Source organism: Stenella coeruleoalba (assembly GCF_951394435.1).
Source record: "Stenella coeruleoalba genome assembly, chromosome: 10".
Classification (NCBI taxonomy): domain Eukaryota; kingdom Metazoa; phylum Chordata; class Mammalia; order Artiodactyla; family Delphinidae; genus Stenella; species Stenella coeruleoalba.
The window spans coordinates 102,951,698-103,088,803 of record NC_137156.1 but is presented as its reverse complement, the minus strand read 5'-3'; the positions used below and the strand labels follow the sequence as shown (position 1 = coordinate 103,088,803).

Below are 137,106 nucleotides of genomic sequence, written 5' to 3'. Positions count from 1 at the left end.
CGGCCACCTCAGACCTGGCACTAGGCAACAGCCGGGTAATCCACCCAGACCCTCCGGCCTCACTGATCTCCTACAAAAGGAGGGTGGTTTAAGGGCAAAGACTCAACGCCTGCCAGCTGCTGTCATTCCCTCAGCAAACCTGCACCGCTCCTGCCCCTGGGCATGGGGCTCGGGCGGGGGCCAGTGAGAGGGTCCTGCCTCATGCTAAGTACAGTGGCAAAGGGCTGCAGGTGCAAACGGGACGCAGAGGTGTCCTTGGGGGTAGGGACGCTGGACCCCTAAGCACAAGTCTGCAGAAGTAGCAGTCATTCAATAAATACATGCTGATTTTATTTATAGGGATAAGATGGTTCCTTAGCGGATCAATTCAAGAGGTGGTGCAAGCACTTTATTCATTTGAGATGTCCGTTCCCTGGCAGGCAAGGCAGCAAGTTCTAGGACAAGCTAAAACCACCCCCCTCTTTCAAAAGTTACCCTCAGCAGGGAGTTTTGGGGCAGGGGTTAAATTAAAAAAAAAAAAACAACCCCCCTCATTGATTCCTAGTTGTTTTTGAATACAATTGGCTTGGAAAGGACTTTCCACTGGGTTCATAAGGAAGGCCTGACTTCTGCACAGTGTTGGGGGGAAAGGGTAGGACTTGGTCCTATGCAGGCTGGCCTCTTAGCCCACAGATGCCAAGACGATGTCCACTGGCAGCTCCTCCGAACTTCTGGCTGTCACCTGCATTGTTACTGTGTCCAAAAGCAGCAGCCGGGAGCGCACCAGGATGTCATGGCCCCCCCGGAAGACGCCTGGAAGAGAAGAGAAAAGGACAGGTGTGTAAGGCAGAAGGGGGCTGAGAGCTGGGCTGAGAGGGCCACCTGCAACAACTGGCGAAGGCAGCTCTGGGGCTTGAGATGGGAGGGGCCCGCAACCAGGAGCACTGGCTGAAATCCCTGCGTGAGGCCCTGGGCACGTCACTTTACCTCTTGAGCTGCAGCATCATCAATGATCTCAGTAGAGATCACTCTACTAGCCGTATTTCACGCTTCGGCCAAGCTAAAATGAATTAGTGGACACATATGGCTTGTGTCTGACATCACAGGGGCGCTCACACACGCTAATGGAATCTAAGAGCACAGACGAAGGGACAGCCCCACCATGACAAAACCACAGCGCAGGTGTCTGCAAAACCCGGGGGACTGGGTTGCTTCACTGTGGTCAGAAATGATGGGCTTGGGGGCTGTCAGCTGTGAGCAGGGCACTGAAGCAGAACTACTTCCTAACCCTGTTTATAAACACTCAGAAAAAAAAATTTCCTTTCGTTCATTGTTTTAGGTGTGGTAAGTGTACTGCTAATGACAAAGGGTCATTAGCTTTTAGAGAAGCATACAGATCAGAAACATTTACATATGAAATGTCTATATATGGAGTTTGCTCTAAAATAATCTGAGGGTGGAGAATGAGTATAGGTAGAGACACTATCTGTTGTTGCAGATGGAGGATGAGTACTTGGGGGGGTCCCATTTTTGTGTAACTTTGAAAATTTCCGTAAGTGCTTAAAGTCCCACTCCTATTAGAAAAGACCAACCAACCCACTAGAAAATTAGACAAAGGATCTGAAAACAATTCACAGAAAAGGAAATACAAATGGCACTTTGCATTTGAGAAGATACTTAACTTCCTTCAATATACAAGAAATGTAAAGTAAAACTATGCGGAGGGTTTCCCTTGTGGCGCAGTGGTTAAGAATCCGCCTGACAACGCTAGGGAACACGGGTTCGAGCCCTGGTCCGGGAAGATCCCACATGCCGCGGAGCAACTAAGCCCGTGCGCCACAACTACTGAGCCTGTGCTCTAGAGCCTGCCAGCCACAACTACTGAGCCCGTGAGCCGCAACTACTGAAGCCTGCATGCCTAGAGCCCCTGCTCCGCAATAAGAAGCCACCGCAATGAGAAGCCCACGCACTGCAACGAAGAGTAGCCCCTGCTCGCCGCAACTAGAGAAAGACTGCGTGCAGCAGCGAAGACCCAACACAGCCAAAAATAAATAAATAAATTTATTTAAAAAAAAAAAAAGACTAGGACAATCTAAATGTTCATCAATACATGAACTGGTTCTACAAAATATGGTCCATCCATAGAATGGAACAGTAATCAACTACAAAAAAGACTGAGCACACAGTTTGGGAGGATGAAAAAGTCCTGGAGTTGGATGGTGTGATAGTTGTACGACAATGTGAATGTACTTAATGCCACTGAACTGTGCACCTAAATACGGTTAAAATGGTAAATTTCATGTTATGTTAAGAAAAAATAAAAAAAAGGAGGAAGCTCTGAGTATCGATAAGGAAGTTCTCCAAGAGGCACCGTCAAGCGAAAAACCAAGTGCAGAACAACATATACACCACCTGTATGTAAACATTTGAGCTTAAAAAGGGAAATGCGTACACGTTTGCTTTTACACCCCTATGGTCACAGGAAGGATATACAGCGCGCTTTATAATATAACACTGGTTGCCTGGTGGAAGGGAAACTGAATGACTGGCAGCAAGTGTTGGGAGGGAGACATTTCGCTGCAGGTCTCTTTATGCCCTGTGAACATTCAACGCTGTGAATTCTGAATCCCCAGGTTCCCAGGGGGCGCCCTCAGCCCAGGATGCGGTAGCATCAAGGCCCTTCCCACCAGAAATGCCGCTTACCTGCCAGGAGCAGCGTGTGCGTGTTCTTGTTGTCTGGCACTCTGTCTGACCTCTCACAAGGGTGCATTCCTAAGAACTTCACAATATTGCCCACAGCCTCTGTGGGGAGAAATCCCGGTGTTATTAACCCCCGATCTCCCCCTGGTGCCACCACCACTCCCCCATCCCCTGACCCCACTCTGCAGTTTTTAATGGAGTGGCATCTGAAGTACGTGCTCTAGACATGGCCCTGGATCTTTGGGGACTTGGGGGCAGGGGACGGGGGGAGCTCTTCAACAGTAGCCAAGGATCTTGTAAGGCAAGCAAGCTGGAAATGGCATCCCCAGGATTTACCTTCAAGTGTCTTGATGGTGGACAAGGTGAATGTTTCCTCCTTCTCAAACTCATCCCCTACCTCATCCCAGGCTGCTTCAAAGTTCAGCTTCATGACCTTCTGGATGTGATCAGCTATCGTGACTTCCAGATCTTCCAGCTGGGGAGATGCAGGGGCGCGTTAGGCACACAGCTCTAGGGGAGAGACACCTCCGAGCCTCTGCTCCACTCTGGCCACCCGCCCCTTCCCACCACGCAGCCACAGGTGCTCACAGCCAAGTGGTGGCCCCTCAGCGGAAAACCCTCACCTGTTTACAGCCATCCCTCAGTATCTGTGGGGACTGGTTCCAGGACCCCCTCGGATACCAAAATCGCAGATTCTCAAGGCCTTTATATAAAATGCTGCAGTATTTGCATTTAACCCACACACATCCTCCCTTATACTTTGAATCACCTCTAGGTTACTTATAATACCTGATACAATGTAAATGTTATGTAAATAGTCGTAAGTACAATGCAAACACTATGGAAATAGTTGCCTCGTGTGGAAAACTCAAGTTTTGCTTTTTGAAATTTTCTGGAACACCCCCCACCCCAATTCTGAATACTTTCTATCTGTTGGTTGAACACATGGAGGCAGAACCAACAGATGTGGAGGGCCCACTGTTCTCATCCTCGGGTGGCAGCTATGAGAACACATCACTCTGAAGCCTGGAGTAAGTGCCAGACTGGACGGGAGCGAGGCCTGCATCCTGTGACTCAGCCGTGTCCTCCCTGGGGCCGACACGTTGTACTGCCCTCCACCTTGAACTAACTACATAAAGGTTCCCCATTCATTCACCCAACAGCTCTTCACTGAGCCCCCACCCCTGTGCACGTGTAAGGTGTTCACAAGCAGGACTCAGCTCCTACGGTAGAAGCTATGCCTCAGACCCAGCCCTCCTGTCCTGGGGCAGTTCCCGCCCTTAGGTCATTGCTGGCTCAGGGAAGGCCCATCCTCAACAATGGACCTGGGAGGACACAAGTGACCATCAGCTGTTATTCGGTGACTGCCCCTCTGGACATGAGGGCTCTGATAATCTCCATGCCAGGTTTAGTATCAGGGTCTGCACTCAGATGGCACTGAGCCACTGTGACCGGGGCAAACCCCAGAACAACCCTGCACTCAGCTCCATGCAAGCTCTGAGCTGGAACTGAAAGGGACGTTTCAGTGCATGAAAGGACTGCCCAGCAGATGCAAACTGATCCAATTTCTCTAGAAAGCAATTTGACAGTATGAATCAAAGTCCTTTTTTTTTTTTTGGCTGTGTTGGGTCTTCACTGCTGTGCACGAGGTTTCTCTAGTTGTGGCGAGCGAGGGCTACTCTTCATTGTGGTGCATGGGCTTCTCATTGCAGTGGCTTCTCTTGTTGCGGAGCATGGGCTCTAGGGCACACGGGCTCTAGAGCAAAGGCTCAGTAGTTGTGGCGCACGGGCTTAGTTCCTCCACGGCATGTGGGATCATCCTGGAGCAGGGCTTGAACCCGTGTCCCCTGCACTGGCAGGCGGATTCTTAACCACTGTGCCACCAGGGAAGTCCCTCAAAAAAGTCTTAAAATCAGACTTAGCCTTTGACCTAATTATTCTACTTCTAGGAATCTGTCCTACGAAGATAACTTGAAATGCAGATAAAAATTTGTACCCAAAGGGATGCTTAATGTAGCATTTAAAAAGTGAAAATTTGGGAATTCCCTGGCAGTCCAGAGGTTAGGACTCCACGCTTCCACTGCTAAGGGCCCAGGTTCAATGCCTGGTTGGGGTACTAAGATCCCACAAGCCGTGCCGTGCGGCCAAAAAAAATTTTTTTTTGAAGTGAAAATTTGGAATCACAAATGCCAAGCGTTTAAGGAATACGAGGTCAAGTGAGTTAGGATATATTAAGATAAGGGAGTATCTTAAGTCATTAAAAATTGTGTTTATGAAGTATTTGTAATGACAGGATAATACACTCTGGTTCTAAGTGAGCACAGCAAGATCTGTAATGTACAGAATAACCGCAATGATACAGCTGCCCCCGCCCCCCCCAGTCATTCCCAAGGACTATGGGTAATGTTTTCCTGTTTCTGTATACTTTGTTTTTGTAGTTCCCAAGTTTTCTTTTTATATATTTTTTAAGTTTAAAAAAAAATTCTTTCAAAACCAAAACCAGCAAGAAAATGCTTCAAGACTGGCTGTCAGCTCCTGAAGCCTCCTTGCCCCAGCTTCTTACCACATACTCATCCTCATAGCCTTCGTCGTCGGTCTCCCCGGTGGTGGGATCGCAGTCCTTGACAGTGAACTTCATCATGCAGCTGAACGTGCAGCCCACTGCGGGGAGGGAAGGCCAGGCAGTCGGGCGAGGTCCTCTGTGGGCGCGCGGCCACAGCCTGCCCGTTAGGCCTCAGCTGCATCTGCACTAGCGGCACATGCCACCCGGCCCCACAAATCTGGACAGAGGGCACCGGCTTGTAGAAGGCAGGAGAGCCAGGTTGCAGCCCCCAGGAGTTGCCCTCACAGGGAAGGAAGACAGAGGAATGCAGAGATGCTGCAGGGTGGCTCCTGGAGAAAGCACCTGGTTTCTTTGGTTGGAGTGGACCTGGGACGGTCCATGTTTGTACCTGTCTCTGGGCCTTCCTCTGTGCTCTCTCCTGGTACAATGAGAGAGTCCTGGTTTGAGGACCAGGCGTCCTACCAGCCACGTGAACTCAGACAAGCCATTTGACCCGAGTCTTACTTCCCTGCTCCCCAGGGGTCTATGAGGAGGAAGTGAGCGGATGCGTGAGAAGCCCCAGGACTTAGCCGTCCTTCTCTTCTTCTCGGGACTGACCTCGAGGAGCTGAAGCTCTGACAGGAAACAAACAGCTGGCGCACAAGCCACCCGCCCCCAGGGGCTCCCACAAGGCCGGGGGGCATCTGCAGAGGGGCTCACCCGCCGTGGGGTCTTCCTTGGGCAGGGCCACCAGCGTGTAGCAGGTGCCGGGCTGATTGTAGGGCAGGCTCCGGGCGGGCACGTAACACAGCACCTCGTAGGCCTCCGTGGGCTCCATCTGCACTGTGACGTTCTCCAGAGTCTGGTCGTTGAGCGTGTTCGTGCAGTCAAACTGGACCAGGGAGCGGGGGGTGGGCGCTGAGACACTGCCCTGGACCCAAGCCTGCTGCACAGGAGCAGCCAGGAGGTCCTGCCTCTCACCCCAGGGCCACGCCGACGCCCATCCCAGGCCCCCGTCCCAGGCCCCGTGTCTGCACGTGGACACTCAGGAGCCACAGAGGCCCTGCACCAAGGACTCGAGGGACACAGCAGCTGGTCGTGGATCTGGCATCGGGCTGGGCTCCAAGCACCGGTGTGGGGTGCCAGGGCCCTGCGGGAGGGCCTCCCCCCGGCTCACCTGGAAGACCATGTGCTCAGGGAAGGTGTGTTTGGTGCAGCGGATCACGTACTCTGTCTCCGACTCAGTGAGGGCCACGGGCTCAGGTGAGGACTTGAAGAGGGGGCCCAGCCCCTGGAACTCGGGCACTGCCGCCAGCTGCTCTGAAACCCCCAGGCCACACGCTCACTCAGCTGCTCAATCCTCAGGCCTGGTCCTCAAGCTCTCCCACCCACTGCAGTGGTCACTCCCGACTTCCCGAACAAACCCGAGCGTTTCCTCACCTCCCTCACTGCTCAGCTTGTGCCACCCACATGAAACACCCCGCCCCGCTGTCCCACACAAGACGCCAGAGCAACCAATGGACATCAGGCCCAACGTCCCAGGCCTAAGCCATTTGGAGACTCCCTCAACCTTAGAAGCTCAGCAAGGATTCTTAAAAGAGGGAGACTGGGAAAAGGCTACGAGGAGCTGAATGCCGTGATGGCCACGGAACCAGGTGAAAGAACAAACTGGTCTTCGACATGGGGCAGTTAAGACGGTGGCCCAAAAGGACAGGCTGCAGATTCAGAGTGTTGCAGAAAACACAACTTGGTGTGGACGGTGGGCGTTTGGTAAGGCCTCTCCCTGCGGCCCACAGCCAGGTTCCAGCCCTGGCGAGTCCAGGTGAACAAGGCGTCTGGCAGCTGCCCCTATTCTACGGCAGGGGCAGAATTCCCCACAGAATGGTCATGAATGACCTGTGTCAGAATTACCTGGGGGTGAGGGCTTGTTAACAACGCAGATTCCTGGACCCATCCCAGATCGGCTCTATCAAAATTCCTGGGTTTGGGATCCAGCAATCTGCATTTCTAACAAGTTTCCTCAGATGACTCTGATGTATACTGATATCTGAAGACCACTACTCAAGAGTTTTAATTTGTCTTCCCAGTTAAATTGAACTCCATGTGGAAAAGAACTGTGCCTGAGGCCAGGGATTTGACATTCTGCCTGAGCAGGTACTCGATTCACACTTCAGGGACAGGGAGAGAAGGAAGGCATTATTATTATTTGTCCTTCTCCCCCCACAAAGAGGCAGCCTGTGTGCCTGCTTCAGCCGTCTGAACGTGCAGGCGATAAGAAGCCCAGAGAGAGCCAGCTTACGTATTAGGAGGCACATTCAGGCCCCCTGTGGGCATCAGCCGCCAGAGTGCTTTTCTATGGGAACTGATTTCATTGGGCATCAAGTTTGCGGACACGCTGCCCCTTACTGCCTGGGGGACTCTGCTAGTAGCTATAAACTACCGCCCCTGAGTTTCAGACTCGTCATCAATAAAATAGATACAATCATCTTGTCCACAGGGTTGTTGTGAAGATAGAAGAGGCAATAGAGGTCAAGATCTAGCAAAGAACCTGGAACTTAACACGTGATCGATACACATTAGGCTTCGGAAGGTTGTTTACAAATGGGCTTGAGTCCCTGGAAGAGGCTTCAAAGGAGTCTTCCCTGGAGGGCGTGGCAGAACAACGGCCCCCAAGATGTGCACGAGCTAATTCCCAGAACCTGTGAGTATGTTCCCTCACTTCGCAGAGATTACGTTGCATCTTGAGCTGGGGAGCATCTCCTGAATTATCTGGGTGAGCCCAAAGTGACCACAAGGTCCTGGTGAGAGGGAGGCAGAAGGGTCAGAGGCAGAGAGATGTGACTGTGGCTGTACTTCTGGCTTTGAAGACAGAGGACGGGGGCTCTAGGCAGCGAACGTAGGCGGCTGCCAAAGACGAACCCCTCAGAGCCTCCAGAGGGAGCTTGGCACCGCCAACACGGCGGAACCCATTTTGGATTTCTGTCCTCAGAACAAGGTAATACATTTGTGTTACGTTAAGCCACTAACTTCACGGTAACTTGTGACAGCAGCAAGAGAGAACTAACACACAGGAAACGTTTCGGATTACAGTGATCCCACTCAGCTCAGGATCCTAGTTTTGCTGAATCTGAGACAGTATGTTGATGGAAGACAGGGTTCGGGAAGGGAATGGAAAAGGTGGGATTTTGTTTAACTCAACGATAATTGGGAGCCTACTGCGAGGAAGGAAGGCACTAAGTGCAATGACAGAGAATATAGACGACAGAACGTGGAGAACTGCACAGGACCACGGAGGAGAAGAGAGGAGCTCGGGGAGGGCATCACCAAGGGCGAGGGACACGTGCTAGGCCTCAAAGGTAGGAATCTAGTGGATAACGTGGTCTGGCAACTGGACACGCAGCCTCTCCCCTTAAAAAATGCAGAGGGACAGATGAAAACCTAAACAAAACCCTGCAAGACAACGTGGACGGAACACGTCTGGAACCCGAGACAAAGGACCGTGTCCCTTGAGTCAGCTATATGGCATCAGACATCCGGAACTGGCCTGGGCCTCAGGGAACTGAGCCTTAGAACCAGGGCCGAGGCAGCTCTGAGCCAGTTGGAGCTGGATCTTAATTCCACCGCCACCCCCGCACCTCCCCTTCTTGCTGTGCAAACTTGGGCAAATCACTGTCTCTCTCTGAACGTCCGAATCTTCCAATATCAAATGGACCCAATAACCTCCACCTGAGGGTCAAACATGCTGTCTAAACACTCTCAGAGCCCAGCACTCAGGAGAGACTCAATCAATGACAGTTCCTACTCTTAATTCCCTGGAGAAGAACCGCTACCCTAGCCGCGGCCCCGGGAAGCCCCGCCAAGCACCACTACTCACCTTGGAAGATCTCCTGCCGGGTGGCTGCCACCTTCTCAGGCTGCTTGGCTGCTGTGATGGGGGTGCTTTCTGCAGGAACAAACATGCATGGTGACCCACAACTCCAGGAACGGGCCAGGGTAGTGTTGACCACGGTGCTGTTACTCAGGGATTATAACTTCCACCCCGCAGAGTGTGAAGTACAGAGCACGTGAGGAAGAGAGCAGGTGTCTGTGCCTACGTGTCTTCATTTCCTGTGGCCAGAGGCAGACGGGATAACTCCCTCCGCCCAGCACAGCCCCATCCATCCTGGGCAGGTTTAGTGACTTTGCAGCCAACGCAGACCCTCCAGCGGAGGCCTGGACCGGAGGGTCTATGAAAGGAGTGCAGGTGTTACTTACCTGTTCTCTGCTCTGCCATGGGTGTGGTGGCCAGGGGCACAGACTTGAGGTCAAAAGGCTTTTCCGATGGTTCTAGAGTGTACTGCTGCAGAGCCCTCTCCAGACCAGGGATGGACACGGTCAGACCTAGAGGCCAGTGGGAGACTGAGGTCCTGGGGTCGAGGTTGTAGGACCTTGGGAAACCACTTAGGCCTCTGAGGTCCCACTTTCTCATGACATCGTCCTTTGCAGGACTGATGTGGGGAGTAAACGGACATAGGAGAGGGACTTATAAAGGGTAAAGCACTCTGCAAATGGAGGCTCTTATGACTAACTAGTGTTTCAATTCACTGGGCTGTTTCCACCCACAGGGCTGTGAACGCAGGGCCCTGGGTCTCCTGAGATCACAGTGATGCTGTGCAGTTGCCATGAAAGCCCAGCCGAGAGCGTCTTGCCTCCGAATGCCCCTGCCTGGCGAGACTGCAGCTCCGTTACGGGGCTGCGTCAGGCTCAGCCAGGAAAAGACTCACCGTTTAGGATATAGCCTGCATTGAGGGCCTTCTGCTTCTGCTCCAGGACACTGAGATAGAAGGTGGCCCGGTCCCTTACTTCATTGTCATCGTCCATCACACACCTGTGGCCAGAACACAAGGTCCTCCTGACCAGGGTGGCAGGAGGGATGCTGCAGGACTTCAGCAGAGGTCAGTGAGAGGAAGCAGGTCTCTTAAAGCTCAGTCCTTGGATGTGGACCCAGGCATTAAATGCCAGAAGGGCCCGCGGGACTCTAATTAACTAGGAGGTGGCCGTATTCATACTCCCTGGACCCTCTCCCCAGAGCCCACCCAGTGAGGGAGGCAATCTCCTATATCCACAGCATACATCACAAAAGAATTTAACATGACCCAACAATTCCACTCCTGGGTATACACACAAGAGAACCGAAAACACGTCATACAAAAAGTCGCACCCAACTGTTCACAGCAGCCCTAGTCACAACAGCCACGAAGTGGAAACAACCCAGATGCCTATCAACGGATGTACCGACAAACAAAATGTGGTCTATTCATGCAATGGAATATTATCTGCCCATAAGAAGGAATGAAGTTCTGGCACATGCTACAACACGGATGAACCCTGAAAACATCATGAAGAAGCCAGACACATGAAAGGCGACACACTGTATGCCTGAGTTTATATGAGGTGTCCGGAACGGGCAAATCCAGAGCCAGAAGGAAAGCGAGTGGCTGACTAGTGCTGGGGGGCTGGGGGGAATTGTGATGACTATTCATCGGTACACTGTTTCTTTTGGGGGTGCTAAAAATGTTGTCGGGGCTTCCCCAGTGGTCCAGTGGTTAGGACTCTGCACTTCCACTGCAGGGGGCACAGGTTCCATCCCTGGTCAGGAACTAAGATCCCACAAGCCATGCGACATGGCCCAAAAAAAAAGTTTTCAACTTAGACTGTGGCAATCGTTATGCAACTCTGAATATACTAAAACCATCGTATTATACATTTTAAATGGGTACATCGTATGGGTCTCGAATTATATCTCAATAAAGCTGTTTTTTAAAAATAGAAAACACCTCAAATTAACGCCTAGGTGGAGGAATTTTTGCATGACATTATTTTTCATGCTTTTCTTTTTTTTTTTAATTAATTAATTTAGGCTGTTCAGGGTCTTAGTTGCGGCATGCAGGATGTAGTTCCTCGACCTGGGATAGAACCTGGGCCCCTGGCATTGGGAGGGCAGAGTCTTACCCACTGGACCCCCAGGGAAGTCCCATACTTTTCTGTGTTTCCATTTTCTCCTATAATCAATAGTTGTGTATCTTTTCTCCCCTTTTTCAATTAAAAAGATACAAAGGACAGCGGCCTGGGCCCAAGGGAACACTTGTCCACCAGGCCCGTGGCCTGGACTCACCTCTTCAGCAACACCAAGATACTGGGCAGCATCTCTTCGTTCTGCGCTCCGAACTTGGCCAGAGCACTGACAGCGCCTGTGTTTACGAAGCAAATACGATTTACTGCCAGGGCTCGGAACGGGCCATCCAGAGCCAAGCAGCCCCGACCCAGCAGGCCCAACCCGACACCATGAAACAAGGAGCCTCGGTCACGTGGGCACCACCCGGCCTCAACTCCTCGCCTCTCACGGGGAAGGCAGCCCTGTTCTTGGGTCCCAGGAGTCCTTTTCAGTATTAACTAAGAAGAGGCCACGAGAGCTGCCCTCAACTTCTGTATCCAAATGGCCTCAGCTCACGGTGAAGCAGTACACGACCATAAACAAGAGAACAAACTACTACTGAATGAGTAACAACTGCTGAAAGAGGAACATCTGTCCAGAGAGGGCTTGAGTAAAAAAGAGCAATAAATTAAAAGTAAAGTTAAGAATATGACGGTTGCACGTTGAATTGCACACTCATTTAAAAGAGTGAGTTTTATCGTATGTGAATTATATCTCAACAAAGCTATTACTAAAAATAAAAAACTAAACACCAAGAAGAAAGAAAGAAAGAAAGGAGGAAAGAAAGGAAAAAGGGAGCGAGAAAGAGAGAAAGAAAGTTAAACGACGACATATAGTGACACTTAAAAACAAAAAAATCACTAAGCCGAATTAGAGGTTAAGAACCATTCACCTAGATGACGCCCAAACATCTAAGGTCCTTGCTACAAGATTATAAAACACCGAGCTTGTGAGGCAGGGGCCCGTGTCCCCCCGGGGGCTCAGGGCCCTTTGCTGGGGGGTCTACTGCAGGGCAAGCCCGGGGCCCAGGGGCAGCCCTGCTGACCCACCTGCCCGGACCTCCTCATGCTCCAGGACCACTCGGTTGTAGATGAAGCGGATGTACTTGGAGGGGTTGTTGGTCTTGGGCCCCTCCTGGCCCAGGAGGTGCAGGATGCGCGTGGCCAGCACGGTGAACTCGCAGTCCTCGATGAACTCGCACAGGTGCGACAGCCCCGTCTCCTTGCTCTCCGAGTTCTCCTCGATGATGCTGATGATGCAGTCCACAATGGCCCGCTTGTACTCAAAGCCGCCCTGCAGCACAAGGGGCGAGCTGAGTGCCGAGGCTGCTCTCTCCAGAGCCTAACGGGACCCGGCACAGCGGTCCAGGCACTGAACCCGGTGACGAGGGCCCGGCTCTCCCGGCCTCGACCTCCCTTTTGCGTAAAACAAAAGGCTCGGGCTGAATGCTCGCTGGGGCCCTGCCGGTTCTAAGAGTAGATGGCTTAAGAGAAATATTTGGGACTTCATTTTCTTTCCAGGTTTGAGATAAAGGCAGAATGGGTGATGTGGATGCTGGAGGAGTGGGGTGTTAGTGTTTAATGGGAACAGAGTTCAGTTTCACAGTATGAAAACGTTCTGGAGGTTAACTGCACGCCAGTGTGAATGTACTTCACAATACTGAACTCTACACTTAAAGGCAGATAATAGAATTCTATGGCGTGGGTATTTTATGACAGTTTAAAAAAGGCAGAATAGGGCAGTAGAGAGACAAAAGATCCCGGGTCAAATCTATGCTCTGCCACTTACAGACTTTAATGACAGAAGTGGCAAGTGAGATACCCGCTAGGCGCCCGGCCGTAACCCGGCAACGCGCAGCACACGGGATGGGATGCTGGCGCATGCATAGTGCCCATCCCACCTAAGGAGCGAAATCACCACGCGGCCTAGCGTTGCCCGGTCTTAGAAGTTTTTAAAGAGAAACTGGAAATCTATCGAGGTGGTTTTCCTGATTTTTAAATAACGGCTACTAATTCAAAATGTGTAAAACTCTGCACAACTGAAGTAGAACTTGTCTGTGGGTCAAATCTGGCCCCTGTTCTCAGATTAGTTTGTGTTACGGCCGTGATAAGTCACTCTCTTTGTCTGAGCCTCAGGTACCTTCATAACAACGACCATTAGTGTACTGACCTCATGGGTTACTGTGAAGAATAAATACGCTCTGTGAATTACACACGCGCCTTACATTTCAATAAGGCTGTTCGGTCAGCAGGTGTCCCCGCTATGATACCGGTTCTGCAGCCTGCCCGCCGACTGGGCACTGACAGGTTCAGAGTAACCGCAGGGCTTTGCCTGCAGCGGCACATGGCTGACACACCCTGGGCTGAGGGACAGACCCTTTCCTAGCAGACAGGGTCTCGGTGTCTGAGCGCTGTGTTCTAATGAGTGAAGCTCTCACGCTGTCTTCCATGGAGCCACACGTTGTCCTGGGAGGCAGGGAGGTCCGGGAGAAAACCACGGGCTCTGGAGCCAGACACTTACTGACCAGGTGGCCACAGGCAGGTGGTCTCAGATCCCTGATTTTTAAAGGGAGAAAATAACGTCTACGACAAGGCCTGTTATGAGGATCACAAAATGGTTTATGCTGTGTGGTGTCTCCACTGTGCTGGGCCGTCAGCTGAAGGCACCCTAAGCCCTGCTCCCTTCTCATATTCCTGGGAACCCCAAAGGCACCCAAGGCAACGGTTCCTCTACTGCCTCGGTCCAAGGGCCCATCTGGGGCTGGGGCAAAGGGCCAGCAAATATCTGGGGACCAAATCTACTGCATGAACACTCTGCTTCTGCTCCTCTGAACGGACCAGTTTTGTTGAGACAACCAAGAAAGGTGGCCCACGTGAATCACGAATTCACGTCAGGAACAAAAAGACAACCGATGTCACGTTATTAGCCTCAGTTTCCCAAGAAACCACCCTGGAGCTCCTGGAACGGCTGGAATATTTCTACGCGAGATGACACCAGACAGAGCTCAGTTTCCCATCTTCTACACAAGCGTCACCCTGGGGCATCTGCTGGGTCTTTAGAGCCCGGGTAGCGTGCCATTAGGGTTATCAGTGTGATCACAGTGACTGGTGCATGTTTACACTGCCAGCCCATGAGGAGTTTCAAGGGCCGCGGGCACCGGGAAAGCAGCCGGCCAGCAGGTGGACTGGGTACACCCGAGAACTAGTTGGGTGTGGAGCCAGCGGCCAGGCCACCACCCGCACAGGAGACCTGGCGCCCGAGCGCCCTGCTCTTACCTCCTCACGCAGCATGGAGAACAGGAAGCTCATGAGCACGGCGTGCTTGCGAGGGTACTTCTGACACAGTGCGCTGATGGCCTGGACCACCACCACCTGGGCCAAACAGACATGCGTTAGCGGCAGCCCTGCCACCTGGTGGTTACTTCATGCACCCAGTGCCAGCAGAGTCCTTCCTCAGGCAGGGCCAGGCCCTGGGAGCAACAGGCCAAGACGCGAGGGGAGCCCTACCTCCACCCTCGGGGGGCCCACAGCCCCGAGCCCCCCAGACAGGGAGGCATGCACAGAAGTCCCGAGGCCCAGATCCAGACTCTGGGTCCCTCTACTCAGACTTCAAGCAAAGTCCGCCAGCCCCTCCATCCCGCCTGTCCTGCTTCTCCCCTCCCCCACCATTCCCACCCCTGAGCCTTCCAGCTCAGGCTGCCCCTTGGGGTGCTCTGGCCCCAGCCCTCTACTCTTCTCAGTCTCTTTGGCAATCTCATCTCCTCCCGTGGTTTTAACCACCTCTTCTATGCCCCCAACGCCCAAATCTTTGTCTCTGGTCTGAGTTCAAGAGCAGTGCTTCCAAATGTCTACCACACAACTGCACCTGGTGCCCATGGGCACCTCAAACTTGGCCGCAATCACCACCATTACCCCCGCTTCCCTCCTCTCAGCCCTGACCATCTCCCTCCTTCCCCAAACGCATCCACAGCACCGTGAACCCCAACTAGAACACGGACTCACCTCTGAGGACGTTCATGCCCTCAGCTGTCACATGGCGCCCTGACACCTGGCTCTGTTCCCCAGGGGCTCTGAGACCAGCCCCCCTCCCGCTTCCCAGGCCTGCGGGTGCCTTCGCCTCTCTGCCCAGCTCCCACAACCAAGCCTCAGTCCAGTTCACCCTCCAGCAGCTTGGGAAGGATCTCTCTACATGCAAGTCTCGCTGTGTCATTCCACAGTCTACAAAGTATTCCTACAACCCACAGGCAGAGTTGATTCCGCCTACTTTGTATCATTCCTGCTACAGAACTCACCATGCTCTATCACAGTCATTCACATTGCCATCTGTCTGCCTCCTGCCCTGATTAAAGCTCTCCAACAACACACTAACGTTTATGTTAACTGTTGTGAAATAACATTGTTACAGAAGTTGAGAACAGCGTGTAGGGAGGGGAGGAGGGGATGGGTGCAGCTATGCAGGGAGTCTCCTGGTGGTGGTGCAGTTGAGCATCCAGTATCTTACGCAGTTTCACACACACACACACACACACACACACACACACACACACACACACACACACACACACACACGTAACTGGTGAGCAAACTGCGGCCTGTGCCTGTGCTGTGACACTGTCCTGTGGCCCTGCGGGTGCTGGAGGACGAGGCAGCTGGGGGAGGGGAGCACGGGAATTCTCAGTGTATTTCTTTACAACCTTCTGTGAATTGTTTGAAAATAAAAGTTTAGAGAACACTACAGAAAACGCTTTAGCAGCTTCCTTAAAGCCACAGCTCTTTATCACGAGCCCCCGGGCCTCACACGGTCTCGCCACCACCTGCTCCGACTTCATGGCCTCCACTGGCCGCGAAGCCCCCAACCTGGCACTTCAGCCCCTAACCTGGCACTTCAGCCCCTTCCTCTTGTTCCCAACACACTTGCTTCTGCCTTTTCTCCCATGTCTTCTCAGGTACCTCCCCGGTGCAGCTCCTCCTGGGAACCTCTACCCTGTGGGGTTTCCTCCCTGCACTAGTGTGTGAAATTACCGTGTCCCACCTTGTTGACTGTCCCCCTCCCCTCCTCAGCAAGCAAGCTCCACGAGAGCAGGACAGGTCTGTCCACTGCTCTGTTCCCCTTTCTCCAAACTCTGCCCAGCACATGGCAAACGCACAAGAAACACTGAAGAACTTAACAAGCTGGCCTGGAGGCTCCTGGCCTCGCTGGACAAAAGCCGGAAGCAGCATCGCGCGCACTTCTGCCCGCCCTCCGCCCCACCAGCCCCACAGAACCTCCGCCCCGGCTCGGAGTGGGGACGCGGCAGGCGTGGGCTATGGACCTTGAACTCGTCCGAGATCTCTGACATGAAGGAGGAGATCTGCTTCATGAGGCGGTCGATGCTGCCCTCGCTGCCCGTCTTGAGGAGAGTGGTGATGGCCAGCGTGGCGATGCTGCGGTTCGAGTCTGTAACCAGGTTCTCCAGGTCCAGGTTACAAGCTGTCACCGCAGATGGATGCTTCATGGCCACCTGTTTTGATTCGGGAGGAAAGACATGAGGACAGGGACGGGGTACAGCAGGTCCCCCACCGTTCCGCTGGTCCTTCGGGTGAGCTCAGGTCACTGCCAGAGGACAGAGGCGGGCCAGGGCTGCACCTCCCGCAGGGCGGGAGCCGGGAGACTCCCCCAGCCCCACTCCGCCCACTCCGAACTCACCTTGTTGAGGGTGCGGACGGCGGCATAACGGAGCGCAGCCTTGGGGGAGCTGCAGAAGAGCTGAAGCACTGCGGGGAGACAAATACGGGTGCTGGGCTGCCGGGAAGCCCAGGGGCCCCCACGAGGGGCAGGGACCGGGCACAGCGGCGGGGCACACATGCAAGGGCTCTGAGGCTGCGTCCAGCTGTCTTCCTGCTGGTGCCACCACCCCAACCAAGGAGACAGCCATCCTCTGCGTGGGCACCTGAGCCTCGCACGGACCCGTGGACACACTTGCAACCGCCCAGCGGTTCACACGTGGGAGCCTAGAGTGCCGGGCAGAGGGCTGAGCACTGCCTGCCGTGTCCCCGCGAGTCCCCACACGCCTGCAAATCAGCTCCCGTATCTCCCCATTTCACAGACACAGAGGCCAAGGCACAAAGGGGCAGAGCAACTGAAGGAACGAGGCCAGCAGCCAGGAAGTAGCAGATCCAGGACTGACATCCGGGGCTGCCTGCCCCGGGGCCCAGGCCGTTGCCCCACCCGGGGTCCCGGCCGCCCCAGCCCGTGCCTTGGCTCAGGAAGCTCAGGCTCCGGGTGCACTCGCTGGAGCGGAGAACATGACTGCTGTTTTCTGCGGTGTCTACGCTCCTCTCCTCATAACTTGGCTTCCATTCTCTTATACTTTTTCAGCACTTATTTACGGTTTTCTTAAACAACCCTTATTTTAAAAGCTCTCTCTGTTTGACTTTCGTTATTCTGGAACATGAGTAATAGAACAAGAAAGAACAAACATTCGAACCAGGGAATGAATTCATTTAGTTCTTTTGCTTCTGTCGCCAAGGAGGAGGAGAGACTTCTCTCTGCAAATGTGAACCCCATCTCTCTGCCTGACAGGTTTGCAACCTTATTCTGGAGAGCATAAGAAAAGCAGGAGGGCCAACCATTCCTCAACCTCTGCAGCTGGAACTCTCTGGCAGAACATCATGGCTTCCATTACTAGGCCTGTCCTTCTGGGACGCTTGCCCCTTCCCTCCTGCTCCAAGTCCCACTTCTCAATGCACCCGCCTTCCAGGACCGAACACTTAGCCCACCGTCACGTGCCTGCTACCCCGACATGTAGTGAGATCTCAATGCTCAGCACAGGGGCCTGCACGATCAAGGCACTGATCACTCAGCAGCTGGCCCGACAGCAGCGGGAGCCCAGCGGATTCTGCTGCACGACCGCCCAGAGCGCAGGTGCCGCGTGCATCAGGCTGCCAGTGTAACGGCACGATTGCTATCCTTCCCGCAGAGAGGACAGCTGGCTCGCCCAGGCTCGCCCAGCTGCCCTGCCACAGAGCCAGTACTGCAACCCACGCTCCTGTCCAGACTCTGACCAAGCCCTCTTTCTCCTCCCTGAGACGGCCCGGGCCCTGGCTTCATAAAAGCGAGCTTCCTCCGCCGGGCCCTCCTGCCACGGCAGCCACCCGCAGGCGGCAGAGCGCCTCTGAACCTCGCCTCCGCCACCCGCCAGAGCCCAGGTGAGAGGCCCTGGCCCGGCAGGGAGCAGGCGCTGCCTGGGGACTGATGCCCTCTCTTAACCGTAGCCTGCGGCCCGCCTGAGGGCATTTCCTTTCTTTCCCGTGCCCCCTGGCCCAGGGCCTAGCTCCTGGCAGGCACAGGCGTGCGGGGCTTGGGTGGGGAGCGCCTGGTCACCTGACACGGCCGGGGCCAGCTCCTTGGCACTGCAGCCCGGCAGGTTGACGATGGCCGAGGCGGCTTCGTACACCACCATCTCGTGCTTGTTGCGCAAGCAGCTCTCGATGAAGTCGAACAGCGGGCTGTCGCGGCTGCGGGACAACAGGCGGCAAGAGGACGCTGGGGGGCCCGTCCAGGAGACGGGCAAGGCCTCGCTTGGCATGAGGGGGGACACAGTGCCACTACCTGCCGTCCTCCTCCTCCAGCTGCCGGCTGGCCACGCGGATCATCATGCAGTAGGCGAAGGGGGACTTGAGGCCGTGCCGCGTGAACTTGCTGATCATCTTGCTGACGGCCAGGCGGTCGTTCTTCCGCACGTGGTACAGGAGCCCCAGCGCGTGGTACTAGAGAGCGGGAAAGGGCAGCAGAGCACGGGCTTGTGAGGCCGGGCTCCCTGGCCGTGGGGCTCTGAAGGTCACGGTCCCTCTGGGCTCTGGCCTCCTCATCTCTGGGATGGGCATCGTGGTCGCTTCCTCCAGAGCCTGGGTACGACCGTGCCCAACAAGCCACCTGGGTGTCTGCGGTCCTTATCTGTCCCCAATTTCAGCAAGGGCCTCGACAGGCAGCGTGAGTGCAGGTGTGGAGAGGACAACAGGTGCCACAGATGGAAGACCAGGAGGAGACCAGGTGTCTCTGACCAGATAGAGAAAGCGGGAGCCAGGCCTCGAGGGGGACACGTGTCGTAAGGTGCTGTGCAGATGTGAGCCCTCACAGCGTCAGACCTTACGTGTGACACCGTGTGACAGGTACTTCTGCCCCCACTGCCCTGCCCAAAGACTTGTGGCTGCTGCCGGCAAGGCTAGGTCTGCAGAGGGAAGGCACACGGAGTTACCTCCTGTCCCCTCTGCTCTTTCCTAATTCCTTACCGGGGTGACACTCAAGGGCCTTCTATGTGGGAAGCTTCTCTGACCCTGGGAAGGGTTTGAGGGGCCACAGCTGGTCCTGGAGATGAGACCCAGCACAAAGGGCACAGAGGGAGGGAACAGATGCCCACACAGGGAGGCTGCAGGTAGGCAGATGGGCAGAGGCTACAGAGGCTCTCATTTGATCCTCACAGCTTTGTGAGGCGAAGACTTTCTTTCCTGTTTTACAGACAAGGAAACTGAGACTCACGGAAATAAAGGGGTTCCTGGCTGAAGTCACTGAGGAAGAGATCAGCACACGAAAGCCCCACCAGGATGCTTCCGTGCATCACTACCAAAGCCAGCTGGGCCAGGTCAGCTGCGTCGCATACCCCAAAACAACACCCTGGCTATCAAAACACTCGATTATTTCGGTACCAGCTAGTAACGTCTCCAACCCAACTCCCCCTGCAAGTGGTGCCCTGGATTCTTTCCCCAAACCCCCCAAGTCTCCCCACAACGACAAAACGATTAAAGCCTGCTCCAGCCAGGGGCCGCCAGGATCTCCGTGGTAAGAGTCCATGCTGTCTGGCCAGGACAGCGCCACCAGCCTAAGTATCTTCAATATCACTGCTTTGCTCACCTGGACCATGATGTTATCACTGGATGCCGCCTCCTGGGCCTCATTCACCCAGCGCTTGACCACGTCGAAGCTGCACTTGAGCAGGTGCTGTGGGGCACAGGGCGCATTGAGGGGTGGGCAGGCAGGATGCTCTGCCATCACACCTCCCGGTCTGGCCACAGTTCAGCTGGCTCTGGGTCTTCCCTCAGACACAGCCCAGGGCCCCTCTGTCGTCCGGGTCCTCTGAGAAGTGCACAGACTCGGGAGAGCTCCCACCCTCACTCTCCCTGCCCTGGCAGACTTCCTGCCAGGCTCAAATTCCAAAAATCTGTCACCCCAAAGGATGGGTCAAGGCTGTCCAACTGGCCCCTCAATTAACCCAGAGTTCCCCGGGAGCTCTTCACTGAGAAGGGGGTGGGACTCTCAGATCTGGGGATACGAAGCTTTTCTTTTCTTTTGGAAAGTGACTTTGATGTTTCTTCAGTCTCCCAATCCAGCGCCCGCCCCCAGCCCCTGCTGAGGCTACACACCAGGGAAGACACCAGAGCAGAGCTGGAGACGCTGGGCACCTTGTCCACGATGGCCTGCTTCATGTAGCGCTCGATAGCCTGTAGCATGGTGCTCTGCGGGGACAAGGGGTGGGTGGGAGGGGGCCCGGTCAGTCCCTGCCGCCCTCAGGAGTGCAGGAGACAGGGTGTGGAGGAGGGATGGCCAGGAGGGAGGAAGCAGGCTCATGTCCTGCGTCCCCGCACCCCTCCCAGGAGCCGGGGGACGAGCTAGAGCACGTGAAGGGTGAGACCCCGCGGCGACCGAGCTGGCCAAGGGGGACTCACGTCAGTGATCTGGCAGAGGGCGCGCACGGCCGGGCCCCGGTAGCTGTCTTCCTTCCCAGTCATGTCCTTCGTCAAGCTGCAGGGACAAGGCGATGGCCTCACGCAGGGGCCGGGCCTGCCCCCCCGGCCCTGCCCTGCCCACCCCAGGTCACCACGCCAGTCTCCTAATGGGCGTCCTCCCTGTGCTCTTAACCCTTCCCCACCAAACACCACACAGCAGCCAGAGGGTTTTTCATAAAACTGAACAGACCGGGTCACTCCCCTGCTCTGACTGAAACCTTCCAGAGGCTTCCTGCTGCCATCCCCATCAGCCCCTCACAGAGACGTCCCCAAACAGGCCGTGCTCTCCACCCCAGGCCCTGGCACCTGCGTCCCCTCAGCCGAGCGCACTGCCCCCCTCATCTCCACCTCTGTCCTGCTACTTCTCGCTCAGCCCTCAGGACTCCACTCAGACAGTTCCAGGAGGCCTTTCCTGACCCAATTTCAAGTTGGCTGTCCTCCTGATCTGCTCTCAGAGCCGTCACACTTCCCTAATGCCTGTCTGCTGGGTTACTTCTCGGTAAATTCTGGGGCTGCAGGGGCCATGCCTGTCGTGTTTGCTGCTCTATTACACGGGGGCTGACAGACGATAAATATTGTCTAAATGAACCTACACACGAATGTATAACGTCCCCCCCGAAACTGTGGCAAGAAGCAATAAAAGAACTGAGCCCAGGGATTATATTTCAGTCCACTCTGTCCCCTGAATCCCTCAGCCTAACACTTAGTGAGCAAAGCAGTCCTTAGTGAGTGAGTCTGCCTGTGCTCCCCGTGTATATATACCCCTAGGTGTATCCTCCCTGGGCTTTCTCTTGGTACTCGATAGAGTCTTTGTGAAACTTCCGGCTGCCTCAGTTGACTGAGAGGAATCAAGGGAAGGAAGGCTCTGTGCCTAAGTTCAGGCCAGAGAATTAAAAGGGAAACCGCCCACCCTGGAGGTCGCCACTGGTGGGCAGGGTAACTGAAGGACGAGGGAGACAGGAGAGCAAAGGAGAAAAGGGCACGGGCGGGCTTCCCTGGTGGCGCAGTGGCTGAGAATCTGCCTGCCTATGCAGGGGACACGGGTTCGAGCCCTGGTCTGGGAAGATCCCACATGCCACAGAGCAACTAGGCCCGTGAGCCACAGCTACTGAGCCTGCGCGTCTGGAGCCTGTGTTCCGCAACAAGAGAGGTCGCGATAGTGAGAGGCCCGTGTACCTTGATGAAGAGTGGCCCCCGCTTGCTGCAACTAGAGAAAGCCCTCGCACAGAAACAAAGACCCAAACACAGCCAAAAATGAACGAAATGAAAGAAAAGAAGGAAGGAAGGAAGAACTGAGTTAAAAATTTAAAAAAAAAAAAAAAGAAAAAGGGCGCAGGCAATGCGTAAGCCGAAGTCTGAGCGCCTGGTACTCGTGAGAAGATGGGCTCTGTGTCGGTGGATCATTCAGAGACCAAGACTTGCCTGCTGGTCACAATGATGACATCCTCTGCGATGCAGGACATCTCCTTGATGGTCAAGTAGCACATCCGACGGAGGGTGGGCTGCGCAAGAGATGCGAAAAGCCCTCTGACCCCTGGCACAGCATGAGGCAGCCTTGCTGACAGGAGGCCCTCCCACCACCCTGTCAGAGCTGCCCCCTCTGGAGGAGGGCTGGGGTGGGGACACTTACATCATTGGACTGAAAGAGTTTGGTCATGGCAAAGAAGGCCTCGGTTGCTTCTGTGGTCCCCAGGTGCTCCCCCTGTTTTAATCAAGAAAGAAGTCTCAGCTTGGGACAGACGAGCCAGAATGCTCTTCCTGCCGGATCAGCCCAGGCCAGACCCTCGGACCCTGCAGAGGCTCCGTCAAGGGCAACACATCGGAGTGGGACGCTGAGGGGACCCAGAGCTGGGCCGCTGGCTACAACTACACAGGGTCTGTGCCCCTGCCCCCAACACACCCCAGTACCATCTTCCCCACCCCCAAGCCTCACCCTGTTACCTGGTTTATGAGGTAGAGGATCTTGGTGAGGATGTGGGCACATTTCCGAGGATTGATGGGAGTTTCGTTAAACACGCGGGCCTAGGAAGAAGCGACCAAGGATATTACGTTCTGGCTGAGTTTATTTCCCTTCCCTGACTGCCCTCAAGCACGTCGAGGTCTGAGAAGGCCCAGCGTAAATAAATACACTTGCTCAACCTTATTTTCATAAGGAAAGAGTCTTGTTTTGCTTTTTTCTTACTTTACCTATTAACAACTCCTGAAATTTTCCCTAAATATTAGCTGAGGATGTGCTGACTTAGTAACTAATGGATAGTCAGACAACGCTTATTTTTATTTATTTATTTTTTGTGGTACATGGGCCTCTCACTGTTGTGGCCTCTCCCATTACGGAGCACAGGCTCTAGATGCACAGGCTCAGCGGCCATGGCTCACGGGCCCAGCCACTCCACGGCATGTGGGATCTTCCCAGACCAGGGCACGAACCCGCATCCCCTGCATCGGCAGGCGGACTCTCAACCACTGCGCCACCAGGGAAGCCTGGCAACGCTTGTTAATTAACTAGAAGAAGAAACGAAGACAAAGAAAAAGACAGGCCTAATGAACACTCCCCGGGAACAAAGTGCCCCCGTCTTTCCAGGAGCAGGTCTCTCCCCTGCTGTCCTTTAAACCAGTACTCTGAACGCGCCCGCACGCCGACTAGGAACACTCGTGACGGAAGAGACAGAAGCAAATGACACTTGCCTCCTGGAGCACTGCGCTCTTCTCGAGGTGCTGGAACGGGTTGGAGCCTCCACCTACAGTCAGAGCACAGGCAGGACTGAGCACAGGCTGCGACCCTGAATTTCAGAACTCTCTCAGACGTAGCCAAGGGAAACATGTCCCAGTGCCCAACCTAGTCAAGTTCCAACTCCTCTGAGTGGCAACCAAAGCTCTACAAACTGCCAGTAGATCCAGCCATCCTCCTGCAAGGGGAGCTCCCTCCATCCCAAGCCACTGACTCACAGTCACCCAGCAGCCCTGGTACAGTCCTTGTGTGCTTCTCAGAGTGTCACGTCTTGCATTCATTTATGCAACTGGTACTTAACTGAGTTCCTACTACGTGCGGGACCACCACTTCCAGCGACTAGAGTCTGTGCTTGGCAGATATCACACGTGTAATTAGTTACACACCTCAGTATCTGACTGACGTCTGTTTCCTCCACTACGTCGCGACCATTCTAATATTCTGGGCTCGAGCACTGAGCGTCTCACTTGTTCTACTGCAATGTCAGGGCACAGTACAGCCTGGCATGCAGTAAGCGCTCAATATATGCTTACTGGGTAAATGCATGAGAGTCAGGGTTCTCAGCCACGGGACACTGTGCTCCCCAGTCCGGTCAGCACCGACGCAGCCCCAGCGAATCCCCACAAGAGCATCGCGCGCGGCGCCCTCCCCTAACAGATGGGGAAACTGAGGCCCAGAGAGGCGTGCGACCCGCCCAAGGTCACCCAGCGAATCGCGGTCCGAGCTTACGAGTGCGGGGCAGTGGAGCCTGCTCGGGCTCTCCAGGGCTTGCCACTGACCGGCGGCAGCCCCTCGCACAAGCCCCCGTCCCTCCCGGGGCCTCGGGTCGGGACAGAGGCCGCCGGGGAGGCCGCCGAGAGCCTGGGCATAGGTCCGGCCTCCCCCAGGCCTCGCCCCCCTCACCCGATTCCTCGTCCTTCTTGTCAAATTTCTTCAGCATGGTGGTGCCGGCGGGGGCGCGAACCAGCACCTGGCACGGGACTGACCGACTGACTACGGTGGTCCTCCGGAGGTTCCGCACGGGCCACTTCCGGCCGGCCACGTCGCCCGGCGCTGTGCGCAGGCGCACTCCGCGCTCCGCGCATGCGCACATCCGGGACGCTTCGCCCCGTCAGGCGTAACCCCGTCCCTGCCGGGAGGGGCCGGGGCTTAATTCGGGGCCTTACGCCCTCCTCTCGGTGCATTCGTTCCCGCCTCATGCCTGTGGCGGGAGTTTAAATGTGCTTTCGGAGGCGAGGCCCTAGCACGCTGGCCCGAGCAGCCGCCCACCTCCGAGGTGCTACCTCTTCTGGTCACCTCCTCCCGGAGGCCCGCCAGCCTCGCCTCACTTCAGCCCCTCCCCTGCCGGATTTCTCTGCCTACCTCGAATCGCCGTCTGACACACTAACTACATTCTTACTTTACCGCTTTGACTGTCTTTTATTCCCTGCGGTGGATGATGTTCACATACAGTAGGTGCTCAGACAATTGTTGCGTGAATGGGCTTCTACAGTTCAACTCTGCCCACCCCCCTCACATCCGCTCCCGGTGCGAACTGCTTGGTACTTGGCTAACTTCCAGGGATCTGACTAGCGTGAAAGGTCGGCGCGGCAACGTTAACTTGCTCTTGAAATCTGTGGGTATTTATCGAGCACCTACTGGATGCGCCGCCTGGCGCTGGGGGAGGGAAAGGACGCGAAGGAGAGACGGACGTCGCCCAGGGTTACCTCCACGGACCTGGGAAGACACCCCGAGGCCAAGGTGAGGACTTGCGCGACACCGAGACGGAGTCCCCTGGCCCGAGGGGAGGAGTCCAGGTGAGCCGGGGCGCGGGCGGTGCCCAAGGTGCGGGGGGCGTGGACCGCAACGCGCCGGGACCCCGGACGCACAGGCGCCCGCCTCTGCAGTCCTGCTTTGCAGAAGCTGGGGCCCGGGGGCCGCGGGGGAGGGGGGCGGGGGTCTTGCGCCAACGTGAAATTGTCAAGAGCCGGAAAGATGTGCAAAATCTTTAACCAGTAACCCCACCCCTTCCTTATCCGGAGGAAATCATCCAAAGGAAGAAAATCAAGTTGCTCACTGCAGCAGTTTGGAGCAAGATAATTGGAAACACCCTAAATGCCCAGCAGTAAAGGGATGATTAAGGGGATTGTGGTGCATCCATCGGATGAAACATTCCACACCCTTCTAAAGGGATATTTCTGAGGACTTGGGAGGCAGTGTCCAAACTTCTTAAACAAAATGAGACGTTAAAGGGGAAAAGCAGGGTGTAAAAGTGTTCATAATTAAGGTGAAATAAGTATGCCTCATGGTTAAAAGCCAGAAAAGAACCCCAGAGTTTTTCGTTGTTGTGTTAAGACCGTGAAGTACAGATAAAGTGTGTTGAGATAAATATCCTTTTATATTATGATATTAATTCTATAGAACTATATACCAAGGGCAATTTTTATAATACCTCATTTTTATAATGAGAATTGTGGGTTGTGAGTCCAGTTTTCTGTATAAGCTAATACGTAACTGTAGGGTTTTTATTATTTTTAAACTGTAATATACATTCTTTTTTAAAAAAATATTTGCAAGGTTCATCCATATTACAGCATGTATCAGTACTTCATTCCTTTTTAAAAAAAAATTTTAGTTATTATTTATTTATTTTGGAACCGGGGCCCCCTGCCCTGGGAGTGTGGAGTCTTACCCACTGGACCACCAGGGAAGTCCCTTTAATATACATTCTTCATGATAATTGCTGAGTCCTCTGTAGAAACACAGGATACTGAAAGTACAGGAGAAATTAGGGAATCTGAATAAGATTAGTAGGTTGTACCAATATCAATAACCTGCTTGTGGTATTTTTTTTGTTAACATTACTCGTTTTGAAAAATTGAGATATAATCCACATATCTTAAAATTCACCCTTTTATAAGTGTACACTTCAGTGGTTCTTAGTATATTCAAACAGTTGAGCGTGCATCACCACTACTTCCAGAACATTCTCATTACCCCAAAGAAATCTGTCTCCATTACTAGTCATTCACCATCCCTCACTCTCCGCCCCAGCCATTGATCTACTTTCTGTCTCTGTGGATTTGCCTGTTCTGGGTATTTCATGTAAATAGAGTCATACAATGTGGCCTTTTGTGTGTCTGCTTCTTTCACTTAGCATAGTGTTTTCAAGGTTCATGTCACAGCATCAATCAGTATTTCATTCTCTTTTATTGCTGAATTATATTGCATTTATGAATATATATATATATACACACACATATTTTGTTTATTTAACATTCATCAGTTAATGGACACTTGGGCTGTTTCCACTTTTTGACTCTTGTGAATAATGCTGCTGTGAATACTTGTGTACAAGCTTTTGTGTGACACATGTTTTCATTTCTCTGGAGCATATAAGAGTAGAAATGCTGGTCATATGATAACTCTGTTTAACTTTTTGCAAAACTGCCTGGTTTCCAAAGCATCTGCCCCACTTTATTTTCCCACTAGCAGTGTATTAAAGTTTCCAATTTCTCCACATCCTCAGTAACATTTATTGACTTTTTGATTATAGCCATTCTAGTGGGCTTCTCATTGCAGTGGCTTCTCTTGCTGCGGAGCACGGGCTGTAGGCGTGTGGGCTTCAGTAGTCGCGATGTGTGGGCTCAGTAGTTGTGGCTCTCGGGCTGTAGAGCGCAGGCTCACTAGTTGTGGTGCACGGGCTTAGTTGCTCTGCATGTGGGATCTTCCTGGACCAGGGCTTGAACCCGTGTCCCCTGCATTGTCAGGCGGATTCTTAACCATTGCGCCACCAGGGAAGACCCACAAGTATCTTTTTGAATTAGAGTTTTCGTCTTTTCCTGATATACCCCTCAGGAGGGGTATTGCTGGATCATATGGTAGTTCTATTTTTAGTTTTTTTTTTTTTAAAGGAACCTGCATACTGTTCTCTATAGTGGCTGCACCAATTTACATTCCCACCCACACTGTAGGAGAGTTCCTTTTTCTCCACATCCTCTGCAGCATTTATTATTTGTAAACTTTTTGATGATAGCCATTCTGACTGGTGTGAGGTGATACCTCACTGTGGTTTTGATTTGCATTTCTCTAACGATTAGCAATGTTGAACATCTTTTCATGTGCCTGTTGGCCATCTGGGTATCTTCTTTGTAGAACTGTCTACTTAGGTCTTCTGCCCATATTTTGATTGAGTTGTTTGGTTTTTTTATATTGAGCTGTATCGAACAGCACAGTTTTATGTTATCTTCCAAAGATTTTAAATTTGCCTTTCACATTTAAGTTCTGACTTCATCATAATTTTTTGTGTGTGTGTGGTGTGAGGTAAGGAGTCAATTTCATTTTTTTTCCATTTGGATAATCAATTGCCTAACACATTTTATTGAATAATCCTTTCTTTCCACACTGATTAGCAATGCCATTTTTGCCCCCTATCAAACTTCCATTTATATGCTGTTTGTATGTTATCTATCAAGGGCCATCTCTGTGGGTCTGTTTCTGGGCTTCCTATTCTGTATCATTGTCACTCTGTCTATCCCTGTGTCAATTCCGTACTGCGTTAATCATCATAGTCAGGATAAGCATTGATGTTAGTATCTAGGAAGGCGAGTCCTTCCATCTTATTCTCAGAGCATGTCTTGCCTCTGCTTGTTCCATAGACAAACCATGGGATTTTAATTAGAATTGAATTAAATCAGGCTTTTCTGGTGGCGCAGTGGTTAAGAATCCACCTGCCAATGCAGGGGACACGGGTTCGAGCCCTGGTCTGGGAAGATCCCACGTGCTGTGGAACAACTAAGCCCATGCGCCACAGCTACTGAGCCCGCGAGCCACAACTACTGAGCCCGCATGCCACAACTACTGAAGCCTGTGCGCCTTGAGCCCGTGCTCCACAGCAAGAGAAGCCGCTGCAATGAGAAGCCCACACACTGCAACGAGGAGTAGCCCCCCCCTCACCGCAACTAGAGAAAGCCCGCGCACAGCAACGAAGACCCAACACAGCCAAAAATAAATAAAATGAAAAATAAATAAATTAAAAAAATAAAGGTAACCTTGGTACTTGCATTTCCCCCAGTGTCTCTGACAGGTGCCAGGTACTGTGTTTATGGGCTGCACAAGCTCTCTCATTTAATTCTCACAGTCTCCATTTTCCAAGTTCACTGAAGCTGACAGAATTTGATGATTTGACAAAAGTTGCCCGGGGGAGGCAGCGGAAGAGCCAAAGTTTGAACCCAAGTCTGTCTGACTACAAGTTTTTTTTTTTTAAAGATGTATTTATTATTTTTAAATTTTATTTATTTTTGGCTGCATCGGGTCTTAGTTGTGGTGCGTGGGGTTCTCTCTAGTTGTGACGTGCGGGTTTTCTCCTCTCTAGTTGTGGCGTGCAGGCTTCAGGGCGCGTGGGCTCTGTAGTTGTGGTGCAGGGGTTCCAGAACGCGTGGGCTCTGTAGTTTGTGGCACGCAGGCTCTCTCGTTGAGGCACCCGAGCTCAGTAGTTGTGGCGCATGGGCTTAGTTGCCCTGCGGCACGTGGGATCTTAGTTCCCTGACCAGGGATCAACCCTGTGTTTCCTGCATTGCAAGGTGGATTCTTTACCACTGGACCACTAGGGAAGTCCCCACGCCTCTAGCTTTAATGCACCAAAGCGTCTTCCTCTCAGGCATTTAGCTGTTTCCAGTTTCTCCACGGGTAAACGACATTGTGATAAACATCTCTGGTATATATTTTGCCCCTGTTTCCAGAAAGTTCATGTCAGTTTTACTTCCCCAGCTAGTTCTAGTGTCAGCATTTACCAATCAGTGCCCCCGTTGAACAACCAGCAAAAGAAACTGACATTTCCACAGCCGCTTCTTTGCGCCACATGGGACGCTAACTCATTCTCTTACGTTATCTCATTTGATCGTCACAACAACACCAGGAAACTGAAGCTCAGAGAGGTACATTCATTTGCTCAAGATCACACAGCAAGCTAGGGACACAAAGCAGCCAGAGGGTTAACAACTTCTTAAAAGCTTCCAGGACTTCCCTGGTGGTCCGATGGTTAAGACTCCGTGCTTCCACTGCGGGGGGCATGGGTTCAATCCCTGGTCAGGGAACTAAGATCCTGCATGCTGTGAGGTGCGGTCCTCCCCCCCAAAAAAGTAGAAAAGCTTCCAGAGGATTCCCCTCACACTGGGAATAAAATCCAGACTCCTCCCCGTGGCCTGTGAGGCCCTAACACCCTGCATCCTGCCTCACTCTCCTGCCATGGTCCCCTCCAGCCTCTCTGGGATTCTTCCTGTTCCTCCAGCTCTCTGTGACCCTGCCCTGTGGGCAAGGCCTCTGCCCAGCCAGTCCCCTACAGCTTTTATGTGCCTGTTGCTCTCCTGCTGTGGTCAGCTGAAAGGCCACCTGCTCAGAGAGGCGTTCCTGACTTCTGTGGCTAAAGTACCACCCCTTCTCTTTTCCACGGTCTTGTTTTACTTTCTTCATGGCAGTTTATCACTGTCCGAATTGATCATTTGTTGGCCTGTCGTATTAGTCAAGATTCTCCAAAAAGACAGAAATAATGGAATGTGTATGTTTGTGTGTGTGTATATATAGAGGCAGAGAGACAGAGAGGTTGAGATTTGCTGTAAGGAATTGGCTCATGCAGTTATGGGAGTGGGCAGGTCCCGAGACCTGCAGAGTGAGTCAGCAGACTCACCCCAGGAGAGCCAATGATTAAGTTGTGGTCCGAGTCCAAAGGGCTGAAGAGTAGGAGAGCTGAGTAGTGGTTTCTGTCTGAGGACTGGCAGGCTTCAGACTCAGGAAGAGCTGATGTTTCAATTTGAGTCCAAAGGCAGGAAAAAAGCTGATATCTTAGTTTGAAAGGCCGTTAGGCAGGTTTAGTTCCCTCTCATTCGGTTTTTTTGTTTGTTTGTTTTACTCAGGCCCTCAGCTGTTTGGGTGAGGCCCACCCACGTCGGGGAGGGCAGTTGGCTTTACTCAGTCTAGTGGTTTAAACGTAATCTCATCCAAAAACACCCTCACAGAAACACCCAGGGTAATGTTTGACCAGATATCTGGGTGCCCCGTGGCCCAGTCAAGTTGACACATAAAGTTAACCATCACACTTGTTTACTGTCATCTCTCCACCTTCAGCTACTAAGGCAGCTCCTTGTCTGGCATATTCCTGACATGTGGCACATAATAAGTGGTCAGTAAATAGCAGTGGGATGAATGAATGACAGAGCCCAGACTCCAGCCCTGCTCTGAGCGATCCCACGTTTATTCGTTTTCTGCAATGAGACATTCCTTCATGTTGATCACTGCTGGTTGACTGAGGAGAAAAACATAACATCTGCAGTCAAATCAGTGTCCGCACGCAAATGCATGGTGTTCTTTTTGTGTGATGAAAGAGCCCCGGCCTGGGAGTGTCAGGCAGCTCAGCTTCTTGTGGCTTCTCGGTTCCCAAGCAACAAAATTAACACCTATCCTGCTCTTCTCTGGCTGTGTGGCTGTAAGCCTGACAGGCCTGCAACAAAGCTTCAAGGTTCCCCAGAGACAGTTTTCCTGTCGCTGCAAAGTAGGAGGAGAAGCAGTCCTCTGCAGGCTCTCACCCTCCAGGAGGGGTGGCGGGGCCGGGATCGTTTATTAGTGACTCACCAGGAGCTGGTGACAGTAAATAGAAAGGGTTGAGCACATCTCCACCCGCCAGCAGACTGGAGGACAGTGACAGAATAGTGACAGCTCGATAAACCAACAGGGAGTGCCTGTGATGAGCCCTCCGAGCCCTACACCCACCCCACGGGGCCCACCAACCTTGGGTTGTACGTGGTTCTGCGGATTCTGTAGTCAGAAAGGCCCCAGAGCAAGTCTGCCTTTGCATGAACAGCTAAAAGACACACGCACGGTATCGTGGCGTGTACACAAGTCACACTGTGTGACTAAGGCGGGGACACATTTCATGTGCAGGGACCTGGTACTGGCATTCCCCTGGAGGGTGACCCTGGTGCAGCTTGTAAAGGGCCCGTGACTTGGCAACACCCAGCAAGTTCAGCCCTGGGGCGACATGCATGTAGTTAACAGTACGGAACAGGACATTTCAAATGGCTAAGATGGTAAATTTTATGCTACGTGCTTTTCACCACAATAAAAAATTAAAAACCATCCATTTCTTATCTCACAGTTTGTGCGGCTAGGAATCTGGGCCCAGCTCAGCCGGGTCCTCTGCTTCAGGCTCTCTCACGAGGCTGCACAGGGGCTGGGGTCTCATCTGAAGGCTGGGGAAAGGTCTTCCAAAATTGCGTGACTGTTGGCAGGATTCATTTCCTTGTGTGCCACTGGCCCGAGGGCCTCTGTCATTCAATGGCTTGGGCCAGACGCTGCCCTCGGCCCCTTGCCATGCGGTCCTCTCCACATGTCGGCTCACTTCCTTAGAGTGTGCAAACCAGGAGGGCAATAGAGCGAGTCTACTAGTGAGATGGAAGTCAGAATTTTTTGTAATCTAACTACAGATGTGACATCACATCACTTTTTTCATGTCCTACTTGGTAGAATCAAGTAATCAGGTCCAGCCCGCGTTCCGAGAGGGCTTTGCACAGGGTTTGCACAGCGGCTCACCCGGCAGACCTCCGCACCTCTGTCAACGGTACCACCCAGTTGCCTCACCCAGAGACCGAGATCCATCCTCAACACCTTCCTTCCCCCGTCTCCACATCCAGTCCATCCGCATGCTTCTCTGTCTCTCCAGCAAATACATCCAGAGTTCCTGCTTATGGACCAGGCTGTGTTCCCAGCTTCTGGATCAGCAATAACCTGGACAGGCAGGCTCCCTGCCCTCCTCGTGCCCGCAGGCTTGTTGAGGCAGTAGTTTTAAACTTGTTTCCTTAGTTGTAAAGTTAATTTAAAATGGAATTGGGTAAATGAGGACCAAGTGAACTAACGTGAAGTAATATGCTTCAAGCAGTGTCTGGCACACAGTATATGCTCAACAAGTCCTAGCTGTGATTGTCGGAGAAAGTGAGAAAAGTTGTAAGTGAGAACAAAAGAGGAGGCTGTAGGAGAGGACAGCGTGGCCTCCTCTCCCTGGGTGGGCAGGGAAAGCTTCTCTGTGGAGCCACATTTTGCACGAAGCCAGAGGGATGAGAAGGAAGTAGCCAGGCAGGCATCCCGGGACGGAGCAGGTGGTGCAGAGGCAAAGGGGGCGCCAGTCTGGACTTTGGTGGTGGAGGTGGAGAGAGAGAAAAGAAGGCCCTTGCAGATCGATTTCAGAAGTAGACATGATATGATTTGCTGGCATGTGGGTGAAGCAAGGGGAAGGAAGGGACCAGAGGATGCTGTATTTCTCACTCTAATTATCCTGTATCACCTACCGCAGTGCTGAAGCCGGGACGCCACCGGTTTGGGGAAGTGGGGGGATTCCCAGTGGAGAGGCCCAACAGCCATTTCCCTTGGTGGCTTGAATCCACCCAGCCTCTCTCTCCCCACTGCCACCCCCGGTCCACGCGCCAGCCTGTCTCTCTGGGCTTCTGCAGTCGCCTCCGCCCTGGTTCCCTCCTGGTCCTCCCTCACTCTGCAGCTCCAGTGGCCTCACCTACACGAACCTTCTCCAGTCACTCCCTGGCTAGCAAATTGTCGCTTAGTCGAAGAGTTCAACAGATGCCTATTGGCGTATGGATTTATGAGTCGTTGGAGTCAGGAGGGGCCTCAGCCGTCCCTATTTCAGCTCCTCAGTCAAGTGGCCTTCCTGCTTCCACATTCCTCACCCCCTGCTCCGTCCTTGCCAGAGGCAGTACATGGTGTGTGGTGACGGGGTCCAGGCCTTTGGAGTCTAGTGGAACCTGCATCCAGTTCAGTTAAGTTACTTAAGTTCTGGGGACCTTAGACATTTTGTCTCTGGGAAGAGCAAAGTTTCCTGTTTAATTAGCGTGTTGGGGGTCTCCAGGACCACCCTCAGCTTCAGTGATTTGCTAGGAGGACTCATACAACTCAGAAAAAATGTTAAACTTGTGGTTACAGTTCATTATAGCAGAAGAATAGAGATTAAAATCAGCAAAGGAGGGACTTTGGAAGTGGCGCCATAGTGGTTAAGAATCCGCCTGTCAATGCAGGGGACACGGGTTCGAGCCCTGGTCCAGGAAGATCCCATGTGCGGCAGAGCAACTAAGCCTGTGCACCGCAACTACTGAGCCCCCCCGGTCCACAGGCCAGCCTGTCTCTCTGGGCTTCTGCAGTCGCCCTGTTTCACTCCTGGTCCTCCCTCACTCTGCAGCTAGAGTGGCCTCACCCACACGAACCCACTCTGGTCACTCCCTGGCTAGCGAGTGGTCACTTAGTCGAAGAGTTCAGTAGATGCCTGTTGACGTATGGAGCACGCCTAGAGCCCATGCTCCGCAGCAAGAGAAGCCACTGCAGCAAGAAGCCTGTGCACCGCAATGAAAAGTAACCCCCACTCGCCGCAAGTAGAGAAAGCCCGTGCGCAGCGACGAAGACCCAATGCAGCCAGGAATAAATAAATAAATTAATTAATTTGTAAAATCAGCAAAGGAAAAAATGTACAGAGCAGGGTCCAGGAGGGACCAAGTGAGAGCGTCTGGCTGTCCTCACCCAGAGGAGACCTGCAGACAGCACTTAGTTTTCCCAGCGACCATGTGTGACAATGTGCACAAAATGTGGCCAACCAGGGAAGCTCATCTGAGCCTCAGAGTTCGGGGATTTTTTGGAGGGCTAGTCTCGTAGGCAGGGAGCAACCCCATGACTGACCACAGGTATTCGGTCTCTACTACCAACCCCCCAACCACGTCGAACTAAAACAGTGTGGCCCAAGGTCCCAGGAAAATAAAAATAAGCATTCACCATAAATCGCATTGTTAGCATTAGCTGTCTGGCGTGGCCCCAGACTCCAGGTACACAAAGGCACTCTTACCAGGCGGGATATTCCAAGAGTCTATAGGTTAGCTCCCAGGAGCCAGTCAAGGGCAGTGCTTTCCATGGAATGTGCGGGGTTTGGGCTACCCAAGCCTGCTGAGTTATCCCTTTACTGCATACTTGATCTGAATACTTACCATGTGTACCAGGCAGGGTCCAGCCAGGAAAACTGAAACCACTGTAGGTATTTCGAACTGACAGAATTTAATACAAGGAGTTGGTCTCCCAGGTGATTGAAGAGCTGGGAAGCCATGCAGGAGGCAGGGAACCCAGAAACCAGCAGCAGCAACGGGGAGACCTCTGCTGCCCCAGGACAAGGGGTGGTGTTGCCTGAGCCCAGAGGCTGACTCAGGTGTGGGGCTGCCTGCTGGGCACTGGGGCACAGAGGGAGAGCTGTCGGCAGGTGCCAGCACGACAGAGGAGGGTCAGCTCCCACCCCACCCCCTGCCAGGGAGAAGGGGAGAAGAACCCTGGTTTCTCCCTCCTCCTGCCTGCCCAGCCCCACTGGTGTCTCCCATTGGCTGGACCCAGCTGTGAGCAAGGCGGGGGTTCCCCAGGAAATGACTCAGACACCATTTACTTAGGACCTGTTTTAAGGTGCCTGACAATGTGCCAGCCATGGTCACCCACCCCACCCCACCCCACCCCATGTGGCCCTGCCCGAGAACTGCCCTGCAAGCAGATATCGCCTCTGCATTACAGGGATGAGGACGTTTAGGGACTCAGATAAAGAAAAACAAGTCTGTGAGGGAGATGGAGCCAGAGGGGTGGAGGAACGGAGATAGGGCTGCAGAGAAGGCACAGAGGACTTCTGCAAAAACCTTCCAGGCCAGGAAGCCTCCCCTGTGGCACCCCCCCCGAGCTGGCAGAGGTGCACGAGCGAGGTGCCCCTCCAGCACATTCCATACTCAGTTAACACAGCCAGGAATTTCCTCCTGCCTGAGCCTCATGTCCTTCCTCAGTCCAACTGTCCCCACCCAGGGAACACCTTCACAAGCTCTGTGACCAAGGACAAGCCGGGAAACGGCCCTACTGACACCTCTGGGATGACCTTAAAGATCACGGAGAAAATGACTGGCACCCTCTCCATCACACACACAAGTAGCACAGAGACTAGCTTGGAGAGAAGTTCAATAAACTTCTGAATGAACTATTGACTCTAATTTGTGTGGGATGCCGGGCAAAGTGCGAAAGACAAAGGGAACTATGTTGCAGCTCTTTGCCTTGGGCTCTGGGTCATAGACTCACACATGACCATTAATAATGGAAGGTAAGCTGGTGTTTCAGCTACTTACTGCTGAAGTAAGCAAATCAAACTTATTTTTAAAGTGATTTCATATTTCTCCTGGCTCTGCCCTCTGGGCTGGGCTCAGCTGGGTGGTTCTTCCGCCCTACCTGGTATCTCCTGTGGTGGAAGGTGAGTGAAGAGAGCGTCTTCTCTCACATTTCTAGGGCTTCAGCTGGAATGGCTGGAAAAGGGGGCTGGCTGGGCTCACTTGTCCCTCTGTGTGGTCTCTTCTCTTCATCATGGTAACTGGACCTCTTTACAGAGTAACTCAAGACCTTAAGAGACAGTGTCCCAAGAGGACAGACCCCAGCATTCAAGTACTTACCAAGGCTCTGTGCCCAGCACACTTGCTACCGTACCATTGGCCAAAGCAAGTCACGTGGCCAATCCCGGAATTTACACTTGAGGGACCACAAAGGGGCTGATGTTCATTGGAGACCACTGATGTACTGAACCACCACAACCAGGAAGAGTACTGCATACAGGAGTAAATAAACTGCCATGGATCACCCAGGAGGAAGCTATCCATTCGGCTATGAAGATGCCATGAAGGACTTCACTCGTTCATTCATTTAACAAGTATTTCTTGAATGTGCAGATGCTGGGGATTCAGTTTGGACACATTAGGCGAGCTCTTGCTTCTGTGGGGTATCAAGTAACCTATACACAGATAAGACAATTTCAGATGATGACAAGTGCTGTAAAGAAAATAAAATAGCACGATAAGACAGAGAGTGAGCAGGGGTTGAGGGGTGGATGCTTTAGCTATGGGGGTCAGGAGAGGCCTTCCTTGCAGCAGGTAGCTTAGCTGAGACTTAGATGATGAGAGGGAGCCAGGCTGTGGAGATCTGGGTCAGAATGTTCTAGGAGGAGGGAACCAAGGGCAAAGGAAGGAGCAGGAATACACCTTGACTAAGACTCAGCTTGACGTGTTTCTTCTTGACAGAAGAAAGGCCAGGGTGGCTGGAGTATAAAAGAAGGGAGGGAAGGTCAGAAGGCGCAGGCCAGGCCTTGCTGAGCCTCTGGGTGCAGCCCAGAAGTATTGCTTGAGTGTCAGGAGCTGCGACCTGTAGCTCCTTGCCCATAGGCCTGCCCCTTTCCTGTGCTCCTCTGCATTTCCAGAAGCATTCTAAGAAGCTCGCTAGATCTGGGAACTGCCAGAAGGTCAGGGGAGCTCAGAAGGAAGCTAAAAAAATATCCTAGCATTTGAGGGCTAGCATCCCTGTGCTGGAAGTGGAGAGGCCGTGCAAAAGCTCCTGCCACCACCGTCTTACACACAGACATGCTGCCTTGACACAGATTCCGGGTCCCTGTTGCCCATTTCTAATTATAACCAACATTTGTTTTCACATATATCATCCCACGTAATCCTCACGTCCAGCTAGAGAGAGACGGTCCAAGGAAGTAAACATTTGAGCAACTTTTGTGCTAAATCTCGTGCTAAGCCATTCTGCGCATGATCTCAGTTTACCTTCCCCACAAGCCTGTGCAGGCTTTACGACTATCTCCATCTCGCTGTGGAGGATATAGGCTCAGAGTCACACAAGAAAGAGCAGCGCTGCAATTCCAACCTGAGTCCTTTGATGCCGAGTCACAGGCTCCACCCCCTGCAGCTCTTGCTGTCTCCTAGCAGGGCCTGCCCTGGGCAGGTGTCCAGGTTGCGCATTCTCCAAGAGCTCCATCTCCATACAAGGACCTTCGTGAAAAGAAGGATTAAAAAAAAAATGTATTTTGTTTTATCGTATTATCCTGAATTTGCCTTCCTTTATCAAACCAGTGCACCTGTGGTATACCATGAGCAGATATATAGTGAGAGACTATTACACAATATGTGTAAAAATTTCCCTGTGTATTTACTGTACTTTTTCAAATAAACAGTTGGAGCTGTTGCTTTAAAGCAAGCTGCATGGCACAGCCAAAAACAAAAAGCAAAAAAATAAAATAAACTTATCCTTTTTCCTGACTTTAAAATATATCTATACATTCCAAAAAGGAAATATATGTATCTCCAGCCATATATATGTATATATAATTCTGTAGTCATCTTTAGGATAGCACTATTACAAATGCAAATGTATTGAAAGTGTTAATTATCTAAATATTTAAAATATATCACGATTTTGAATACCAATTTGATGTTTCTTCATATTCTAAAACCAAATTAGAAGTGGCTGGAGCCTCTCTCAACCCAAGAGGCCCCCTGATCCAGCTGATTTGAACCATATCAAGTCTTGGATTGAGTTTGCTTTTAAAACTGCAGGGAAAGTGACCTGCTTGGGTCACGTTCAATCTGCAGTCCGTGTTTAGACATGGCACAAACATCCTCCGCGAGCTTGGCGGAGATTGCCAGGGAAGTCCCGGGCCTCCTTCCTGGAATATCAGCTTCAGACCTGCTCCGGTGTCCCCTCCATGTGTCGGACCCAGCACCCCCCCTGCCCAGGGCGGGGCTGGAACCGGGCGTGAATCACCCTCACTGAAGCTGGAGCCGGATCACATCTCCACATGGTCTCTGATTTGCTTTCCAAAGGTCAGCAGCTTGAGGTAATGTGTTTCAGGGACGACCCGATCAGCTAGAATTTAAAACAGAGACTTTTTATAATTGGAAAAAGAACATAGAGCCTCTGGCAACTGGGAAAACACAAATTAAAAGTTTTTCCCTCTACTCTTTTTTTAATTAATTAATTTTTATTGAAGTATAGTTGATATACAGCTATACAGGTATACAGCAAAGTGATTCAGTTATACGTACATATATATCTATTTTTTCAGCTTCTCCGTTATAGGTTATTACAAAATATTGAGTAGAGTTCACTGTGCTGTACAGAAGGTCTTTGTTGGTTATCTAATGTATATATAGTAGTGTGTATATGTTAATCCCAAACTCCTAATTTATCCCTCTCCCAGCTTTCCCCTTTGGTAGCAAAAATTTGTTTTCTATGTCTGTGGGTCTATTTCTGTTTTGTATATAAGTTCCTTTGTATTATTATTTTTTAGGTTCCACAAATAGGTGATATCATATGCTATTTGTCTTTCTCTGTCTGCTTACTTCACTTAGTGTATGATCATCTCTAGGTCCATCCACATTGCTGCGAATGGCTTCCCCCCTACTCTTGATTTGTATTTTTTGCAGTTTAACAGTAAAGGAAATAGAAATTAGAAACCTCAACCATCCAAGCCTTCTTCTTTCTAGTCCTTGTCCGTATAGGGGTTTGGGTTGACAAAGCTGATAACATTTGTTTCTTCTTTTCTCCTAATGTCACTGACTCCAGAAAAGAGTACCTAGCTTCTCAGAGGGGAGGAGTTACTTTTTATCCTAAGATGCTGTAATATTACATAAAGTTTGGGGAAATGGAAAACAATTATTCATAAGCCTGCCATCTTTACTGAACCACTTCAGGTTTTGCATTTTCTATCTATACTTTGTTCACTGCGTCCATATTTTGCATATTTTACATAATAGAACTATTTTGGTTATTGCCCGGAAGCATTCACAGGTTTAAAAAAAAAGAATACCTACTCCTACACTGTACAAAACTCTAAAAACCTGTTTTGAGTTCTCCTTACCAGTCCTTATCCACATGCATATTTCATTTTTCCAGTTGTAATTAAAGCATGAATTCAATTTAATATTTTTATCCTATTTTATATTATAAAACATTTAATGATTCCTTATACTCATTATCAATTTTTTCTGCAATTTTCTTTAAGACTTGAAAGAATTACAAAGGTAATTCATGCTTATTTTTTACAATTGAAATCATTCAAAATTTTGTGAAAGAAAAATTATGTCTACCCCACACCCTACTCTAATTCCATCCCCTGAAGTAATAAATAAATATTAACAGCCTGAAGTGCTCAATCCATATTTTTTCCTCTATCTTTCAGATATAAACGATATATCAAAAAATATACACTTTTATTTTACAAAAATGGAATACTATGCACATTTCTTGACACCTCACTTTTTTTTTTTTAACCATAGCGTGCATATTCCTCAAGGCCGACAGATACTAATTTAACTTATTCTTTGAAGTGGGTTTATAATATTTTACATTAAGGATCTATTGTAATATATTATATTTTCCTGATGATAAACATTCCTATCAGTTCCAGTTTTTTTGCCTCTAAAAACAGTACTGCAATAAAACAGCCATCTACGTATATTCTTCTATACTGGTACATTGGGACTTCCCTGGCGGTCCAGTGGTTAAGATGTCACCTCCCAGTGCAGGGGGTGCCGGTTCAATCCCTAGTTGGGGAGCTAAGATCCCACATGCCTTGCAGCCAAAAAATCAAAACATAAAACAGCAGGAATATTTTAACAAATTCAATAAAGACTTAAAAAAAAAAGATATACTGGTACTTTTATATCTGCGAGCCTGATTCTCCAAAATGGGATTTGCAAGGTCAGAAAACATATTTATTTGTATTTTTAAATTTTTTAATCAACTTTTTGCAGATACCATGTTCATGCAATAAAATGCTCCCCTTTTTTTTTTTTTTTTTTGCGGTACGCGAGCCTCTCACTGCCGTGGCCTCTCCCGTTGCGGAGCACAGGCTCCGGACGCACAGACTCTGGATGCGCAGGCTCAACGGCCATGGCGCACGAGCCCAGCCACTCGGCAGCATGCGGGATCCTCTCGAACTGGGGCACGAACCTGTGTTCCCTGCATCGGCAGGCGGACTCTCAACCACTGCGCCACCAGGGAAACCCAAAATGCTCCCCTTTTCAGTGTATGAGTCAGTGAGTTTTGATAAGCGTATTCACCAGTATCACCACCAACATAGCCCAGATACACAACTTTGTACCCCGCAAGGTCCTTGCACCTTCGCAGGAGAGCCTTTCCCCCACTGCCCATGCAGTTTCCCATTTCCTGGGACTTCATGTACCTGGGATCACTCAGTGTGTAGCTGCCCGGGTTTGGCTCTTTCACTTGGCCCTACGACCTGGACATTCATCCACCTCGTGGCTCATCTAGGAAGTTTCTTCCTTTATGCTGCCGAGTGTAATTTTGAGAGAACCGTTACTTTCCAAAGAGGTCATAGCTGGCCACATTCCTACCAGCAATGAACAGGAATGTCTTTTTCCCTGAATCTTTGCAAGCACTGGGTGTTCTCATTCTTTTCAGTTTTTGCCAATTCCACAGATGAAAATGAGTATCTCATTATTGCCTGAGTTTGCATTTCGCCGACTGCCGAGCTTGTGCTTCTTGGATTTCCTCTTTTATGAATTGTCTGTACAGATCATTTACCTATTTTTCTATTGGATTTTGATTTCTAGCAATTCTTTGTTTACTAAAGATGTTAACCTTTGTTGTAGATATTATCATTTTTTCCCTGATCTATCCTTTGTCTTCTAACTTTTTAAGTGTTTTTTGGTCATAAAACTTAAAATTTCAAGTAGTCAAATATGAGAATCTTTGCTTTTATAGCTTCTGGGTTCCCTGATAAGCATAATGTCTATGTACTTTCGTGTTCTGTTTCTTCACTTAAGACGTAAGCATTTCTCATGCATTACAGTCCTCAAAATTATAATTGTTAATGGCTGCACAATATCGCATCCAGAGATAGCCCATAAGTTAATGGAAATTATTCTTCTCTTGGATACTCGACTTTTCACTTTTTAGTGAAACATCTTTGTGCACATGCCTTTTTCTAGTTGTTAATTTAATTACTTTCAACAAATTCCCAAGAGTAACGCCCTAGGTTTTGAATGTATTATGTGGTTTTTTTTTTTTGTTTGTTTTTTTTTTTTTTTTGGGTTGCACCATGCGGCTTGCAGGATCCTAGTTCCACAATCAGGGATTGAACCCAGGCCCTCGGCAGGGGAAGTGCAGAGTCCTAACCACTGGACTGCCCGGCATTACCCATTATGTCTTTTATAAAATATATCAGTAATCTAGAGAAATACTGGCACAGCGTCATTAATGATTTCATATTTGAGTGTAAAACGAGGCTAATAATAGATCTAGAGGGTCAAGGGATGACACAGCAGCCCCATGTGTGCCTAGAACCCTCTGCTGTCTGGTTTGTGGTAGAAAAAAACCAGAAACGATGTTACCTGCTCTAGGCATCCCCATACCTCATTTAGGGGTCCCGTCTCTCCCCTCTCCCCGCTCCCACCTCCTCTTTACAGCTGCGTAAACAAGCTCGGAGCTGAGTGGGTAGAGCCAGGACTGGATCCCAGCTCTGAACTGACTCCAAAGCCTGGTCCTTGGGCTGTGTCCGTGAATAAAGTAATGTTTGTAGAGCACAGATCTCGTTACAGTTTACAAAGGCCCTTTCACAGCCATTAACTACGGGATTCCCTCCCTGCTTTTCTCAGCCCAGTGAATACCTTCTCATTCTTCAAGACACAGGGGAAATATCTCCTCCTCCGAGCAGTCTTCCCTCATTCTCTCGGGATGGTCTTACCATTTACACACTGTATTTTAGTTTGTCCTTTACAGCAGTCCCTCTGACTACGCCCGGCTCCTCTGGCCCAGTGGGTCTCTCTGGAGGAGGGCAGGAAGTACCTTTGCAGGTGGAGCCTCAGGAGGGGTCCAGCGTGGTGAGATCAGCTTGGTGGCAGGATGGAGGTGGGCGATGGAGCTGGGAAGGCTGGCTGGGGCTGGGTCACTGAGAACCTTGCTTGCCACACAACAGGCTGGACTCTGTCCCCGGGTCAGTATGGAGCCTGTGGAGGGGCTTAAATATGACTCCACTTGAGTGAGTGGTGGTTGTGTGCAGGCTGGTGACAGTGAGGGCCTAGCAGAGGCAGCTGGGCTGAAAGAAAAGGAAGGGTCTGGATTGCAGAGAAAACCTGGATTTTTTTTTTTTAATATCTTTATTGGAGTATAATTGCTTTACAATGGTGTCTTAGTTTCTGCTTTATAACAAAGTGAATCAGTTATGCATATGTTCCCATATCTCTTCCCTCTTGCGTCTCCCTCCCTCCCACCCTCCCTATCCCACCCCTCCAGGCGGTCACAAAGCACTGAGCTGATCTCCCTGTGCTATGTGGCTGCTTCCCACTAGCTATTTTACATTTGGTAGTGTATATATGTCCATGCCACTCTCTCACTTTGTCCCAGCTTACCCTTACCCCCTCCCTGTATCTTCAAGTCTGTTCTCTAGTAGGTCTGCGTCTTTATTCCCGTCTTGCCCCTAGGTTCGTCATGACCTTTTTTTTTCCTTAGATTCCATATATATGTGTTAGCATACGGTATTTGTTTTTCTCTTTCTGACTTACTTCACTCTGTATGACAGGCTTTAGGTCCATCCACCTCACTACAAATAACTCAATTTCGTTTCTTTTTATGGCTGAGTAATATTCCATTGTATATATGTGCCACATTTTTTTTATCCATTCATCTGTTCATGGACACTTAGGTTGCTTCCATGTCCTGGCTATTGTAAATTGAGCTGCAGTGAACATTTTGGTACATGACTCTTTTTGAATTATGGTTTTCTCAGGGTATATGCCCAGTAGTGAGATTGCTGGGTCGCATGGTAGTTCTATTTTTAGTTTTTTAAGGAACCTCCATACTGTTCTCCATAGTGGCTGTATCAATTTACATTCTCACCAACAGTGCTAGAGAAAAACTGGATTTTGAAACAATAAGTCTTGGCCACTGTAGTGTCTGGGGCTATTCGGGAACGCCTAGATGGATTTCTCCCTTGAGAACTTTCCAGGCCAGCCAGGGTGGGCTGTATACATGCTTTGGGGGTGGACATGGCATCGAGCTAAGGGCTTGAGACTGGGTGCAGGCTCTGGGGCCGGTCTGCCTGGGGTGATACCCAACCTCTCTGTGTATGAGTGCCTTTCAGCATTAAAGTGAGAAGAGCATCTCGCTGTGCTGTTGGGAGGGGTAAGAGCTGAGGAAGACAAAGTGCTTGACACACACGGAGCACCCAATAAATATAAGATATCATGGGTATCAGAATATTACAAGTTAGCCCAGGGAGGGGAGTGCTCCCGTTGGCCTCAAGCAGCCATAAGAGTGAGTCAGAGAAGAGCCAGAGGGAGGGCAGGGCGCCTGCACCCCAGAGACACAGACGCAGAGAATCTAGGGGCTTCCTTGTCAGGGGTGCAGAGGAAAATGGGATTCCATGTGCACACCATAAACGTACAACTTATGAATCTTGTGTCTTCTCCTTGTGGCCAGCTCCCAAATATTTGTTAAATGAATGAATGCTTCCAAAATGTTTAAAACATATTTGCAATTTTTTTATTTAAAAAAATTTTTAATACAATTTTAAAGGTTACTTTGTATTTATAGTTATTACAAGATGTTGCACAATACGTCCTTGAGCCTATCTTACACCCAATAGTTTGTACCTCCCACTCCCCCCATCCCTATGTTGCCCCTCCCCCCAGATTATGTTTTTGTGAAAAAATGCTTCATTAAAGAAACTTTAGCCAATAGACGTTGTCAAAGCTATTTAGTGAATTGAGTTATAGTCGCACCACTTGCTCTAATAGAGTGATGTGGTAACTTGGGCAGCCTTTTTAAATGACTTGTATTTATTGTAAAATTATTCAACCTAACAAAAATTGTCCAATATATTGATACAAGTATCTAATCTACCCAAGCATCCTATTGAACAACAGCACACATGGCAGATTTCTGTGAGGTAGGGTCAGAGGCCATACCTGGTACCGTAACTTCTAGGTGGTATCATGTTAGGGTGGCCCCTCCTTGCAGCTGTCTAGGCCTTTGCTCACTGTGGGTTGGATCCAGGACAAGGGCTCCCCCACTGGAGGGAGGGCCAGAGCCTGCAGCCAGAGACTCCCCCCACTTCTAGAGTTGGAGTGTGGAGGACAGCGTGCCGCCCTGCTGTGCTGGGTATAGATGCCACCATGCTCAGGGATCCTGAACTCCAGAGTGGGGCGTGGCCCTCTGATCTGATAGGCTCCATGCAAATGAGCAACCCCTGGCACGTTGGTCCTAGGGATGACAGGTGCACCTCTGGCCCTGCTGTAGGTCTTAGGAACATGCAAACAGCAACCCCCGTGTATTGTGTTATGTTGACTCACCCTGGATAGGGCAGTCCCCAGGGGCTGGTAATCGGTAAGACCCTGCACCATATTTCATAGACAGACCCACTCAACACACGTCAATCAAAAGGAGGAGAAGCATAATTTCTCATAATCCCACCACTGCATTTTGTAGAGGTTATGTGTGTGTTGTGTATGTATGTATATGTTGTTATGTCTTACATATGTGCGCAGACACATATTTTGAAAAAATTAAAACAAAAAATTACAGCAATAAAAATGGGATAATACTGCACATATTGTTACATACCTGATTTTTTACTTAAGCAGAAATTAGTGGATATGTTTCTGGGCTTGTCACTTTTTAACTAGGTTTTCTTGAGCAAGTTACTTCACTCCCTATGTGTTAGTATTCTCATCTATAAATACAAGTATTTTATCACAGTGAGTTATAGTGTAAGGATTAAATGAGATAATATATATGCTTGATTGGAGTCCAGTAAATGTTAGTTACTATTATTAAGTGATTAAATATTCTTCTCCAGAAGTTTAAATGACTGTATAGCATTCCACTGTATTGATACACTGACATCTGTTAAGTAAATATATATCAATATAATACAATTATATTTACATGTAATTTATATTATATTTACTTATATATGTGATATATCTCTGGCATATGAATTGATATATTGATATAATGGCATATGTATATACTGCCATATGTTTATATGTATGCTATTATATCAATACATATATGTATTATACATATAAAACCAATTCCTTAAGACATCTAGGTTGTTTCTTTTTCGGTATTATAAACAATTATCTTAGTCTTATCTGGGCTGCTATAACAAATTATCTGGCTGGCTTAAACAGCAGACATTTATTTCTCACAGTTCTGGAGGCTGGGAAGTCTAAGATCAAGGTGTTGGCAGAGCTGGTATCTAGTGAGGGTCCACTTCCTGGTTTGCAGACAGCTGTCCCCTCATTGTATCCTCACATGGCAGAAAAGGAGCATGCTCGCTCTCTGACCTCTTCTTAGAAGGGCACTAATCCCCCTCATGAGGTATCCACCCTTATGAGCTAATTACCTTCCAAAGGTCCCACCTCCCAATACTATCACACTGAGGATTAGAGTTTCAATACAGATTTTGGGGGGACATAAACATTCAGTCTGTAACAACAATCCTTCAGTGAATATGCATATAACTAATAGTTGTACACATCACTGAATATTTCATTAGGATAAATACCCAGAAGTGAAATTGATGAGTTAAATAAAATCTTATCTTAAATATTTTTCCAGTTGTTCCATATTTTATTTTTAAAACCAAAGTTAACTCATGCTGGAATGCTGTGGAATCAGGAAAAGCATGGTCAATTAATTTCACCCATTTCTGAACGCTTCACAGAGGGGAGTGGTACAGCGTCTATGGTTGGGAGACTCATCTGTGTTGTGGTAGGAAGTTGTGCTGAGTTCTGAATCACCGCTGTATAGTATTCCACTGCCACACCTGTTTTACTGCCTCCTCTTAGTTGCTTCTACCTTCAATGATGCATTACTAATATCCAGATTCTACTCAACATCTTAGGGTTACATTTGTAGGCTAAGAGTAGAAAGAATAACTGCTATTTCCTCTGGAAAATTTCTTTTATGAAAATCCTAATATTGTAATGGACTGAAATTATTGCATAACTGAAATTATTGTGTAACAGCCTCAAAACTCTTAACTTGGACACATTAAATTTTTTTCATTTCTCTCTCAAGAAACCTTAAAGGCTGCCCCAGGTGCTCTGATGAGAAGAAAATCATCAATTGAAAATTTCAGGAAAACTTTCTCCTTTGAAGAAGGTTGCTTCTGGTACTTCCCTGGTGGTCCAGCAGCTAAGACTCCACGCTTCCAATGCAGTGGGCTCGGGTTCAATCCCTGCTCAGGGAACTAGAGCCCGCATGCCGCAACTAAGATCCGGCGCAGCCAAATTAAAAAAAGAAAAAGGGTTGCTTTTATCTTGCTGTACTCTGTGCCCAAGTTTATTCCCCAAAGCCTGGAACTGAAAGCACTCTTGGAGATCCCAGTCCAACCCTCTCATTTTACAGAAGAGAAAGCAAGTCCAGAGAGGGGCAGTGGGTGGTCCACCATCACCCTATTAGCTGGTGGCAGAGGGGACCTGGAACCTCTGTCTTCGGATGCCAAGTCCTGTGGCCTTTCTCCTGGAGCACACACTGTGTCCTAAGCCATGACCTTGGCCAGCCCCTACCTTTGCTCTCTCTCTCCTTCCTCTCTGGGTCCTTAAGATTACTGAGCAGACAGCCCCTGTGCGAGCCCAGATGACTCAGAGTTGAGGCCTAGGAGGGGGCAGGGTGGGGCAGTAGGTGGTTCAGGATTGGCCAGTTACTCACTGGACTGGGTGAGACACTCAAACCGGGAATTGGAGAAGGCCCAGTTGAGCTGGGCCAGAAGGACTGGGTGTCGGCCAGGACCAGCTGAGGAGCCTGAAAAGGCAGAGAAGGGCCCTGCCCACCAGCCAGGATGCATGCACTTTGAGTTCTAAAAAGCTGTGGAGCCACTGAAGGTTTTTTGTTCATTTGATTTTGGTTATTTGTTTGTTTTGGTGGGGGAAAATATATATAACTCCCCATTGTCAAGTGTGCCATTCAGCGGCATTAATTACAGTGTTGTGCAGCCATCAACACTATCTATTTCCAAAACGTTTCCATCACCCCAAACAGGAACTCTGTCCCCATGAAGTAATAGCTCCCACTCCCCCTTGCTTCCAACCCTTGGTAACCTCTCGTCCACTTTGTGACTCTATGAATTTTCTCACGATAGGTATTTCATATAAGTGGAATCATATAGTATTTGTCCTTCTGTGTCCAGCTTATTTCACTTACAAGTGTTTTAAAGATTTGCCCATGTTATAGAATGTGTCAGAACTCAATTCCCCCATCCCCCCCACCTTTTTTTTTTTTTTTTTTGTGGTACGCGGGCCTCTCACTGTTGTGGCCTCTCCCATTGCGGGGCACAGGCTCCGGACACGCAGGCTCAGCGGCCATGGCTCACGGGCCCAGCCGCTCCGTGGCACGTGGGATCTTCCTGGACCGGGGCACAAACCTGTGTCCCCTGCATTGGCAGGCGGACTGTCAACCACTGTGCCACCAGGGAAGCCTGGAGGCCATCTTTTAAATTTGGTCAAAACCAGTAAATACCATGCAATTTTACATATATACACATACATAAATATATATTTATACTCTTCATAATAATATAAATATGCAACATATATACTTACACATACAGACTATAACCTCATTTTTTATGGTGATACAATGTAAGAAAGCAGTTGGATTTTTTTCTAGATGCACCAGCATTTATTGCTTTGACTTTTCAGTTTGATAAATTTACAATAGGAAGAGGTGATAAAATTATGGTACTTAGAAAATATTATATGAAAAAGTATATATAGTAAAATATTAAAGTACAAGAATAAATCATTAACTGCTTTATATGCTGCCGTTTTCTATAGACTAGAAATTTCCTTGCACCAGTTAATGCTCGCCTTTTATAAAGATTTGTATAATACAAACCACAGTTTATGTTAGTTGGCTTGTCCTAGATTAGGAGGGCCTGAAATATTTTGCTTATGGACTCTGCCAACTCATTTGTATCTGTTTCTCAGAAGCACAGTTCCAGGACACAGGCTGATTATCTCCAAGCCTGCCTGATAAAGTGAAATATCTAAAAGCAAGCAATGTTTATAGTTGCTCTGATTCAGCACAATTTAGATTCTCTTTTGGCAAAGAAAACTAAATAACGCTCTGCTGCTTCTCAGCCACGGTCAATAGAGAGGTTTGAGCTCCTTGTGCAAATGACCATCCTTGCAAAGGCAGCAGCCTCTGGAGACGGTGGTTACCCTGTCTTTAGGTCAGCTGCACACAGCACGTTCATTTGCTAAATCAGGACTGATTTGTACTGTTGTAGTTTTAATTTGAAACAAAATGGAGAAATAAAAATTCAGATGGAGACTTAAAAAGAAAGGAAATTCTGCCAGTCACAAAAAGACAAATGCTGTATGATTCACTTGCATGAGGTCCCTAGAGCAGTCAAATCCGTAGAGACAGAAAGGAGGATGGGGGTGTGTGTGTGTCACGGGCTGGGGGAGGGGGAGGGGGGAGTTAGTGTTCAGTGGGGACAGAGTGTCAGTTTGGGAAAATGAGCAAGTTGTGGAGCTGGATGGTGGCGATGGATGCACAACAGCGTGAGTGTACTTAATGCCACTGAACTGTACACTTAAAAATGGTTGAGAAGGTAAATTGTATGTTAAGTCTATTTCACCACAATAAAAAAATTCAGAAGGAGAGTCTACCGCCCATCCACGTGGCTTGGTACATTTAGGCCATGGTTTGTTAAACAGAAATCTGCTTAGTTTTCCTTTACTGAACACTGAGCCTTTTATTTTCAATTGTATAAATCAGTTTAAAACAGAGAGAGGTGGAGATTTGGACTTTTTTTTTTAGATGATTAATCCTTCCAGATTAAAGTTATAGTCAGACTCAGCTCAGATGCTGCAGATTCAGTGATGTCAGTACTCAGGGCCATGACTCTGCCCTGTAACACGGGGTGGCCACGTGATGCCAGCCTACTCCCAGACCATGTGGGATTAAAATAGGGATGAGTAACAAAGAGAGATCTGGAAAGCCCCCCCCGCCAGATACTTGGAGATTAAACAACACACTTCTAAATAACATGTGGGTTAAAGAAGAAATCTCAAAGAAACTTTTAAATATTGTGAATATACAAAGAACTCTTAAAACTCAACGATAAGAAAAGGAACAACTCAATTTAAAAATGAGGGCTTCCCTGGTGGTGCAGTGGTTGAGAGTCCACCTGCCGTTGCAGGGGACATGGGTTTGTGCCCCGGTCCGGGAAGATCCCACATGCCGCGGAGTGGCTGGGCCCGTGAGCCATGGCCGCTGAGCCTGCGCGTCCGGAGCCTGTGCTCCGCAACGGGAGAGGCCACAACAGTGAGAGGCCCGCGTACCGAAAAAAAAAGAGCGAAACAGCTGAACAAGCACCTCACCAAAGAAGATGTAGAGATGGCAAGTATACATGTGAAGAGATGCTTACCGTCATACGTCATCAGGGAACTGCAGATTAAAAACGGTGATGAGATATCACTACACGCCTGTCAGAGGGCCAAAAACCAAAGACTGACAACACTGGCGAGGACCTGGAGCATGAATTCTCACTCATTGCTGGTGGGAAGGCAAAATGGTACAGTCACTTTGTAAGACAGTTTGGCAGACTCGTACAAAACTAAACATACTCTTACTGTATGATCCAGCAATCATACTCCTTGGTATTTACCCAAAGGAGGTGAAAATTTATGTCAACAGAAAAACCTGCACGCAGGCATTTATAGCAGATTTATTTATAATTGCCAAAACTTGGAAGCAACCAAGACATCCTTCAGTAAATGAATGGATACATAAACTGTGGTACATTCAGACAACGGAATATTATTTGGCAGTAAAAAGGAAGGAGCTATCAAACCATGAAAATCTGTGGAGAAAACGGAAATGCATATGACTAAGTGAAAGAAGCCCATCTGAAAAGGCTACAAACTGTATGATTCCAACTCTCGGACACGCTGGACAAGGCAGAACCAGGGAGATAGTGAGATGAGTGGTGGCTGCCAGTATTTCTGGAGCAGGGATGTGGGAGCTCTGTACTCGCCACTCAATTTTGCTCTGAACCTAAAGCTGCCCTAAAAAAAAAATGTCTGGAATTAGGTAATGGTTGCATGGCTTTGTGAAAGTACTGAAACCCAGTGAACTGTACACTATAAAAGGGTGACTTTTTAAAATATTTTATTTTATTTATTTATATTTGGCTGCACTGGCTCTTCGTTGCTGTGCACAGGCTTTCTCTAGTTGTGGTGAGCGGGGGCTACTCTTCATTGAGGTGCACGGGCTTCTCACTGCGGTGGGGCTTCTCTTGTTGTGGAGCATGGGCTATAGGCGTGCGGGCTCAGTAGTTGTGGTGCACGGGCTTAGTTGCTCCACGGCATGTGGGATCTTCCCGGGCCAGGGATTGAACCTGTGTCCCCTGCATTGGCAGGCAGATTCTTAACCACTGCACCACCAGGGAAGACCTAAAAGGGTGACTTTTATAGCATATCTGGATATTAAAAATAGCTCTATTCTTCCCACTTATTCTCATAGAAGTCTTGGATTGGATGGTAAGAGTGAACGAGATGGCAAGTCTTGAGGTATTTTTGCCAAAATGATTAACTGACCACAAATGTTGGAGAATCAGTGCTTTGTTATAGAGAGTAAAAATGACCTGGAATAATGACTCTTTGTAAGGTCCTGTGGGTTGTTTTCTGATATTCCAGTAATAACTAATAAATGGATAGCACTTTACGGTGTAAAAAGCGCTTCTGACATACATTATTCTAAACTCACAACCCTCTCTGGTGAGGTAAGTGTCAGCCTTCCCTTTGTGTGGTGGTTCCATTTAAAAACTATTTGTATTAATATCGATTCTGGAGATTCCACATTGTCTGCAGTATCATCGCAAAGGCAGCATAAAACCCATGCCAGTGACGTTGTCACCGGAATGGTGTTGGGAGGTACTTAGGAAACAGGAAAAGCCTGTGGAAGATGACTTGTCTTAGCAACTTTCTAGTGAGATCTGAGAAATGCTGGCTCTGAGGATCACGGGCGGTTTGGGCAGTCTCAGGAGTGGTGTGGACGAGGACAGTCTTCGTGCACTCCGTAACGATCCCCTGTAGGCCTCTGCTAGGAGCTGCTACTGTAAACCTTAGTCACGTCTTGCCTCCCCTTGACCTCGGAGGGTCTACAGTTTAGAATCATGTAATGAAACTAAGCCGTGTGTTTTCCAAAACTTCCTATGATTTGACTTTTCGGAATTCTCTTCTTTTCCCTATTGCAGATCTTAAACTACAGTTTTATTGTTTATGTCCCTATATAATAACCCAAAGTTCTGTCATTTATAGAATGTATAAAGGTCTTAAAAGATGGTAGGAGAAGAAAGTAGGTAAGGGTCTGTGGTTATGATGTGAACAGCCTTGAGGAGATTGTATTTGCTAGCCTCTCCGTGAAGTCTACCACAAAGGCTTTAATGGGGTCTCCAAGAAGGACCCATGGATGAAACCCTGGAAAAGCTAAGACTGTTGGCTAATGTCCCCTAACCTCTCTGGGGAAAGTGATTTATTGGCTCTATTCAGCTGGGGCCACTACCTAAGAGTACTGGAAAGATAATAGGAAGGAAGGGGAAAGGGAGTGATGAGGAAATAAAAACCAGAAATCAAAGACAAACCTCCAGTGGAGTCTTAGATCCCCCTGAGGCCCAGTCAACACATTTGGGGTTGTTTATCTTGAGAGGGGGTTTTACCGTCTGTGTTTTTCTTCCAATCTTCCAATCATGAAGGGCGTGTAGGGTGCTGCATGCAGGAGTGTGCGTGTGAGCACGCACACAGACACACACAGAGTGAGTCTGTTGCTCCGCACTTGAGATGCCGCCTATGGCTAAAAAGACCTTCCACCTACCACCTACACTGGATTTTTAGACATACACGACATGCAGGGGCTGGGCCTCTCCAAAGTCCCTTCTGCTAACACTTCACCCCCTCCCCACCCCCACCCAACAGCCCTGCAGACAGCTGCCCCTAAGAGCAAGGCAGCAGGAAAAGCTGGTGGACCTGCGCGTCTGCAGACATTCGAGTGCCCCAGCGCCAGCCCTGCTCCAGCTTCTTCTGTCTGAAGACTCTGCACACAGAAGATGGAAGCGGCAGAAACTTGGTTCTGTCCTCTTATTTTCCCCTCAATTTAAAACATTGTCAGTCCTCCAGGATAGCTGACCATTGTGTTGATTCTTCAACAGCTTTCTTGCCATATTCAAGAAAATCTTGGGTTTTACGTTTAATGGCAGTAGTGTATTTCTTGAGGCTCTTTTCTTCCACCCTGATTATCACACAGATTACTCTGACAGCGGACCCTGAAGGCCCGTCAGAGCCCAAAAGCAGACCCCAGGCCAGGCGACAGGCTCTGAAGGTGCTGCCCTGGGTACTTTCCTCTCCTCCTCCGCCGATAGACGGGTCCTTTGGATTTCACTAGGTTTCCACACTGGCCCCACTGGCACAGCCGTGACTCCCTTTTGTCACATCCACCTATCCTTTTGACTCTTCACATTTGTGTACTTCCTCTGCTCTTATTTACTTCATGTTTATTTTTAGATTAACTCACATTTTATTCTTATTTTAAGTGGAAACTTTTGGAAGCAGCCTAAGTGTCTTTTGACAGATGAATGGACACAGAAATTTTGGTACATATAAACCACTGAATATTATTCAGCCGTAAAAAAGGAGGAAATCTTGCCATTTGCAACAACATGGATGGACCTCGAGGGCATTATGCTAAGTGAAATAAGCCAGAGAAAGACTAATACCATATGATCTCACTTATATGTGGAAATAAAAAAAAAATCAAGCTCATAGAAACAGAGGACAGATTGGTGGTTGCTGGCTTGTGAGGGGTTGGGTAGGTGAAAATCAGTGAAGGGGGTCAAAAGGTACAAACTTCCAGTTATAAAATAAATAAGTCCTGGGAATAGAATGTACAGCATGAGGAATATAGTTAATGATACTGTATTGCGTATTTGAAAGTTGTTGAGAGAACAGGTCTTTTTTTTTGGTATGAAGTGTTTTTTTTTTTTTTAACTGAAGTAAAATTGATTTACAGTGTTTGTTAGTTTCAGGTATACAGCAAAGTGATTCAGTCATATGTACATATATATCTATTTTTTCAGATTCCTTTCCATTATAGGTTATTACAAAATATTGAGTAGAGTTCCCTGTGCTATACTGTAGGTCCTTGTTGGTTATCTAATGTATATATAGTAGTGTGTATGTGTTAATCCCAAACTCCTAATTTATCCCTCTGAGAGAATAGGTCTTAAAAGTTCTCATCACAAGGAAAAAATGAGTAACTGTGGTGAAGGATGCTAACTAGACTTTTGTGGTGATCATTTTGCAATATATACAAATATGGAATCATTGTGGTGTATACCTGAAACTAATATAATGTTATATGTCAATTATAATCTCTATAAAAACAATGTACAAAATCTGCGACTTTCTCTCAGATGGTTCAGCCATAAAATAAAACATCTATGTGTGTATGTCCAAAAAAAAAAAGAGGAGACTCTACTGTACAAGTGAGAAAAGAGCATAACTTGTATATTGTGTTATCACAATAAAATGATAACATCCAAGACGGCTGCTCAACACAGGGTAGGTAAAGTGTCACAGAGGAGTTAAAGGCTGGTAAGCACCAAACTGAGGCTTCGTCCTTGAGATGACACTTTATTACCATACGGCGCAATTTTAGTTGATGCCCTGTCATTTACCACCTAAAGCATCCAGGCATCTCTCGCTGTGAAAAACATTAGGGTGCTAATGCCTCCTACTTAAATATCTAGATCCCACCTAGAGAGGTCATGCTTGAATCTATGAGATTTCTAAACCTCATAGGTTCAGGACTACCCTGGTGGTGCAGTGGTTAAGAACCCGCCTGCCAATGTAGGGGACACGGATTCGATCCCTGGTCCGGAAAGATCCCACATGCTGCGGAGCAGCTAAGCCCATGCGTCGCAACTACTGAGCCTGCTCTCTGGAGCCCGCCAGCCATGACTGCTGAGCCTGCACGCCACAACTACTGAAGCCCACGTGCCTAGAGCCCATGCTCCGCAACAAGAGAAGCCACCGCAATGAGAAGTCCGCTCACTGCAACAAAGAGTAGCCCCTGCTCACCCAACTAGAGAAAGCCCCCGCGCATCAACGAAGACCCAATGCAGCCAAAAAATAAATAAATAAATTTATTTTTTAAAAAAACCTCATAGGTTCAAATAATAAGATTACAAATGACTAAATAATGTAACAAAGGTGGAACTGCCCAGCAGAGTGTGGCACGTAATAATCTCACAATAAATTCTCACTGAATTTTTATGTGCAAACTATGAAATACTATGTAAATGAGGTGATTATTATCGTAGCATGCGTGGGTTGATAAAATGACAGTCCCTGATGGAATGGGGCTGGTCAACCTGGAAGAGAGAAGAAAGTGGCCGTGGTCAACTCAGGAAATCCCTAGGAAACTAGATGTGGATTTGAAGTGTCCAAAAGGAAGAAAGGAGGAAGCACAGAAAAGATCGAATTCACCACTCACTTCAGTTTGGTCCAGAGCTGTCTTTGAATTCTGTGCCACTCAAAGCAGACTTCATTTTGGATAAATCTTCAGCACCAGTAACTTTTAGAGTCAGTTGTAGTCCCCAGAGAACTTTTATTGCATTAAATGAGGAAACCAACCCCTAAATAAAGGGAAAAATTACTACCAATCATTCTTCAAATGCAAGAGAAATACTATGATTGCTTATTCATGTGTCCAAAATATTTTCTTTACTTGTAATAAATCAGTGTAGAAAAAAAATTTCTTTTTTTTTTAATTAATTAATTATTTTTGTCTTTGTTGGGTCTTCATTGCTGTGTGCAGGCTTTCTCTAGTTGCGGCGAGCAGGGGCTACTCTTTGTTGCGGTGCACAGGCTTCTCATTGTCGTGGCTTCTCTTGTTGCGGAGCACGGGCTCCAGGTGTGCAGGCTTCAGTAGTTGCAGCACGTGGGCTCAGTAGTTGTGGCTCACGTGCTCTAGAGTTCAGGCTCAGTAGTTGTGGCGAGCAGGCTTAGTTGCTCCGCGGCATGTGGGATCTTCTGGGACCAGGGCTCGAACCCGTGTCCCCTGCATTGGCAGGCAGATTCTTAACCACTGCGTCACCGGGGAAGCCCTAGAAAAAGAATTTCATGACATGTGTCAGGCTAACAGAAATTGATCTTAATCACAGTTTACCTTGGTAAAACAGTGTGGAATTTGCAAAGCATTTTCATATATTATAACTATTTGGCCTTCACCACAGGCCTTTGAATATCCAAAGCTTCTTTTCTTTAATATCTATTTGGTATAACACTTCATAGGTATAGATTTCATGCTCCTCGAAATCCTATTACCTGCCTTTATGTTTTTGCTATGGGTTGAGGGGAGATTATAAGAAACTTTGTGTATCAGTTTCTCCATTGGCAATTTGGGGAACCGCAATGTGCATAAAAGATAATCAAGATAATTTTGGTGAGTGAATGTTTTATAAGGTAATCTATCGAAATGCAAACTGAATTTGGAATTGTAACTCAGTTCTACAGACCATTGCACTGTGGGTGCTGCCCCCCAGCCGGGACTTAGGTGCTGATGGGAAAGATAACTCTCTGAGCTCAGAAGGACAGTGCAGGCTCTGCCAGCTCGTACAATCTGCAGCTTTCTGGCCAGGATTGCAGGAGCGCGGCTTCTGCATCTGCCAAGGCAGAAGGAACAAGAGGCTGAGCAGATGAGAGTCAGGAAAGAAGAGGCCTCCCTGTTACCTGAGGTTGCACTGGCTTGGGCTTGTCCAGAAGCTATTTCCCCCGTCAAAGTCACTTGGAGAGCACTGACCATACCAGAATAATCAGCATTCTCGGTGGCTGGCTGGAGGGTGAGTCAGGATCCTAAATTCTGGCTGCAGCGCTGGGGAAAATGGCAGCATCGTGAAGAAAGTACGTCATGAAGTCAGCAGCTTCCGAGGGTCGAAATGCTGAGAAGCATGGGTTTGTGATGCAATAATGCGTCTGAATGCCTCCTCTGAATGAGGCAAAGGGTTTGTTAAAAGCAAACGTAAGGATGCCTGGCGTTTGCCCTGCAGCAGGCAGAGGCTTTGATGCTGTCTGGCTGGCATCCTGCATGCCACCATTAAAACATATAGTTGGCATATAACAGAGGCAAAGGTGGTTCTACAGAGCGTTGGGGAGAGGGCAGCCGTCTCCGCAAACGCAGTGTGGGCAGCCTGAATGAAACCCCTCTGTCCCTTCATCCAAATGCAAGTTTCAGAAATTCTTTATCAATTCCGACTCTTTACATCACTTTGAGAAACAGTTATCGCTAAACCATCAATGAGCCCAACATCGTATAACTGACAAAGGATTGGTGTCCAGAACATATAAAGAACTCTTTCAAGTCAGTAGGAAAATGGTAAACAACAAAATAGAAAAAATGAGCAACTCAGCCTTTCTCACAAGAGGAAACTTGAATGGCCTACAAATGTATGAAGTATGTTCAACCTCACTGTGATGTGGGAAAAAGACAAGATACCGGGTGGAAACATGTGCACACAAAAACCTTTACACAAATGTTCACAGCAGCTTTATTTGTAATGCTTGAAGATTGTGTAACCAGGTAGGGCAGGTGGTCTCTGGAGAAAGAGAACCAGGCATGGCTTTCTTGACATAAGAGAAGCCATTTTGGGTCTAAGCCATGTTGGTATCGAAGCCTGGCCACAGTGCTTGCCCTTGAACAGGTCTCAGTAATTAAGGATCTTAAGGGAAGTGAGGGAATGCAAGAATAAAGGAAAAGCAGTCAAGAAACAATAGTTCAGCAATAAAATAGAGTCCTAGTTCCTCCTCAAGAGTTATACATAACATACATGTCTTTGAGTTCTGCAGGAACTCAACGTTGCAGCCGTTCAGTCTCTTGAGCGCAGAGATGGATGCACAGACCTGTGCATGAGACACACTTGTATAGAACTAAACAACACACACACAGAGTACTAGTAAAATTGAGGACGGCTGAACAGAATCAGTGGGCAGTATCAACTTCAATATCCTGATTGTGACATTGTATTATGCAAGATGTTACTATTGGGGGAAGTCGGGTAAAGAGTACATCTGATCTCTCTGTATTATTTCTTTCAACTACACGTGAATCTACAGTTATCTCAATAGAAGCAAACAAACAAGAGAGACCCCATGTTTCACCCATCAGATAGGCAAAAATTAAATCATCTCACAGTATAAAACGTTGGCAAAGATTTGAGAAACATGGCACCCTTAGCCACTGCAGCTGGGAGTATACTTTGGTATGGCCACTTTGAGAGTCACATGGCAGGCAACCAGTGAAACGTAAAATACAGCCTGTTCACTGCCAGCACCTCTCCTCTGGGTTTGTATACCGTAGAGAAAGTCTCCCACATGTGCCTGAGGAGACCTGTACACAGGAGTGCTTATTACAACATTATATAATAGCAAAAGAGTGGAAATAACATAAATACCCTCCATTAGGGAAATGGATATGGAAATGGATAAATAAAATATAGTATATCTATAATACACAGCAGTAAAAAATAATGAACTAGAAAAGAATACAGATATATGTGTGTATATACATTTATATGGATAGACAGATCTCAGAAACATAATACCAAATTAAAAAAGCAAGATAGGGGCCCCGGTCTGGAAGGATCCCACATGCCGTGGAGCGGCTGGGCCCGTGAGCCATGGCCGCTGAGCCTGCGCGTCCGGAGCCTGTGCTCCGCAACGGGAGAAGCCGCAACAGTGAGAGGCCCGCGTACCGCAAAAAAAAAAAAAAAAAAAAGCAAGATAAAGATTGATATTTATTCATTCAGCAACTATTTGAGTGCCTTTCATGTATAGGGAGCCATTCTAGGAGGTGGAAGTATAGCAGAAAACAGACAAAGCAAGACAAAGTCCCTGCCTTGCAGCTTTTAGGTTCTTGTAAGGGAACACAAACAAGTAAGCAGATAGATATGATACTATGTATGTATTGTTTGATATATATAAACCATATATAAAAATTATATAAACCTATATTTATATAATTAAATTATTCATATTATAGATTATATATAAATTTTATATAATTTATACATATGGTAATATATAAGTTATAGAATATATAATACAATATAATATTATAAATTTTACATATTTATAAAAATTTTATATTTAAATAGTCTGCCCAAGTTTATACATTTAATGTATACATACATTTATTTATGTAATATAAAAAATGGACCAGAAGGATATATACCATTTGCATGATATTGGGAGGAAGAGAAAGAAGTGGGACTTGGGGTGGGGATGGTTAAAGGGAACATTAGCTGTAACTGTAATATTTAATTACCTAAAAGCCATTCTTCAGCCAGGTATAAATTCAGACATTCTCTTTTGTAGTTATAATACATAATTGGAGGACATTTTCATAGTCCTTATGAAAATGTAGAGTCTAAAAGTTTATGTTTCTTAAATTGAAGTCTGAGTATATTTCTCAAGATTGAGAAATTGATTATTGATTCATCCTTGCCAAACTCAGAAGTTACTAATTTATAAACTAGAATGGCCATTTGTGTAAATTTCCACAGAAAAGGGCTGGAGACACAATGAAGAAATGTATAGTATTAGATTTGGGCCCTCCTTTTCTTACCTCCTCTGCAGTTAACTGGACTAATCAGGGCACAAGCACAGCTAACAGCCCTTATGACATGTGGGTGGCACCTGTTTTCATATTAAAAACATCAGTTTTTTTTCACATTAAAAAAATGTATTGAAGTATAGTTGATTTATAATGTGTTAATTTCTACTGTACAGAAAAGTGTTTCTGTTGTGTATATGTGTGTGCGTGTGTGTGTGTATATATATATATATATACACACACACACACATTCTTTTCCATTATAGTTTATCACAGGATATTGAATATAGTTTCCTGTGCTGTATAGGAGGACCTTGTTCTTTATCCATTCTATCTATACCAGTTTGCTGCTAATCCCAAACTCCCAATGCATCCCTCCCCCTTGGCAACCACAAGTCTATTCTCTATGTGAGTCTATTTCTGTTTCGTACATAAGTTCATTTGTGTCATATTTTAGATTCCACATATAAATGATATCATATGGTATTTCTTTCTCTTTCTGACTTACTTCATGTATATGATAATCTCTAGGTCCAGTCATGTTGCTGCAAATGGCATTATTTCTTTCTTTTTTATGGCTGAAGAAACATCAGTTCTTTTTAGCACTTGCAGGAACTCTGTGCAACTCTATAGGTCTTCTTTAAATTTAAATTTAAAATGAAACTAAAATGAGACTAAATACTATGAGATTAGACTAAATGTCCTTCTAGGTTTTAGATCCTAATTCACCCAATTATATAATAGTTCTTTTAAAATTTAATCTTTAAAAATCAATTACATTATGTTTATAGATTATGAGAGCTACATGATCCAATTTTACACTGTATAATGCTCTCTCAAAACACAACGTAAGGCATCTTGTAAAATACTCTTTGGGAACAATTTAAACACACCATTATCTTGCTATTCACTACTATTTCAAAGTTTAAATAAAGTAGATGCTTGACATGAAATTACTTTAAAACATATATATATATATTTATTTATTTGGCTGCACTGGGTCTTAGTTGCAACACGAGGGATCTTCATTGCGGCATGCAGGCTGTTAGTTGTGGCATGCGGGATCTTTTAGTTGCGGCATGTAGGATCTAATTCCCTGACCAGGGATCGAACCCGGGCCCCCTGCATTAGGAGCACGGAGTCTTAACCACTGGACCACCGGGGAAGTCCTGAAAGTACTTTTTTAAAATGAATGCATCTACTTTTCTATTAATAAAAAAAAGATGGGTGGTTTTATTTTGAAACTTTTAAACTATTTGCAGATAAAGTTTTTCTTTTACCAGTTAGTTTGCAGAAGTAGAGATAGTTTCAACATAAGGTCACAGAGGAGGAAGCCAACCAATGGAAAGCTCACTAAATGATTAGTCAGTGTTTCATACTTTCCTTGTCATCAGCTATCCTTCCCCACTCTGTCACTTTAAGGAGTCAATGGGAAATTGCAGGATTCAGTCTCAATAACTACTGGGAGGCTGGAAGCTTTGTGTGAAGCACTTCAGCCGCCCTTGTTTGAAGACTGCCCAGTCATTTATTTACTGTCTGACCTTGGGCAGATTACTTAAATTCTCTGGACCTATTTCCCCATAGGGATAATAAAAGTACTTATCTCATAGGGGTTTTGTGAAAACTTACAAAGAGGTTATAAACAATGCCTGGTGTATAGTAAGCACTCAGTAAATAATGATAATAACAATAATGATGGATAATACTTTATAGTAATTACTTTATGCCAGGCACTGTAACAAGAACTCTCTCTATATTACCTATTAGCTTTTTTTTTTTAAGGGAATTCCTTTATTTTTATTATTTATTTATTTAGTTTTGGCTGTGTTGGGTCTTCGTTTCTGTGCAAGGGCTTTCTCTAGTCGCGGCAAGCAGGGCCCACTCTTCATCACAGTGCACAGGCCTCTCACTACCGCACCGCTCTTATTGCGGAGCACAGGCTCCAGATGCACAGGCTCAGTAGTTGTGGCTCACGGGCCTAGTTGCTCCGCGGCATGTGGGATCTTCCCAGACCAGGGCTTGAACCCGTGTCCCCTGCATTGGCAGGCAGATTCTCAACCACTGCGCCACCAGGGAAGCCCACCTATTAGCTATTATTAGTACTGTATAACTGCTTCCTATTTCAGGATTTAGCTTAGTAAGCTATGTTTCTGCTTTAGAAGCCGACATGAGAGGTGGAAACAATTTATCCTCCTTAACCTTAGTTGCATACTTTCCAAGCAAAGTCAGAGACTATTTCCCTGTTGGCATGGAAGGGTTTAGAAGGATATACACGGTATCATCTCCATTTAACAGCACGATCTAAGGCCTGTGCTGGACAGTCAGGCCTTTTAGGCAGAAATTAGGAGTCGGCAGATATTGCTGCTCAACTGGCACTCATTTGAAAGAATCCTGAATCATGCTGAATCACAGCATTTTAGCTGGTCCTTTGAGGACACTGAATACTTCTTTTGGCCTGTGTCATCCTGCAAGATCTTCAAGGGCATGGTCTGTGTCTTGACTCACTTTTGTAACCCCTGCAATGCTGCGCACAATACCCTGGGTTAGACTGAACATTGGAGGGCAGGAGGGGATAAAATACATCTCCAGGGGAGGGAAACATAATAGGAGCCTCTTCCTTCAAATACACTTGGCAGCTTATCTTTTGAGTGGGGTGGCCTTTTCCCTTTATTTTCAAATATCGCTAGTGAAACAGGTGTACCGAGGCACATATCCACGCAACACGAGTCACTGTAGTTCAGCTCCATCCCACACCTTCTCTGGGTCAGTCAGAATGCCTCATTACCAGACTGGCTCTATTAATAATAGTCATTACGGAAAGCTGGACGCCAGGTCGAGAGTAGTCATTGCGGAAAGCTGGACGCCAGGTAGAGAAAAGCCATTAGCTGTTCCTCCCAGAGCCAAACAGCAAAGACCGCATTATGTTTCCATTCCTCTACTTAAGTCTTTTAAACCTATAGAAGAACATTATGTCTAATATCTTTATTTCACACCCACCTTATTTTATTATTATTTTTTTATTTTTATTTTTTTGCGGTATGCAGGCCTCTCACTGCTGTGGCCTCTCCCGTTGCGGAGCACAGGCTCTGGACGCACAGGCTCAGCGGCCATGGCTCACGGGCCCAGCTGCTCCGCGGCATGTGGGATCTTCCTGGACTGGGGCACGAACCCGTGTCCCCTGCATCGGCAGGTGGACTCTCAACCACTGCGCCACCAGGGAAGCCCCACCCACCTTTTTTTTTTTAAAGTGTTTTTTTAAATATTAGGAACATTCAGTCCCTGCGTCTATAATGAATAGCAGATATTTTATGTAGCACTGTGGTTGGAATGGTAAACAAAAATCAAGTCAGAAAATATTAATTTATGGTTCCTACGACAATTTTAATTCATCCTCCTGGTGTGGCGTGGAGGCACCCAGGCTGGACTTCCTACATAGACTCTTGTGTTGCACTGACTCACTGTTAGGGCTTAGGAAATCACTAGTTGTGTCTGCAATTACCACACTACGCCTTACCTCAAGATATTATAAAGATTCAGCAGTTAGGGAGGGGAAGTCCATGAAGCTGTATAAGCTTCTTGGTAGTAAAACTATGTAAGCACAAAATACCATTTTATTATTGGTCACTCTCATGTTGTAACTTAATGCATAAAGTGCCAGGCAACTCAGTCTTATTGGAAATGGGGACTTTTCATACTTAATTTTAAAATATTTTTACTTTAAATTGCCTTGATTAACAACAGTTAAAAAAAAAATCATTGGCCCTTAAAATAGTCCATCCACTCTGATAATTGCTACCCTCTCTTGAGCACTACGTTGAACACAGTCTGCTAAATGCTTTACAATAATTAAGTGATTTGAATCAGGTTTAACCCTGACTCTCAGCATCTGAGCTCTTAACCACTCTGCTATACTACCTCCTCACAACATGATTTAAGAAGCCATACAGCCTTGCGACTAGGATTCAAATGAGGTGAAACCGGGGGCAAATGAATAGCTCAAGTCTACACAGCCACCTGCGGAACTAACGCTGCAAACAAGGTCTGATCACCCCAGTTTTAACATCTTAATAACAAAAGATAGGAGCGCTTACTTTCCAAGTGTAAGTCATTAAAAGAATGAAAAATACACTCCTGGCATGCATCAGCCAACATGGGCCGCAAACTAACCTCAAGAGCACGCCAAGTTTAGTATGAGACTGAAGTGATTTTAGGGCCTTTTAGGGCTCAAGAGACTGGGGACTCTTACTTTTTTTTTAATTTTATGTTTTTAATAAAGGCCATTCCCAAATGGGACACAAAATTCTGTAACTTCTGAGTTTACCACTGAATAGTTTGACTTTACTCCTCCATGACAGAATATCTATGCTATATATACAATGTCTTTTGGAGAAAATCTAAAGGCTTTTCGGGACCGTGACAGCCCAGGCCGGGTGGCCCTCCTGTCGCAGGGAACGTCACTCATCACATGCTCCTCCGGTGACAAGGGTGTTGGGACCGAGGTCGCGGGCCGTCCTTCCACCCCCGCCCGCTCCCCAGTGAGGGACTTTTATTTGAAAGGGGGTGTTATCAGTCCTACAAGTGGGAGCTGCTAGGCCTCCGGGGCTCTGCCTGGGCCGCAGAAAAACCCAAACGAATCTCAGGCCCACGCAGCCACGGCCACCTGCGTGACTGGGCAGTCCGACTTCCCCAAACCGAGAGGCCCCGGAAGTGGGGCCGGGCTCCTGCAGGGTCCGCGGGCACACGCTTTCCGGAGCCCGCCACCGGGAGGAGTCCTCCCGGCCCCACGCGCACCACAGCCGCCTCCCTGAGACCCCATCTCGGCGCCCCTCGGCGCTGCTGCCAGAACGGTCGCTGAGCCAGGATGCCGACATCCCCGATCCAGAGAAGCCGGCTCTCGGGGCGGGAAGGCCTCACGCGGGGCACGGCGGGAAGGGCCGCGCGCTCAGGGGAAGAGCCCCGCCCGACGCGGCGCGTCGGGCGGGGCGGCCCTCCCCACAGGCGGCCCTAATTGGACGGCCGAGCCCCGCGCGCTGATTGGCTGCGTGGGCGAGGCGGAGGAGAGCCGTGCGCAACGGCGTGTGTGGGGCCGTGTGCAGACCCGCGTGTGGCGCAGGCGAGGACCCTGAAAATAAACAGCCGCTGCCTCGCGAGCCGCCTTCTCGGCCTGCGTCCGAGTCTCCGCCGCTGCGGGCCCCTCCGACGCCGAAGGTGAGGCCGCGAGCATGCCGGGGGCCGCGGTGCGGGGGCCGCGGGCGAAGGGTCGGGAGCAGGGAGGCGGCGATGGCGGCCGCACTCCGGCCTGCGCCGCTGCTGCGTCAGGCGGGAAACGGGCCGCCACCGCCCGGCCCCGGACTGCGCCCCGCGGCCGGCCGCCCTCCCGCCCTGCCTGCTGCCCAGGACGCGGGGCCGCCGCAATCGGGCCGCCGGTCCCAGGCCGCAGCCTCGCCGCGGACGAGGCCGCGCGTCCTTGGGGCCGAGGCGGGGGCTCCGGGGTCGCGGAACGTAGGGCGGGGGTGGATTTGGCGGGAACGTGCGAGGAGGGGGCCGTGTGTGGGGGAGGACCCTGGAGCAGCGGGGGGCACGGGGGCTGGGCCTGGCGCGGGCCATGTGCCAGGGGCTGTGTGGGCTTAGCTGGGGCCTTGGAGAAGTCCTCCGTTTAGGGTGGGGGGACACCCCGCCGGAAGGCCCGTGTGGCTTCGGGACTCGCTCTGCCTACTTCCCGATAGCTTCTCGCTTCTTGAATTTTTATCGTCATTGACATGCTAAGTTACTTGTTTTACGGTGCAGTTCGGGAAGGGGCAGATAAGGCCCAATTTTCTTGAGTCAACACTAATTTAAGTTACGGAGGCTTTTGGAAAACCCCGTTATCAGAAAAAAGCATGAATTTGTCAAACTTCCAAAATCATGGCAGCAGTAGTAACCTTTGCATCATCTCTTGGACAGGTGAAACGAATACAGTTTAATCTAAAAACGAGGCGAGAAAATTAATTAGCCAGCCTCCATTTGGATTTTCCAAACGTGAAAACCTATTTTAGAATGGCATAATGGCCCACATTTGGGTTTGGGTGTTGATTTTATTATGGGTAAAGCTTGTGCTTGTTGCCACATGTTAACCACATGGCCGCAGCCACAGGGCACTTCCAAAGGAAGTGACTACATCTGGTTTTAGGGGTCTTAGGAAAAGAAAACATTGCTCAGTTTTCATCTGTGACTTCAGATAGTGTGTTTCAGGCATTATTCAGAAGGATCCACAGAAAGGGTAGGGTAAAGAAGCCAAGAGTCGGGATTAGTTTTTTTTTCTTTTCAGGAGGATTAATTTACGTTCTCATCTTGTACCCCCAAATGACAAGCTTTTAAAAACAGGTTTTTCCCTTTTTCCTATTGTTTGACGCAGTTTGGGGAGAGAAACATAACCAGTTAATTTCTGCATCAGTGAATTAACCTTAATTTAAATTAAGAACTTTGTTATTCGTTTGCTCAAGCCCTATAAGTTGAGTGTAAGGTTTTGAGGTTCTAAAGAGATGGGTGAAAAGAAGTTCCTACCTCTTAGGCTTTTTTTTCCCCTCTGCAAAGCAGTTATTTTCAAATGCTTCTTAAAAATTACTGTGATGGAGGCTTAATCAAACACCTACAAAGTGCCTCGTACATAGTTTCACGCTGTTTTTAGTTTGTTGAGCCTGATTCTTGTCTACAAGGAGCTCTCTGTACTGGAATATAAAAGGAATAATTTATTAGGTTCCCAAGGGCTGAATTAAGGACTTAAAATTTTTCCAAATCGCACCTCTTGGCAACAGTATTTGAAAAAAGCTAACAGTATATATTTATGTACTTATCTAATATGTTACAGATAAATTGGGTATGTTTTTCTCAGCAACCAAAGGTCCACATTCCTTTTCATATTGATAAGCTAGGTATTTCATACGTGCAGTCTCTTTAAAATATTTTGAGCCAAATCAGTGGAAAACTTAAGGGGCATTTATTACACTTGTATTTGAACATCTGGAACAGGCCGAATGCTATCTTTTTTAAGGTATTATAAGTGAGTTTTGTAATACAGTTTTGTGATTGGATTCTTTTTACCTTTCTTAAAACCTAATTGAAGTCTGTGGTACCTAAATGGAGGCTTAAGATGGGTACTTAAAGGCAGTAGAACCACAGTTTGACTAATTGGAATGATTGGTCTGTTGTCTAAATGCTTGACCACAAGAGAGATTTTGCTTTTTTTTTTTTCTTCCCCTTGCAGGAGTGAGAGTTTCTTTTAAGAATTGCTGGCTTCTTTCCTCTTCCTAGTCTTCTGACAGTAAGTGGAGAGCAGAAGACTGATGCCAAGGCATCCTGGCCTGCTCTGTGGAGAACACTCTTTCTGTACTGTCTCATTTAATAGAACTCTTATTCTGGCAGTGTCAGATGCTGCTGCAGTAAGGGCATGCTGTTGAGAGGTTCACAGTAAAGTGTACACCATTTTCATGTTGTAAAAAACTGCTGGAATAATAAAATGGAGCTTGTGGCTACCAGCATTCACGTTGTGAGTGGATGGGCTGTGTTAATCAGGACAGAGTGCAGTATGGTGATCACCTGGAGTTGCTCCATAATTGCAGATGAGGGTGTTAACTAGTGAAGTCAGGTTGCCAGTCTTTGGTCTGTGGTGACACTCCTAAGTTCTGCCTCAGGAAAAAGGTTAAAATCTAAAGTGGCTTTAAATTCATTCATGGGTGTGGATTTTTAGAAACGTATCGATTCTAGTTTTATTTTGACTTCTCTAAATTGGTGTGCTTTTCTGATAGCATTTTCATGTACAGTATCACTTAAACCTAACAAAAGCCTCTGCAGAGGACTTGGAGCCAACTGTTGAAATCCTGACTCTAGAACTTTCTGAATCGCTTCTCGGCCTTTTGGCTAAGATCAAGTGTAGAACTTTCTGTAGGGCTAGCCAAAAAGTTCTAGAAATAAGATGTTATGGGAAAACCCGAGCGAACTTTGTGGCCAACCCAGTAGTTGTATAGCTTTGGGAAGTCATTTGGTCTCAGATCCTCAGTTTCTTTATTGTAAAATGGGGACAAGAATACATGACTAGCAAGGTTGTAGGGATTACAGATAATGTGTTTATCAATCCTTGACTTACAGTAGGTATTCAGCTACTGATTAAAACCCTTCAGAGCAGGCAGAAATGGGTGTGAGTAGCATTGCTCCCAGGACTGTACTCTGTTCTACAGTATTCTGGCCAGAACGCAGGTAGTGCACAGTATAACTTGCTTCCTTCCATTCTATCTGTGGTTTATCTTTACTTCAACAGTTGGAAGTGTTTCAGTACCATGTTGGAACTCTGAACCAACTTATTAGGGTGTAAAAATGGGTGAGTGCATTCAAGGGGCAGAAGCTCCACTGTGGTCTCAGTGCAGTTTAGGTCAACGTGGATGAGTCGGGTAACCCTGAGTTTGGGGAAGGTGACTGGAGACACAGCAAATGTGAGTCGATGTGGCTGTGTTAGGAAAACAATCCAACCCGATCCTTATCAACTGCTTTATGGCACGCGCCTTGCCTGTTGCTACTTATTTTAAATGTATTTATAGAGTCATGGTCTCTTAGTCGTCGGAACGCATTGTTAGTCTTGACCGTATGCCGTTAAGTTTTAAGTAGTTTACTGGCTTTGTTCTTAGTGTCAAAAATATGGCAGAATTACATTCACGAAGACATTTGTATTACCATTTGCGTTTTGGTACCGATTCCAGGATTTAAGCCTTAAAGCCTAGACGAGTGCAGTATCTGTAAAAAAAAGAGGCCTCATAGCTTGGCTTACACGGCCTCACAAGTGCGTCTTTGCAAACCGTATCTTGACTGCCTTACTCCTCCTGCTGCCTGGCATGCCTTGTGCTCCTACCACATCTCTACATGTGATTTATGTCAGTGAAAATTCAATACACAGCAATCGAAATGGAAACAGATCCTGATTTCTGTTGTTGAAAATGTGAAGTCATTAGGAATTCACCCTTTTTCTTGTCTTACCTCTAATCCATTCCCCTCAGGAAGTAGATTTTATGAGATGGGAAGCTTGAGTATAAGCAGAGTTGGGCCCATTTCAAGCCTGCTGTGTAGGTTGGTTTTGTTTGTTTGTTTGTTTTGGCTGTGTCGTGCGGCTTGCAGGATGGATGCCCAGAATCCTAACCACTAGGCCACCAGGGAATTCCCTGAACTGAGTGCTCATCTATCTGTCTACAATCCAACTTAACTGGGAGAAGAGTGGAAAGGCAGGAATAAATGTGAGCAGTGTACATATATCCATACGTTTTTTAAAATTGAGCACCTGTTAAGCACAAGGCACCTGGTAGTAATCTCGTTACAGATCAGTTTTATCTTCCTCAAGACAGGAGAGGGGTCAGGTGTCTTGAGGTAACGCAGCAAGTGGTTAAGCTCGGTTAAGTGGTTAGCCCTATAGTCCCCAAGTCTTTTTATACTGTGTGAGGATACATGGGTGTAGATACAGAAATGATTTTTAGCAGCAAAAGGAAGAAAAATATGCTCTCCTACTGCCTGGCAACAGTGAAAATACGGTATTTGTTTTTTAAATTCGTATATATGTTTTGTAGCATTCCATAAAATGTTGCTGAGACTCTGGATGGCAAATTAGGGGTCCTGGCTCAGTTGCTGATTTTAGTGACCAGGAGTAAAAATTTCTCAGTTACATGTGGGGATTTTACTAGACAATCTGAAATACATACTGAATTTAGAGTGATTGTACTCAATCCTTATTGAGTATGTAGTTGAAAATACATCGTTAACTTTTTTTTTTTTTTTTTTTTGGGGCGATGCTACACGGCTTCTGAGAGCTTAGTTCGAACCCGGGCCCCGGCAGTGAAAGCGCTGAGTCCTAACCACTGGACCGCCAGGGAATTCTCAGCATCACTACTTTAAATTAATGGTGCAGCACCTCTTGTGATAGCAAGAATTCAGGTGTTTTATTGTCAGTACTTTCTGGATTGGATCTGGTCTGTACCAGAAGCACAATTGGTTTCATTCAGCAAATGACTATTGGTGCCCCCCCCAAAAAAAAAACCAACAACAACAACCCAGCGGTTAAAAATACTGTTATACTGCTATTAAAAGGATAATTGTATGGGATATTATGATTCAAAGGTGAATTACTTGGTGTCTGCTCTGAAGGAATATGATAAAAAGCAAAATGGTAGTGCAGAGTGCCCTGGGTCTTACTAGGGATTAAGGATAGCTCCAGGCTGGGTGGTGTGGTCAGGTTCTTTTATAGAGTTGGCCCTGGAAGGCTGCAAAAGGTTGTGACAAGCGGGAGAGGCGGGGGCAGGGCAGGGCAGTGCTGCACACTCGCAGCCAAGAGCAGTGGGAGTCAGGGAGCCATGATAGGTTTGCAGCTTTGTCTTACCGCCTCTAATTTTCCTAAGGAATAATAGCGTGCCATTCTCTAAAGACCTTAGAACTAAGGACATTTGTATGTAAGATGAGTACCAGGATCAGTAGTGTGCCTTAAAAACATAGTGGGAATCAGTTGGGTTAATGTTACTAAAGAGCTCTCTGTCATAAAGGAGTAAATGTAGACCAGCTGATTGAGGTCGGCTTGGCCAAAGAGAGAAACAGTTCATGGAAAATCCACACTTAGCTTATCAGTTCTTGAGTAGCTAAATTTTTTAAACTAATATTTGTAGGCTAAAAGTAAACGTAAAATTTTAACTGCTGTCTTTATTCAATACACTGACAAACATCTGATGATTCATTGTAACATATTTCCTTTGTACTTTACCATTATGAAACAAGAGGTCCTTTTAAAGCAGCAGTCTAAAAGGGAGGTTGCCCGGAGCTATCATTTCTTTATCTTTGACAATGCATATTGAATATTGGGTTGTCATATTTCTAAAAGATAAGTATCTTATTGAAATAAAAAAATTATAAAATACTCAGAACTTGTCAAATTGCCTGGATTACCTTGTGAAAGGAAGTGATCGTTTGTGCAAAGAACTCCTTGGGACCAAGAGTTAATGTGCTCAAATTGGTCCCGAGTAAACAGAAGATGCAAAATGAAAATGGGGTTGAGGGGAGGATGACATACCGTAAGCTGCATTTTTCTGTGATCATTTTATGTGCCATTCGTTTTTTAATCATGAGTATTCTCTCTGGTGGAAACCAGCCCTCCACATAACGTAGAATGCCAGCACCCGTATAAGAAGGCAAATGTAATTTTGCAAGAATACGTTTTTAATCTTCGCTGACTGGTTTCATCTGACTAGAAATGTGCATTACGCATTCAGGCACTTTCCCCTACCCCCTTTTGATAATAAGTTTATATGGCAAGTGGCAAGAGTTGGTAGAAAGATTCCTCTGAAGATTTATCCTGGCTCTGATTGCAGAGAGTTGGGATAGGTAATGAGTTCTTTTCAATATTTGATGATGGAGACTTGAAACTTGAGCATAATTTTTAGTCACTAGATTTCTCTACAACGTGTTTTAAAAACTTTGTTTACCATTGTTTGACACTGGAATTAAGGGTAAAACTGTTTAGCTATGGAAGTGTGGAAATGTAAAGGTTACATTGTTTTTAACTAGTTTGTTTTTTAAAGTCCACTTTACTGGGACTTTGTCCTGCAACATTCCATTCTGTTCTATTCCATTCCATTCTATTCTATTCTAGAAATAGCCCGTGCTTATTTTTAGGTTGTTACATAAGAAGTATAAAATGCATTTGCTTTAGTTGGAGTTTTGCTTTTATTTTGAAACAATACCCAATAAAGGAGTCTACTATGAAATTCCAAGTAACCTTGTTTTAAATGTAAAATTACAGAAAAATTTGGAAATGGGAGAATAGAAGAGGGAAAAAATGGTCCCGGTGTTACTGGCATTTTACTTTGGTGTTCCTCTTTGTCTTTTTTCTAATATTTTTAACATACCCTGCCATTTAGAGACAAAATTGCCTGCATTTCTTCTAACGTGTCTGCTCTAAATACTGAATCACCACGTAGTGCTGCAGTTTAATTAGGCACTGTGTTAGGTGCTAAGGGCGCAGAGGAGAATGTTTCTTCGTCCACTCCCAGAATCCATACTACAGCTCCACTGGGTTATTCCAATTTTATAACCAGTAAATGACTTCCAGTTGCCCACAGTAAAGTTTACTGGCTTGTAACCATGAAAATGTCCATTAAGTTGGACCTGGAATGAGGTATTACTAATTATTTCTAATAATGGATATTCATGGATACTAACCCTGTAAGTCCCGTCATCTCATTAATAATTGGATTAACATGTATGCATAATCTTAATGATTGTAAAGATCACAAGTTTTATGAAAATATGTGTTTTCAATGTGTTTTTCACTTTTAATATATCTCATAATAGATATATAATGCCTACATATATAGTTATGTGATTGTTTTTCTAACCAATATTTTGGTTAGAAAAAATATATTTTTTTTCTTCAGAATAATTATCCAGAAATACACTAAACGGGGAATAAAAGCTAAAAGTAATTTCAAGTGGTTTAATGTTGTCATTTTTAATGTTTTGAAGATCTGGCTGCAGCCATGAGCAGTAATGAATGCTTCAAGTGTGGACGATCTGGCCACTGGGCCCGGGAATGCCCCACTGGTGGGGGCCGTGGTCGTGGAATGAGAAGCCGTGGCAGAGGTGGTTTTACCTCGGATAGAGGTATTTTTGTCGAATAAAAAATTTCGAAGTACTTCAGTATTCGTAAGTATCAAGACTGGTCTAATTAGCCAAATTCTTTTTGTTTCTGCCCAAAATAGGTTTCCAGTTTGTTTCCTCATCGCTTCCAGACATCTGTTACCGCTGTGGTGAGTCTGGTCACCTTGCCAAGGATTGTGATCTGCAGGAGGATGGTAAGCATTTAACACTTCCTCTCCGTGCGAGCACGCTCTACTGCGTTGGAAGACATTTTCCACCTCTGAGGGTGTGTGCTGTGTGGTTTGACATGTAGCGGCGTCTGTAAGGTTTTATAGTCTTGGTCTGCTTCTTTTCCTTATTGTTGAAGCCTGCTATAACTGCGGCCGGGGAGGTCACATTGCCAAGGACTGCAAGGAGCCCAAGCGGGAGCGAGAGCAGTGCTGCTACAACTGCGGCAAACCCGGCCACCTGGCCCGCGACTGTGACCACGCAGACGAGCAGAAGTGCTATTCTTGCGGAGAGTTCGGACACATTCAGAAAGACTGCACCAAAGTGAAGTGCTATAGGTGAGTTGCTGGCGTGCTGCTGGCGGAGAGCTCATTGCAGGGGCTCCTGGAGAGTGAGTTGGCTGTAAATGGGAGGGCCTTGGCGGTAGTACATTCCCTGAGGTGGCTGCGACCGTAGGAGAGGTTTTCGGCCTGCGTAGCCCAACTGTCTGCCTTGGGCAGTGTCCTACCGTGATGCCTGGTGGATTATAGCAGCTGGGCGGCACGCAGCACAACTTTGGAATTTTTAATGGTCTCAAAATAAGAATGTTGGGACTTCGCTGACGGTCCAGTGGTCAGGACTCCGTGCGTGCCTCCACTTCAGGGGGCATGGGTCTGGTCCCTGGTCAGGGAACTAAGATTCCGCCTACTGTGCAGGGTGGGCCCCCCCCCACCAAAAAAAAAAGTTCTGTTATAATAATTTGGGGTTTTCAGACACTTTGTAGAAAACCGTGTAATTCATACACACAAATCTTTTGTCATGAAACCAGAAGACTCTGCCTGTCTGTGACATATAATAATATGTACACGTGAAAGTGTAAAATTTTATATAAGTTTTGATATGTATATAACAAATCTTCGGGGTTAATTTGTGTGAAAGTATAAAACATTGGCCAGTGTTTTGGTTGTGGTGTTGGCTGGACTCTTATGGCAAAGGTTTTGGTTTTATGCCTTAGGCTGCACAATTGGGTAGCTTCGCTATCAAATTCCTCCTTTTTGGTCTTAGTTTAGGGGATAATAAGACTTACTGTCCTGAAAACAAAACTGTACTGGTTTATTGTTGCTTTTTGTTCTGCAGCAACTATTGCTTTAGTCCAGTTGGGCATTTTCTGAGCGCTATTATGAAGTTGTTCTACTTTCCTTTCTTTAGGTGTGGCGAGACTGGTCATGTAGCCATCAACTGCAGCAAGACGAGTGAAGTCAACTGTTACCGCTGTGGCGAGTCAGGGCACCTTGCACGGGAGTGCACGATCGAGGCCACGGCTTAATTACTGTCCTCTGTCGCCCCTCCTTTTCTGATTGAATCCTCTTCACTGGCCAAAGGTTGGCAGATAGAGGCTACTCCCAGGCCAGTGAGCTTTACTTGCCGTGTAAAAGGAGGAAAGGGGTGGAAAAAAACCGACTTCCTGCATTTAACTACAAAAAAAAGTTTATGTTTAGTTTGGTAGAGGTGTTACGTATAATGCTTTGTTAAAGAACCCCCTTTCCGCGCCACTGGTGAATAGGGATTGATGAATGGGAAGAGTTGAGTCAGACCAGTAAGCCCATTCTGGGTTTCTCGAATATGTTCCCATGTAGGAGGTAAAAACCAATCCTGGAAGTGTCCATGAGCTCTTCCATAAATAACTTTAATTTTAGCGTAATGACTGCCTTGGATTGTCTGACCTCAGTAGCTGTTAAATAACATCAAGTAACATCTGTATCAGGCCCTACATAGGACATACAGTTGACTGGGAGTAAACAAAATAAAAACCAAACATGCGTGTTAACGGCTGTGCGAGAAAACTTGGGATAAAAGCCTGAACAGGAACAACTTCCCCGCAGCGTTGATGCTGGGTAAACAGATGGCGATGGCAAAGGTGTAGAACACATTTTTTCAAAGACTAAATCTAAAACCCAGAGTAAACATCTATGCTCAGAGCTAGCGTAATTTGGAGCTATTCAGGAATTGCAGAGAAATGCATTTTCACAGAAATCAAGATGTTATTTTTGTATACTATATCACTTAGACAACTGTGTTTCATTTGCTGTAATCAGTTTTTAAAAGTCAGATGGAAAAAGCAACTGAAGTCCTAGAAAATAGAAATGTAATTTTAAACTATCCAATAAAGCTGGAGGAGGAAGGGGAGTTTGACTAAAGTTCTTTCTGTTTGTTTCAGATTTTCATTAATGTATATAGTGCAAAATGCCATATTAAACAGGGGAATGTGGAGGACTGAAAGCTCACAGTTTGGACTTTTCTTTTTGTACTAAGTCATGTCTTCAGTAATGAAAAATAGCTGTTACAAGGAAGCACAGGCTTCAGATACTTTGGGGTCAGTTGTTTTGCAGGGATATAGAAAATTTAATTCGCTCTAATCCATTCATTATAATGATGGCCTTTAGCTCTGTGTTCATTCTGAACAGTTCTAATACCATTGCTGTTTTAGCATTTCATATTTTTCCTGGGCTTTACGGGGATCTGAAATGTTGGATTCCTTCTTTTTTTCCTAGGGTCTGAGCTAGAGTTGAGATGGACCTTCGAAGTTACCTGGTTTAATAAACTCACTTTATAGGTGAGTTACTAGAAGCTTAACTTGCTTGAAGGGTGCCTAGAGCCGGGAACTTGAAGTAAGCTTCCTACCCTATGCCCTCTATACTTTTTTGTCATCCCCCCACCCCACCCCACCCCAAACTACATACAGTTAGTGGCACATGCTTCCCCAGGTTAGTTCATTTGTTCCTCCTTCACACCGCCATGTGATTTCACCTTGGATGTATCGTGCATTTTTCACCCTCCATGTAAAGTCTGGTCAGTTTGTGTTGGTGTATCACTGCAGTGTTAAGATTTGGTGTTTCAGCTGTGCTGTGCTAATTCCAGCTTGGTCAAATTAATAGTCCAGAGTAGGCAAGAAAATGAAATCACGACATGGGTTCATTTCCTTTTGAGTACAGGCTTACTTTCTGTTTGAATTTTTTTTAGTTTCTAGCACAAGCATGAGACAGCGTAAGGGAAGCCCTGTTTTCAAAGACATCACTGTTACATGTAATTAAATTCAGGGTTGGGGGCCAGTGCACATGAGGTTATTTTCCCCCAATGTTTCCAACCTCAAGTGGGAAACATAAAACAGCAAACGAGATATTTAAAACTGCTTTGTTCCAATGTAGCAGGCTACGTTTGTAGTACCTAGCAGTTGCCTTTTGTTCGAGACCCTTTGATGCGCATAATTAAGGACCTATTTGAAACAGACCACAAAGTGTGCTTTCATAAGGTAGCATTTCTTTGCATTGACCTTGATGACTGAACAAGTCCAGTGAGAAAATGTATTTTACAGGGATATTGAGCTAATTGCTAGGAGCCAATGAGCACTTTGTGTAGGCTTTTAAGTGCTGTCAGACTTGGTTTTAAGGCTACTTTGTGGTTTTTTTAATGCTTCTTTAGATATCTTTTTAACTCTTTATTTTTTGGCTGCATTGGGTCTTGGTTGCTGCGTGCGGGCTTTTCTCTAGTTCTGGCGAGAAGCGGGGTCTGCTGTTCGTTGCGGTGCGTGTGGTTCTCATTGCAGTGGCTTCTCTTGTTGAGCACGGGTTCTAGGCCTGTGGGCTTCAGTAGTTGCAGCAGACAGGTTCAGTCATTGGGGCACACAGGCCCTAGAGTGCACAGGCTTCAGTAGTTGTGGTGAGCGGGCTTAGTTGCTCCGCGGCATGTGGGATCTTCCCAGACCAGGGCTCGAACCCGTGTCCCATGCATTGGCAGGCAGATTCTTAACCACTGTGCCACCAGGGAAGTCCTTAAGGCTACTTTTTAAAAACAGTTTTCAGATAGTAACATTGCCTTGATACATGAATGGTTTTGTCAAAAGTGAGGCTTGTTTGGAGGTAGCATCTTTCATCTGTTAGCGTTTGCCTCCCTTTTGCGTAGTTGTAGAATAGCTATTTCTCCTCAACTTCTTGAAGCTTCTTGATCAGGGACTTCAGTGAGTGGACCAGGAGGAGCTCTTGCCTACAAGCCTGTTTTGAAGGGTTTTGTAAGTAGTATTTAGAATAACCAGTACAGCGAACACTTACGTGTCCCCACCCCTAGATTTAACAGCAAACAGTTATCCAGAGGTGTTTGTGAGTAAGTAGTAGGTGTGACTGTTTTGGCATGCATCTTGTGGGAACTAGGATGTCCTCTCTCAGCATCACGATACCACTGTCATGCTTAAGAAATTTGACATTATTTCCCTAGTATCATCTGATCCCTAATACAACTGTTGAGATAGCCCCAGTTGTATCAAAAAAGCCTTGCATAGCCAGTTTTCCCAAACCAGGATCCAGTCAGGGTTTGTAAGTTGCATTTGGTTGGTACGTTTCCTCAGTCTCTCCTAACAGTTACCAACTTTTCCCGCCTCATAAGCTTGATTTTTTTTTTTTTTTTTGAAACTGGCACGATTTTCTTGAGTGTCCTATGTTTACTAATTGATTTTCTTTGGTGTCATTTCACTGGTTTATATCCCCTTTATTTCCTGGTCTACAGGCTTGATGATTAGGGTCAGCTTGAACTTGTGTTGGCGAGAATGTCTTCAAAGTGTGTAATGTTGTATTACATCAGTTTTACTCTTGATACAGAACTTGATCATTTAAGGCAGCCTCTTTTTTTTTGCTTTGTAGTGGTGTGCATTTCTCTTGAATAGGAATATCTTGGTCTTCATTATCCATTCACTTGATGATTTTAGCATTTATTGTCCCCCGTGCAGATATTGATTTGAGTTCATAAACTTGTTACGCAGTTGGGAGAAATGGAGAATTCGTTCCCTGGTTCAGCAAAACCGGGTGGTACTGAGTGATACAGTGCCCTTCATGGTTTTGAGGTTCCCGGTAAATACTGAATATTACCCATTAAGGAAAAGTTGATTTTCTTAATAGAAATAGTCAAATTTCTGTTGAGGTTGTAGGGAAAAGAGTGCCCTGAAGGATTTTGTCTGGGAAGATTGTGGCTGTTGAGCTTCAGTTATTTTGATTATTTTATATGTTAAATTATTCATGGAATAGTCTGTCCTTAGCATGTAGCAGTTCCAGGGTCAGGAGGTCAGGTTCCTGGCTTCTAATCATGGCAGTGAGACATTGTCCCCCAGGAGATCAAGTCCACCTAGCTGCAGGTGGCTAGCTCATTTAATTCTCTATTCCATCTAATTTAGATACACATAGCAAAGAAAGCCACACTGTTAATAGTTTTTAGCTGTGGCGAACCACAGAGCCTGCATCTTACTGCTTATCTAGCAAAACAAGTTTTAGAAATGCTAATTTTACTGGTCGGTGCATTCTTGCTTTGACACTTTAAAAGCAACTGAGAAGGGCTTCCGTGGTGGCGCAGTGGTTGAGAGTTTGCCTGCCGATGCAGGGGACACGGGTTCGTGCCCCGGTCCGGGAAGATCCCACATGCCGCGGAGCGGCTAGGCCCGTGAGCCATGGCCACTGAGCCTGCGCGTCCGGAGCCTGTGCTCCGCAACGGAAGAGGCCACAACAGTGAGAGGCCCGCATACCACAAAAAAAAGAAAAAGCAACTGAGAAGATTCTTCCCTTTCCCTGCCGTAGATAAGTCAGGAATTCCAGTCCTCCCCGCAGAACCTGTATGCTGTGTTGCAGTGAAAGGCCACAGTGATGGAATGAAGTTAGTGACTTGGTAACATCCCCTGTGCATAGTGTTTTGTGTTTTCAGGAGTCCAGTGCAGAACAAAAAACTGCACGTTTACCTTTGATTAGTAGCACAGGGCTTTGGGGTGGTTTACTCTTCCAGAAAACATTCAGAATATGCTGTCTGTTACAAGTACATTTGTAACCTTGTCTACTCTAAGTGTTGGAAGCAAAATCTTGAGAATTTTGGGCTGTCAAAGAAGTTTTCAGCACATATTTGTCTTTTATCATCTGTCTCTTATTCCCTGTTTTGGGATGTGTTTGCCTTAATATGAATTAGTACTGGTTGCAACAGTCTTAAGTTAAACTTCATAATTTTTAAAAAATTTTTGTTTATCTTTCTATTTACTTATTTATGGTTGCATTGGGTTTTCTTTGCTGCACGTGGGCTTTCTCTAGCTGTGGTGAGCGGGGGCTACTCTTCGTTGCAGTGTGCGGGCTTCTCATTGCAGTGGCTTCTCTTGTTGTGGAGCACGGGCTCTACGCGCGCGGGCTTCAGTAGTTGTGGCTCGCGGGCTCTAGAGCACAGGCTCAGTAGTTGTAGCTCACAGGCTTAGTTGCTCCGCGGCATGTGGGATCTTCACAGACCAGGGCTTGAACCCATGTCTCCTTCATTAGCAGAAGAATTCTTAATCACTGCACCACCAGGAAAGTCCCTTAACTCCATAATTTTAAAACTGGAAGAAAGTCTGAGTTCTCCAAAAGATTCTGACTACATTGTTTTTGTACTGGACTCTGATATGTAATAAGCATTAGGCATTCCATTTGCTGTATGTGACCTGAAGTATTATGGGCTGCATCTCTGACCTTTTAAGTGCGTGCCATGCAGAGCATGTAACTGCTAAAGCCGTTTAAAAGCGTCAGTCCTAACAGCAGTTTTAGGGAGTAGGTGTTAAGGAACTTCTTTACTAGAATTATGAGATGTTGGCACTTGGCTTGAATTTCTCAGAGTGGGTCCTGAGCAGTATTTTATAAGCTTCCCGGTGATTCTAGGGTGCCGCTGGATTGACAGCTACCGGGATAAGGAAGCAACGTCATGGCCTCAGTGTCATGGTTGGAATTTGAGAACAGCTCAGTCCAGAGCTGATGCTGTAAATTACAGTGGTTTATGTACATGTAATTATCCTTTCTGCTTGCCATAGAACTGAAAGAGCATTCATTAAACATAACTGCTTCCCATCTATCCATTTCCACCTCCACTACAAACCTTGGCAAGGAGTTTAACTACTTGTAATCTCTTAGTAAAAGTTTTGGTAGCAAGTTGTGGTGTCAAACCTGTCTCCTGAGCTAACTGATACGTATGTGATGGCAAGGATGGTCATAGCAGTGTCTTCAAAATCATAAACGTCTTTTTCACACTTCCATTTCTACTCTTACACTTGAAAAAATTCCTAAGTGGGCCTGAGGCGACCACAAGGCAGCTGCACTGAGTAGTGTGCATGCGCTTCCGTCCGTCCGGGCTCCCCGTTTTCATCATTGCATTTTCCATGGAAGACACTTCGCAACATGATGTGAACCATGGCCTGGAACCTGACTACTCTTGTCTTCCCCAGAGGACATGACTACGTCACCAAGCTTGGGCAAAGATAATTTGGTGGCAGAGGTAATGAATTCAGTGACTTCTCAGTAGGACTTCCCCCAGTTCACTGAGATGGACTTCTTTCATAAGCACGGCTACCTGCGCTTGTAGTCGTCCTCCCTCGAGCCTTTTCCTTCCCACGGTAGCCATCCACTTCCATGAGGTTCAGTTTACATGTTACTAGTTGCAGTTAGCTTGCCCTCTTGTGCCCCCTGTCGTGGTAGTCATTGGAGCGAGGTTATTGCATTCAGGGCCTCCACTTAAGGTGGATGCATGTGGGGAGGAGTGGGGAGCAGTTCCCCAAAAGGAGAAGGGGGAACTTGTGTCATTCGACCTACATTTATACTTCCTGGTCAGGCCACAGAGATTCATGCATTAGGCACATTTTCTCAGTACTTGGTGCTTAGGTGATGTTCCTACCATTTATGAGGCTGCCTTATTTGATCATTGGAGCTTTGGGGAGCCTTCGAACCAAGAACTGATTAGACCTGGATGAATGTTTCAAGGTCAGGAGAAGATTTCTGGCTGATGTAGAGGGATGGGCATTTCTTTCATTGCCTCCAGGTGGTATTTTTAATTTGGGAAAGTGAAACTGTGCAAATGATATGGTCTGTTTACCACAGATGAGGTGACACTCATCTCCAAGCTGAGACCATTTGCTTATCCACTAATGTTTTGGGTGAAATATTCTACAACGTGAACCTGAGCAGATAAGACAGAGGTCAGAGTTTTCAGTCACAGACCCCAGGAGTTATGTGTGACTTCTAAAAACCGGGGCTAAGTAATCTCTCACCTCCCCCAAGGATTATTGGTGCCTCTGTACCCAGGCCTCCAAAACCCTTCTGGTTTTAGCAGCAGGGCCTTGCTCGTGTTTGAAGCTACGTAGCATCGTGCAGGCAGCATGGGCTGTGGTGTTGGACCTCATTGAAATCTTGGCTCTAGGTCAGTTGTTCACTCGTATTTGAAACTGAGCCAGTAGCTCTAAGCTCATCTGTAAAGTGGAAAAAAAACCTATAGTGAAGAATCACTATGATGGGTGACGTGAGACGTTGTTGGTAAAGGGCCTAGCACTTGGTAGAATAATCAGTGGTACCTATTGTTTGTTTTCAAACTCTTCCTGCTGTGTCACCAGATTGCATGCCACTTGAGAGGAATACCTCTCAGTGTTGGGCAAGTCTGAAATGGGACTGGATGAGCCAGCTCTGGGACACGTAGTGTCCAGCCGCTAACTCTGGAGGCTGGAAGGCAAAAGCTGATGTGGGTGAAGCTGGTGAGCTGGGAAGTGGGGGAGGTGGTGCTGCAGGGAACTGGAGAAGAGCCCTGTCCCGCCAGGGATGACAGCAGCTCCCTGGCTCTGCTCTGCCGCGGAGACACTCCAGGGCTGGGGTGCGCCGGGGGAGCCAGCTACTGTTCTAAAGTGTGTTTAATGCATTCTGGGCTAAACCTGAGCCACGTTTTGAAAATCAGTTTTTCTTGGGCATTTAGATCTTGATTCCCAGTTAGTTCACAATTTAAACTTTGGTTAGAAACGCGACTTGGCTTTGACAATTTGAAACAAACACTACAAATATAATGGATTAAAGTTTTGTTAATAACTAAAATTTTTCTTATAACTTTGGGATGCTCCAGTCATACCCCTTCCTAAGGATTTTTACCATACTCCATTTTTATTCTTTTCTTGGATGTTAATACTCCTATGAGACCCAAAAGAATGCCATCTCATCATGAGCATGGGAGTTTCTGGTACTTTTGGCTGGTTAACTCTAGTTTGGGGCACAGAAGCGCAAAGTCGATTAAAACCTGAGATTCTAGAAGTGAGGTTGAATCCTCTTTCAGAACAGTTCCTCTTAATACATGAATACATGATGAGTCTCTTTTAATTACTATCTTTCAGACATTTTAAATGTTGGAACCCTTTTTTCAAGAAACGAAGGGTTCTTAAAATATGTTTTTATAGTAGGCCACAGGTGTGGAGCATGCTTTTTGTTCTTTGTATAGTTTATGAATTTTCTGGATTGTTTGATACGTTTCTGTTCACTTATTCACAGGCAAAATAGGTACACACCTGTATAATCAGAAGTATCCATAACTTTTTTGGTAAACGTTTGCCTTTACTTAGCAAAATTACAAAGTGATGGCCTTTTATGAATTATTTTTTATTATTTTTTTCTCATATTGTCACATCCTTATTTTCCCCTAAGAACAGAATGTTCCAACATCTATTCTGATTACAAGGAATCAACCACTGTATTACTTTCCCATCTACAAAGTCTTTTGCCATATAAGGTAACGTTCACAGGGTTTGGGGATCAGGACACGTACATAAAGGGGGAGGGTATGCTACTACCTCAGGCTGCACTCTGTTCCCTCAAGATTCACAGCCATCTCACATGCCAAATGCATTCACCTCATCCTAACATCACTGAGAGTGCCAGCCTACCACAGTCTTTAAGTCTCATCTAAATGTCATCAGCTCCACAGTCCCCAATCTCATTGTCTTAAGTCAGGTATGGGTGAGATCTGGGTATGATCCATCCCAGGGCAAAACTCCTGTCTGCGGTTTTATAACTTGTTTTAAAGTTATCTGCTCCCCCAAATCAATGGGAGGCATAGGACACCACCTTTGACAATGGGAGACAGTGGAAAGAAAAGGCATCACTGGTCTCAACCAGTTACAGAATCCAGCAGGGCAAACAGTATTAGGTTTTTTTTTTTTCTTTTTTTGCGGTACGTGGGCCTCTCACCGTTGTGGCCTCTCCCGCTGCGGAGCACAGGCTCCGGATGCGCAGGCCCTGCGGCCATGGCTCACGGGCCCAGCCGCTCCGCGGCATGTGGGATCTTCCCAGACCGGGGCACGAACCCATGTCCCCTGCATCGGCAGGCGGACCTTCAACCACTGCGCCACCAGGGAAGGCCTTTTTTTTTTTTTTTTGCGGTACGCGGGCCTCTCACTGTTGTGGGCTCTCCCGTTGCGGAGCACAGGCTCCGGACGCGCAGGCTCAGTGGCCATGGCTCACGGGCCCAGCCACTCCGCGGCATGTGGGATCTTCCCGGACCGGGGCACAAACCCGTGTCCCCTGCATCAGCAGGCGGACTCTCAACCACTGCGCCACCAGGGAAGCCCAACAGTATTAGGTTTTAAGGCCTGAGCATTTCCTCTGCTTGAGCTGCCTCCCCCAGAGCCATCCATTCTTTCCATGAAGGGTGGCACTGGTATACGGTTGCCTACTTTCATCGGTCTGTTTGCTGCCCCTACGATTTCGGGAGTTGAACAGCCTTTCGTTTTGTTTCCTCTCTGTCCCTCGAAGTCCAAGCTGGCAGCGGTTCTGCTGGTGTAAAATGTTCAGCCTAGGGGGTCTCCTGTGTATGTCATGGGAATTCACTCTGTTACACAAGAGGTTTCTCCACGGATCATTTCTGGATAATCCCTTCTCTCTTCCTGGCTTCTGCTGAAATGGTTGAAGAGACCCATGAGTCACACACCTAATCTCTTCCAAAAGCCATCTGTCCTTTTAATCCTTCTGAGACACTAGAAAAGGGCTGCCCACCCACACCCTTGGCGTTTCCTCCAGAGCACATGTCCCTTGATAGTGAATCTCCTAGTTTTAGCATCTTTTACAGTTTTACTGTGGATATATAGATAAAATATATAGACATATAGATGGTTGATACTAGGATATGAGTACAGAGACGCTTACTAACGCTGTTACAGCACACAGGGTCGCTAGGAAGCAGCATCAGCTGGGGCTGTTGGCCCGAACAGAAGGCAGCACAGCCTTGTTGTATGTGCCCTTTATTCAGCCATATAATCTTCCATGTCAGACCTGTGCCTGAGGTGGGTGTGGAGGTGGACATAGAAAACAAAGAGAGGATTACAGTAAGGGCAGGCCTGTCGATCTTAAACATAGTGATTTAAAGGCTAAGAGAGCTTTTTTTTTTTTTTTTTTTTTTTTTTTTTGCAGTAAGAGGACCTCTCACTGTTGGGGCCTCTCCCGTTGCGGAGCACAGGCTCCCGATGCGCAGGCTCAGTGGCCATAGCTCACGGGCCCAGCCGCTCCGCGGCATGTGGGATCTTCCCGGACCGGGGCACGAACCCGTGTCCCCTGCGTCGGCAGGCGGACTCTCAACCACTGCGCCACCAGGGAAGCCCCTAAGAGAGCTTTTACAAAGCCCTGCAAGCCCCTGAGCCTGGCCAGCTGACGGTACATGGGAGTTAGGTGAGCCCACACACTAGATCTGACTGCAGTGCATGGGGCTTTTGTATTTGAAATAGTTGAGAACTTTACATAGATCTGTTTTGAGCAGTTTTTGTGTGTAGTGTCTCCTTTAAAACCACAGCTCCTTAAGGCAAATATCCCAGTTTCGTGGATGAGGTAAGATGAGAACAGGAAGGTAAATACTCAGGCCAATTTCACAGCAGAGTAAAAATTAAACAGAGAGGTTGAGTATGTCATCTGAGGCCACAGAGCTAAGAAGTGTTGGAATCAGGTTATGAATCCAGGCTGTCTCAACTGCCTTAAATGATAAGCAGGCATGAACAGGGGATTAGGTGGCTGGATGGAGGAGAAGGGTTCTGCAGGCAACAGGGACAGTTGATGTGGACAAAGACAGGATCAGTGTGAGCCTAGAGAGGAAGGACACTTAGCAGACTGTGGCAAGGTAAGTGGATCAGGAAGGATGCTCTTGAGTTTCAAGTACCAGAAAGTCTGACTATTGGCTGCAACACTAAAGGGAATTTATTGGTTTATACAACTGAAGATTGAGTAGTGGGCTCCAGGCAAAGACTCAACAACTCAGTGATGTCACCAAATACTAAGGATTATCTGCCTTTGGAGTCTGAAAGTGGCTGTCAGCCTGGAAGGGAACCCCCCAATTCTCAAAATACTTCATTTCTTCCTTCACGGTGGCTGCTCCCATAGTCACCAGTCAGCAGAGAGGGGAAAAGGGAAAGGCACGTCCATACTTTTCAGGGCACCGCCTAAGTGGCACACATTCCTTTCATTCAATTACCATTGGCCATTATTTACTGGCAAACCCACACCTAGCCGTCAGGGAGGTGGGACGATGGAGTCTAGAAGAACGGCCTAAACTTTTAAGGAGAAAACTTGTCATGGTTCAGGCACGAGCTCCTGGTGTCTATCCCAACTACATGTCTGTCCTGACTGATCCTGAACCACACACGTCAGCTGCTTCTCCCGCTGGCCTGTGCTTCCCGCCCGCAGCCGGAGTTCCCGGCATCGGTTAGGCCCCGTGGCGGAGCAAGTCGCCACAGCGAAGCACCATGCTTGCAAAGGGGGAGCCGCTGGAAATGGCTGAAGTGGCCACTGGCCCCCGCCTTAATGTCACACCACAGCTCGCTCCATCACTGACACCCTGAGGGAGGAGCCACCAGAACCTCCCTACCGGTGGCCTCTCCCCTGCCTCCCTGGTCCTGATCTGTGGCCCTTCTGATCCCCGCAACATGCCCAGCAGACACCGACTGACTGTTCCTCTCTCATCTCCCCTGGACCTTACATTTCTTATTTTAAAAGGGTGACCTCAAGCCCTGGTCCAGCTCCGACAGACCCCTCGATTCCAGGAGGAGAAAATCTCAGAAAAAGCACAGGCCGCAAGTAAACGCCTGGGAGGCGAGTGGGGGTTGGCGAGGCCGAGCCAGCTCCTGCCCCTGGAGAGCACGCAGACGGGGGGGAGGGCCCAGTCCAGCGGCCCCGTCCACTCAGAGGGATGAGGACAAGTAACTTCCACAGGGCGTGTCTGCTCGCAGAACCAGACAGGGCAGGAGGGATGCGCACCTATAGTTGCACACACGTCTCGGGTAGCCTCACACACAACTGCGGGACCGCGTGTGCAGTACCAACAGTTGCCGCGGGACGTCTCGCCGTTGTTATCGCGAGAGCAAAACCAGCGCCCCGCGCCCAGTTAGAGGCACGTCGGTTCCACTGCGCAAGCGCGGTTCTGCCAGCGCCCCTATTTTCCGTAAGGGCGTGTCGGTGCGAGGTCCAGACGCCGAGGGAGGGCCGCCTACGGGAGCTCGCCTGCGTTTTCTCCCCCTCCCCGGGTCAATTCTCCATTTCGCTTCCGGTCCCTCACTTCTGGTCCTTCCCAGTTATCCTTCCGACTCAGAAGCCGGTGGTGCGGTCACCTAGAACCTTCAGTTCCCGTCCGGGTCGGCCGCGCCTGGGGCGGCGAAGCTCCCTGGGCTAGGCCCGCGCGCGGCCTGAGGGCGGCGCCCTCCCTCGCACCATGGTGAGTGGGGCGGGGAGTGAGGGAGGCAAGTGGCGGGCCGGGTTCGGGGCGCCCAGGGGACCCCTGCGGGTTACAGGATCCGCGGCTGGGACGCGGGGGTCTTCGCGCCGCGTGAGCCCAGAGGCCGGAGGAGGCTGAGCCTCGGCGCCGCCGCGCCGTCCGAGGCCGTGCTTAGTCCGGACGGCGCGCTGTAGTTCCCCACCGGGAAGCCGAGGCTCCGGGAGGCGCAGGGCCGGCGCCGCGTCCCGTGGGGGGCCCAGCAGCGGTTCCTGCGCTATTTGCCTTGTGTCTGCTCTCCGGCTCCCCAACGGGGAGCTTCCCGAGGGCAGGGTATTCCCACCTCTGCCTCCTTAACGCCTGACGCGGTGTCTGGCGCGTTGTCGGGGTCCAGGGATGGACGAATGGCCGGCGTCGTGTGACCGCAGGAGGGTGTGATCGCTGTGGTCGGGCGCCGGTGGTCGGCTGCTTCATTTGTTCTAGAAGCGCTCACGACGGAGCACGCAGAGTGCCGGCACAAGGGAGATACTCTTACATGTTGGTTACCATGATGGTCTCATTAAGCGAAGCACACGACGCCGTAATAAATGGTAGAAGGTGTATTGGATGCCACTGTAGACTGATGAGCCCAAGATCCGGAGGACGAGAGAAACCGGTGGACAAAAAGCAGCCCTTTCTATTCTCCAGCCCTCGGAGGATATGCCCCGTATTACTGCTTCATACTAGCCGGCTCAGCCTCTTGATTCTGCCTCTTGTTTCTGAACTCTGACAAACATAGGGAATCGCCGGTCTCCGTTCCCTAGCAGGACAGAAGGATCCCTGGGCCTGGATGTTTCTGGCAAACTGTCACCACACACATTCATATTTGTGGGTTTCCATCACCCCTGGTACATGCCCTTATCACAAGATTTATGGGTTTTTTTGGGAAATTCCTATGAGTTCCCACAAAAGGAAGAACCGTGACCAAATTCCTAGTACCCAGCGTGGTGTTTCAAGTATGGAGTAAGCATTGAGAAATATTAAATTAAATACTTAGAATCTGTAGGCTTTAATGAAATAGGTAGGACACAGCCTCAGCCCTCAAGATGATGGCTTCTCCTGGGAGAACCTCTGTTTTATTCCTTAGTAGGTATTGTGTTCATTTATCTACCAAACGAACTTGACAAGTTTGTTTCTGTGTCCATTGAAAGGGAGAGTCAAAAAGATTTAAATTGAGCTCGCTTTTGCTGAGCATCTGATGACTTCATGTATTTATCTCATTAAATCATCGTGACATCTTTATGAGATAAAAGGTATGATCCCTGCTGTAAAGGTGGGGGAACTGAGGCTTAGAGAGACAACTTCTCAGGGATGGTAAGTTGGAGAGCTGGGAGTGAAACTCAAGTCCTTGACTCAGCAAGTACTCTTTCTACTTACACTACAACCGAGAAAATGTGTTTGTGCCTAGCACTGTGTTTCAGGGATAATTGACTTGACATTAGTGCAACAGTATTTATATAAAACTCACTTTGTAAAAGTCAGTCTTTCCTCCCTCAAATTTCACTGGCAGGGAACAGACAGTTGTGATGCTGGGTGGAAATTGTGTGGTAGGTATAAACCCAGACAAAGGGGGGCAGCCTGGCTGGGATGAAGGGGCCACAGAAGAATTGTCTGGGACGGTGATAACACAGGTAAGTTCTGAAGGATGAGTGGCCAGATCCACGGGGTTTGGGGGAGTGGAGAAGTAAAGAATTCAGGTAGAGAGAGCAGCATAAGTAAGGTCACAGGATGTGGGCATCTTGTGATTGATGTTGCGATTGTTACTGTGTTCATGTACTAGTGTAGGCATTCCGCTTGTGCCTGTGTCCTTGTGAAACTTTTCTCTACAAAGTAAATGAAACGTTTTTCTAGAGAGTAAAAGAAAAAGCTCTTTAAACATGGATGTTTTTCTTCCCTTCTCTCTCCTTTTAGGCCCGAAATGCGGAAAAGGCCATGTACGTATCAACTCGATTTCATCTGTAAATTTCTGTTTGGTCTTTTGATATAGCTTTCTTTCTCTACCTGTGTTGAAATAGTATTCGTATAGTAGTTGTTTTCCCCATAGTGTTTCCTGACAGCTCCCAGAACTTATTCTGGATGAACATTGGCTCACCTGGGGTGGTGCAGGGGCTTTTAGAGTGACAGCCCATAATATTAGTCTTTTTAACATCTGAATGTGTTGCTCACCACAGTGGCCTGATGAGTAGAGTTTCCCACAGTCCAGTCCTTACACGCCGTATGGGTGAAAGGAACACAAATCCTTATAAGCCCTACTTTTTGGAACATGGAAACCCATAACTTCTCTGTGGTTTCTTGATTGCAATATGTATATATGTTTATGAGTGATGGTTGACATTCAATATGGTCATGAGCAGACTTACCCATCCAGGAACTTGGATGATAAGAGATCTTCGAGCAGGATCTAACGGAGTCTTCTCTGTTCCCGGTAGGACGGCCTTAGCAAGATTTCGCCAAGCTCAGCTGGAAGAGGGAAAAGTAAAGGTTGGTTTAAATCTTCCTCATGAATTTTTAAATTATTGAGAAGAAGTGCAGTACAACTCCGTCCTGAACAGACTTCGGACTCCAGATCTTCCTCTTTCTCGTCCATGCTTTCCTGTGTCTTATGAGTCTGTACACTTGAATCCCAGGTAGCTGGGGCAGTGTGATGATCTGACTACTTGTGCTTCTGTCTGCTCTGTAATATGATGATTGGGTTTCCATGTTATCCCAGCACTGTCTAATACTGAATAGTACAAAGTGGGGTGTGCTGTGAGGAGCAGCTCTAACCTGAAACCAGTAATGACCTTAGCTCGTGGAGACTCAGCCAGGTTAGGGGTGATATGTACTGTTGTTTGGATATTTTTTTTTTTTTAATTATACACACACCCGCCCACACACCTGTATACACACAGACATGCATGTATGTTTATGTTTGTTCTAAACACTGAGAGCTGTCATTTCCTAAGGTAGTATAAGTATGCCATGAAATGGGTATAACCGGTGTACTTCGCCATCTCTCTGTAACAACTGACCCTGAACAACACGGGTTTGAACTGCATTGGTTCACTTATACACGGATTTTTTCAACGGTAAATACTACAGAACTACACAGTTTGTGCTTGGTTGAATCTGTGGATGCGGAGGAAACACGGATGCTGAAGCCCGACTGTAAGTTAACTTAGGTTAACCCCCATGTTGCTCAAGGGTCAAGTGTACTGGACTTTTACATTGTTTCCAGTGGCTGCCTGTACCAGGTGCAATGCAGTGAATGTTTTTGCCTGTGTAGTTCTTTCCTAAGGAGAGGCTGCAGCGTGAGCCATAAGGCTTGAAGAAGAGCACCTGCAACTGAAGCTGCAGATGTCTTTAGCCTGTTAGACATTTCAGGCTTCAGGCCTGAGTCAGTCATGAATGTTGCACAAAGCTTGTAATTTCATACAGTACAGCGGCAGCATGTGTTTTGCTTTTCCTTAGGAACGAAGACCCTTCCTTGCCTCGGAGTGTACTGAGCTGCCCAAAGCCGAGAAGTGGAGACGACAGGTACGTGCTGGGTGAATCTGATCTTACAGGAGAATAGGTCTCTGATGGCTTTTGTACCTACATGACTCTTCAACCAGAATTCTAAGAATTTTTAATTACTCATTTTGAATTATATATTTCTTATGCTTTCAGACTTACTCAAAAGTCATAAAAATATATTGCCTTTTATTTTTTTCACAGATCATTGGAGAGATCTCAAAAAAAGTGGCTCAAATTCAGAATGGTAAGCTAGCTTGTCTGTTTAAAGTGCTTGATTCTCAAATCCACAGTTAGCCTTGGGGACGTCAGCCTCCTCTCTCAATAATCAATAGGACAAGTAGGTACAAAATGAGTAAGAACGTAGAAGAACTGAACAATAATATCGATCAGTTTGACCTAGTTGACCTTTATGGAACAGTCCACCTCACAGAAAAGAGTACCTTTTCTTTTTTTAAGAGCAAATGGAATATTCACCAAAATAAAGCATATTTTAGGTTATAATATGAATGTTAGCAAACAAAATAATTAAAATTTCGCAAAGTATGTTCACTGATTTTAACACAGTTAACATAGAAATGGATAACAAAAAGACATCTGGAAAATTCCTAACTATTTAGAAATTAAACATACTTCTAAACAACCCATATATCTAAGAGGAAACCTCAAGGAGATTAGAAAATATTTTGAATTGAATGAGAATGAAAACATAATGTCAGAATTCAGGGGACAAAAAAATTTATGGCATGCATGTAAAGCAGTGTTTAGGTGAAAATTTATAGCATTAAAATAAAAGAAAATAAGAAAGGTCTCAAGTCAGTGATCTAAGCTTCTACCCTAAGAAACTAAAAAGGAAGAGCAAATTAATTCCAAAGTAAGCAGAAGGAAGGAAATAATAAAGAGAAGAAGTCAATGAAATTGGAAACAAGATGAATAGAGAAAATAGAACAAAAGCGGGTTCTTTAAAAAGATCAGGACTTACCTGGTGGCGCAATGGTTAAGAATCCACCGGCCAATGCAGGGGCCCACGTGCCGCACGCAGCAGCAACAGAGACTCAGCGCAGCCAAAAATAAATAAATAAAATTAAAAAAATAAAAAGATCAGTAAAATCGATAAACTTCCAGTCAGACAGACTGATCAAGAAAAAACGAAGACACATGGGACTTCCCTGGTGGTCCAGCGGTATAGAGTCTGCCTTCCAGTGCAGGGGACACAGGTTCAATCCCTGGTCGGGGAACTAAAATCCCGCATGCCGCAGGGCAACTAAGCCCGTTTGCCACAACTAGAGAGCTTGTGTGCCACAAACTACAGAACCCATGCTCCCTGGAGCCTGCACTGCACAACTAGAGAGAGAAAGCCCACACGCTGCAACAAGAGAGAACTCCGCACACCGCAAAGAAGAGCACACACGCCGCGACAAGCCCCGCAAGGAAAGCCCGCGTGCAGCAACAAAGACCCAATGCAGGCAAAAATAAAAACAAAAACCAAAAAAAAAAACCCTCAGCTAACTGGGAATTGAAGGGAACTTTTTTTTTCCCCTGATAAGGCACTTCTACCAAAAAACCTATAGCCAGCTATAGGTTGAATGCTTTCCTCCTAAGATCAGGAACAAGGTGGAGATATCGATTCTCACCGCTTCTATTCAGTATTGTACTGGAATTCCTTTCCAGTACAATAAAGCAAGAAAAGGAAATAAAAGGCCCAAAGATTGGAAGGGAAGAAAAATGCTCTATTCTGAGGTGACATAATTTTCTATGTAGAAAATCCCAAGGAGTCTACAGAAAGATTTCTAAAATGAATAAATGAGTTTAGCAAGATCACAGAATAGAAAGTCAATACACAAAAATCAATTCTGTTTCTGTGTACTAGCAGTGAACATTTGGAACTAGAACTTTTATTAAAGTGTTATTTACAGAAGCATCAAAACACAAGAAATACTTAGGTATAAATCTAACAAAATATATATATGATCTGTATGCTGAAAACTATAAAACAGTGATGAAAGAGTCAAAGAACCAATCAAATGGAGACATAGACAGTGTTTGTGGATGGGAAGACTCAATATAGGAAAGGTGTCGATTCTTTTTCTTTTCAAAATCTATCACAGTCAAAATCCCAGCAGTGGTTTTTGGTTTATGTTGACGAACTGTTTCTAAAATTTAAATGGAAAGGCAAAGGAACTAGAATAGCCAAAACAGTTTTGAAAAAGAAAAAAATTGGAGTATTCATAACACCTAATTTCATGATTTAATGTAAAGCTAAAGGTATTCAAGACAATTGGGTATTGGTGAAAGATAGACACACAGACCAGTTGAACAGAGTAAGAAGTCCAGAAACAGGGGCACATGTATGTGGTCAGTTGACTTCACAAAGTACAAAAGCAATTCAGTGGAGAAAGGGAGGGTTTCTCCCTTGGAATAGCCCCAACTGCTCCCGGCTCCCATCTGCCAACGACAACACCTCAGCAAACTCCCTGTCGTCATCCCTTTAAATCCGTCCCTTAGGGACTTCCCTGGCGGCCCAGTGGTTAAGAACCCGTGTTTCCACTGCAGGGGGCATGGGTTCGATCCCTGGTCAGGGAAGTAAGATACAGCGTGCTGCGCAGTGCGGCCAAAAAATAAGTAAAAAATAAAGAATCTGTCCCTTAGGCTCAGTTCTCAGGCCCTAGTCTTTCTCAAAGATGTTCCCACTTAACAAGGTGGGAACAAGCCCTTTCCTGAAAGGACTAGACTAACACAGACTGCCGCCAACCCTGATGCTGACGCTGCCTCACTGCATCTTGGCTGACATTGATTGGACGCTGTGTCCCCACCTCTAAGAGTTTACTGTTTCAGTGGTGGTATAAATGGAGCTGCAGGATTGCTTCAGTTTGTATTTCTGTGGTTGCTAATGAGGATGAAGTTTCTTCCCCCGCAGTGCTGCTGAAACTGTGCATGATTGTTGCCCTTCCATGATTTCGGTGTGGGTGTGCTTTCTTACAAATTGAAATAGTATCTTTGTGTTATGCACCTTTTTAGGTGTTGACATTCATTCTTAAGGCTACACATCGACTGGTATTTTCAAGAAACGATAGGATGTTTTTGTTTTCTAGCTGGTCTAGGTGAATTCCGAATTCGTGACCTGAATGATGAAATTAACAAGCTGCTAAGAGAGAAGGGACACTGGGAGGCCCGGATCAAGGAGCTCGGTGGTCCTGACTATGGGGTAAGCAAGCCGCAGCCCTGGGGCTGAGCTCGGGTGCTGTCTGCCTGCAGGGTGGCTCCTGCTGCCCCCGCAGCCCTGCCACAGAGCAGGCACTGGAGAGATGAAAGGAGGCTTGAAAGTGCCTGTTGCGCGTGGACAGGAAACGTGAAAGCACGGGCTAGTGGTGCTTAAAGGTCCACAGCGCAGGCCTCAGTACGTGTACTGGCCAGGTGTTCCAGAGTGAGCCGCTCAGGCTCCCTGGGCCTCTTGTTTGAAATGACCTTGGCCCCTCACAGCCTTCTCTGAACTCCTTGAGAATTGGGACAACCATTCCATGGTCGGCTTCTGTACTCAAGGGGGCCCTGGGGACATGGCTGTGTTTCCTTTCTCTGGATTCTTTAAATGCAGTATTCTAGAACAGTGACTTTCAAGCTTTTAGGCCCATGACCCACTATAAAATAAACACACACACACACACTCACTCACTCACTCACTCACTATATCACAACACAGTACTGAAAAAATACTTCGTATATGTTGCTGCACTTTGATATTTTCTATTCTGTTCTATCTTTTTTATTTTTCTGTTCTATCTTGATTTTTTAAAAATTGATGATTATGACCCATGTAATGGATTCCACGACCCGCCAGTGGGTGTCAACTTTGAAAAATGCTGCCCCAGGCCCTGCCCCATTTTCCCAGGTCATTTGAACCCGTAGTATGTAGTCAGTGGACTGTAGTATGTTATGGAAAAAATACGTGCAGTTTTTCTATGTATTTAATGCAAAACCACAGTTCTCACGTTAGTACCTGGCCTAAAAATGAGGCATTTATTCTTGTTGCAGAAGGAAAGGCACTTCCACTCCTGGAGTACCTGTGCTAGGAACGTTCTCACTGCATCTTCAGTAGTTCTGTGATGGTGATTTTGCTCCCTGTCAGACTGCTTTAGTGCAGGGGTTTATTACCCTTCCTGGAAGGGTTACAAGATTAATATGTGCAATATTCTTAAGTTCCACCACCCAGAGTCAACAGTAATGTTTTTATGTATTTCCTTGTAGAGTCTTTTTTTTTTATTAATTTTTTTTATTTGTTGGCTGCGGTGGGTCTTCGTGGCTGTGCGTGGGCTTTCTCTAGTTGCGGTGAGCGGGGGCTACTCTTCATTGCGGTGCGCGGGCTTCTCCTTGCCGTGGCTTCTCTTGTTGCGGAGCATGGGCTCAAGGCGCGTGGGCTTCAGTAGTTGTGGTTCGCAGGCTCCAGAACACAGGCTCAGTAGTTGTGGCGCATGGGCTTAGTTGCTCCGTGGCATGTGGGATCTTCCCGGACCAGGGCTCGAACCCATGTCCCCTGCGTTGCCAGGCGGATTCTTAACCACTGCGCCACCAGGGAAGCCCTATCGTCTTTTTAATGCTAAAGAATTTTATTTTCATTTTCTATGTACAAAAGTAACATTTAGGGAATTCCCTGGTGGTCCAGTGGTTAGGACTCAGCACTTTAACTGCCGTGGCCCAGGTTCTGTCCCTCGTCGGGGAACTAAGATCCTGCAAGCCGCTCAGTGCAGCTGAAAAAAAAAAAAGTGACACGTTTAGAGTTTGTTTTACAAGATGGTGGTGATGGTTGCATGACGCTATGAATGTACTAATACCACTGACCTGGACACTTAAAAATGGTTAAGACGGCAAATTTTATGTTACGTGTATTTTAGTACAATAATAAGAGAAAAAGTAATATATTGTTATTAAGTTCAGAAAAGTATAGAGCAGAACACCATGCAGTCATGATCCTTTTAACTAGGAGCAACTTCTGGAATATTTCTGTCCATTGTTTTTCCATGAGTCCTGTAACTGAGGTCATACTCATGTATGTACAATTTTGGTTCTAGGTTTTATACTTCTTTTCAAAATGGTAACTTTGATTGTATAAAGAGTACCTACTTTTATGTAAAAGAAAAAAGAATATATAACAAAAAATATAAAAATTCTAAAGTATAAAAAAATTTATATATTCTATGTGTGGTACAGATTACATTATATATTTTCCTACCACTGAGAAATGACTGCTATTAACATTTTCTACTTATCTTTCTAGAATTTCTTCTATATACATATATATTTATTTTTACAGATAATGGTTCATTATTCTAACTATATGCTTTGTTCACTTAACAGTTTATCAGACACGTATGTTCATGTCAGTAAATAATCATTTATATAATTGTTTCAAAAAGCATTTCTGAGCTCATAGAAAGTTCTACAAATTGTATAGAGAAATCCTATGTACCCTTTATACAGATTTACCAGTTTTTAACATTTTTCTCTATTTGCTTTATCATTTTCTGTGTGTACCTTGAGATTTATTTTCTCTGAACCGTTTGAGGCTTAAATACATCATGTTCCTTTACTCCTTAATACTTAAGGGGTATTTCCTAAGAAATACTTTTGTGTGTATTTCCTAAGAATAAGAATGTTCTCTTATATAACCATGGTAGAGTTTAAGACATTTAACTTTGATACAATCATTTGGCTGTTTTATTGATTTTCATCCTTTATGGCCTTTCCCCTTATAGTACAGAGCCTTGTCCAGGGTCACATACTGTATGCAATTGTCAACATCATCATTTTTAGTGGAGAGAATTCCATCTTCTGGATATTTCATTTGTCTTCTACTGCTTGTCATTTAGGTTTTTTGCAATTTTTTTAAAGCTTTTATTCACTTAACGTTATATTGTGTTTTTCTAAGTCAATAAAAGAGTTCCATACGAACCATCATTTTTAAGCTATAGGATATATTCCATCCTGAATATGCTATAATTTACTTAAATCATCCTCTTACTGTTAGGTATTTAGGTTGATTTTTAAGGGATTAAAAAAAGTACCTAAATATATTTCTGTTGTACATGAATATTTTCTCCCTTTAGCATTATTATCTTAAATCTATTTGCAAACATGGAAATACTGGGTTTAAGGATCAGATCCATTTTCTCTTCTTCCTTCCCAATAAGAAAGTTGGCCCTAAAATGCTGGATCATGAAGGGAAAGAAGTCCCAGGAAATCGAGGTTACAAGTACTTCGGAGCAGCGAAAGACTTGCCTGGCGTCAGAGAACTGTTTGAGAGAGAACGTAAGTAACTGGTGTTCGCCGGGGTGTTAGCCTGGAATTCTTGGTCCTGCTTGTAACAGTAGACATGCTGTCTGCAGGGCACTCTTCCTATGCCATTTCTTAGCCGCACAGCAGCCCTGTGTCCTCAGAGGATTATCGTTCTCAGGTGGGCACACAGTTGGGGTGAGAACGGGAACCCAGAACTGACAGGTGTCAGATTGTAGGCTCTGCCCATACCCGTCTGAGTGTGAACGAGGAATCTCCCTGTTTGCAGTTCAGTCAGCTTCATTTTCAGTTACGTGTTTAGTTGAAAAAACTCTTAACTGAAGGACACATGACACCTTGGGCCAAACCCTGAAATGCACAAGTGGAAGAGAATGAATCCAAGCCGGGTACCCTCTCCACTCCTGCCCTTCCTTCCACAGCCCTGGGAGCCTCCAAAATGCAGTTGAAAACTGCTGGTCTGGAATTTCTATGTATCTTAATTTTGACTTTTCAAGAAGCAGTCCAAGCATTTTATAGAAAGCAGTGTGGAAAGTAGAGAAGGATGAGACCAGGATTCCTCCCACTGCTGGCGTTCTGCTGTTTCCTTCCAGTCGGTTTTCCTATTTGTTTAAAAATACAATTCTGCTCATTCTTAAATTCATTACGCACACACTGGTTTTGCATGCATGATTGACATCACTTAAAATAATTCAGAGTTTAAATATCATGCCGTTTATTATGAATGCAGTATAATTTTATTATAGATAAGTTGTAAAATACAGAATATCAGAAAAAACACCCACGTTTTCACAACTTATAGATGATGGTTGTTGACATGTTGGGGTGTATCCCCTTCCAGAGTTTTAAGGCTCCTAAAATGAGAGTGTGCTGTGTATGTTACTTTTTTTTTTTTGATTTTACATTGTTTCTAAATTTATTTTTATTTATTCCAGTCATACAGTGTTTTTTGTTTTTTTTTAACCAAGAAAGTGCGCAACTTAGTCTTAATGCGTATAATGGAAATAGTAGCACAGGGACTTCCCTGGTGGTCCAGTGGTTAAGACTCTGTGCCTCCACTACAGGGGGCACGGATTTAAACCCTGGTTGGGAAACTAATATCCCGGATGCCGCACGGCAAAAAAACAATAAAAATAGTAGCACAGTCCCCTTGACCCCCATCCCAGTGCCCTGCTAGAGATGACCCGTCACTGGTATTATCTGTTTCGAATGTTCCCTTCCAGCCTTTTCCATGCACTTCCATGCTTATTTTATCAACTAAATTACATCAGCGTAAGTGACAGGTGACTCAACCCCAGTTACTTTAGGCAGAAAAGTCTATAAATTTATTGGCTCACATAACTGACAGGTTTGCCTTCAGGAATGGCCGGTTCCAGGTCACATTGCTCCGTTTTGCAGTTTTGGCTTCCATCCTGTGAGCTTTTTTCTCTGTCTCACTCTCCTCTTGTGGTGGCTGGTTGTCCGTCATCGACTTAAATTTTGTTCTCTCTCAGCAACAGATTTCCCCCCACCCCCCCACCAACAGTTGAAGCAGAATTCCCAGAATTGAGTCTGGTTGGCTTTGGTTGGATCACAGCTCCATCCTGTGGCCGGAATGCATGCAGTGCTCTGAGCCTGCTAGGTTTCAGCCCCGTCCTGGATGCAGCCCACGCGGTGGAGGGGTGGACAGGGTTGTGTGTGCAGTCCGTCCATGTCCTCTCATGGTTCTCCTTAGAATGCCAAGTGATGTGACGGATTAGAGAGTCTCAGGGATTAACCGTACTTGGTGTGACCATCCCTCCTTTGGTATTTAGTTATTTCTAGATGTTTATAATTATAACATTTTTGCTGATCTGGTGCTTGAAACAATGTATTATTTTTATTTTTTTGTTTCCTCCCCATTACTAATGAAATTGACAATCGAATTCAGTTACTAAATGAAATTTTCATACGTAAGAGTTTTTTTTCTTCAATTATCAGCTTTCATTCTTTGACTAATCTGTTGGATTGTCATTTCCCTTTTGATTTTCAAGTATTACTAAATATTCTGAATAGTAAGTCTTAGTCTGAAAGTATTTTCTTCAGGAATTTCTCATTTATCTTTTGTGTTTGTAGTTTCTTTTGTTTTATCTGTATTCTTAGTTTTTTCATTAAATATTATGGCATTTTCTGTGTTGTTAAAGCACCTGTGAAGCAGCATTACTGGGGCTGCAGAATCGCCTCCCCTCCGCCATGCTTGAATTGCAGATCACAGTCCTTGGCTGTCCAAGTTTTCATTGTTGTATGAATAACGCTGTGATGCACACCTCTGTCCGTAAAGCTTTGCCAGCTTTTGTTTCTGTTTTTAAATTAGGATAGATTCCTTCTAAATGGACTAATTGGGTCAAAGATTTCAACACTTATTTAATTTTACTTATTTATTTATTTTAAATTTATTTATTTATTTACTTTTGGCTGCATTGGGTCTCTGTTGCTGTGTGCAGGCTTTCTCTAGATGCAGCAAGCAGGGGCTACTCTTCGTTGCAGTGCACAGGCTTCTCATCGTGGTAGCTTCTCTTGTGGAGCACAGGCTCTAGGTGTGTGGGCTTTTAGTAGTTGTGGCTCGTGAGCTCAGTAGTTGTGGCTCAGTAGCTGTGGCGCAAGGGCTTAGTTGCTATCCGCAGCATGTGGGATCTTCCGGGACCAGGGCTTGAACCCGTGTCCCCTGCATTGGCAGGTGGATTCTTAACCACTGCGCCACCAGGGAAGCCCTTAACACTGATTTTAAAAAGGGTGGTACCACGTATATAATCCCATTACTAGTGTAGAGAAGTGCCTATTTCATGATATTTTGATGAACACACCTACTATATGCCTGCGTAACATTGTATGAGGAGAAGGCTTGAGTGAGATTATGACGGGGAATTCAGCTAAGCTGGTGAATTCTTTCTTTTAGCTCTTCCTCCTCCAAGAAAGACACGCGCTGAGCTCATGAAGGCGATCGATTTTGAATACTACGGTTACCTAGATGAAGACGATGGTGTTATTGTGCCTTTGGAACAGGAATATGAAAAGAAACGTAGGTCTGCGGGCATTTCATTTCATTGCTGCTGGCATCTGGTTTCTTTTCTCTCCCTTGGAAATGGGGTTTTATTTTTATAAGGAACATTGTTTTTTTAGGGCGTTTTAAAAAATTGAAGTAGTTGATGTACAATATTATGTAAGTTACAGGTGTACAGTATAGAGATTCACAATTTTTAAAGGTATATTCCATTAGCAGTTATTATAAAATATTGGCTGTATTCCCCTTGTTGTATAATATATCCTTGTATAGCTTATTTTATCTTTTTTTAATCCAATTTTTTTTAAATTTAATTAATTAATTAATTAATTTATTTTTGGCTGTGTTGGGTCTTCGTTTCTGTGCGTGGGCTTTCTCTAGTTGTGGTGAGCCGGGGCCACTCTTCATCGCGGTGCGCGGGCCTCTCACTGTCGCGGCCTCTCATTGCGGAGCACAAGCTCCTGTCGCGCAGGCTCAGTAGTTGTGACTCACGAGCCTAGTTGCTCCGCGGCATGTGGGATCTTCCCAGACCAGGGCTCGAACCCATGTCCCCTGCATTGGCAGGCAGATTCTCAACCACTGCGCCACCAGGGAAGCCCCAGCTTATTTTATCTTAATAGTTTGTACCTCTTAATCCCCTACCGCTAAATTGCCTCTTCCCCCTTCCGTCTCTCCACTGGTAACCACTAGTTTTTTCTCTATATCTGTGAGTCTGCTTCTTTTTTGTTATATTCACTAGTTTGTTGTATTTTTTAGATTCCACATATAAGTGATATCACACAGTATTTGTCTTTCTCCATCTGACTTACTTCACTTAGTATGATAATCTGTAGGTCCATCCATGTTGCTGCAAATGGCATTATTTCATTCTTTTTTATGGCTGAGTAGGATCCCATTGTGTATATGCATGTGTGTGTGTATGTGTGTGCGTGTGCGTGTGTGTGTGTCTGTGTGTGTGTGTTTACATACACCACATCTTATTTACCCATCCATCTGTTGATGGGCACTTAGTTTACTTCCATATCTTGGCAACTGTAAATAGTACTGCTATGAACATTGGGGTGCATGTATCTTTTCGAATTAGTGTTTTTGTTGTTTTCAGATATATACCCAGGAATGGAATTGCTGGATCACATGGTAGTTCTAGTTTTAGTTTTTTGAGAACCTCAGGGTGCTGAACTGGGGAGGATCTGGGTGTGTCCGCTAAAAGCTGCCCTCCCATCTGATTCCTGTCTGATTCCTGCCCGCCGGGGCAGGATGAAGGTGACTCTTTCCAGCAGGGAGGCCTTGGCCTCGCCCTCGCCCTGCATGGGGTTTGACGCTTTCTTAGAGGCCAGAGTGAATAACGCCTGCTCTCCCTTGTGTGCAGTCAGAGCCGAGTTAGTGGACAAGTGGAAAGCAGAGAGAGAGGCCCGGCTGGCAAGAGGGGAGGAGGAGGAAGAGGAGGAGGAGGAGGCTGACATCTACGCCGTTGCCGACCAGGAGGTATTGGGGGGCGGCGCGGGACCCCTTGGCGCTCACCGCGTTCTCTGTGCTGCGGAGGATGGGGGCACGGTAGCAGGAAGCGCAGACGAGGGGCCAGGGTCGAGGCCCGGCTCTTGCCCCTGCCGCCGTCTGAGGCTTCGGCCTTCTCTCCTAGACAGTGGGGATGAAGGGCACCTTCCGGGTTCACAGGGAGGGTTTCAGAGAGGAATGGCTGTGAGGGCACTTGTTAAACTGCTTTACACCGGGGATGACTTACGTGCATCTCAGAGATGGGCCCTCCTGAACATGCTGGAATCGGATTTATAAACACATTTGAAGCCAGTGTGTTTTAGCCCATGACCTCATTGTTTCTGCTTAAATGGCAGTGTCGGTAACTCTTCTGTAGTCTTAACCACCGTCTGTTACAGCTGGAAACCAGCCCAGAGCAGAGAAGGGACTTCCTCGGGGGGTCCCGGTTGGGGATGGAGCTGTAATCCCTCAGGCAGAGCCCCCTTGCTCCCAGCACCCCTGCAGGCCTTACTCCCTGGGCAGGTCCAGGATGGAACTGATTTGCTCGACTGAGCAAGGGGAAGGGAAGCACCCATGCCTGGACTATGGGTCAGGCCCTGTGTGACGTCACATGGCTTGCCATGATGTCAGTGGCAAGGAAGCAGGCTCAGAGAGGCTTAGTGACTTAGTCACCGTCACACAGGATCTAGCAGACCTGAGGTTCGTGCCCTCAGGCAGGCATTTGAAACAGGATGGCAGCGTGTCCTAGGAAGATTTTCTCTAGGTACAAATAATCCATTTGCCTCTTTCAAGGGATGTTTGTTTAATGAGTGGCTACTGTGAGGCCCACTCGAGGGGCAGGACAGCAAACACGCTTCGCTTGTAGCTTGAAGCCCTGGGGGACAGTCCGGTCAGCAGACACCATGGGAAATGGCAGCTGTGATAGGAGCTCTGGTTAGCGACATGGTGAAGGCAGGGCCAGTGAAGGCTTTGCTGGGGACGTGACCCATCAGCTGAGATCCGGAAACAAGGGGGAGGTAACCAAGCGAAGAGGCAGCAGGGAACAGCGTGAGCGGACGAGCCCATGGGAGCGCGGGGGACAGAGGACGGGCCGGTGGCTGGAGGGCAGAGTGGAGGCTGCGGGAGGGGAGGTGGGCCAAGCAAGGGCCCCGGCTCCCCTGGGGAAGCATTTTCCTTTACCATGAGAGCGATGGAAAGCCATCAGAGGATGTAAAAATTGTTTATCCTGAAATGCTTAAGATTTTTGGGAAGTTGCACAGCTGCTGCCGAGGGTCCTGTGTCATCCTTCACCCAGTGTCCCCAGTGGCTTGCACAGTGACAGTGCAGTGTCCACCGAGGGACCTGACGTGGTGTGACGCGCGTGGGCAGTGCTGTGTCTTTCATCACATGTGTGGATTCTTTGGGGCTACAACAGCCTTCCTTGTTGGAGTCTGCCCTGAGGAGTGGAACTTCCACCCTGGGCTCGCCTCGGTGGATGCAGCCCGACTTTCCCAGAGCCCTGGGACCAGTTTCTCCTACCAGCGGCGTCTGAGAGCTTCCGCCGCGGCTTTCCTGGCAGCTGGTGACCTGCGGCGGGGGGTGGGGTCAGGGTCCGGCCCAGAGACCTGCGGGCAGTGGACCTGCCTCCACACAGGCCTCCTTTCTCCTCATGCCTCCAGGGCTACGTCATTCCTTAGGTTAGGAGCGATCTCTACTGACTCACAGGCAGCCTCTGAGTGATGCTTTCTTCTACATATGCTTTTTTCAAGTTTAATTAAAAAAATAGATAATGTATTCTCAAAACACAAAAAGTATACAGAGATTTACAGAGCTTATCTTTCGCAGCCCTGTCCTCTGTCCGCTGGCTCTCACTGAGATCACTGGCTTCTCTTTTCTTCCTCGTACAAGAGGTCGCGGAGAACACAGTGTTCTGTTGCTTCTTGTGCTTAACGCTGTGTCTTGGGTGTCTCTGTGTCTGAGAACAGAGCTTCCTCGTCACTGTTTTTCCTCTTCAGTGGCTGCAGGCTGGTGCACGCTATGGCGATGCCAGCACTTACTAACGGTCTCCTCTGCGCGGCCTCTGGTTGTGCTCTTTTGCAGTCTGATGAGGAGGGCGGCCAGGAGAAAGGAGGGGAGGACGGGCAGCAGAAGTTCATCGCTCACGTCCCGGTGCCGTCGCAGCAAGAGGTAGGACAGGCTGGGGGCCGCCTGGCCTCCGAGGGGCCCCACGGGGCGCTGTGTGGTTTTCTTGGTCCTTCCTGTCCCTTTGGGCGGCTCTCACTCCCTTCCACAGGGCGTTGGTCCCTGGGCTCAGGTTAGGGCGAGGCGTCCAGACGAGGCAGCATTCCGTCTACCTTGGAGGCAGCAGTCCAGCACTCTGTCGCTCACCTGCTCCCCGGGCGGAGATCGGGGCCCTCGGACACAGGGTGCTGGGCTCCCGGCCGGGCCCAGGCAGCGTGTTGGCCTTGTGGGGCCTGCGACCTGAGCCCTCCGCTCTCCCGCCCGCAGATCGAGGAGGCGCTCGTGCGGAGGAAGAAGATGGAGCTCCTGCAGAAGTACACCAGCGAGACGCTGCAGGCCCAGAGCGAGGAGGCCAGGCGGCTCCTGGGCTACTAGGGCCGAGCTGGGGCTTCCACCTAGCGCCGTGGTGGGTGAGCAGCCCGGGCTGCCTGCCGCTTCTCCTCCTCCCTCCCTCCCCTGCTCTCGCCTGTGTGCTGACCAAGGGCCGTTGGCCTGCCGGGATGCCCCGGTGTCACCTCGTACCGGTGTTTTGCTGACGTGTGAACCCACTTACTTCTGTCTTGAGTGTGTAGGACACGCTGCTCCCCGTCAGCCTGTGAGTGTCTCACGTAGCCTCCTCCTGTCATTTGGTGGGGAGGGCGACCAGTTAGTGACACTCCTAAAAAACGCAGATGTGTTTGTAACTCCTCTGGAAGGATGAGAAGGTGTGTGGGCCCCGAGCCCACATCCCACACGTCGCAGCCCGCGGAGCTCCACCTTCGGGGCAGCCCTGCCCTCAGTTCAGACCCCTCAGCTGGCCTTGCTCCTTCCTGCCCAGGTGGCAGGAGTTTGAGTTTGCTACTGCTGTCTAGGACTGGTTCTGCAGAGAGCTATTTTTATTAAAGATTTTTGTGTGAAAGGCAACCTCCGGGTTTGGGCTGCCTGTCTTGAGGCCGTGTCTGCACTGGGACCTAAGTGAGGTTCACAGTCACCGCAGGGGACGGGGTTCCGAAACACGCAGCCCTGGTGTGGGAGGGCTGGGACCAGCGGCGGCCTGTCTGGGAGCTGAGGAGGTAGTGGGGCCGTCCTCCCATGGCCTCCGCACCCACGGCTGCGGATCAGGGCTGAAGCGGCAGGGCCTGTGGCGCCGGCCTTTGGGGAGCACACAGAGGATGCCCGGGAGTCGGTCCAAACCCATCGCCGAGTCTTGCCCTCCCGGTGGGGAGAACCCACAGCAGAGGGCGCAGCTCCAGGCAGAGTGGGGGGGCTCCCCACCCTCGGGAGGGGTCCTGGGCGTGTCCGGCGGGCCTCCTGAAGGAGACTGGGGGCAGCGGAGCAGTGCCAGCCTGAGCGAGGGGCTGACCGTCAGTGTGTGACCTGCCTTAGGATGTTCCCGAGCCAGGGTGGAGGGGGTCAGGCGGAGGCCGGGCAGGGTGGGGAGTGGCCGTGGGGAAGGCGACCTGGGGCTTCAGAGCTAGGAGGGGAGGGGACGGCCCACGACTGGTCCGGGGGTGGGGGTGGGGGGCTTCACTTCCCTGGAGGCAGGGCTGGAGGCGCCCCTCGGCCGAGCCCCTGGGCGAGTGTGTGCCGGGAGCAGAGAGGGTCAGGGCTGGAGCGCTGGGAGCCCCGGGGCTGGGCAGGGTCAGACTCAGCCCTGGGACCCACACCCAGCCCGGGGCTGGCCCCAGGCAGGGGCTCAGGAGCGAACTTAGTGGGGACTTGGAGCAGGTCCCTCTGGACACCGGCCTCAGGTGCCCTGTCTTAAAGGCCAGGACTGGACCTGGTGCCGTCCGAGTTCCCCCCGGGTCTGGGCAGTCCCATGGGGTGGGCAGAGGCAAGGGGGGGGCCTTGGGACAGCCAGCCCCTGGGGAGCGTTTGGAGGGCCCAGCTCAGATGGCCCAGTTATGGGGTTGTCGTCCAAGGGTCACTCAGGTGGGGCTCCTTGCATTCAGTGAGAGCAGGAGGTTCAAACGACAGGTGTTTCTTGTCCCTGGAAAGATGGTTGGCAGGTGCGTGGAGCTCGGCCCACCTGGACAGTCCCCCGAGTCTCCTCCCGACGACCCCCCAGGGTCTCGCGGTGGCTTCCCCGGATGGGATGTGGGCAGCACAGGGATCCGTGTCTGGCATCTGAGGAAACTGGGACTCTGCTCATGATGCACAGGTGTCCCTGGCAGAGATGGGCCAAACCCCAGGCTTCTTCCTGTACTGCAGGTCCCGGTTATTTGTCTGCCAGGGGCTGGAGAGGAGGCCTCTGCAGGGCTCCCCCCAGGCCTGGAACAGCAGGGGAGTGTGGCCACTGGTGGGGGTGTGGTCTCCATGGCCCAGCTCCACGGAAACTTTGACAAAATCTGTTTCATGGTTTATATCAGCTTTGGCTCTGCTCACAGTTTCCCAAACATAGATACACATGTCCATGGACTTCACTCCCCTTTCCTCTCCCCTCTGCCCCACCGGCCCGGTTAGTGAGTCTGAAACACCAGTCTCCACCTGTCATGCCTTAAGACTCCTACACCAGCCCCACCCGGGCCCCGCAGCGCCCTTCTCCCCTGCACCCCAGCCCTCTGCACTCTGCCCCGAGCCCACGTGTTCTGGCTCGGGCAATTTGTAAACCTGGACGAGATTAAAACCTTCCAGGGCGAGGGGGCCCATTTTGTTTCCTCCCAGACCACCCCATGCCCACCCCATCCTCTGCTACCACCAGCATCTCACTGCTTCCTCCCAAAGCCCCTGCTCATACTAATGGAAGCAGTGACAGCAGAATCCAGCGGGGGGACGTCAGGTCCACTAAAGAGCAGACAGGTCCACGGTGGGGGTGGCGGATTTTCACATCTGCTCCCCTCCTGCCTCACCCTCTCGTACTCTCCCCCGCAGAAGAAGGCAGACTGTAGAGGAAGGGTCTCCTGTAGGGCTGCCCCTGGCGCTTTTCTGCGTCACCGAGCCTGCGTTTCGCCCCAGGGAGATGAGCTGTGCCCCAGGTCCCTCTGGTGGGGCCGGGTAGGACTGTGTGAAAACTAGCAAGTGTGAGGGGCTGGGAACTAGGGGAGGAGCCTCAGGGCAGGGGAGCAGAGGCAGTGGGAGTGGTGAGAGGGGCTTCCCGATGGGCTGGGGCTTGTCCCTGGCGTCTGTCTAGCAGGCCCACTTGGTGCGGGCAGGGGTGGCTGGGGGCCAGCAGGAAGCTGCGAGGGGAGGAAGCCAGGGCACCCCTCCAGGGCGGGCACAGCGCCTGGGGTGGGAGGGCACCGCGGGGCTGGTGGAGGTTGGGGCAGAGGTGCTGAGCCCGGTGACCCTGTGTTTCCAGTCAGAGCCTCCTGTGTGTGAGTGGTACCTTGGAATGAAGCAGGGCTCCTTTGGCCTCCGTTAGGAGGTTTGGGGGCACTGGGAGGGGAGGGCGGACGTCTGATGTTTCTCTGGCCACGAGGCGGCTGCCCCGAGGAGTCCTCCCAGCCCTCAGGCAGCACCGGCCCAGGGCACCTAAGTCCACAGCTGCTGTGGCATATTTTTGCATTCTTGCTGCTTTCAGTTTTTTAACATTTTGCAGCAAGCACTCTTCTGTATTAAGAACACAGGGCGTCATGGCTGGTGTCTGGTCTTCCTGGTGTTTTCCACCTTTGTTTCTGACCAGGGGCACGTTTTCATCCGTAGCCTGGGCTCTTTCAAAGAAAGAAAACTCGGATGATATCGTTAGAGGCTATATATTTTAGTAATGGTGACTGTAGAAGGAAAGGAAAAGATGAGAAAAGAAGGAAGGAAGGGGGAGAAAGTCTCTCACCACTTGGAGGAGTTCTGATCCACGCAACGCTGGGGTCACAGCAGGTGCTTCCGTATATCAGCTAGGATGGTGCCACCGTGTGGCAATGGCACAAACAGTGAAAATTCGTTCAGCTCACCCACCTTTAGCTTTAAGAATGTTAAATTTTTGACACATTTAAAAGATTTGGGGATGTGCATTACTTAAAATTTGGGGCCTGGGACTTCCCTGGCTGTCCAGTGGTTAAGACTCCGCGCTTCCAATGCAGGGTGTGCAGATTTGATCCCTGGTCAGTCGAGGAACTAGGATCCCTCACGCCATGTGGTGCAACCACAAAAAAAAAAAAGCTGGGGGGCATTAAGTGAGACATCATAAACATTTTTTAATTACTCCATTTCAAAGGCGCATAATTCATTTTCAGATAAAATTCCACTGTGCTATCCAAGAATTTACCACCAAAGAGAGGAAATGCAGATATTTTTTAACAGCATTCCTGATATACTTGACATACCATAAAAACCTACTGTGAGTGTACAACTTAATGATTTTAATAAATCTCCTGGGTCATGCAGCCCTCACGACAGTCCAGTTTTAGAAGGATTCCATCACCCCACAAATGCAAATGGTGGCTGTGTTTTCTGGCAAAGTCCACACCCGGGCCAACACTCCCCACCGCAAACCAGTTCCAGGCAAGGCCAGTGGAGAGGCCAGTTCAGCTGGCCATCCACTTGCCCAGCACGCCCACAGCTGCCCAAGCCTCCTCCCTCTCCCCGTGCCTGTGGTTGGTGGGACGTTGGCCCCTCCTGGAGCCACCTTTCCCCTCCTCCTCTCCACCTGGTGCTGTGGGTAGCCACTGGAGCAGACGTTGTTTTCTGGGGTCCTGGGCTTTGACGTGTCCCCGCTTCCCAGAGCCAGCCCAGCAGGGGGAAGCCTTCCATCCCATGTCCTTCAGCCTACTTCTGCCTTGGATGGAGGCTATGTCCTTGGCTCCAACGTGATGTAACAAAGCTGGGCTCCCACACCTGCTTTCCCTGGCACTTGGGGAGCTCCTGTCTGGTGCTGTTGGGTATTTCTCATGGGAATGGAGATCAGTAACTCTTCCCCCATCCCCGTGGGTCTGCGTTTGCCTACTGGTCCAGTGTCTTCCCCACTTGGCCAGTAAAGCTGGTCAGGGTCCTTGGGGGTCCTAGTCCTGGTGAACTTGCTTTCTGTGGTCTCCTTAAGCTACAGGAAGGCCGTCTTCCCTTTTTTACTGGGGAGGATATGGGTTTTTCTCTGCTTTGTTCACTGATGGATTCCAAGGCCTCAGAACAGTACCTGACCCATAGCAGGCGTTAATCGAACTTTAAAATTACACGGAATTGAAGTTCTGCGGCCCCTTTGTAAGGGTACTGTCTGAAGAGGGCAGGGGTGTCCTCAATTCCCTTCCATCTGGGTAACTGGGGAGACTTTGGGGAATAGGTCCTATGTGATCTATTTTAAGCTCCTGAGAGACATTTGGGTCTCACTTCTCCGAGGAGGCCTGGTTCACCAGGCCATGTGGGGAACGGGTCTGCCCTAACACAGAACTCTCCATGAACCACCCTTGTTCCTCAGCTCAGGTCAGTCTTATCAGGTGGGTCAGTTCCCCCAACTGGACTCAAATCCCCAACTGAGCCAGCCCATCCTGAGACGGTTGGGCAGCTGCTTCCACCACTGCTAGGCTGCCTTTTGGGCTTTGGAATCCCCCAAACCTGGCCTCCCACCAAACGGGGCTCCCTAATTCCACTCTCCCAGAATCCTGGGGGGGTCACCTTGAGCACACAGCCCCACAAGGATTCTGGCCTCCTCCCCAGTTCTGTCGCCAGCTTAGTTTTTGGCCTCATGGAAGCCTTCTCTTTTCCTCCTTGTAGTGTGCGCCAGGCCTTTCCCTTCTTCAGTACAGGAAAAATGCTACCGCCTCTCCCATCCTCTGTTAGACGGATTCTGCAGCCCCTTTGGTGTGAGCACCGAGGTGACCCAGTGGTCTCCCTTCCCCAGAGATCCATTCTAAAGGAGGCCATTCTGGGCCCAACGGCTGGGTTAACAGGCTACCCTTCCCTCGAGCCCACTCCTTTCTGTGGGTCTGGGAGAGACCAGGTAGGAGAACCCAGGTTGGTAGGAGAGGCCAGGCAGCTGGCTAGTCCTAGGTGAGCGGGAGGGGCGGGAGCGGGGGGGAGGAGGCGGAGGCAGAGGATAAATTGGCGGTGGGGGGCGTGGCGGGTACGGGGGTCGGTGCTGTGGGCGGGCTTAAGGGCGGAGCCGAGGAGTGTTAACGGGCTGAGGGCAGCCCTGAGGGCGCAGTCAGGATGGGGACGGGGTCGGAAGCAGAACTGGGGGCGGAGTCTGGCCGGGGCGGGTCTGAAGGTGGATTCTGATTGGGTCAAGTCTGAGGGCGGAGTCTCATTGGAGGCGGGCCAGAGGCAGTGCCGAGGGCCCAGTAGGCCTGGGGGCGGGACCGAGAACAGCGCTGGAAGAGTACGGCCGGGGGCGGGCCAGGGGCGGTGCCCAGCGCTGCCCTGAGGGCCGGACTGGCCTGGCGCGGCGCGGAGGGCCGGGCCAGGCGAGTTCGGGGCGGGGCCGCGGCCGCGGGGTCTGGCCGGCCGGGCTGGCCGGGGCGGGCCGGGGCGGGGCGGCCGGCGGGCGGTGGCGCCCCTTCCCCAGGTGTTGCGGCGCTTCCACGTCGCCAGGCGGCCCGCGGCTTGCGCGAGCCCAGGCCGCCCCAGCGTCCGGAGCGCCGGCCCTTGGGCTCCCGCGGCCATGGCGGGGCCGGGCCCGGGGGACCCGGACGAGCAGTACGATTTCCTGTTCAAGCTGGTGCTGGTGGGCGACGCGAGCGTGGGGAAGACGTGCGTGGTGCAGCGCTTCAAGACAGGCGTCTTCTCCGAGCGCCAGGGCAGCACCATCGGCGTGGACTTCACCATGAAGACGCTGGAGATCCAGGGCCAGCGGGTCAAGGTGGGAGGCCCGGCTCGGGGCCGCCGTGCAGCCGGGCCCCATGGCGCTAGGGGTCGGCCAGGGCCCTGGAGGGTCTCCCCGGAGGGGTCGGGGTCGGAGGCCGCGGCGAGCACCCGACTGGTCCTTGGGGGCTGGGGTCCCCTCTGGCCCCCTGTCCGAGCAGGCCTGGGCCTGGGCGTTGGGGCCGGCCTCTGGGCGCAGAGCGCGGGCCTCGGGGCGCTGGGGTGCGCGTGCTGGGGGGAGTGCGGAGGAGAGGCCCTGCCCTCCGAGCTACACGCTGGGGGACTTTGCTCCAGAATAGCGTCTCCGGTGCCTGGCGGCAGAGCGCCTCGGGTGCGGGCACGGGGGGCGCCTGGCAGGCCTACCCCCGCCCCACCGCGGTCGAGGGCCCCAGCTCGGCCCTCGGGGGGGGGGACCCCAGGCAGAAAGGGACACCCCCACGACTAGGAGGGACCAGGAAGTAGTTGCTTCTAGGACCGGAGGGCCAAAACTTTTTGTCAGAATTTCCGGCCTGGCCACGCCTCCCTGCAGTCTCTTTGTGGACCTGGTGGTGGAACTTTACTCGGCCGGGGCGGCCCGGGTCCCCTCCCCCAGCTGCAGCCCGATAGGAACTGAAAACTTCACGGGCCCCGGAAGGTGGGGGAGAGGACCGAGGTTTGGCAGTGGCTCCGAACTAAACCGGCAGGATGTGGCTGCCACAGAGTCCTGGCAGTGGTCAGATAACTAATATTTGTGATTAGTGAATCAGTTTCTTAACCTGGGTGTCCGCTCTCCCGAACGGAGTGAGAGACCATTGTTCTTGCTCGGGAACTTAACTGAACTGCGCCGGACGGAAATCCTTTGCCCTCTTTGGTGGATCTGAGTTCCCACCGACTCCGGGACGGCTCCTAAGAGCCCTGGGCGGGGCAGCACAGGGCCAGGGCATCTCCTGGTATCTCCGTGTTTTCAGGTGGAGCCGGGTGATTGAGTCCCGTGAGCCCCGATACTGTGGCACCGGGCCTCCCTGGGCTGCTGTGGGCCTGCTACCGGTTGGCTTTTGGCAGGATGCTTAGCTCTTTATTTCTGCAAAATTGGGATAATTTCTCCCTTCCGACCCAGCATGGAGAAAACGTCAGCCAAAAGCCTTTCCATGCACACGGTGCCTTTGGAGTTGATGTGACAGGGGAAGCGGAAACTCCCTGCCAGAAGGGTTGCTTTTTTTTTCTTTTCTTTTTTTAACAGTCTTTTGGGTTTCTGTGTGTTTTGAATCTCCTTAGGATAGGAAAAAAGAACAAGGTGTGGCAGGCAGCTTTGAGTCATTATTCGGGACCACCCTTTGGAGCAGGTGGCGAGGGAAGGCTGTGGGATGGGGTCCACGGATAAGTCTGTGCCCTGAGACGCTGCCAACAGCCACGGGGAAGTGGCGAGTTGAAGGATAGGCGTAAACAATCGGGCTGCCTGCTCCCGCTCCCCTCCCTTCCCCCTCTCCTCCCCTCCCCTCCCCCTCCCCTCCCCTTTCCCCTTCCCCTTCCCCTTCCCCTCCCCTTTCCCCTTCCCCCTCCTCTCCCCTTCCCCCTCCTCTCCCTTTCCCCTCCTCTCCGCTTCCCCATCCTCTCCCCTTTCCCCTCCTCTCCCCTTTCCCTCCCCTTTCCCTCCCTCCCCCTCCCCTCCCCTTCCCCCTCCCCTCCCCCTTCCCCCCTCCCCTCCCCTCCCCCTTCCCCTCCCCTCCCCCTTCCCCCTCCGCTCCCCCTTCCCCCCTCCCCTCCCCTTCCCCTCCCCTCCCTTTTCCCTTCCCCTCCCCTCCCCTTCCCCCTCCCCTCTCCTTCCCCCTCCCCTCCCCTTCCCCCTCCCCTCCCCTTTCCCCACTCCCGGTGCTGACGGTGGTCAAGGAGGGGCTGGGTGTTCCTGTTTACCTGGCGAGATAACCTGTGCAGGAGCCCTGGGTGCACTGTGTACCGAGCACAGGTTATGCAATGCAGGGCAGGCACTTCGAGATTTCTTTTCCTGCTAGTCACCTTCAGATTGTTCTACTTGGGAGGCAGCCGGGTGGTTCTGGGATCAGGAGAGCAGTGTAGGCATGGTAACCCCCCTAAGAGTTAACAGCGGCCACCCCTCTCAAGAGTCTGATGTGTGCCAGCTGTTTTACAGATGTGTTCTTGTGATTAACCCCACCTCACACGGGGCAGGCAGGCTTCCCCAGGCACACAGCTGGGAAGTGACAGACGTGCAAGTTTTCTTCCAGCTTTTCGGACTCCAGGGCGTTGGGGTCTTTCCCTACACCAAACTGCTGCTTCTGATTGCATGGAGTGGGAAAGCCTGTGCAAGTATTTACTTCTTGATCTTGCAGCCAGAGAATCCTGAGGCCCAGGCACTGAAGAGGCTGTGAATTGCAGTTGGGTGGGTTGGGTGAGAGGACAGCCTCCCTGGCCCTGGGTGCTGGGCTCTCGGGACTCAGCGGGGGCAGGTCATTTTTCCTCACCCATAAACTATCTCTGGGGTGTCTTCCAGCAATGTGATTTTAAAGAAATCAAGTTTATTGAAGTTCAGCTGACACACAGTAAATGTGCCTCATTTCAGGTGTCGAGTTCTGTGAACCTTGACAAACCTATGCAGTCCTGTCACCACCACCACATTCAGAGCATAGATTCCTTCCATCAACCCGGAAAGTTCTCCCGTGTCCCTTTGTGTCAGCGTCCTCCCTTCACCCCAGGCCCTGGCAACCACTGAGCTCCTTTCTGTCCCTATAGTTTCAACATTGTGGTTTTTAACTGGAACCTTTGAGGAACCAGAGTTTGTCGTCGTTGTTTCTGCAGAAAGCATGTTCACATCAGGGATTTAGTTTAAAACCTTCCCAGGCCTGTCTGGGGTCCAGCAAAGCATCCAGCAGGATCTCAAAGCCGCCGGTCCTGTGCTTGCTGGCTCTTGTTAGCTCTTCAGGAACCTCAGGGAGAGATCACCTAGCGCTTTTCCAGCTGCTCTGTGCTTGGGGAGCTGCGGACTGAAGCGGGGAGGCCGAGAGACCGCAGGGTCAGAAGGGCCTTAACTAGCTTACTTTTATCCAGTTTTATATTGAGGTTCCGCATGTCCTTGACTGAAGAGTTCTGCTGCTAAAAAAATTAAAAGTGGGGAACATCACAGATTGAATTAAATCCCTTTATTTCTATAGTCACTTTCTCTTGCGACCAGAATGACATCCCAACAGCTGACCTGGAGAGCTGGGCCCCTGTCTGCCTCGGCCACTTCATCTCCCTGCCCCTGCCCCACACTCAGTCCCCAGCCTCACTGGCCCTTTCTGTCCTTCCAACATGCCTGCCTCAGGCCCTTTGCATCTGCTGCCCTGCCTGCCACATTCCACCCCCAGATCCCCATGTAACAGCTGCTTCATCATTCGGCTGTCACTGCACAGGCCACCTCTTCAGAGAGGCCTTCCCTGACCTCCCAGCCCCTCCGTCCCATTACGGGGTAGGTTCATAGCATTTACCAGGACTTGACATTCCCTTGTTTGTGGTTCTCTCCCGTACAGTTTCCGCTCCTTGAAAGTGGACACCGCCTTGCGTACCTGTGAATCCCCACACCTACAATAGTGTCAGACACACGGTGCTCACTACCTGTGTGTTCATTGATTTTTATTTATAGGGAGGAAGCTGAGGCCACAATAAAGGAAGTGACCGACACGCCCAAGGCCCCACACAAGTCAGTGGCAAAACCAGGCTTTGAACCCAGGGTCTCCCTGGCTCCTAGTTGCAGCGCCTATTTTTACACTTGACTACCCTTCTGAGTCCCTCTCAGTTCGTAACGATGACCCTGAGATCTGCATGTTAATGACTCTAGCGAAAAGACAACTGTGGTCACCGCACTTGGAGAGAAGCGAATGGAGTTGGGCATTTTCTAGATTTTCAGGAATGAGGGTGGAAACCCCAAGGAGTTTCAGGGTGCTGTCAGCTAACAGAGCAACAGGCAGCCCTGGGCAGCTCCCGTAGCAGCCCTGCTGGTGGGAAGGCTCTGGCCGTGGCATGGGCCCCCGGGCGGCCCTGTGTGAGTTCACTGGGCTCTAGCTGTGCAGGCTGAAGCTGGGGGCAACTCTGGGAGCTGCTGGTGTCTCAGCGGTGATGTCTCTGCAGGAGAACCCTGGACTAGGTGTCCAAAGGTCTGTTGCAACCTCATCCTAGCCCTGGCCAGTTCCTTGTCCCTTCTTGGAGCCGCGGGCTTCGTCCTTTTTGAAATGGAACGAATGATCTTTGCTCTGCCTACTTCTCAGGGTTGTTGGATGGCTATGGACATGCTCAAAATAGTTAAAAATTCCCCTTGTATGTTTTTGGATAATTCATCCACATGGTTCAGAATTTCAAAATTTCAAAGACATAAAAGGGCGTACCGTAAAAAAAAACAACCACCCTCCTTTCCATTTCTGACGCCCTGTAAGAGAAGACAGACAATGCTACCCATCTCTTGTCTATCTTGAAAGTGCTATTGTGAATAAAACCAAAGAATTACAAACATAAGAGATTATTTGATTGTTGCTGTTGTTAGCATTTTCCTCCCTAGGGATTATTATTAGGATTATTTCTTAACCTGCCCCTCCCCACCTCCCCATCCCCCGGGAAATCTCAGCCGGTTCTAAATCCTGAACACATCCGAGTTCTGCTCACCCACCCTTATCTGGGACGACACAAAGACCTGTTATGTAAACTGGTCTGTGCACCTCACAGGGGACGCGCACGCGGGTTGGCCCTGAACAGCTGCGCCCCTTTATTCGGCCTTCTGTCGGGGTCACTGTCCCCATGCTGGGAAGGCAGCCAGGGTCCTCCCACACAGAGCTCAGTCTCTGCCCTGGGGCCCGGGCTCCACGTTGCGGGACCTTGCGCTCCATCGCTCTCCTGGTCCGAAAGTGCTTCTTTTTGTCGTTGTTGTCGCGGAGCACAGGCTCCGGACGCGCAGGCTCAGCAGCCATGGGCCAAGGGCCCAGCCGCTCCGCGGCACGTGGGATCTTCCCAGACCGTGGCACAAATCCGTGTCCCCTGCATCGGCAGGCGGACTCTCAACCACTGCGCCACCAGGGAAGCCCAAGAAATCTGTTCTTGATGTCGGTGACAATCATCCTCATGGCAAAACGAACCTGCCTCCTGAGGTTTCTGCCAGTTCCGAGGCAGCACGTGCTGTGGGAAATGGTGGAAAGGGGGCCAGTGGTAGAGCCTCGGGCCCCAGGTCACAATCTTGGCTTTGCCGCCTGGGGCACGTCGCATCACCGCTCCTGATCTGTTCATCTGTCAACCCCGAGCTTAAGGACCTGACGCACAGCAGAGCATCAGCAGGTGGGAGCTGACACGGGCGTGGGTCCCCAGAGAGAGATGGTGGCCTGGGGCTCGGGAGGCTCAGCTTCTCAGCCTGGCTGCCCAGCTGCCCTCGTGCACCGATCTGCTTCCCCAGCTATGAAATGAAGGCAGAATCCCCATGTCCGTGCCGTGGAGGGCCGCTGTGTGTGAAAAGGCGAGCCCACTGGGGTCACAGGGGGGTGGCATCGCCCAGACCGGGCCTTCTCACAGCTCAGGGCCTCCACCTGCCTCCTTTCTTTGCTTCCATCCCTTTGGTGTTTCAGCCTGTTTGCGATTTCCTTCCTTCTGTCAGCCCTGTGTGGCCCTTGCAGAGAGGCTTTGGGCGTGAGGGATCGTGAAGCTTAGTAGTAAGGGGGCAGCCCTCCCTCCCTGAGTCCCCCATCTCCTGAGTTTTCACCACTGTTCTCGTGCTCTGTTCTGCCTGGTCCTTGCAGCCACCCGGTGAGACCCCATTTCACAGACGGGGAGATGAAGGCCATGTGCGGCATGTCTGAACCAGAACCTTGCCTGCCAGCTCCTCGTGTGGCGCCTTTTCCTCATTGCTGTTCACGCCCTCTACCACTACCAGCCGCCACACGCACGTGTGTGAGCTCATGCGCGCGCACGTGCACACAGACACACGTGCATGAACACACGCATGGAAAGGTTTGGGACCAATGTGAAGTCTGGGCCATCGTGTATCACTTGCATTTTACATTTTCTTACATTTTGATTAGCGGGGTCACATCAACATACTGATGCCATCTGCTTGTTAAACAAATCCTTATTAATTCAGATTAGTTGGCAGAAGTGGTGCTTATGGCCAGTGTGAACAAAAGAAAGTGCCTGCCTTCTAGAATGGCCTACGTAATGCTGGGGTTTTTTTTTTTTATAAATTTATTTATTTATTTTCGGCTGCGTTGGGTCTTCGTTGCTGCGCGCGGGCTTTCTCTAGTTGCGGTGAGCAGGGGCTACTCTTTGTTGCGGTGCGTGGGCTTCTCATTGCAGTGGCTTCTCTTGTTGTGGAGCACAGGCTCTAGGCGCGCGGGCTTCAGTAGTTGTGGCTTGCGGGCTCTGGAGTAGGCTCAGTAGTTGTGGCACACTGGCTTGGTTGCCTCGCAGCATGTGGGATCTTCCCGGACCAGGGCTCGAACCCGTGTCTCCTGCATTGGCAGGTGGATTCTTAACCACTGCGCCACCAGGGAAGCCCCGTAATGCTGTTTTATTGAACGTACAGCCAGTGCTGGTAGGTAGAGACGTCTGCAACCTGCTCTGGGGATGTAGTGAGTCAGGACCGTTAGTCACTAGCAGCGCCCTTCTCCGTGGGTTACACACGCATCCCCTCCCTTCTTACCTGTCCTGCTTGGCCTTGCAGGCCTCCCTCTCCTACCCCAGGAAGAGGTCAGAGTAGCCCTAGACCAGGTATGTGACTTTCCACACAGGTTGTTTAAAAGGCAATAACCTGGAGCTTAGATGTGTCGCCAGGACCTGTCCCTCTCAAAGTGGTCTCCTTGGGAAATTGCATGAGTATTTCCGGATGTTGGATCACAGGGTGGGTCTGATGACTCAGAAGGGTCAGAGGTCACTGGAGCAGAGCCTGCCACGCTGTCAGGAGGCCTTTGGTCCCAGATGAGATCTGACTGTGAAAGCAGAGTCCAGGCTCACGTCAGGCCGGCCTTGCCCGAGGGCAGTCGCCATGTGTGGGTGACAAGGTTCATCCTGATCCCAGAGGCCTGCAGCGGTGACCTCCACCTCACGGCGGACAGTCGGCGGGTCATTTCCCTTCCGCATGTCAGTTTCCTTGGGCGCCATGTGAGGGGGCTGGACCACATCACTGAGGGATTCCATTTTCCTTGAGGAAAGTTCCTTGTAGTTTCAAGCCAGGTAGTCCCCACCTCTGCCTTTTTTTATGTCTGAGAAGTGTAAAAATCAGATTTTTTTTAAATTAAAAATACTCTGTTTATATTTTTCAGTGAAGCACTTTTATTGTTTTGGTTTAACTTGTTTTTTACTCTCGGGTTTTAAATCTGTAGTGGGGACACGAACAGTGGATGATTTCATGATGAAAAAAATGGATCACAGGATAAACTTCAGTTTGCCAGCTATGAATTGTATCTGCCATGTTTGCATTACAGATGAAATACATGGGAAAAATCAACCTTAATATTGAAATCACAAGGTAAATACCTCGATGTAAACTCCAGCTCTGCGGTCTGCATCAGGTTATTTTCCCCAGAATAAGCTCTTGACCAGTATTGGCTGAATGAAGGAGCGAGTGAGGGAGAGGGCGGGGCGGGGGGCGGGGAGAGGCGGAGGGGCATGTCTGCGCCGCAGGTGGGTCCGGAAGCTCAGCTTGCAGAGTGGGGTCCGTGCAAGAGCCGGGGAGATGGAAGGCCCCCGTGTGCTAGGATGCCTGGGGCAGTTTGCTCTGTGTGTGTGTACGTGTGTATGTACATCAACACGTTATTGTTTTGCTTTACGTAAGTCAGCCTTACCTGACCATCCTGTCCAAAGTAGTACTCCAAGTTCCTTGTTAAAAAAATCTTTATTGAGATATAATTCATATACTGTGAATTCCCCCATTTAAAGTGTGCAATTCAGTGTTTTTTCCTGTTGTTTTGAATACTCACCAGGGTCAACTTTAGGATATTTTCATCATCCAGACAGGAGCCTGGTAGCTATCAGCAGTCATGCCTGTTCCACTCTCCCCCAGCCCATCTCTGTGGAGCTGCCCCTTCTGGACACACGTGTACATGGAAACACACACTGTCGCGGGGTCCTTGGGTCATGTTTTTGAGGTCTGAGTTACTTTTCATCCCTTCCTCGCCCTGCTTAGTTTTTCTTCCTAGCACTCCATCCACCCCCCAAGTCACACTCACCGTGTCGTTCTGTGCGTCTGCACCTGACACTGTGCCTTCCCCGTGTGTCCTGGCAGTTGAGTAAAGCACTCTCTCCAGGTGATGGGATCGTCCCATTCATCCTCTGTGAACTCAGTAGGTGTAATCAATATGAAAAGTCCCGTGTTCCTGAAGCTCTGTGCGATTTGCTTGTGTTGCTTCGATTCATTCCTTCTTGTCATTCTCCCTGTTCTCCTCTGGAGGTTGCGCAGGGCGGGAGCTGGGCTTAGGGTCTGGCCTCTGTAGTGACAGCGTGTTCTGCTGTGCTGTGTTCTGGCAGCCCGTGCCCCGCCTTCCAGATCCCTGATTTACTTTTCAGCTGCCTCTATTCTGATGTTCATTTCATCTTTTAGTTTCTGTATTCTGACAATTAACGTTTTTCATTTCCAAGATCTCCAGTTGGTACTTTTTCTCATCAGTAAGATTTTCATTCTCAGGATATTATTAACACTTCTGTTCTTCCCAATTTTTCACTATGAAAAAGTTTAAAAATATAGGAAAGTTGGAAGGATAACATAGTGAGCCCCATATATGCTCTACATAGATTAACAGTTGCTTGTGTTTTGCTGAATTTGCCTTATCTTTTTGTATGTGTAATATAAATTTTTTTATTTGAAAGTAAGTTGCAGATAGCATGATACTCCACCCCTGGATACCTCGACATACAGCTTTTAAGAATAAGCACAGTGTGTTATCATACCTAAGCAAATCTTTGTTTCTATACACATCTACTTAGTCCATTTTTAAGTTTCCCCAACTTCCTCCAAAATGTCTTTTATAGAGTTTTCCCCCTTTAGCTGGAGTCCAGTGTGGGTTTAGTCCAGAACGATGCCTCACTTCTGTTTTGATGACTGTTGTTTTTTAAGAGTCGCTTTCTGGATTTGTCTCCCGTTTCCCTTGTGGTGTCTTTTCCCTTGTTCCTCTATCCTTTGTATTTTCTGTAAGCTGGAGGTTGAGTTTAGAGGTTCAGACACACTCGGGTGGAAGGGTTTTGGCGAGAATGACTCACGGGTAATGTTTGCACCCACACTGCCCCACGGCAGGCGGGACGTGATGAAGGTCCCCCGCTGGAGGTGAGGCCAAGCTTGATCTCCACTCACATTTATTGTTAAAGATTCCTTTTTGCTCCATTTTCCTTTGTTTCTTCGGTTATAATTTAAGAGCCAGGGCCTTGACCTGGCCTCTTCTCTTCTCTCTGGAGCAACAGACAAGTTAAGTGAGATGAAAAGGGAAAAACACCTGAAACTTAGAAGGTGCTCTGTCGAGCTTAACTGTGGTTGTTGGCTGGAAGTTTCTATGTGACACCCAGGACAGAAACTGCACGTCAGTGGGTTCAGGGTTTGTTCTGTGAGTACCTCCTCTCTCCCAGGTGCTGTTCGGAGTACCTACAAAAGGAAGACACATGAGATGTGTCCCTGTGCCTCGGAGCTCATGTCTGGCTTGGGGGACAGACGTGCAAGCACCGAAGTAGCATGAGTGCCGTCCATACTGCTGCTGCAGGGACTGACCTGCCAAACCAGGAACCGAATCATGCGGCCTTACAAGCACACGTGTGTGTACTGTGGCCATAGCAGGACCAGATATCTGAAATTCAGACTGTTCCTGCTCGGGTGCCGTGCTGTCACAGGGCTGCTTGCCTGGTGCCCAGGACTCAGACGATGCGCAGTCCTCTTCCCGGGCTTGGAGCTGGGCGTTGAAGGAGGACAGTTCCCAGTGAGGAGAGACAGGGGCTGTGCTCCAGGGCCGTGTTCGTGTGCAGCCCCGGAAGCAGGAGAGGGCCTGGTGTTCATCCCATCAGGGGAGGTGGGGCCCCGTGGGGCGTGGGAGCCGCCTTCCGGTCATGCTGGAAGGTATGCTCTGGGCCAACGAGCGAATGGGTTGGCTTTGTCTGATGCTAGGTGGCGGCCCAGCCGCAAGTCCTGGTCCGGGTGTTGCGGCCCCTGCTCTTGACCTCCCTGGGGGGCACAGACTGCTGCCTGACGTCCTGCCTGGGTTTCGTCCCCATGTACCCCATTGTGCCTGAAGGGGCTACAAGCAGGTAAGAGGCCACCTGTGAGTCCCACCTTGGTCGCCAGCACAGGGCCACCAGCTCCCCAGGCCCTCCTCGCTGCACCGGGAGCTCGGGCTGCCCACACCCCCCATGGGTGGAGGCTGGGCCTTTCTTCCCGCCAGGACTTAAGGACAGGCTGACTAATTCCTGTAGGAGGAGGGGCTTTCATGAAAAAAGCACAGGACATGGTCTGTGGAGGAGCCGTGCACACAGCGAAGGGCACAGGTTTCGGAGTCACACTGAGCTCTCCTTTCCTGTGCCCTGGGACCCGTCTTGTAAAAGGCTCTGAGATGCACCTGCAGGGCTGCCTGAGGATGGAATGTACCGAGACAGGGAGCTCCGGCACAGTCAGCCTGGAGGGGCTCACAGCGCATCTGTCACCTTCATCACCTGGGTTCCCACCACTGTTCCCAAGATGCTGGAGGTGAAACACAGATGCCAGGAAGCCACCTGATCACCCTTGGTCCCCCGGCTGGTGGAGCAGGGCGGGGAACCAGGGGTCCCGCCTCCCTTCTTCCAGTGGTGGTAGCTCTACAGGGAGAGCTGCATGGTGACAAGGGACACAGAAAGTTGCCTCTGACGCTGGGATCCTGAGCAGTCGGGGCGGGAGGAACCTGGGCCCAGGAGTCCGTCCGCAGCCCTTGTCAGCCGCTGGGAGGCGCGTCTGTGTCAGGTCCGCGCGGCCCCCCCGTCCAGTGTTGCTGCCCCGGTTCTCCTCACTTAGGCTCCATCCCCTCCTGCCTGTCTCACCCGCTAACACATTGGAGGTTTTGCAGGGTCTTACCGTCGCTTCTGGCAGTGCACCTGCCTCTCGGCTGAGGCTTGCTTTCAAGCCAGGGGCTGAGCTCTTCACTGAGGACTGAGGCAGAAGTGACAGCGGCCAGCCGGGGAGTAGCTTGCAGACCACCTCCTGGTTCAGACTCCCCACATTCCGAGACACGATGAACAGCAGCATGGGGGCTCGTATTTGGGTCTCTCCAACCAGTTTTTGGAGTTTTGTCTTGAGAACTAATTTTTCCAAAGTCCCTTTCTGCTATGAAGAAGCAAGGAACTTCCCACTGCCGGCCTCATCCTGTGGGAGAAAGGCTGTTCAGATAAAATCCTCTTCTGTTTCCATCAGGAGGGATGGTGCTGGACAAAGGTTCTGGGACCTGAATCGCCAATGGTGCAGTTGATTTCATTTATTAGGTTTATTTAACCTACTAAGCAGAATTGACTTCCCACCGGGGCACATGGGAACCCTCTCTGGAGAGCAGCCCTTGCCCCGCCAGCCTCATCTCGCTCCCACTGGCCTGACCGCAGGACCTGCCCTCAGAGGGCTTCCTTCCTGGTCAGGCGCCTGCTCTGCACCAGGGTGCAAAGGAATGAGATGGGGTCTGTCCCCACCAGAGCCCGTTTTTTGTTTTATTTGTTTTTTAATTTTTGGCTGCGTTGGGTCTTCGTTTTTGCACGCGGGGCTTTCTCTAGTTGCGGCGAGCGGGGGCTAGTCTTCGTTGCGGTGCGTGGGGTTCTCATTGTGGTGGCTTCTCTTTTTGTGGAGCACAGGCTCTAGGTGCGTGGGCTTCAGTAGTTGTGGCGCACGGGCTTCAGTAGTTGTGGCTTGCGGGCTCTACAGTACAGGCTCAGTAGTTGTGGCTCACAGGCTTAGTTGCTCCGCAGCATGTGGGATCTTCCCAGACCAGGGATTGAATCCGTGTCCCGTGCATTGGCAGGTGGGTTCTTAACCACTGCGCCACCAGGGAAGTCCCCAGAGCCTGTTCTTGATGGCGAGAGGCAGAGTTACAAACCAGGAGCCCCGCACATGCAGCCCTGGGCCAGTTCCCACCGTGAACTGTTTCGTTTGGCCTGCTCAGTGGTGATTTGCTGGTTTGTTTTTTATTGAATTTGCTTTAGGCAGGATATCCTTTTCTGTCACCTTGCTGCATTTTATGTTCCCTTCCTGGCCCCCAAAGGCACCCAAGTTTGGGACAGGTGACATCCTCTGTGGTGTATGCTGTCATAGAGGCAAGAGTAAAGGGCTGTGGACCACGAAGAAAAGAAAGCTGAGTCCGCTTGGTGTGGGGCCCAGGCCTGTGCATCGGGGAAGCTCCACTGACCAGGTGACCTTGAACTGGGGCCCTGACGGTTAGGTAGGAGTTTGCCAAAAGGTCAAGAGGAATGCAGTCTATCCTAGAAAAGGAGATAATGGCAAAATGGTAACACCCTTCATGGGTGTGGGGACCCAGAGGGACAGTGTTAACTGGGAGGTGTTAGGTGTGGAGCTTAGAAGGGAAAATAGCCTCGTCCCTCACCTCGATACCGTACTTCCCCTTGAAATCCCCACCCCACATGTCTGAAACTCACCTGACTGACCCCTGCAGAGCTGGAGGGGGGCAGCTGCCCTCTCCCGAGCATCCGTGCTCTGGGAGCCCTTTTCCATCCTGGCCGGGCCTCAGTCCTACCCTCTGTGCCCCAAAGATGCTTCCGGACTTCACTCTGGGTATCAGCAGGCCAGAGAATTTCCCCCAAAGTCAGATGAGACAGCCTGGCTGGGAAGGTCGGAGAAACTGGCGATGTGCCCGGTGGGAGGTGGGTGGCAGGTGGGCGTCGGGGAGGGGGCTCGGGTGTGATCCGTGAACGAGGCCCCCGTCTGTCTGTCCAGTGAGTGCAGGTGGAGAACTTCCAGGTGGGGAAGGAGGTGGGTGGGGGTGGTGGCTTCAATTTGGCAGGCAGGTGCTCGTCCAGCCGATGGACCGTGTATTCATCGAGCACCTTCTACCTGACTTATGCAGAAAGCCAGCCAGACACAGCCCCTGCCCTCAAGAGCCCCACGTGAGGTAGGGACAGTAAACATTTAAGAAGTGTGCGTGCACGCCTGTGTCCAGCCAGGCGGTGCAGAGGCTGAGGCCGGGCCGTGGGGTGCGGGGCTGGGATGGCGAGGGTCTGGGATGAGCATTTCAGGCAGGGGCCTTGATGAGACCTCCCGGGAGCTGGACACGCGGGGTGGGCGACGGCAGGAAGTCGGGGCCTGTGGGGCCTGCAGGCGATGCGGAGGGCTCGGACGACGCACTTGAGGGTGGAGGCCGGAGAGCGGAGGGACTGCAGGATCTCAGCCGGGTTCTGGCGGCTCCACAGTGGCTGCTGTGCGAGTCGTGGGCCGGGCGCTGGGCGGGTGGAGGCCGTCCGCAGGGAGCCTGGCGCCGGCTTGGCTGTGATGCGTGTGAAGGAGCGGGAAACGCAGAGCAGAGGGGCCTCCACACCCGTGATTTCCTGGGCGCTGGGCTCCTGCTGAGGTCTGTGCCGGGGAGCAGGCAGGCAGATGGGCTCGGACCCAGCACGATGTCCAGATGCCTTCCTCGGCCAATCACTGCACCTCCAGAGCCGGCTTTCTCCTCTGTGACGTGGGGCTCACGGTCTCTGCCCACAGCCCCGTGAGACCCCGGGCGAGGCCGGCACCCGCCGCGGGTCCCCGCACTACCCCTGCACAGGTCCCCACTGCATCCACGCGGCACTTCTGCTCTGGTTTCTAATTTTCTTTTTTTTTTTTTTAAGTTTTTGGCTGAGTAGTTGTGGTGCACGGGCCTAGTTGCTCCACGGCATGTGGGATCTTCCCGGACCAGGGATCGAACCCGTGTCCCCCGCGATGGCAGGCGGACTCCTAACCACTGCGCCACCAGGGAAGTCCCTGCTCTGGTTTCTAAGGCAGAGCCCGGGCCTGTGCTGCCCAGGAGATGGCTCAGGACGATGCTGCTCTGCTCGTCTGGGTCTCCGGTAGCTCAGGTGTCTGATAAGCCTCATTAACCTTCTCACCAGCCTCCCTGGGGCCCTGCCTGGTGGAGGAGCTGTGCTTAGCTGCCCGGAAAGCGGGGCCGCTCCCAGCCTGGCTTCAGCCAGCTCTTGGAACACAGGGGGCATTCGGGCCAAGCCATAGGGCCGCCTCTGTAGGACCGTCCTCCACCCAGCAGCCGGCAGCTTTACAGACATAAGTCGGGGCACGTCCCGGCTTTGCCTGGGCTCCCTGAGGACAGCCGTAGGCAAGAGCGTGCGCGGAGCTCATCTGTTTCTAGAACAGAGAAGGGAGGAAAGGCTGTGGAGGCTGCATTCTCATGTTGGTCCCTCTGTGGGCAAGTGGGGCTTGATCGGGCCCGGCATCCCCTGCCCTGCACTGGCTGAGTGTCAGTCCATAGGCTGGCGGGTCCCTCTCATCTGGGTCACGAGTCCCGAGTGCTCGGTGGTTTCCAGCGGGCCTCCCGGGCTAGGATCAGGGAGGCTCGAAGGCTGTTTCTGTGCGAGGCTGGTTGCTGTGACAATGGCTGGAGCACAGGGTGCTGCTGAGACACGCGAAGCGGAATGAGAGGCGTCTGATACACATCCCCTGCTTCAGACGATCTGCCCCCGTCTCCCACCACGGTGAAGTAACACCCACCTCAGGCCGTGGCTCCGGCACCGCCGACGGCCTCGCCTTCCGGGGTGCTGCTTTGCTGCCATCTGGCCACGCCGCCCTTGCTGTGTTTCCAGCGTGGCAGGCAGGCTCTGTCCTGCCTCTGGGCCTTTGTCCCCTGCGCCTGAACACTGTCCCCACGACTGGCAGGAGCCTCAGCCCAGGGGCCACCTTCTGTGACCACCCTGGGAGGTGCCATCCGGAGAGGCCCTCTCGTTACCTTTACTTTCTTCAGGGTGCTCGTCCCCCCTCTCTGCAAGTGTCCCACTGGCCTTCTTCTCCTCTGCCTCCTTTTAACTGGAAAGGGAACTCTGTTCCTGTTTCACCCCCTGCAGCGTTGCCAGTCCTTCCAACAGGGGCTGGGACATGGCTGACGTTCAGTTCGTACTGAATGAACAAATGTGTGAACAAAGGCACACAGCCCGGTGTGCCTTTCTTTGAGCCCTTTACGTGTTCCACTTTGCATTAAAGCTCCTTGGCGTGTATTAAACACGCCAGCCCCAAATGATGCCAGCTCAGTAATACCGTTAAGGGGATGCGTTTATCCAGCCCCTTCTCTGCGCTCGGCTCTGAGCACACTTGAGTCTATCATTCACCCTTACGGCACCTTTTTTGACAGATGAAAAGTGAATTAGGTTTTAGCCTGCAGACACCAAGGTGGGAAGTGACGGGACTGGTTCAGGATCTCAGGCTGCCGGGCCCGAGCACTGACCCTGCTTTTCTCTTCCCCTGGCTCTGATGTGGGGAAGTAGGATGAGAGTATTACCAGTCATGAGAAGGACCTACTTTCCAAAAATATTTCCTCCATTACTGTCCAGATTTCACGAGTTGGTTGACCCAGATACCGTAATCTGTAGCTATTGTGTTGGGTTTTTATTTTTAATTGTTATCGGTTACACTTGTGTATGATGGTTCAACAAGCCTTGGTCTCCAGATACTCCCCTCTGCCCCCAGCCTCTAGGGTCAACCACTTCCGGCTCTTCTCTGTTTCTCCTTCTCTTGCTTGTGTTGCTACCCCTCCTCCCCCAGGTACACGCATCATCTATTGACTTCCTGCTTTGGAAGATGAGGGTTTAACTCTCAGCACTACCCTAGCCCCCATCACACACACGCACGCGTGTGCACGCACGCACACGCACACACACAGACACACACTTTGCATCCTCCCAGTAGAGGTGTGTGGTAATGTTGATTAGATCAGCATTAAGTTCCTTTCAGTTCTATTCGCAAAACATAGCCCCAACTTGATCACTTCTCCCTAACTTCACTGCTACGACTGTGGTCTTTTACCTGGATTATGGCTACAGCCGTCCAACTGAGCTCCCCGTTTCTGTCCTTCCTCTTTTTTTTTGGCTGCGCGGCTTGCGAGATCCTAGCTCCATGACCAGGGATTGAACCCGCGCCCTCAGCAGTGAACCCATGGAATCCTAACTACTGGATCACCAGGGAATTCCCTGTCCTTGCTCTCTTTTGATCTGTTGTCCATACAGTAGTCAGAGTGATCCTGTTTAAAAATAAATTTGATTGGCTCAAAACTCCCTGGCTTCCCCTTCACTCACGGTGAAGGACAAAGTTCTTGCTGTGGTCTCCAGGGCACTGCATGATCTGGCCCAATTCCTCAGTCATCCCTCATTTCTCTCTCCCTTTTCACTCTGCTCCCAGCACACTGATCTTCGTGCACCAGTCAAGTCTCTGCCTCAGGGCCTTTGCACTTGCTCTCTCTCTCCCTGGAATGCTTGTCTCGCAGGCATCTGCACAGCTAGCTAACTTTCTTCAGATCTTTACCCAACTGTTATCTCAATGAGGCCTTCCTATCTAAAACTTCATTCCTCACCATACTTGATAACTTCTTCCCCTGCTTGTTTTTTCCATCTTATCACTATCTAGCATACTGATTATTGTATTACTTATTTTATGATATTTTATTTATATTCTGTATTTCCATATAAACAAATATATATCCGTATTATTATTATCTTACTTAGCATCTGTCTCCTGCCCTAGACTGTAAGCTTGAGCCCAGGAATTTGCGTCTGCTTCCTCTGCTCTCTCTGGTACCTAGAACGTAGAGCAGGTGTCCAGTAAGCGCTGTTGAAGTGGCTGAATGAACACATTTTGGTTAGTGAGAGCTGTTCACGGCTGAGCCATGTAGCACTATCTTTCATTCCCCGTGCTCCCTAGTTTTCCCTGGTGGTCGTGATCATCTTGTTTCTGCGTGGGGTCTATGTATTTACCATTAACTCAGCTCCAAATCCTCCCCTAATGGGCACACTCACCCTCTCCATCTACCCCACATACTGTGTGATTGTCCCCGCAACGTCTTGCTGCCTCTCAGTTCCATCTTCTTGAAGAAGTCTCTCCCAGAGCGTTCTTAATTTCTGTTCTAGATTTTCTGTGGCTAGAGGAATATCCTGTGGCTAGAGAATATTCTTCTTACAGAAGAATACAATCTTTTGAGATTCATTGAGGCTTATCTTAAGATCTTATTTAATCAAAGATTAAATACTTGGTATATTGATTTTTCTTCAAGTTCACTGATTCTTTTTTTCTGTCTCCATTCTGCTGTTAAGCTCATCAAATGAATTTCCCACTTCACTTACTGTACTTTTCAGTTCTAGAATTTTGACCCTCTTAAAATATGTTTTTAGAAATAATTTCCGTTTCTCTAACTGAAATTCCCGATTTGCCCACTTAGACTGATATTTTGTTCCAGTTCTTCGAACATATTTTCCTTTAATTCTCTGATTATATTTAACATAACTGCTTTAAGGTCTTTGTCTACTAACTCCAATACTTGGGCCATTTTGGCCTCATTTTCTATTGACTGCTTTTCTCTCTTGGGGTCAAATTGTATTTTTTTTTTTTTTTTTTTTGCATGTTTAGCAGGTTTTTAATTGTATACTGGAAATACTGGTTGATACTGGCTAGTCACTCTGCATCGTGTTGGAAGGGCACTGATTCATGTCCTAGTAGTCAATTCAGTGACTGACTGATCACCTTGAACCTGTGTGGCTTGTCTTCATGTCCTGTTAGGGCAGAGAGATGCAAGTCTGACAGTGTTTCTCTAGCCTTTCACCTTGACAGAACGCGGCCTCCAAACCTGAGAGCTTGGTTTAGGGTTTCTTGGGCAGGTGTCGGGAGGCCTGCCTCTTGCCATGGTCCTCACTCGTAGGGCACAGCCTTCCTGATGGCTCAGCTCAATATCTGGGTCCTTCGCAAGGTCCTAAGGAGGCCTCTTCCCTGTGGCTGGGTTGGAAGATCCCCCAGCACTGTTCAGCCTCCACCTCTGGTGTGTTCTCACCCCCGGAGGAGCCGCTCTCTGGTTAGAACCTGGGAGCCTCACCCTGTGCGCGGAGCCCGCGGGCTAGGACCCACCAGGGACTACCACCCCACCCCCGTCGCTCCTCATTCCAGTCACACCAGCTGCTCCAGGCTCCATGCCCTGCTTGGAGTCTAGCCCCCTGTCCTGTGGTCAGAAAACCGTCCCCAGTAGAGTGCTGGCAATCGTGAGGCGCCTTCCATGAGTTTTGCTTCTTTCAAGGATTAGGGTCTCGTGCTGTGTTGTTTGCATCCTGAAAACAGTAGCCTCCCGTGTTTTTCTCAGTCTCCCGGTTGTTTAAGGAGGGAGGTCTCCACGGCCACTAGATACTCTTCCAGAACTGGAGGCTCCCGACCGGCCCGCATCCTGGCTTGCGGCTTGGTTGCTGTCTTGGGATCTCCCTACCACCCCGGGGTTTCCCTTCGCCTCTCTTTTGAGTTGAATTCTCTTTCTGGATCCCCCATTTTCTTCGTGTTGGTTGATTTCAGCAGCTTCCTTAGAAAGGGTGGCAGGAAGGTAAATTTTTTGAGGCCCCTATGTCTGAAAATGCCTTTGTTAAACCATCGCACTTGACTCAGTGATTAGGTGGAGAACTCTAGGCTGGAAATTATTTTCCCTTGTAATTTTAGGCATCGTTTCATTGAATGTCTAATGCAATATGGATCTTTTCGGTGAAGCCTTCAAACCTGTTTTTCCTTTCTCTCTTTTGTTTTCCCTGCAACTTTTTAGGGTCCTTTCTTCTTCCTCACTGTTCTTGAGTTCCCAAGGCCAAGTGTCTTGTGTGGGTCTGTTTTCCTCCATTGTGTACTTAGTGGGCCTTTTCAATCAGTTCTGGGGAATTTTCTTGAAGCATTCCTTTGATTTTACTATTCTTTTTTTTCCAAAACTCTTACTATCCTGATGGTGGACCTTCTAGGCTGGTTCCACAATTCCTTTTCTCTCTTTTCCATCTCTTTGCATTTTTTTCCCCTACTTGGAAATTCTTCAAGTTTATCTTCCAACGCTTATGTTGCATTTTTCATTTATGTTATATTTTTAATTTTCAAGAGCTCGTTTTTCCTTTCCGAATGTTCCCTCTACTTAAAATAAGAGTGTTCTTTTATCATTTCATGGACCTTTTCTTATCTCTGAAAACACTGATGATTATTTTGGAGATTGTTTTGAGAAACTCTGCCTAGTTTCTATTTCCGCCAACTTGCCTTTTCCCGTGTCTGCTTGGCCTCTGTGTTTGATGCTCCCCTCTGGCGTGTGGAAGGGAGTCCTAGGTCGTCTGGATCCCAGGCTGGTGTGGTGCCAAGGTCCCGCCTTTCACGTCACCCCTGCGTGAGCTGTGCCCCGGGCCCTGCTTCCTGGAGGCTCTCACTCTGCGGAGCAAATGGGACGTCTCAGGCGGGGAGTTTGGTTTGGCGAGTCGTGGCTCAGAGTGCATCACCCGGTGGACCCCTCTTGTGAGGCCCAGGAAGAGGTGGTCACTTCCACAGTGCCAGGGCCAGAAGCCCTGCCCGCAGGAACTGTCTGAGGCCTCTGGGTCTGTCCCCACCCTGGACGCCCCTTGAGAACGGGATAGAGAGGCACCCAGAGTGCTTGTGCCAGTGGAGGAGGGTGGATGGCCTGCGGCTCAGGATGTCATCTTCAGGGCCCCGAGGACCTGTGGTCTGCGGAGCAGAGAAGGCAGGCCCTGAGCCGCTGAGAGCCCTGGACCCGCCCATTCTGATGCCCTCCGCGGCGCAGCCTCCTGGCCCGGGCCCAGTGACCATCCAGGTTGGCCCCTGGCCCAGCTTCCGCCGCCCTACCTGGGGTCTCTGCCGCCATCCTGCTGCTGCTGCTGGAAGCCAGGGATGCTCCCGCCCCGCCGGGCGCCCATCCAGGCAGGCCCGGCAGCGGCCCTGATGGGTGCTGGTGCAGTGAGGACCTGGGCGGGAGGAGGGTTGGAACCGGGGTTAGGGTTAGCAGGCTGCGCCAGCTGATGGCAGAGGCCGCCTGAGAGGAGCCTCCCCGGGCCGTCCCTGCCCAGCGTGAGCATCTTCCCTGGCGCCGCTGAGGCAGAAGAGAGAGCCCGAGTGCTGGGGGCCTCCCGACGGTGGGGGCAGCGGGCACTCACGGCCCAGAGGGGCAGGCAGTAGACATGGCGCCAGCAGTGAGCCTGGTGTCCAGGGCAGAGAGGATTCGGGGTCCAGCGTGCTTCCCGCCACGGTGCAGAACCCACCCCCTTGTCCTGGGACTCTGGAGGTGGAAACGGGGCTGCCCACCTCCACGTTGCTCCCACCGTCCTGCTTAGGCCGCTGAGTTGCCTTCCAAGGGCTCAGAAGGCCCCTCCGCTCTGTCCACCTTCTGGCCCGTCCTACGTGGGGCCTGCCGAGCTGTGGCCGGTGGCCTGCCCCCGGAAGCAGCACTTTGGGGGTGGGTCTGGGGGCTCGGCCTCCCCGTCCCCTGCGCTCGGCTGCACCCCCGGGTTCACGGGACCCCTGTTCCTTTAGCTGCAGATCTGGGACACGGCTGGCCAGGAGCGCTTCCGCACCATCACCCAGAGCTACTACCGCAGCGCCAACGGGGCCATCCTGGCATACGACATCACCAAGAGGAGCTCCTTCCTGTCGGTGCCTCACTGGATCGAGGACGTGAGGAAGTACGCGGGCTCCAACATCGTGCAGCTGCTCATCGGTGAGCGGGGGCCCCTGCGGTCCACCCGTCTGTCTGTCTGTCTCAGTCTCTCTCTCCTTTCTAAACAAAGGGCAAACAGAGCACAGAGAGGGCTGAGCTTGGCCAGGTAGGAGCGGAGCCAGGACCATGATCTAGAAAATTCGGGGACTTCCCTGTTGGTCCGGTGGTTAAGACTCTGAGCTTCCACTGCAGGGGGCACGGGTTCGATCCCTGCTCAGGGGACTAAGATCCCACGTGCCACGAGGCGCGGCCAAAAAAAAAAGAAACTTCGGATCCTGCTAATCACTTGTAAAGTTACAGTCAAAGTGGAAATGAGACGACGCAGGCCAGGAAGCGGTCGCCACGTGGCCGCACCTTGGTCCAGGCTAGTTCGGTCTTCATCATGTGTGTTCTCATAACCCTGCCTGCTCCTCACGTGTCAGGGACGGGGCCGAGGGTCAGAAAAGTGAAGTCATTTATCCTGTCCACATAGCCCGTGAGCGTGTAAACGTGGCCGATCGTGATTCAGTGGCCTGCTCTGTCGGCCACCCTGCAGGGGGTGCTTCTCAGGTGTCCACGCCCCTCCCAGCCACTCTGAAGTCTTGGTGGAGGGCAGACGCCGGCACCACCCGCAGAGCATCTCACTCGGGAGCACTGTTGGGCCCACGCGTGTGCATTTCTAACAAGTTCCCGGGTGACACAGTGATCCCACTTTGAGAACCGACACTGCAGGGGGTGCCGTGACCTCCATTTTACCTTTCCCTCCCGCATAAACTTCTCGGGCCTGGATTCAAGAAGCTTTGGACCATGTGTGTGGTCCCTGGGGTGCTCGTCCCAACAGTCAGGCTGATTCCTCTAAGGTGAGCGAGTGCAGATGGGCCTGGACTGGGGTGTGGGTGTTCTAGGCGGACTGGACTCCCCGGGCAGGAAGGGAGTCCTCCCTACGTGGCCTGATGCTCCCCTTTCATCCAGGACTTTTTTTTTTTTTTTTAGTTTTTTTAGTTTTTTGGCCACGCCGCTCAGCTTGCAGGATCTTAGTTCCCTGACCAGGGATCGAACCAGGGCCCCCTGCAGTGGAAGCGCAAAGTCCTAACCACTGGACTGCCAGGGAATTCCCAATCCAGGACTTTTAAAAGAAAACATTCTATCATAGAGCACTCTATACAAGGACATAAAAGGAATAGCGTAACAAACCCCAGATTCAGCAGAGCCGGCAAGTCCTGTCCACGGTCATTTCAGCCCTCGGCCCCTCCCCCGACCTCATATTATTTTGAGGCAAATCCCAACACCAAATGATTTCATTTGCAAATGTTCCAGCATGAATCTATAAAAGATACAAACACTTAAAAATATATAATAACAGTACGCTTTTCACATTTAAAACATACTGACATCTCCTAATACAATCAACTTAGCTGATCTGGGGTCAGATTTATAATTGCTCATAAATATCACATGTGGTTTTCTTTTCAGTTTGTTGAAATCAGGATCCAAATAAGTTCCTAACATTGAAATTGGTTGCTGCATTGTTTAAGGTTACCAAAGAAACTGTAGATTTTTTTTTTTCTTTTTTTTTGGCCATTCTGCCTGGCTTGTGGGATCTTAGATCCCCGACGCGGGATTGAACCCGGGCCCTGGCAGTGAAAGCAACAAGCCATAACCACTAGACCGCCAGGGAAGTCCCTAGATCTTCATAGATGCTTATCTATTTTTTTGTCCCTATAATCAGATTATAAAAGTCAATCACTTAGAGACTTAAAAAAAATTCTTGTAGAAATTGGACCAAGGAGCAATTGACCAGATTATTTAAAACATAATGAAACATCTCACACCTCATGGGAGAAGGAAAGGCGTGCTCTCAGGGGCAGCTGTAGTCTGTGCTCTCATTATCAGAAAAGCAAAATAATCAAAACCCACAATCTTACAGAGAATTAAAAAATTCCAAAGGAAAATATGAGAGCATAAATAATCAGAAAAATGACAAAATTTTAGCCAAAAAAAAATAGCAAGGCCAGATTTCTTTAACTTCAGCATTGGTGGAGTGCCCGCTAGGTGCTAGGTGCTAGCTTGTGTCCACTGTGTCATTTAATGTCTGCTCTGCAGAAGGTGGCGTCGTAGATGAGGGGTTGAGACTCAGAGATGGAGTGAGTTACCCGAGCGTCACACAGCAGGTGACAGGAAGCTGGCGTCTCTACCCAGGTCTTCTTCCAGCTCTAAGCACCGTGTTCTTTTCACCAAACCTTCCCGCTTCTATTTCTTAGGAAAAAGCAGTAAAATGCACAGGCCCCTGGCAAAGATAAGGAAGAGATGAGATGAGGGACTAAAGGATGGGATAAGAGCATTAAAGATAGACTCTCCCGGCTCTGCTGCCTTTAGCTGTAGCCGCGCCCACCTGGGCCCTGGGCCTCACCACTGCCCCACCTCCCCGCAGGGAACAAGTCGGACCTCAGGGAGCTGAGGGAGGTGCCGCTGGCCGAGGCGCAGAGCCTGGCAGAGCACCACGACATCCTGTGCGCCATCGAGACGTCGGCCAAGGACTCGAGCAACGTGGAAGAGGCCTTCGTGAGGGTGGCCACGGAGCTGGTCATGCGGCACGGGGGCCCTCTGCTCAGCGAGAAGGGCACTGACCACATCCAGCTGGACAGCAAGGACGTCGGAGAGAGCTGGGGCTGCGGGTGCTGACCGGGGTGCAGGGCAGGCAGGCGGGGCTGCCCCACCTCCTCCCGCCCTGTGGCCTCCTCGCCCAGCCCTCCAGAGCTGGCCTCCAGGGTGCCAGCCAGATAAAGGCCTGGAATTACCCCGCCTGTGGCCTGGATGCTTGATGGGAGCACTGCCCTCCAGGAAGGAAGAAGCAGGATTCCTCCCACGGGAGGCCCTGTTGGCACAGGGTAGGGTGTGGGGCCCTTCCTGCCAGCCAGCTGCTGTCCCTGCCACACGCGGCACGTCCCAGGACTGGCGCGAGCCCAGCGGTGTGGACCTTGGCCCAGGGGCTGGGAGTGGGCCTCCCGGGCTACACGCTGCCTGGTTAGGACCGTTTCACACGAGGCCGCAGCAGGGTGTTGCTTTCCAGGGATGTGGCCGGAGCTCCGGGTCCTCCCAGGGCATTCCAGGGCCTCCTGTGCAGGAGCAACGGCCCAGCAGACTCAGTCCTGAGCTTCGTCCCGGGGTTTCCCTACCTCCCTCCTTCCTTCAAGGCCAGCTCCTGCCTCAGCCGGGCCTCCCTCTCCCATTTCCATGGAGCTTCTCCTTTTCACCCGGACAACGGTGGGTCACGGCCCAGAGCGCTCGTCTGCTGGCTTGGGGCCCAAAGTTTTGCCACTCAGGTTGCAAAAGCAGTGAATCCTTTAGCTCTGGCTCTCGGAAGCTGGGGGTTAGTGGGAATGAGATAGGAGTGCGGACATTTAAGGGAAAAGTAAACGCTCGCACCCCTGAGCCCAGCCTGTCCCACCTGACTTGCAGAGATCCTTCGTGCCACGTTCAGAGTGCCAGCTCCCCCGCCGCTCCCAGACCAGCTTAGAGAGTTTCCCGCACAGAAAAGGCAAGGCCCCGGCAGGCCTGGGTCTGGGCCCACCCACTCTAATGGTCTCTGCATACGCTGGACACTGAGGTTAGACAGCAGGGGACCAGGGTCACTGGGGCCCTTGGAAGCAGCACCGTTCTCTGGGTGCAGCTCAGAGGAGCGCAGGGACTGGACTGGGGGAGCAGGTGGTCTTCCCAGGCCAATCCCAGTCGCTCCCATCAGTCCAGTTCAGCCCTGCAGGCCCCCCGCCCCAGTGTGGGGCCCCAGGAAATCAGCTGCTCTCAGAGCCACGGGCGAGGCCACATCAGGGAGACACAGCCCAGGGCCCCTGAGAGCCCAGAGGTGCCGCACAGCTGCAGTCGGGCTCCCTGCCTTCCATCCCTGCACCTGGTCTGCGTCAAACCCTCCCAGGCAGGCCTGGACACAGAGCAGGAAGTCAGACCTTGCCAGGCAGCCCCAGGAGGCGGGTCAGGCAGGGCTGCTGGCCCTTCCAGCCGCGGAGGCTGAGCCTGGTCCTGGAGGGGAAGGACGCTGGCCTGGACGGGCCAGGAGCGCTGAGCAGGGGTCAGCCCGCTGTCGGCCGAGTGGGCTGGGAAGTGGGAGCAAGAAGGCTGCCTGGCTTCCCTCCCCCGTCCCTGCTGATGGGATGGGGCCCAGCCCCTCCACCTGCACTGAGGGGTTCCCCAGAGAGGGGCCCCCTTCAGGCCAAGGGCAGAGGTCCTCCAGCCCCATGACCTCTCTGCAGGGGGCTGATGTTTGGGCAGAGCTGGGTGTTCAGTCCAGGCCCAGCTGGGAGAGAAGTCTCACGAAGACCGCCTTGCACAGACCTGCTGCTCTGGGGGGTGGGGTGCACGCAAGGAGCAGCGGCCGGGACTGCGCCCCAGTTCCAGCGAGCACAGGTACTGACCCCGGGCCCAGGGCTGCCTCACAGGGCTTAGGGAAGGAGGGAGGCCCCCAGCTCACCTCCTCCAGAAGGAGCCCTGCCGGGCTGCCAGCAGCATCCGGCAGTCCGCATCCAGGGTGCACAGGTACAGGAAACACCGGTGACAGGGGCTCACCTGCCACCTTGGGCTGTGAGCCATCCCCCTACTCCTGTGCCCGGAACCCTGCACAGGGGAGGTGGCCTCACGGTGGCCCTTCCTCACCCAGAACCAAGGAAGCAGCACTTCACTCTCTCCTTTCACAATCCCAGGGCCCAGTGGGTCTCCTGCCACCCATCCTCTGCACGGAGCAGCCTCGCTCCAGGGCTGTAGCCTCGAACTCAGGGGTCATTTCGGGCTCCCCACTTTCTCCCCCACCGTGCCCCCGGCCCCTCTGCCCAGATGGGCCCCATCCCCTCCCCTGGATGCCTCCCTGACCTCCTTGGCCTGGGCTTCCACCAGCCCAGGCACCATCCTGCTGCTGTGAGGGGGGCAGCTATGAAAGGTCCCTCCCCCATCCTGACACCTTCCAGTCGCCCCCGGGCCCTCAGGATGTCCATCCTCACGCGGGTGTCCAAGGCCTCACACAGCTCCGTTCCTTCTCCCTTGCACCGTCTTGCCCACAGGAGCAGCTTCTGTCCAGGCAGACCCCTTCCTGCCCTGCCCCCCTTACCGACCCTGCCCTTGAATACGTGCCATTTAGAATCCCACAGATGACCAGCTGGTCCTTTGCTCATCGTACCCCCTGGCAAGAATGCGTTCCTTCCCTACCCACCCTTGGCCTGCGAGGTTCCCGTCCTGGGCTGAAGCCATTTCCTACGGAGGCTTCCCGTCCTCCGTCTCAGAGCCAAATGCTAGCGCTCAGGGCCTCCCTGGGCACACTGCTGGCTGCCTGCTCTGGGGTGCCCTGGCAGGTAGGGGCCTCACTACCTCTCTGGGCCTAAGTCCTCTGTCAGATGGGCCCGGACGGATGGACTTGGCCAAGGGACAACGGGGAAGTGTGTAAGACAGCACGGCCCCGCCTCTTCCCTCTCCCAGGGCCTCTTCCTTTGTTTATAAGTTACCCAAGAACAGGAGCAGGTGAGGTCAGGGGTCAGGGGCCAGGAGAGGAAGCCCGGCAGGAGGGCCAGGAAGTGTCCCAGCCATCGGGCGGAGGAGGGCGGTCTGTGGCCTGGGCTGAAGGACCAGAGGAAGGCTGGTGTTTTATACTCCCGGGAGGGGGACAAGCAAGGGACAGGGATCCTGACTCCTGAGCCAGAGAGGTGGGCCCGGTCCAGAGGGCGGGTGGGTGTTGGGGTGGAGCTCAAGGACACAGGCCCCAGCAGGCGTGAAGCTGGAGGAAATTCCTAATTCACATTGAATGCAGTTACTTCTCCCCGGAGGGCTGCCGAGGCTGGGGCCTCAGAGACCTCTGAGCCTGCACCTGGGCTGGGGTGGGGAGGGCCTCAGCCCAAGGATGCCATTGCATTTGGGGATTTTTCACATTGCCTATTTATGAATATATAAATCTTTATAGCGAATCTATTTTTTAAAACATGGAAAAGTTGCCTTTATGGAGACTTAGCAGAGCCAGAGTGTACGCATTCCTAAACTATTAAACGTTTCTGTAACGAGCCGGCAGCGCCCAGACTGGTTCTCTTGGCTTGGAGCTCAGAGCTGGCTCCAGTGCCCACGGATCCACAGATGTCCCACCTGCCTGGCCGGCTCCCCCGACTGGCCTCCAGGCCCACACACTGCCCCCTGCCTGTCTGTTGCCCAGAGCCCTGTTAAGACCATCGGGACCCCTGGACGGAGGAGCAGACAGTGCCTCAGGGGCAGGGAGGAGCTGGGGTTGGGTCCCATCTCTGCCAGGGATACCTTGGGTGAGACTGCACTTCTCTGGGCCCCAGGATCCCTGATCTGGTTTCGTGTTGGGGAGGCAGGTTGGGAGGTGCTACTTGGTGAACGCCAGGAGCACCAGCCCAGCAACGCTGCGAGGCACACACATGTTACCATCCCTCCACCCTGGATTTATTCAGATGAGCCGACATGCTCAGAGTAGGGAGTTCCCTGCCTGAGTCCTGCAGCCATGAGGAAGTACAGCTGTTATTGCAAGTCAGGGTCTGCGAGGTCCCGCAGGGCAGGATGGGTCTCGCTCATCACTGTTCTCCAGCGCCGAGCCCGGACCCATGCGCACAGTAGGCGCTCAGAGAGCTGCTGAGCACCTGGACCAGAGCCTTGACCCCAGGGACCCCATGAGTCCACAGCCCCCCGAGATCAGTGGAGCCCGTTCCTGGTCCCTCACAGAGGGGGCCCCTGCTGATGGGAGGGCACAGCCGCTCAGGGCACCAGGTGTGCTGTGCCCACCTGCCCAGCCTCCCCCAAGACAGGCTGACAGGCTGGGGGTCACACCAGCCTCCACTCAAACCCCAGGTCGACCCAGGCTGGTTTGTGACCTTGGACGAGGCATTCCTCCACCAGAGCCTGGTTTCTTCGGGACACTGATCCCTGCACTGCCTGCATCCCATCCCAGGAAGCCATTGCGAGGCCTGGGGAGCCGGGTGTGGGATGGGTGGGTGGGAAGGAGAGGGATGGTCCAGGTGGGCCACACTCCAGGCACCTGCCATCCATCTTTCCAGGGACAAGAAACACCTGTCGTTTGAACTACCTACTCACACTGAATGCGAGGAGCCCCACCTGAGTGACCCTTGGATGAAAACCCTGTAACTGGGCCATCTGAGCTGGGCCCTCCAAACGCTCCCCAGGGGCTGGCTGTCCCAAGGCCCCCCCTCGCCTCTGCCCACCCCATGGGACTGCCCAGACCCGGGGGGAACTCGGACGGCACCAGGTCCAGTCCTGGCCTTTAAGACAGGGCACCTGAGGCTGGTGTCCAGAGGGACCTGCTCCAAGTCCCCACTAAGTTCGCTCCTGAGCCCCTGCCTGGGGCCAGCCCCGGGCTGGGTGTGGGTCCCAGGGCTGAGTCTGACCCTGCCCGGCCCCCGGGGCTCCCAGCGCTCCAGCCCTGACCCTCTCTGCTCCCGGCACACACTCGCCCAGGGGCTCGGCCGAGGGGCGCCTCCAGCCCTGCCTCCAGGGAAGTGAAGCCCCCCCACTCCCACCCCGGGGCCCAGTCCTGTGCCCTTCTCTCCCCTCCCAGCTCTGAAGCCCCAGGTCGCCTTCCCCACGGCCACGCCCCACCCTCGCCTGACCAGGCAGCTACACTGTTCTGCTGACACGCCCAGGACCCCTC

The 137,106-nt window shown here is 49.7% G+C and overlaps 4 protein-coding genes across 9 annotated transcripts; 3 read left to right on the top strand and 1 right to left on the bottom strand.

Annotated features, from left to right (window-relative positions):
* Positions 1-240: 240 nt before the first annotated feature.
* Positions 241-24,711, bottom strand: COPG1 (COPI coat complex subunit gamma 1). 2 transcript variants are annotated; one of them, XM_079933032.1, is made up of 24 exons: positions 24,588-24,711; positions 23,642-23,694; positions 22,898-22,978; positions 22,587-22,658; positions 22,379-22,458; positions 20,897-20,972; positions 20,594-20,686; positions 20,085-20,171; positions 18,786-18,943; positions 18,558-18,691; positions 16,881-16,948; positions 16,507-16,695; positions 14,471-14,566; positions 12,245-12,488; positions 11,376-11,451; positions 9,985-10,088; positions 9,476-9,601; positions 9,096-9,164; positions 6,399-6,541; positions 5,942-6,113; positions 5,243-5,340; positions 3,016-3,154; positions 2,683-2,781; positions 241-792 (listed from the first exon to the last, which is right to left on the bottom strand). In XM_079933032.1, exons 1-24 carry the CDS (start codon positions 24,622-24,624, stop codon positions 662-664), a joined length of 2,625 nt encoding a protein of 874 aa, XP_079789158.1. In that variant the 5' UTR covers positions 24,625-24,711; the 3' UTR covers positions 241-661. The 2 variants fall into 2 exon arrangements, with proteins under 2 accessions (XP_079789158.1, XP_079789159.1); XM_079933033.1 differs by having other exon boundaries at positions 242-792; positions 24,671-24,701.
* A 39,525-nt stretch (positions 24,712-64,236) lies between these two features.
* On the top strand, positions 64,237-74,341 carry CNBP (CCHC-type zinc finger nucleic acid binding protein). Of its 3 annotated transcripts, none has more exons than XM_079933029.1 (5): positions 64,237-64,400; positions 71,715-71,852; positions 71,951-72,043; positions 72,193-72,394; positions 73,245-74,341. In XM_079933029.1, exons 2-5 carry the CDS (start codon positions 71,729-71,731, stop codon positions 73,360-73,362), a joined length of 537 nt encoding a protein of 178 aa, XP_079789155.1. In that variant the 5' UTR covers positions 64,237-64,400; positions 71,715-71,728; the 3' UTR covers positions 73,363-74,341. The 3 variants fall into 3 exon arrangements, with proteins under 3 accessions (XP_079789155.1, XP_079789157.1, XP_079789156.1); XM_079933031.1 differs by having other exon boundaries at positions 64,238-64,400; positions 71,715-71,831; positions 72,196-72,394; positions 73,245-74,340; XM_079933030.1 differs by having other exon boundaries at positions 64,240-64,400; positions 72,196-72,394; positions 73,245-74,340.
* A 10,729-nt stretch (positions 74,342-85,070) lies between these two features.
* LOC307192187 (pre-mRNA-splicing factor ISY1 homolog) lies at positions 85,071-103,166 on the top strand. Of its 2 annotated transcripts, XM_079932849.1 has the most exons (11): positions 85,077-85,574; positions 87,522-87,544; positions 88,040-88,091; positions 89,061-89,126; positions 89,307-89,349; positions 92,195-92,307; positions 95,285-95,402; positions 98,299-98,421; positions 99,773-99,888; positions 101,977-102,063; positions 102,385-103,161. In XM_079932849.1, exons 1-11 carry the CDS (start codon positions 85,572-85,574, stop codon positions 102,490-102,492), a joined length of 852 nt encoding a protein of 283 aa, XP_079788975.1. In that variant the 5' UTR covers positions 85,077-85,571; the 3' UTR covers positions 102,493-103,161. The 2 variants fall into 2 exon arrangements, with proteins under 2 accessions (XP_079788976.1, XP_079788975.1); XM_079932850.1 differs by lacking the exon at positions 98,299-98,421 and having other exon boundaries at positions 85,071-85,574; positions 102,385-103,166.
* Positions 103,167-108,493: 5,327 nt separating this feature from the next.
* Positions 108,494-135,454, top strand: RAB43 (RAB43, member RAS oncogene family). Of its 2 annotated transcripts, none has more exons than XM_079932852.1 (3): positions 108,494-108,820; positions 129,281-129,458; positions 131,869-135,454. In XM_079932852.1, the coding sequence occupies exons 1-3, from the start codon at positions 108,623-108,625 to the stop codon at positions 132,117-132,119; spliced, it is 627 nt and encodes a 208-aa protein (XP_079788978.1). In that variant the 5' UTR covers positions 108,494-108,622; the 3' UTR covers positions 132,120-135,454. The 2 variants fall into 2 exon arrangements, with proteins under 2 accessions (XP_079788978.1, XP_079788977.1); XM_079932851.1 differs by having other exon boundaries at positions 129,275-129,458.
* The last annotated feature ends 1,652 nt before the right edge of the window (positions 135,455-137,106 follow it).

Bases quoted from the DNA above. Each gene is read 5' to 3' on its own strand.
- COPG1 (XM_079933032.1), bottom strand. From the start codon at position 24,624: ATGCTGAAGAAATTTGACAAGAAGGACGAGGAATCGG. The intron at 12,489-14,470 runs GTAAGAGCAGGG...CTTGTGCTGCAG, and splicing joins TCTCCATGCTGCGTGAGGAG to GGCGGCTTTGAGTACAAGCG. The intron at 9,165-9,475 runs GTAAGTAACACC...TTGTTCCTGCAG, and splicing joins CATGGCAGAGCAGAGAACAG to AAAGCACCCCCATCACAGCA.
- CNBP (XM_079933029.1), top strand. From the start codon at position 71,729: ATGAGCAGTAATGAATGCTTCAAGTGTGGACGATCTGGCCACTGGGCC. The intron at 71,853-71,950 runs GTATTTTTGTCG...TGCCCAAAATAG, and splicing joins TGGTTTTACCTCGGATAGAG to GTTTCCAGTTTGTTTCCTCA. The intron at 72,395-73,244 runs GTGAGTTGCTGG...TCCTTTCTTTAG, and splicing joins ACCAAAGTGAAGTGCTATAG to GTGTGGCGAGACTGGTCATG.
- LOC307192187 (XM_079932849.1), top strand. The intron at 89,350-92,194 runs GTAAGCTAGCTT...TTTGTTTTCTAG, and splicing joins AGTGGCTCAAATTCAGAATG to CTGGTCTAGGTGAATTCCGA. The intron at 98,422-99,772 runs GTAGGTCTGCGG...CCTTGTGTGCAG, and splicing joins ACAGGAATATGAAAAGAAAC to TCAGAGCCGAGTTAGTGGAC.
- RAB43 (XM_079932851.1), top strand. From the start codon at position 108,623: ATGGCGGGGCCGGGCCCGGGGGACCCGGACGAGCAGTACGATTTCCTG. The intron at 108,821-129,274 runs GTGGGAGGCCCG...CTGTTCCTTTAG, and splicing joins TCCAGGGCCAGCGGGTCAAG to CTGCAGATCTGGGACACGGC. The intron at 129,459-131,868 runs GTGAGCGGGGGC...ACCTCCCCGCAG, and splicing joins CATCGTGCAGCTGCTCATCG to GGAACAAGTCGGACCTCAGG.